A 121896-nucleotide genomic window follows, 5' to 3' on the forward strand; every position below is an offset into this window, starting at 1 on the left:
CTTTTTGGAGAAGTTGTGTTCCGTGCTAAGTGAGAGGAGAGGAGAACACAGAATCCTGGACACATGGGATCCCTTTTTGGACACATGTGACTGTGATTTATATTCAGTTTGCATGTGAATGGTATTAGACACCTCCGAGAACACCAACCAGGCCCTGCATCCTCTGACCCGGCCGCCCCTCCAGCCCAGCTCCTGCTCTCCTTCATCCCATGCTCAGCTCCATTCAGCCGCAGAGGCCAGCTGTCAGCAGCTCAACACCCCAGAAGCTCACTCCAGCCGAGTCTTCCCACTCTCTGCTTGAAACCCTCCCCGCCACACGCATCTTATTCATGGTCCTTTAGGCCTGTGCTGAAACGTAACTTTCTTAGAGCACGCTGTTCTTTATGTTTATAAGGCTCATAGCAACACACGATTATAAAGTCACTGGCAGATTATTTGGACCATGTTTGACCCCCCCACCCCGTCACCCCAAAGAGGCTGTAAGTTCCCCCAGGGCAGGTAACATGCTTGTTTTGTCCACCTCTGTGTGGCTCTTCACACAGTGCTTGGCACACAGTAAGTGCTCAATAAATGTTTGTTGAATGACTGCATGAGTTTGACTCTGCAGTGGCTGACATGTATTCAGTGCTACCGTGGACCAGATGCTTTATATGCATTAACTCACGACACCCTCGAGACCATTCTCAGAGGCGGGCCCCGTTGGTGGGCTACTGCCTCATTTTACAGATTGGAAAACACACTTAGAGGAATTAAGGAATTTACCTTAAGTCATGCAGCTAGCAAGAGGCAGAGGCAAGATTTGACTTATGGCTGTCAGTCTGCAAAGCCCGTGTTCTTAACCACTCTACTGCCCAGCCTCTCTTAAGTGAATATGGGAGGAGGAAGAAAGACTGGAAGGAAATACGGTGGCACGGAACCAGTGAGATCTCTGGGTGATGGGAAGGGGCTTCATGATTTTATTGTTTTCTGTGGTTCTTCTAGTTTGTTACAATGCACAATTTCTACAATTCTAATGTATATTATTTACAAGCAGAGAAAACAAACCATACAATAGTAAGCATTTTTTATAAGAGATGAGCAAGCAGCCCTGATGGGGCCCCACAAATTCTCCCTGAACCCCCAGCAGCCCTCCAGCCATGAGAAGCCAGTGTCTGAGCCCACCCCATCAGTGGGGCTGCCCAGGACACCACCCATCCTCAGCAGAGCTCCCGCTGGAAAGGGGAGCTCTCTAGACCGTCTGTGCGGCCTGCACCCCTCACTCTTCACACCCCCTACATTTCTCCACTGGAGAGAAAGGAGCAAGCCGGGAGACAAACGCCCTTCTCCCTCATCTCCTCTCTCTCTCCAGCCCAGCTCCTCCTCCACCTTGTCTCATGCCCTTGTGGCCCCCCAGACTCGGGACGAGCAGCACGGCCCACCCCAAAGATCCTGCACGTGATTCCACTTTGCTTTACGCATCCCAAATGGTCTGCCCTTCGCTGGCAGAGCTTGCAGCAAATTATTGCTGGTGAAAACAGGAGGCTGGGGTTTGGAAACCAGATGAAGCTTTTACTTTTACTGGCTGTGGGGCCCGGGTCGTTCCCAATAGGAAGCATCCTATACAGACAAGCCCCATCCACGTACTCATTCATTTAACAGACATGTGGCGAACATCGACGGGGTCCCAGGCACTGTGCCTGGCTGGGGAACAGGGATGGGGAAGAGTGATGCATTCATGGCCCCTCGGGGAGCTGATACTATGTCAGAGAGAAAAAACAAGGTGCTAGATGGGATATGGGGAGGAGACTTGGAGAGCGTGGTGGAGGAAGGCCTCCCTGAGACCTGAAGAGCAAGAAGAGGCGGCTGAGTAGAGAGCTGGAAAGGAGAGGTGTGCCCTCTGGGAAACAGCTTCGCCCTAGGGCCCAAGGGGGAAAAGACAGTGTGTGCTCAAAGTGAGAGAAACCACGCCCACTTAGACCCATTCCGTCAGCAAACATTAATGAGTCTGACCACACCAGATAGGGAAAAGGTCACAGACCACTCATATTGATGGTAGACTTGTAGACTGGCACACCATTCTGGCATTACCAGCTGAGGCTGAACATATAAACCTGTGACCCAGAATGTTCACAGACCAGTCACACCGATGGTAGACTTGTAGACTGGCACACCATTCTGCACTATCTCCTAAGGTTGAACGTATAAACCGGTGATCCAGAATGTTCAAGATTTAAACCTGTGACCCAGGATATTCAACTCTTGGTATATCCCCTAGAGAAACTCTTGCAACTATACGACAAGACACACATACGAGTTGATTGCCAGCAGCAGTGACCACGAGAACAAAACCCCGTGAACAACCCAAACGTTCGCCAATGGATGGATCACCGTGCTGAATTCACAGTGTGGAATATTACACAGTTGTCAAAATAAGTGAGTCAGAGAGAAGCAATCGCAGATTGGAGGCGACTAAGGAGACAGGACAACTAGATGTGGTGTGGGGGGCCGGCCCCGTGGCTTAGCGGTTAAGTGCGCGCGCTCCGCTGTGGGTGGCCCGGGGTCGGATTCCGGGCATGCACCGACGCACCGCTTCTCCGGCCATGCTGAGGCTGTGTCCCACATACAGCAGCTAGAAGGATGTGCAGCTATGACATACAACTATCTACTGGGGCTTTGGGGGAAACATAAATAAATAAAAATTATTAAATGCAATGTGGTATCCTAGATTAGATGCTGAACAGAAAAAAGGACATTAGCGAGAACACTGGTGAAGTCTGAGTAAAGTCTGTAATTCAGTTACCACTATTGTACCAATGCTAATTTCTTAGTTTTGATAATTGTTCTATGGCTATATAAGATGTTAGCATCAGAGGAAGTTGGGTCTATGAGAATTCGGCACATTTTTGCAACTTTTCTGCACGTCTAAAATTATTTCAAAATAAAAAGTTAAAACAAAATTTAAAAAAATAAGTGAACCAGGACAACACACAGTAATATGAATGAATCTTAACAATATAATATTGCTATGGTCTGAATGCCTGTGTTCCACCAAAAGTCATATGTTGAAAATCTAATGCCCAAAGTGATGGTATTAGGAGGCAGGGGGCCTGTGGAAGATGGTTAGGTCATGAGGGCAAAGGGCTCACGAATGGAATTAGTGCCCTTATAAATGAGGTCCAAGAAAGTTAGCTCGCCCCTTCCACCATGTGGGGACACAGCAAGAAGTCGGCAGTCTGCAACTCAGAACAGAGCTCCCACCAGAACCCAGCCATCCTAGTACCCCGATCTTGGACCTCCAGCCTCCAGAACTGTGAGAACTAAACTTCTGTTGTTTACAAGCTAACCAGTCTGTGGCATTTTGTTATAGCAGCCTGAATGGAAAGACAAATATCAAGTGAAAAAAGTAAATTCTGAAAAGGTTACATTGCAGCATTATAACCATTTTTATAAAGATCAACACAGCTAAAATAAAAGTACATACAGGGCTACTTCTGTGATGACTAAGCTGTGTGAACTTGGGCACGTCCCTTGGTTTCTCAGCTGGAAGGAGAGATAACGGCCCCAGCTCTGTCTTGTGGGGAAGTTATCAATACAGTACATTCTCCTTAACAGAGTTCCACTCACCCGGTTCATGGGATGAGCCGGTGTTCTCTCTGCTCTTGTAAAACATCTGGGTGACATGAGGGGCATGCTGAAGGGGAACAGCTGTGGCTAATGTGCCCATGAACTTCTGCCCCATCATTGAGTTTCAGCCCTACCCGGGGGCAGTTGTATGGTCACAGCTGTCTTTATCCATTATGCTTGATAATCATGGACTTGAACTACATATTAGGAAAATCATGAAACAAAAGAAAGTTAATGTTTCTATGAATGCTTGATTAAATGTTCAAAAAAGGATGAGTCCCCAGAATAATCACTTTCCAATTAGGTGAAGAAGACAACTATAAAAGATGGAGGTGAAGGTTATAAAAATCCAGAGTATTTCCCTCAGAGGATTTCCAAGTGTCTGCTAAGTTCTCTGTTCTCTTTAAAGAAATGGAGATGCTGCATCGTAGGTGTACTTTACGCAAGAAAGAGGAGGACAACACTAAGCAAACCTATACACCAAGAGAAGCCCTCACCCCACACTGACATGGCGCCCTTTGTGGTTTTGGTTAAGATAAAATGTGGTAACTTTTAGGATTCCCCCTTCGACCAGCTGCTTTGATTTTCTAAGAGGTTCTGGACAGACGCTGTTGAGTGAGGCTTCTCTTCTAGAATGGCTTCTCTGTACTAACCACCTACTATGCACCGGGCACTAGGTGCTTTGGGAGTGGCATTTACAATCCTTCCACTTTGTTACTATTCACCCCATTTAATAGATGAAGGAACTGAAGCTTAGGGTTTGTGGTGACGATCCTGGTGTAGATGCAAATCATGGAGTGGAGTTGCTTCTGCATCTCCTCCCAGGTGTAATGGACAGAGCACAGCACTAGAGAACAGAGGCCTGGATTATAGCCCTGGCTCTGCTTCCCAATCACCATCCCTATGACCTAAGGCAGCATACTTTCTCTGGCCTTGGTCATACCCCTTTGCAACTCAGAGGTGGGGCATTTGCACAGGACCGGGCTTGCCTGCTTCTCATCCTAATTCCCAGCAGCCCGGCGGCTCCAAGACAAGGCTGGGTGGGCCAGGCGGGTGTGGGAAGGGATCCCTGAGGTGTTGCCTTGGCCTTCCAAGGCCGAGACACCACAGACTGACAGCAGCTCCTCCTTCCTGGAAAACAGAGCCCCATTCCCCTGCTGCTCCCCGCCTGCCTGTGCGTGGTAAACGCTTGTGCAACTTGGCAAGGGGGCCCCAACCGGCAAGGTTCCCATGGTGGGATCTGATGCTTAGAACAGATGATCCCCCCAAAAGAAAGTGACTTCAATGGCAGCATGGGCAAGAGCAGGAGGTCAGGGAGGGGCTGAGCCCCATCCAGGAACACTCCTCATCCTTGGCTGGTCCCGGCACCACAGCACAGTGGGGACGGGGCTTCCAGACAGTCAGAACCACAGCACCCCCTTGCCCCCACTCCACCACTGGATGGGATTTTAAAGCTGAGACCCAGGAGGGGGTCCAGGGAGGGGAACCCACTCTTTCCATCAGGATTGCCCCATTGGTGGTTTTGCATTGTTGGAAATCTCTTCATTGGAGGCTGAGGTTTGCAGCAACACGGGGCTTTAATCTGGGCAGGGCACGGGACTTGCGGCCAGGAGCCCCAGAAAGAGAACAATGAATATCTCCAGAGCTGGTCCTTCTGTCAGGCTCTGTCTCCCCTTGCGGCCCCTGGAGGAAGTCTCCTATGGCCCTCTCAGAACCACATTGACTCTTGTTCCGGAAGGCTCACCATTTCTGCCTGTCTCTCTTAGCCTCTCTCACATGCAGAATCGTGAGCTCTCTATCATATGCTGAGGGGAAGCAGAGCTCAAAGTTGCGACCTGGAAACTATGATGCCAAACATGACCTGGGGCCTGTCAGCCTCAGAAGGTCCTGTTCCCTATGGAAATCACTGCTCTGGGCCTCAGTTTCCCCAGCTATAAATAAGGGCATTGGGGCCAAGCAGTTGCTTTTCAGGGTTTTTGAGCCATAGAGGCTTTACCAAGAGACAACTTATGGGGAAGTTGGACCTAGGGCGGCGGGATTGGTAGGCCAGGCTTGTGCTCCCCACTCCTCCAAACACTTTCTCTCCTTGGCCTCAGGCCACCACCCTCGCCTGGGTGTCCCCTGACCTCACTGGCTGCCCTTTCTTGGTCTCCTTTGCCCATTTCTCCTCATCCTAACCCATCCCTGTCCTGCAGTCTGTGCCTCTAAACCTCTCAGAGCAGCCCTTCCAAAAACTATATCCTCGCCTGCTACTACGGACTGAACTGTGGTCCCCAAAGCTCATAAGTGAAGCCCTAGGCCCCAAGGTGACAGGTTTTGGAGATGGGGCCTTTGGCGGGTAATTAGGTTTAGATGATGTCATGAGGGTGGGGCCCTCACGATGGGATTAGTGCCCTTATAAAAAGAGGCACCAGAGAGATTTCTGTCTCTCTCTCTTCTCTAAATAAACATAAATTGAAGCAGCAGCTAAAACAACTAAAAATGCTTGCTTCTGAGAAGTGGAGAAGAGAGGGGCAGGAGACTACTGTTGTTTGATATAACATTTATTATTTGACTTTTAAAGCCATGTACATATATTAGTTTAATAAAACAGACATCATATCTCAAAAAAGTAAATAAGAAATAAATAAGATAATTTCACATCATCACACAATGAGGAAAATAAAGCAGATAATGGGAGTGAGGGGTGTCGGTGGGGATGCTCCTTGAGAGGGGTGGTCATTGGAGGCCTCCTTGAGTTCGTGATCTTTGAACTTAGCCCTCTATGAAAAGGTGTCAGCCACCTGAGGGTGTGGGGAAAACATTCCAGGCGGAGGGAACAACATGGGCAAAGGCTCAGAGGTGAGACCAAGCTTGGTATGTTGAAGGGACAGAAAAGCCAGGGTGTGTGCTGTGTGGAAAGCAAGGAGAGTGGCTGGCCGGAGCTTGGCGAGGAGAAGGGGGACCATCTGGGGTGGTCTGGACTAGAGAGGTGGCTGTGGACGCAGAGCCCAGCGGAGACATCAGAGCTGGGAAAACCGCGTGGGGAACTCAAGTTCATCGAGTGGATGTCAAAAGCCACAGAGCCAGAGATCAGCCAGGCAGCGAGTGACCTTGTTTTCAAGAGTCCCTGCAGGGAGCAGAAAGAGGAAATGCAGGCACGAGTACCTATTTTCAACCTATACCGATAAACACCGGAGACATGCGCTAACAGCCCTAATAAACCACTTTCCACCAGAAGCACCTACTATCACTACTTCATTTCACTCACTAAACGAGCAGGTTGAGATTGGAAATGTAATTAGAAACGCAGCGCGTTTGCTGAGCGTCCAGCCCGACACGGGCCTCCCCAGCTCCTTTCTCCAGCGCCCGCAGGCTCGGCCTCCCCGGGGTCCCGCTCCACCTCTTGGTCTCTTGATCTCTCTGGGTGTCACTAATCTCTGCTCTAGGACTCTTCCCTCTTCTGCCTTCTTGGTGGACCAGGCGCTTAGACACCTGTCCCGCCTTGCTCCAACTCCAGCCTTCCCCTTCCCGAGGCTCAGATCCCGCGTCCCTGGATTTCATACCCCCTCCCATTGAAACCCGTGCCCAGCGCCTGAGTCCTCAGCCACATCTGAGCTCCGGACACTGCTCCCCGGGAGGGCAGGTCAGCCGCTCTGATAGAGAAAAGTGGGTGGAGGGCTGGCGCGGATCCCGCTCCATCACTCCCTGGCTGGGGGATTCCTGCCTCCTTTCTCTTCATATTTAGTGGCATATCCCGATGCTGAGGGGCTTATTCCAGGCGACAAGCTGGTATCAGCTCCTAGCCTAGGGCTGCCACACAGCAATGGCTCAAAATGTTGTCTTGAATGAATGAATAAGAAAGCCTTGCTTTCGCCCGACATTTAGAGATGGGGTACCAAATGAATTTTACTCTATGGTGTAAATGACTGACATGTTAGAGATTTTTCTTGTGTTTTGTGTACTATCTTTCAAGGCCTACCTCTGGGTCTACCTCCTATAAGAAGCCTTCCTTAACCACCCCAGCCCACAGGATTTCTCCTTACTCTAAATTCAGATCTCCTGAGTGAGACAGTGTCTACAATACAGATTAATTTATACACACACACATCCACAAAACAGACAACAAAAAATGGAATGGAATAAGTCTCATTTTCTCAGCAGGACCAAAAACTCTCAAAGGCAGGGATCATGTCTTTTGCTCTATAATAACACCCATTTTAAAATCAGGAGATTTAGGTTCAAATCCCAGCTTTGCCACACACTAGCTGTGTGACCCTGGGCAAGCTGCTTACCCTCTCTGTGCCTTGTTTCCTCTGGATGGAGTGGAGAAGCACTATTAATTCATAGGCTTTTCTTAGGAATGACTGTATAACTGCTTTGTAAACTGTCAAATGCTGAACAGATGTTAATTTACTAATCGTGATTAATACGGTATTCAGGTTGTTCATCATTTTAAATAGCTAAGTAAAGAGAGTCCAAGCACCTTAGGGCTGAGATTTCACCACGGGGCCCGCCCTGGCCTCCCACTCATCACACCACGCGAGGAGGGAGGCCCAGAAGGAGGGAAGAGTTGGGGAAACCAAGGCCCCCAGAGAGCACGCTGGCCTTGACCGTGGGGCAGAGCTGGGAGCCGTACCCAGACATCCTGACTCTGCGCAGGCGGGGGGCTGGCAGGGAAAGGGCTCCTCTGATGTGGCTTGGGCTATTGTTCAGTCCGGGGTTTTTGTTGTTTGGTGTTTTGTATTTTTGTTGCTGTTGTTGTTCTCTTTCTAATCCCAATAACAGAGGCAAGAGGAAGCCTGGGCAGTGGGAAGGCGTTATTTGGAAATTCTAAAAACCCCACTCTGCAGCTGGCACTGTGACTTCTCCCTGGCGGAGACACGGAAGGAGTGGGGGAACAGATCTTGGCCGGAAGCCTCCCACGGAAGAGCCAACCCTCTTGCCCACCAAGGAGGGGCTGGCCTGGGAGCTCCAGGATGGAAGGCACCTTTGCCAGCTTCCAGGCCAGCATTTCCCAAAGTGGCTTCTTCAGGAAGCACCGCTGCTGGATATTAACAAGCGTTATACGGTGGTAACACACCAGAGTCAAACGCATTTGAGAAATGCTCACAGTCAAGGGTATTCTTTTTAAGTGCAGGACTTCTCAGAACCTTAAATTTGCACAGGCAATATTGTGACTGTCCCAGAAAGGACCATGAGACGTATTGATCAAAAATTGATTTAATATGATTAATATTTGTGTGTGTTAGGATCGTCCAGTAGCACTACTGTTCCAGATGGAGCAGAATTGCCACAAATAGGTAGTTGATTTCTCTACAATTACTCTAAATTTTCTTATGAGCCTGCACCCAGTGGGTAGAAGGAGAAAAGGGAAGAAATGAAGGAGGGAGCGAGAAGGGGAGAGAGGAAAGCTGAGTTTTGTTCAGTCCGGTTTAAAACTCATTCCAATCCAGCCATTTCCACACTCTTAGCATCAACTCATTCTCTTTATTCACTCTTTTTGATTTCTCCCCAGCTCTCCTTATGCCACTTAAGATAGTGAATGGGTGTTTGGAGAAGGATCTTGTAATCTCTGGGCATGGGGAAGTGAGCAGTGGACACAGAGCCAGGCCCTTTGGGGGTGGGCTAGCTGACGCCCACCAAGATCCTCTCCTATAGTGGCTGCTGCTGGCTTTTCAGCCATGGACCTCATGGTCAGAGCATCACTTAGCGTTCCCCTTGAATCAGCTCACAGTTTATTAACATAAATATCTCTTTGGACCTTGTCCTAAGCAATAATATCCTCGAAATTGCAGGTTTGAGGCATCAGTTTTTCCCAAGATCCATTTGAATTAATACAGAACAATGTTCTTAAGTTCACTGGTGTGCCACCCAAAATCATATGTAATACTAGTGATTCATCCACCACACTCAGGTCAGCACTGGTCTGGAGCATTCTTGGCATTCTAGAAACACCAGTCAAATAGAGGTGGGCCTTCTAGTTCTTTCCACAAGGCCTGCCGTGCATAGGCACTCACCCAAAAGCACTACTAGTCTGACCCCAAAACTCTAAGACGGCTAGTCAAGCTTAACTGAAGTTTTTCTGCGGGGGGCTCCATGGAGGGGTATTACTTGCACAACACGCAGAGAAATTTACTGAAAATCTTCTTTTTGCACCTGTCCCTCTCCCTAGCCCACTTCTTGGCAGGTGTCACATCTCTCTCCCAATTCCACGCACCCCCATAAAATAAGCCTCATTTTTAAAAATAAAAGTTTTTGAAATCTCTCAGCTGCTCAGCTGTTCCCAGAAAGCTCACACCATCCCCAGGCAGAGCATTTTGACCCAGTTCTCCAACCACTCGTCTCTATCAGGCCCTCACAGGTTGGGGAGCCCACAGAGAGGGACCCCCTCCTTGGAAGGCAAGAGAAGAAGGAAGGATGTCAAAACTCTTCTTTATTTTCAAATCCTTGCCACTCAGGAAACCGAGGCCCAGAGGAGGTCACGGAGCAGCCCCAAGATCAGCTGTGAATTGATGCGAAGAAGAGGCTAGAACCCTCTAACCCTGAGGCTAGAACTCCAACTCTGGGGCCCTTTCGCATCCCTTCCGTTTTCCCCAGGGGTGGCGGAGCCCAGGCCCAGCCCTGCACTGGGGAGACCTGGGGCTTTCCTCTCCAGGAAATGAAATGACCTCCTTTCTTTCTCCCACCCGGGGCCCCGCCTGAGCCCTGTCCTAAGCCCCGCACCATAAGAAACAGGATTTACAAGCCAGCTGCTATAATCCCTTTAAAATGAGGTTTGCGGACCACAGGGACTCTTTGGGCGTTTCATTTTTTCAAAACAATATTCCTGGCTCAAAAGCTAAGATTTCACCATACTCCAGAGTGTCAAGACCAGGGCTGGCCAGGGCGGCTCGCGCCCAGGGCTCCCCTGGGGGGCGAGAGGACACCCCTGAGTTTCTGCCGGGGCTCCTGGGGCAGGCTTTGCAGGAATGGTTGTTATTGCTCCGTGAGAGTCCAGACACCTCTTTCCTGTGCCTGCCGCCTAAGTGCATCAATATCCCCTCCCCCCAAAAAGCTATTCCTTCCGCTCTTCAAATGCAAAGTCCCCGGGAAAGGCGACTCACGTACAGAAATCAGTTCTAACGTGTTAATAACTAATAACATCCTTTCCTGAGAGAGAGTCACTCTTGATCAGGGCAAGGGAGGCGCGAACCCCAAAATGATGGAAAGGCGCATAACAAGGAGATGAGGCGAGCCGCGCAGGGAGGAGAGTTGTGGGTGAGGCCACCTACGACAAATACTGTGAAGGCTCCCTCCGCAGGGTTCTGAAGACCCTGGCTCTGGTGGGTGTGACCTGGGGCAAGTCACTTCAGTTTACCAGTACCCCGGGTCCCCGCCTCTGCCTGCCAGGCCACCTCCCTAGAGAGCGATTATAATAAGCCACTTAGAGTGACCAACTCCTCCCGGTTTGCCCAGGACTTTCCGGGTCGTAGTGCATGGGGGGACGCCCCTTAATCCCAAGCACGTGGGGACGAGTCGGTCGCCCTGAGCCACACCCACTGCACTCTGGCCCCGCCCCCCTCTCCCGGATTGCGCACGCGCCTTGAGCCCCCACCTGGCTCACCGCGTCCTCACCAGAGCTGACTCAGCAGGTCTGGGGTGAGGTTCAGGGCTGAGTCTTTTTATCAGTCTCCCTTACCAGGGATTCTTATCCCCAGGCGCCTGGGAAACTCTGATTTCAAGGAACCCCTAGCAAGACACTGAATAACACTGCCATTTACTGAGCAACACGGCTGCCCTGGGCTGGGCTGAGTGCTAGAATCCTCTGGGCAGCCCTGTGAGTGATGTGGGGTTATCCCTATTTTACAGATGGGATAACAGGCTCAGAGAGGTTAAGTGACCTGCCTAAGATCACAGAGCTAGGAGGTGGTGTCCAACTGCGGGTTTTTCTCACTCTGGAGCCCATGTTCTCATTTTCAGGATATAAAGTAAAGCGGGAGCAGGCAGACTTTTTCTGTCAAGAGCCAGAGAGTAAATATTTTTCAGCTTTGTGGGCCATCAGACCTCTGTCACAACTACCCCTCTCTGTGGTTATAGCGAGAAAGCAGCCATAGAGGATACATAATGATGGATGTGGCTGTGTTCCAATAAAACTTTATTTACAAAAATAGGCAGCTGGTGGGGTTGGCCCACAGGCCACAGTTGCTGATCCCCAGAGGAAAGCAAGCTCACAAGGTTGCCCCTGTACCCTCACCCCCACCACAGACAGGAACGAGCCCGAGAACACGAAGGTAACTCCAGGAGGTCGTGCAGACCCGCCCAGCGTGGCCACAGCCGTCAGCCCTGGCTTTCTCCCTGTGGCCCTGAAGGTTTCCGTCTCTGAGATGTTTAGACCCAGCTGCTGGGGCAGATGCACACATCTGCATGTCTTTCTGCTGGGTCCACTTTTCCGGAAGGACCAGGCTGTCCTTAGGCCATAGAGAGCCCCCTCAGCCTCCTGGAGTACCCCAGGCTCTGCCCCCAGCACATCCCAAACCCAGACGGGCTGGAATTTGGGACAGAGTGACCCCAAAGATGCCAGAACCCAAGAAACCCCTCAAAAGCCACAGTTACTACCTGCAGGGTCGCTCTGCAGCTGCTCGCCAGGCTGTCCCTGTCTCAGAGGCGGGAGACTGAGCCGCAGAGGCTGCCTCCCCCTATTTATACCCTGGGCTGCAGCAGCTGGGAGTCTGATGGCCACTGTGACACAGTCCACATGATTGATGTACGAAGCAGTGGGGCCTTTTACCATCACGTCTCTTCAAACCACCCTCTAATGAGCCCCTGGCAGCGGGTGGCTGGGCCTGGGTAGCTTCAATCAGCCTGCTTTGTTCGGGGCTGGTGCGTCCCTCCCAGAGGGCGGAATAAGCACAGGGACTGGTGAAGGGGCGTTTGGCCCTCGGGTCCTGGGACCCACACCAGGGAGGGTCGACTCTCCTCTGGGGACTCATCGTCCTGCCATCTTGCATCTGCAGGGCATCCTGTGGCCTGCCCCGTGGGTACAAGTGCCAACCCAGTTCCACTCTTTCTCAGCCCCCAGTGGGCATGGGGGCCAGATGAGAAGATTCATCACGCCTGCCGCCCACCCCACTCACTCTCTCCTCTTCTCGCCTTTTCCAAGAGGCCTTGCACAAAAGGCCCAGAGGACACACAGCCGGGTGGAGATCGGCAGTTGAATTAATGAGGACTGTGGGGCCCTGCAGCGCACACTCGGATCTGTGTCTGTGTGCGAGTGAGGCGTATTTGTTTCTCCATCTGTGTCCAGGTGTGTGTGAGCACGTGTGCCTGCGTGTGTGGACATCTGTGTCTGCTGGGAGTGTGAACGGTGTCCGGGTGCCTGTGTGAGAATACATGTCGTGTACGGGGTGTGCGTGCATGGGAGTGCACAGGGCGGGGTGCATGGCGTCTGTGTGCATGTGTGTCTCTAGATATGTGTGAGCACCTCCTCTGTGTGTTGTGTGTGTGTGAGAGAGACAGACAGACAGACAGACAGAGATGTGTACTCCTGTGTCTACCTTCTTAGGGGAAAGTTTGAGCCAACAGAAGCTATGGCTTTAAAATAAATGGATTTTGACTCATGATCCATGGGCTTCCAGTCTTATCTGGAAGACTTCTTGGCTCTTTCACAAAGATGGTAGGAGAGCATCATTCCAGCCATAACCCTCCCGAGTACTTTACCTGGTACCTCATTTCACCCCCCAAATGTTCTGTTGCCTCCGTGGCCCCAATTAATGGCCTCCCTGAGTCTGTGCCCTTTGCAGTATGACTTTGCAGCAACTCCCAGGCAAAGGTGGAGTCCGTTTCACCTCCTCTTAATCTGGACTGGCCTGGGACTCTTGCTTCGGCCAATAGAATGTGGCGGAAGTGACGCAGTGCCACGTCCAGGCCTAGGCCTCAGGAGGCCCAGTAGCTTCCACTTGCTCCTGTGGACTCTGTGAGGAAGCCCGGGCCAGCCTGCTGGAGGGTGAGAGGCGTCGCTCTGCATGCGTGGTGTGCGAGGTGGAGTGCACAGCGTCTTCGTATGTGTGTGCCTGCAGCGATGTACGTGATGGCAGCTGAGGTCAGACCAGCTCATAGTCAGCTGACCCCCAATTATGGAAGGACCGGGCCAAGATCAGCAGAGCTGCCCACTCAACCCGCAGCTGCCCGCAGACCGGCGCAGCCGAGAACAGAGCCACCCGGCTGAAGTGTACACTCGTGAGCAGTGATACCATCAGGGCCGGTTTCTCGTGGGACTCTCTTCTTGCAGACAGCCACCGTCTCACTCTCCTCAGGGGTCTTTCTTCTGTGTGTGTGGAGAGAAAGAGAGAGATCTCTCGTGTCTCTTCCTCTTCTTATAAGGACACCAGTCCTATCAGATTAGGGCCCCGCGTTTATAAGCTTATTTAACCTTAAGGCCTTATCTCCAAATTCAGTCACCTTGGCATTAAGGGCTTCAACGTATGAATTTGGGGGGGCAGATACCATGCAGTCCAGAACAGGGGTAACCTCTATACCCAGGCCACCTTTGCAGCCAGGGCGCAAGCTACAAGTGGGAGTGATGACCTCCATTTGACGAGTCGAGGAACCTGAATTTCCAAGAGCTGAGCTCTGGGCTGCCGTGTGGGTAAGGGGCACAGTGAAGATGACCCCCAGCCCTGTGCACTCATGGCAGCCACACCAGCCCCCAGTGTAGAACTTCCCTCTTCCCGTTCTCCTGTGCGGAGAACTCCTACAGGGCGGGGGCTGCATCCTCTGCATCCTCCCTCCTTGCAGCCGTGTGCCTGGCAGGAGCCTGGCCCAGGGTGGAGAGGGAGGGGTGGGGAAGGGGAAGCTTTGACCCCAGAACGTGCACCCTTCCCTGGGGCATGTTCTACCCTGTTTCCCGGAGTTTCCCAGAAGAAGGACGCCCCAGTTTGCCCATGGTGATAATCCACTCAATAATTCGCCCTTTAGCGAATTCCCTCCCTGCCCTCTTGCTTCCCCACGCCTCTGCTGGCGTTTCCTGGGATCTGCTCCTACATAAACTACTTGCACTGGACTCTTTGTCTTTGGGTCAGCTTCGGGGGAACCGGTACTGAGACAGAGAGACCTTCTATCCTCCCTGGAAAGGATACCTTTTCTCTCCTGATAGCCCAACAGGAGCTGGTCCAGACCCTAATGATTCAGCAGAATCCTGGGAGGAGAGGGAGGGGCCCACAAACACATCATCTAGAAGCTCCAGAGAGATGGACTTCTGCCCACCCTCTTGACCGAGGCCAGAAACCCCCAGGCTGGGGACAGCTTCATCTTGAGCCGGGTCATTTCTCACGTCGGGATGTCTCCCACGTGGTCATGCTCATGGCAAGGGCACGGCTGGGAAAAAGCAAGACCCAACGGATCATGCCAGAGGCCTTGTTCTAAGACTTTCCTTTGCGTGTCGAGTTGCTCATTCACAAGACTGTAAACCAGACCACATCCGGGCGAGTGCCTCTCTTGACCCGCCAGGCCCTGCCAGACGACGGGGCCTGGAGTTTCTCTCCTTGAGGGAAAAAGGAAAGTTACAAGGTCCACTTGCTCTCCTCTGCCCTTGGGCCCCTCCAGGGCCTCTCGACCATCACCCGACAAACAAGGACCTTTTTACCCCAGAAAACCCCTCAAAATCAGTCCAATGCTAAGAATGTGCTGACCCTATCCCCCCTGCTGGGCGCAGCCCTCAGCGGAGTCCGCTCCTGGGAACAGCTTTCTGTGGTGGCCACATTTTCCCAGTCCTGCCAGGGACGGCCAGTAGGTTTCTCGTAACTCGGTTTCTCAGCCCATGTCCCTTTGCAACATCATAAATTTTAAAATGTTCTTTTATTAAAAAGTGGGGGGGGGAGTACAATAAGAGAGAGGATAAACCAAGCAACTCTAAACAAAACATAAAAGCTGTTTAATGGACGGCATAATGAGGCCGCCAGGAAATAGGCTGGCACAGATTTTCCCCGACATTTCACCTATTAAATTATGAGCTTCTTAAGGAAGAGCTCGGGTTATTTTCTTCTTCTTCAGTCAATTAAGATTCTTTAATGAAGAACAAAGCTGCTATTGTCTGAGCTCTCCGTGGGCCCAAGTTCCTTGACAGGCAAGGCGGAGCCTGGAGGTACGAGATGTCTCTGGATTTGGGGACCTGGTGGGGAAGTCCAGGCCAGGACCTCATCCCATAGCCTCTCCTCAAGGGTCTGATGGGCTGCCTGGTTCTGTCTCTGAAGTCAGGGCTGAGGCCCAGGAAAGGTAAGTGGAATCCTTTGGGTGGGGTTGCCATGAGAACATGGAAAGATCTAGATCAACCCAATTGCTTTCGGGAAAGTCTAGGCTGGTAGGACAATAGTTCACAAATCCTGGTACTCACTCTAGGGGAGGCTGTAGGATCCCCATTTAACAGATGAGGAAACTGAGGTTTAGAGGGGTTGAGTCACTTGCCCGAGACGAAACATTGTGTTTAAGTGGCGGTCAAGATTCTTGCCCCGTTCTGGATGTTTCCAAGATGCACCTTCTTTTCATTACACTCACTCTCCCATCAGCATGGTCCCAGGGGGCAGGGAGCAGTGGGGCAGTGTGAGGAGCCTGCCCTCTGGGGCAGGGCCGGATGGAGGAGGCAACCACAGCCTCCCTGTCCTAGTAATTCTCCCCATTGGTAGGGCCTGAACCCACATCCTTTCATCCCCAGTGCTGCCTTCTCTCCCTCTCCCACTTCCCTTATAAACCTTGTTCTCACTCCTTCATTCACAGAGAGGGGTCAACAGTTACTAACTGCTTAAAGTTGAGCCCCTCCCAGGAGTATTTATATTTTGAAAATGATGAAAGTCTCAGACTGAAGGCGTGGAGCCATGATAGGGCATTTCAAACATATGGTAGACTTGGGAATGGGTTACTTCAGGGAGTTTATGTCTACTCAAAAACAACACCACTGGTCCCCTGTGTAGGTCAGTCTGAGAGTGTGAGCCAAGGAAGGTTATGGATCCCAGAGAGGGCAGCCTCCATTAGGTCTCCCGAGCCATCAGTCCACGTGCCTCCTGGCATGACTTTGACACGTGACAGACCAGTGGGGGGATGTGCCCAGGTTCAAGACCCCCAAGGGACCTGCTTACCCCACCCCTGATAAATAGCCTCAACGGTCAGTACAGCCAGTGGGCTGGCGCCGTTCAAACATTTTACCCACCCAAAGATGGAAAGACGGTGCCTTCCTATAATCCAGGGACCACAGCTTTGTCACTTCTCCCCTAAAAAGACCTCACCTGGAGCAACAACCTCCAGAAAGGCGAGAGCTGCCACGTACTGAGTAGCGGCCATCTGCCAGCCCCAGTGCCAGGCACTCTGCTTCCTGATAGCATTGATAATGTCGTTGCTGTTTATTCTCAACTTGTGAGTGAGGAAACTAAGTCACAGAGAGTAAAAGACCTGGCCCAAGGTCACACAGGCAGGGCTAGGATTCATTCCAGTTCTGCGTAGGCTGTAACCCCCGACCTCTCCAAGTGCAGCAGGAGCCCTGAATTGCACTGCTCAGGAGGCCCATGGGCTCAGCCAAGTCTGCCCCTTGAGACGAGGCTTCAGTCAGGAGGCATTCAGTGGATGCCCCGTTGTGGGCACTGCTGTTTCCAGCCACCCAGCTCTATTTCCTCTTGTGGTGACAACACCCCCATCTGCCATTGGGGAACTCCTCAACTTTCAGTCCCTGTGCAGTAAGCAGAACAGCTGTCATTCTTCAGCCCCTAGTGTGGGCACATGACCCAGGCCTGGCCAATCAGGAGGCTTCATTGTCCTAGGCCACAATGATTGGTTCAAGAAAGGGCATGTGACCCAATGTGGGCCAATGAGAGTCAGGCCTGAGACTTTTGCTGGAAATATGGGAGGGAGGCATGCTCTCCCGTCTGACTTTGCTGAGCTGCCAGGAAAGAGAGCCTGGAGGAAAGCAGAGCCAAAAGGCGGAGAGAGACAAATTCCTGAGGGTGTAATGAGAGCCGTGGGTCAGCTGCACCCTTGAGATCAGGTTCATCAGCCTGAACCAAGGGGGTCCTCGCACTTACCTTCCCCTGACCTAGTGTTGCCAGATAAAATATACAAAATTTAAATAAAGAACAAATAATTTTTTAGTATAAGTATATCCCAGACATTGTATGAGACATACTTACACTAAAAAAAATTATTTATTCATTATCTGACGTTCAAATTTACCTGGGCATCCTGCACTTTTATTTGCTAAATCTCGCGAACCCTCCCTGACCCCACAAGTAATAGTCTGCTATGGGAGGCCCCCCCGCAGACTATCTCCTGCCAAGGCCACTCGAGGGGCCAGGGTATATCTGTGTCTTCTGTCCTTCTACCTCTGTTTCAAGCCAGGCTTTGCTGAGCAAAGCTCCCGGAGATCTTCTCCCTCCCCCGTTTTTCCCTCCACACAAGGATTACCAATAATTTGTTCAGTCCAGGGACATAGATATTTATTATTCGTCTTTCACAGATGAGAAAACTGAGGGTCAGAGAGGTTCACTAAGTTTCACAATTACAGAGTAAATGGCAGAGTCCAAATACAGAGTAAATGGCAGAATTGCATCGCTGATGCTGAGCCCAGTGATCTGCCCATCACATCATGGCTGCCTGAGACCTTGGCCAAGACCTTGACCATTTTCACCCTAACTCCTTTGTATTCATCATCCACAGACAACTTAGCCCCAACAGGAAGCTCCCACTGTCCTCTGCAGGCCAGTGGCATGATGGGAAGGGCATTGGACCATGGGTAAGGACATGGTCCAGTGCCCAGTGGATCACACGTTGTTTTTTAGCACTAGAGTGACGCCAGCCCATCGCTTCCTGGGGCAGGCAGCTCTTGCTCGTCTGCAGGAGCCCTCTATCTATTAGAGCATCCTTGTCCCATTCTGCAGCTCATAGGGGACAATCTCAGCGCCCTGCCTATCCCTGGATGACAGAGGTGGGCACAGGATGCACACCTACAAATCGTGGAGCCCCACCGTCCAGTCCACAGTTATTGGTCCAAGAATTGGGCATGCAACCCAGGCAAAGCACATCAAAGTCCCTTCATGATATTTGTTGTATGGATGTTGGAAGAGATCCATAGAGGGTATTTCCTCCTCGGGATCCCAAGCTGTTAGTACCATGCATGCCACAGGCTTCCAGTGGGTATCTTGTCCACCACAGGGAGAAAGCCTGCCTGAGAATGAAGCCACACAAAGGAAAGCAGAGTCCAGCAGTGGAAGAGACAAGGACACAGAGCCCCTGGATCCAGCCATGCCTGAAGCCAGAAACCCGTGGAATTTCTGATTACAGGTAAGTAGGGCACTGGATATGTAGGCTTCTGACACCCGGACTTTAGGAAATCTAAACCAAAGGCAAGAAATATCAGGACCTGACTGCTTTAGGGGAAATGTTCTTTTAAATAGAATTATGAAATCTTAATTTTCAAAATACAAACGTATCATTTATTTTTTACTTCTCCAACTGTGAATTTTGTCAAAAGATGGGGGATTTGTTTACTGTTTTAGTTCAGCTGCTCCTTTTCCCCAGCATGGAGCTATTTTGAAAGCCAAATATTGGGTAGGCAGGGGTATGGGGAATGGGGATGACGAAGAGAGTTATGCCAGGAAGAAAGGGGGCGCGGTCCCGCGGGCCCACCTGCTGCAGGCTAGGTGAAGAGGGATGGTGAAACCGTCCATACGGGGGAAGCTGTGTCCTTGATTCATGGCTCCTGGGTAACCGGGGCCCTCTTAAGCCCCCTTCAAAACCTTCTCTCTGGCAAGATTGGATCCCAGTTATTTTCACCACCATTTGAATTAAAATAGAACACCACCAAGTCCCCTCTTCCCCAGACATCAAGTCTGCTGTCCAGCTGTAATGAAAGAGTTGGCCCCTGGAAAAGCACTATCAAGCCTCAGATTTGGTTGTGGGATAGTTTTTTCTGATGAAGAGAACTTTCCTCCTTTGGGAAATGGAGGAAAGGAATCCTTTGGGCCAGTGTCTCTCAGGGTGTGGCCAGGCCCTACTCTCATCTACTGAAGCAGAATCTTTCAGGAGGGGACCCAGGAATGTGAATTAGAATCAGTGCCCCCAGGAGATTCTTAGAAGAAAGTTTGAGACCTGCTAATAAAAACCAGGAGGCAGCCATCTCCCTGCCGAAGTCTACGCTGCCCTAGCAGGGAGGGTGGAAGTAAAAGCTGGAGAGACGTCCTCAGGATGTAACGCTTAGGAACATGAGGCTGTCCTTCCACCAGGCTTGGTGTCAGCCACGTTCTCTCCACAGCAGTTTTAAGATCCCAATAAAGAATGTGCCTGATTGGAACGATCCGGGAATTCAGTACCAATGCCTACGGGGCAGAGTCTGAGTTTGGTCCCAGCGCCAGGTGACTGTGTGGTCCTGGGCCAGTCACTTCCCTTTGCTGGATCTCAGTTCTTAGTTTGTCAGATGAGGAGGTTGGACGACACCAGTCATTGGCAAAGTCATTTTTAAGCAGTGAAGCTTTTTCTCTAGGCGTGGGCTCTCATATGTAAAGAGGATGTGCTCTGGTTGAAGCAGTGCTGGGGACTGACTCTGTTAGAAGGCAAGTTCAGCTGATCGGAATCTCTCTCCCTCTGTCTATCTCTGTCTCTGTCTCTGTCTCTTTCATGTCTCTCCGTCATCTAGTGGCAAGCATTCCAGGGCTGATCTGACGATTCCCAGTCTCCTGTCGTGTGGCTCTGCCATCCCCAGCCAGCTGCCCTTGTCCTCGTGGTCAAGCCTGTCTCTCCCAGCAAGCCCACATTCCAGCCAGGGAAGGGAAGGACATGCCCCTCCCTTTGAAAGTCATGACCCACAGTTGTACACATCATTTCTACTTCTAGCCCCTTCCTCCTTCCTGGCAGGGCCCCATTTTATTAGGGGGTATCTACCCCTTCCCTCTACAACTCAAAGAAGCATGGCCCCATCTCGAGCTCCAAGGGTGTGTCCTTGCTGGGCTAAGCCAACCACTGTAGTCCCGTTCACCTGTCTGCCATGGATTTAGACATGGGCCTGTGACTCCATTCTGACCAGCAAGATTGAGGAGAAACCTACTAGGGGCTTCCGGGAAGGGTTCCTTCACTGATTTGCAAAAGAGACACAAACAGGGAAGATACCCCTCTTATTCACTGACCAGTGTCATGTCTGCTTATGGTGCCTGGAATTGCTACAACCGCTGGAACTGCCCCAGGGCCTTTGCACACGCAGTTCCTGCTGCCAAGAACACTCCCCACCCAGATGTCACCTAGTTCATTCCTCCACTTCATTCAGGGCTCTGCTCAACTGTCCTCAGAAGGACTTCCCTGACTTCTCTCCCCTCCCTCACTCTCTTTCCCCTTGTTTGTTTGTTTTTTTAATAACTCTTACTTGACACTATTTTATTTATATATAATATATACACAATGTGTATATATTATATATATACATACACTGTGTTGGTGTATATGTATATACATTATATATATTATATTATATATATATACACTATGTATATTATATATATATAAACATTGTGTGCATGTGTATGTTTATGATCAGTCTTTCACACAAGAATGTAAGCTCCAAGGAGGCAAGGACTCTGTTTTTTCCACCACTGTAACCCCAGGGCTTAGGAGGGTGCCTGGCACATAGAAGGTGCCAGTAATAAATGATAGAAGGGAGGAAGGAGACCTGTGTTCTTGATGACGCTGTGGAACCTCTAAATTACGCAGGCCTCAGGACTCCTTGTGGCTGGTAATAATAAGTATTCCTTATTAAATAGGTTGAAGGCGGTTGATTGGAGTTTCAGTCGCTGGCAGCTGAGAGCTCTCTATTGCGTGTGTCCGCAGAGCTCCCTGTCTCGGGTGCCCTTCCTAAGGAGTCTCCCTGGAGGCCTCCTCCCCTTCCAGGCTTGGCTTCCATTCTGCGCCCTCTCCACAGCGCTACAGTAGAGGAATTCGAAGCATGGGGTTTGGAAGCAGCATCATGGTGTCGAATCCCCGTTCTGCCTTTGGCAAGTTACTTGGTTCTCTGAGCTTCCATCCGCTCAGCTGTAAGACGGAATATTGCAGCACCAGCGCCCGCCTTGTAGACTTATTAGGAGCATTCAGCGTGGTCATGGGAGGGCTTCAGAGTCCGGCGGGTTTGGGCAGACAGCTCAGCTTGACTACTTTCCAGCAGTGTGGCCTGGAGCAGTAGACTTCTCTCCCTGCCCCACGCTCCTCGTCCATCAAATGGAGACAACAGCAGTGCTGACTTAAGCGAGGTGACGTGTAGGAACTGCTAGCACAGCACTTGGCCCATAATAAGCGCTAAATAAAATATTATTATTGGGCATGCATAGGTATATCCATAATGATTCCCTTCAGGGATACAGGGACCGCAGGGCCCGCTCCTCGCCCTCAAGAAGCTACAAGGGATGGGGCTGGAGTTAGGCAAGGTCGGCTCTTGTGGGTGTGCCCAGAATGGTCTCCCAGAGACCAAGAGGGGTTCATTTCTGACCCTCCGCTTGGGGTCAGCCTTCTCCCCCCGGGGAAGGAGTTTGCACTGGGAGAGCATCTTACTCAGGTAGGGAGGCCCAAGAGCTCCGTTTGGCAGTCCTAGGTCTGTCCGCACCCACAGGAAGTAGCCGAGGCCACTGGCTCATCCCTACCCCGGCTGGTTTTAAACTGATGGCATTAGGTTCGCTAATCGCCTGTAATCACCTTGTTTGAATTAGCATGGCAAGTGCTTCCGACTAAACGATCTGTTATTCCAAATAACCCTCGGTGGTTTTAATTACGTCCCCTGGAATGCACGGCCTCCTGGCCCCTGGCTTTATTAGGGAAAGGTCTCCTGAGCGGCAGGATGGGGCGCTATTCCTGACCTCCCCTGCCAGGACCCGTAACAAAGAGAAGCAGGAGAAGGCATTTTAACCATCCAGCCCGGTAACTCTCCCTTAGCTCTATTTTTAAACCCAACGCAGGATGGAGGAGATGACCCCCCCACCCCTTCCCAGTCTTGGATTCCATCTGCTTCCAGCGACCAAGAGAGCTGCAGCTCCGAGACCAGCAGAAAGCCCTCACTGGTTTCTATTGGCTTTGGAACGTGCCATCCCATTCTTCCTATCCAGACTGGGTTTCCTCGTTCTGTTTGGCTTATACCAAGGCTGGATGTTGTTATCAACGTCACCCCAACTTACGGTTGAAGAAAAGGCACAGAGAAGTCATGACTAGCTCAAGGGCACACGGTAGAGCATGGCTTCTCAAACTTGGCTGAGCACAGGAACGCCCGGTGATCTTGTTAAGATCAGGTTTTGATTTGGTGGGTCTGGGGCGGCCCAGGGTTCTTCATTTCCAGCCAGCTCCCAGGTCCGCGGACCGCACTTTAAGAAACAAATTGTTATCACGTGGGCTGAAGGGAAGGAAGCTGACATGATGGACTCCTCTCCCGGCCAGGCGCTGGGCTGGGCTCTTTACAATCCTCACTCCTGTTTCACACCCTGGTTAGCCCCACACGCCACCCTGGGACAGAGGAACAATTATCTCCACTCCTTCTCCTGAAGGAGCAGAGGCTCTGAGAGCTGCGGGGGGAATTTTCCAGACTTCAGCCAGTAACAGGGTTAGGTCATGAGCTCATGGCTCACCCAGCAGCCCCTGAGGTTGGGAGGGTGGTCATGGATCGAGTGGGGACATGGACGGAAGAACTAATCCCCATTTCCTAAGAGAGGTGGGCTGCCAGGATTCAGAGCTTGGCTCTCTCTGGCCTCTGACCCCATGTCCCATGCTCCATGCACAGTGTCTTACTTGCTTCGCAGAGGCCCGGCTTTACCAGGGCTCAGCCCTGCTCGGGGTGGGGGGGGGGGTGGAGAAAACATTCATTCCTCCAACAGATATTTCCTGGGCCCAGGGCCTGGGACATAGGGGGCCTTCAATGAATACTTACTCTGCAAGATGCTAGAAATACAATGATGAGCAGAGCAGACACCGTGCCCGCCCCCGTGGGTGTACAGTCTGGGGAAAGGTGGGCAGAGTGTGGGGGTAGAACTGAGGGCTTCCTATGTCCAGGCCCTGTGCCGCTTGCCTCCCAGGCCTTATGCCATTGAATTCTCATAACCGCCAAGTAAAGTGAGGGTTAATGTCCTCATAATTGGCGAAACTGAGGGTCAGAGAGGGTGAGTCACTTGTCCAGGATCACACAGCTGGTTGTCAAACAGCAGAGCCAGCATTTGAAGCTGGTTCTCTGGACCCACAGGCTCTCCCCTCAATGCAGCCATCACAACCAGGCTGGGGAGGGAAAGATTCCCAAGTCTTCAGGGTGGAGCTGGCCACAAACGGATGGTTTTATTTAATGGCATGGGAGTGGGGGCACATTTTCCCTGTCCCCACCCTGACACCACGGTGAACCTTGAACTGCTAAATTGAGTGAGATGGGGCAGGGCAAAAGGTGAGAGGAGCCTGCTTGCAGCCCGCAGGCTTGGGGAAATGAGCTAATTAAGAGCTTTCAGCGGTCCCGGCCCACAGCTGGGCAGCCCCAGCTGGTTCTGGGTGGACAGAGTCCTCCCTGCCCTGAGTTCAGAGGGTCAGCCCCGCCTGAGGAGCAGGATGGTCCTGTCCCTGCCCATCTGCTCCCCTGGGTCCTCAGGAGCTGCAGCCGAGGGAAGAGGCTAGGCCGTGCGCCTCTGTGGACAGGCAGCTCATCTTCATCCTGTTCTTTGGAGATGCGCGGTCAGCTTGCGGATGCTGGTTTCCCGGCAGCGGCTGGCGGGGAAGCTTGTGCTCTCCAACTCCTTGCCTTTATTTTGGCCTTGCCCATGAATCCACTGGCCCGGACAGGGAGCTCCAGGGTGGCCAGGACGTAGGAATGAGTCTGCCTAATTCACCACTGGCTCCCCAGCACCCAGCCTGGGGCCTGGCACCACATGGATGCTCGACAAATATGTTTTGCATGAACGAAGAAACAAATGAGCTGTGTAAATCACAAGGGTGCCATCCTTTTCTGGAAAGCGTGGGGGTGACAGATTGAGTTTGGGTTTGCTTTGACAAGATTCATTCAGTCAGCACTTACTGGTCACTGTCTCTGTACTGGACGCTAGGAATCAAAGCTTCAGTGAGCCCCTGGAGAGCCGCGGTCCAAGGAGCGAGAACTTGCCTGTGCTCAGAAGTATTTTCAGATCTCTAAGTCTGTAATAGAGAGTCAAGGAAGGCTTCTCGGAGGAGGTGGCATTGGAGCACAGCCCTGAAGGAGGACTAAGGCTGATCAGATGGAGACGTGGGGTGGCCATCAAATGCCAAATCGTCAGCGGGAGCAGGGACACAGGGATCTTGTAGGTTTCAACAAAGAGAGAACATCCCTGCGTGGCTCAAACATCCATAAAATGGGCACGAGTCCCTGCCCAGTGGCCTCTGCTGCCAGTCTTTGCTACAGGGCTCTCAGGAGAGCTCTGACTTAATTCAGAAAAGGGACGCAAGGAGGATGGGGGCTAACGTTTATTAAGTACCTGGGTAGGCCCTGGATCAATGGTGGGAGTGGAAACAGACAAGGTCCTGGCTCTCTGGAAGCTTCCATTGGGGAAGAGTGATGTCAACCACTCACACGACACACAACAGACACAACCTGGGGTAGGGGCTGTGAAGGGAAGACAGAGTGACTCACAGAGGGAGCTGACCCAGTGGGGGTGGGGAGGTGGGAAAGACTCCCGGAATAGCTGATGTTTGAGCTTCTCACATCTACTTCCGGGTTAAAAATGCTCAGCTCAGTGCCTAGCCAGTCAAAGCTCCATGAATAGTAGCAAGTGCAATGACACTGAGAGCTCACTTCATCTAGAGCATGACCGTGCAAGGAGGGCACCATGATGATCCCATTTTACAGATGAGGAAACTGAGGATCTGAGGGTTCCACTGCAGGTGTGGGATGGAGCTGGGATGTGAACCCAGGCAGATCTGGCCAGCGCTCCTCCACAACACACTGTCTCCTGTTTCCCCAAACCTAATCTGGGGACAGGGGAGGTGGGGAGGATGTAGTCCCTCAGTCTCCTCATGGAGAACTGAATAGATTTATCAATAGGTCCACAAATTCTTTAAACAAAGCAATGCATGAGAAAGCTTCCAGCATAGGCCAAGCACATGGTGGGTGCGCAACAAATTTGAGCATCACAATTCTTAGGACCAGAAGGGGCCTTCAAGAGAAAATGACTCACTAATTATTCTGGTCACCTCTTGAGAACACTTTATTTTTTTAAAGGAGTTGCCATTAAAGGGACAGATAAGAACACAGGCTAAAGTAAAAAAACAAAAAAGGTTTTAATAGTCATTTGAATCAGCACTGCTATTATTTGCAAACTCGGTGCTAAGTCTGTGTGACAAAGAGCTGGGGATGCAGACATGAACAGGCTCAGGTCCTCAGGAAAGTCACACCCCCTAGCTAGGGAGACAAGTCAGAAATGTCTGGAGGTCTGGAAAGTTAAATCATACAAGCAAGAGGGATAGTTTGGTTAAAAAAAAAATACATCACCTCCTTAATTGTAAAGGGAATGGTTCACGGTGATGAACCCTGAGGCCGGAGCCATCACCGAGGGCTGGCGGGCGAGAAAGGCTTCCCACGGAAGGAAGGATGTTGCTCGGACTTGAGGGGTGGGGGAAATTTGATTAGGGGGCTCGATGGGGCCAGCCATCCTGCTGGTTTCTGTCATCCTTGAAACAAATCCCTTGGGCACGTAGAGTGGGTCGCATCAGCTCTCCTAAGAACAAGACGGTTTTTTATTAAGGAAAGAAAGTCCAATCTGAGGTCCATGGACAGTAGAGAAGAGAAGGGCAGGAAGAGAATGCCTTTGCCCTCCTCATCCATCCAGAAGATGACACGACCGGAGAAAGCGGCTCCCACCAGCAGGAAGGACGAGCGGCCCCTTGGCTGACCGTGGAAAGATTTTTCCATTTCCCTAATGTTCTCCAGGAGGCCTGGTCTCCAGGGGAAGAAACGCCAAAACTGGCCCAAAAAAGCAAAAAGTGGGAGTTTTCCACTTAGAACAGCTCGAAAAACCTAGAACTTGGAGAGCAGTGTGGCGCCTCTTGGGACTAATTGATCATACAGTCTCATGTAAGAATTACTCCCCTCATGGCTCTGATCATGGCTGGAGCCCTCTGCCCTCTGTAGGCCCCCAGCGTCCAGGGTGCCCGGCCGAGGGGTCCTGTTTTCTCTCTTTCAAAGTCTTAGCTCAGGGTCTCGTCTCAACTCCCTTCACCAGGTGAGAAGCACATGAGGCTAAAAGACCCCCTCCCTGCCACACCAACACCCACCCACCTCGCCATGGGACGTGGGTTGGGTCTCAGAGAGCCGGCCGCCTGCCCTCCCTGTCCCATCCCCACAGCCATCAGCCCTAACAAGGCGGCGAGCCGGGGACAGAGCGACATTTGAGTCAAACCTTGGCATATCAGTTTTGATTTCAACTGGAATCACCTCCCTCGGCTGGATTTCAAAAGACAGCGTTACTAATGAGAAACACACAAGTTCTTGAAATGAAGTTAACTTCTTAAAAAAAAAAAAAAAAGCCTTTTCTTTGGCTCTGTTGATATATATTAGAACCACATTGTCTAAGGGGGAAAAAAATGCCGTTCTGCTTCTGAACAGAAATACGGGAGTCCTGTGCTTTGGAAGATGCGGGAGGCTGGTGTCCCGGCCTGTTGTACGTCTCTGGACTCGGAGGGTAGTTTGGGGTTTGGGTTTGGCTTTTCCAGGCGCTAGGGATTTGCAGCTTTAATTTAAAACAGAAAAAAAAAAAGGAAGGAGGATATAGGCTGTCTAAAGTAGGCCAAAATGAATGCAAATGGGCAGGGTTTTTTAAAGCGCTAGTTTGATAACTGTTTGAGTATGGACAGCCTCGGGTTCACGGTCCGCCCCGTCCCTTCCATCTCCCAGTCTGTGCACCTGGGCATGTCACCCTACGTGGTTGTTTCCTCCATTTCTCCTTGGGACCATGATGATACCTCCTTCACAGGGCCCCTGGGAAGACTTAAGGGGACCCAGGAGGAAGTGCCTGGCATATGTGTGACACTGGGTCCATGGCCAGAAAATGGCGCTTGGATTGGGGGTGTCATTGTCATCTGGGAGCCGTTAAGCCCTGAGAGTGCTTTGGGGCTGGTTCCTTTGAGAACACTCCTGTCTGGTTTTCTCTGGAACCCACTGGAGATGTGTTAAGCCCTTCTGTGGGTGATGTGCTCCTTTTCAGAGCTGACGGAGGCCTTTCTCTTCCCTGAAGAGGAGAGGAGAGGGGCACGTCACCCTCTTCTTGAGCACAACCAGAGCCAGACTTGGGAGAGAAAGGAACCCCGCCTCTTCAGAAGCCTGACGCAGAGAGGCTCTTTCTGAGTGTTCCAGGAGCTGTTCCTCCCAGAACCCCTGAGCAAGCCCCTGACTATCCAGCCCCTGCCCCATCCTCATCGGCTCTTCTCCAGAAGGTCAGTGCGGGCCACTGGGAGGCTCTCCAGCCTGGGAGTCAGGAGCCCCACTCCAGTCCCCACTTGGGCAGTGCCGTCTCCTCTTTGGGCCTCAGTTTACCCATCTGTGCCATAAGGGAGTTGGATGAGATGAGGCCCATGGTCACTTCCAGAGCCAACGGTTCACCAGTCTGTGAAGGGCTGAGATGTTCTGGCCTGTAAAGGCTTTCAGATGCCCAACAGGGAGACTTCCAAAGGCTGGGCATCCCCATCTGAGTCAGCTCACAGCCTTCAGCATGTGCTGCAACTTCCCGACGCAGCTGGGCCCCTAGAAACACCGATGTAGTCAGGAGAGGGGTGGCTTGGTCCCTCCCCGGTGGGGCTTACAGAGGATGAAAGATGCCATCTGTCTGCATAGCCACCCACAGCTTCACACCCAAGGAAAACCAAGTTTCCCTGGGGAATGAAGTGGGATCCGTGTGCCCTAAAACATCATAGGGGCCCTTTTTCCCTTTGGAGGAATAAAGACCAGTCCTGATGAAATCAGGATCAAAAGAGGGAAGGGGAGCCCAGCACGACCCGGGGCCTGTTCTTGGCTCATGAGGTTTTGATCTGTTCCTTTAGCTGCCCTGGGACCTTAGTTCTAAGAAATAGGACCTCACTTTTTGTCAAAGCAACCTGAAGACCAATCACCGGGCGCTCCGCACCCCACTGCTCTGCCCTCCACGCTGCGCTCCTGGCTGGGGTTCTCTCTCCAGGTCTCAGGCCCTCAGAAGTTCTCCTGGCATCTAGAAGGAAGTGGGGAGAGGTGGCGTAAATTACAAGGGCTTCTTCTCCTCAGATCAGAAATCTGGTCTCAGCCCTGCTCCTTTCTCAGCCGAGTAGCTTAAGGTCTTAACCTTCCCAAGCCTCAGTTTCCCCAGCTGTGAAATGAGAATGGCCGCCTGACAGGTCTGTTGTGAGGACGAGCGACGTGGCTGGCTTTCTCTAGCTGGGAGGGGCCTGTCGGATATTATGCACTCTTTGCAAGTCTCGAAATTGTCTAGTGGCAGAGTTAGGAGCTGAGTTAGGAATTGCCCCAAGAAAGGTGTCCCATCTCAGCTGTCCCACCTTGGCAGGTTCTTCCCTTTCTCAGCTGGACCCAGCGTGTGTCATCTCTGGGTCCACCTGGAATCTTCCATCAGGCCCCCCAGTACCCAAATGCAGTCTGGAGGCAAGCCGTGAGGATGAGGTAGGCAGGACAGCCTAGGCCCTCGGAATTTTCTGGCCCCAGGACCTCACAGCTGCCCCACCTCAGGTGTCTGTCCAAAGTCCGGGGTTCTCTCGGGGTCAGCAGCCCCCGAGAGGGTCAGTCCGCCAGGCCTGCACCAGCCCCCTCTCAGCAGCTGTCCCACACCAGGCCCCTCCACATCTGGGGGACTTGTTTTCCAGCAAAGCCAGACCCTGACCCAACCAGCCCCAAACCCTTTCAGTCACCTTGAACGAGGAATGTTTTTTTCATTAACATCCTCCTTCTCTGCCCCCTCCCCAGCCCCCCAAAGAGGCCCCCAAGCTTGGGCTTCCTTTCCCTGTCTGTGCAACTTCATAATATCCCGAGGCAGCTGGAAGCGAGAGCAGTGATCTCAGCTGACAGCCATGCGCCGCGGCCCCCGCGCCCACCCCGACCCCTCGCTAACAAGCTGTGCTCCTTCCCCTCGCCCACGGTGGAGCCGGCTCCACGCCCAGAGGCCTGCCCCCCCACCCCGGAGACCGGCTCCGAGGCAGGAAAGGCAACCGCCGCTTGATCTGCCAGCGTGTTTTCAGACCCTGTCTCGTTTAATCATCCTTGTCCCCATTTGATGGATGAGGAAACTGAGGCGTCTGGTTCTGAGCCTTCTCCCTGAGTGCAGACCTCTCTGGGTGGAGGCAGGCCTGGCCCTGGGCTCTCTGGGCACCACCCCGGCTCCTCCTCGGGGCCAGAAGCTTCCTGTGATGCTGCGTCTCCTCACCAGCTGTTCCGCGTCTGTGCCGATCCAGCTCTTCTCCCGCCTCTGCCCGCCACCTCTGTCTTCCTCTCCCCTTCCTTCAAAACTGCTGACTTGAGTCCATAGCAGAAACTTGACTTTGAAGGAAACTGACAGGCCTGTGGCCTAAGGAGTCAGAAGGGGAGCATATTTTGCTTTAAAGAAAGCAAAGAAAGAAACCAGAAGAACAGAATTTGGCCTCAGAGCCATTTAGACTTTGGGTCAAATTCGGGCTCTGCCACGATTCCCCACAAGACGCTTTTGTTCTTTGAGGGTCGGTCTCTCTTCTGTTAAACAGGTATCTTAGAAAAAGCACCTACGTCCAAGGATTTGGGGGAGAATTAAGTGAGAATAGTAAGTGCTCAAAAATGTGAGCTATGATGATGAAGGAGAAGGAGAAGGAGGGAGAGGAGGAATTTTTTAAGGTTCTTGATCCTTATTGTGAATTGTAATCAGTTACACTATGTTGCCCCAAATTGCCTTCCCACCAACACCAGGAAAGGGAGAGAGATAACAAAGCCTCAGGGTGGAGAGCTGCACTGCCTGGTACCCTAGCCACCAGCCACACGTGACTATTTAAAGTAAAGTTAAATTACATTTAAAATTCATTCCCTCAGTCACACTAGCCACGTCTCAAGCGCTCCGAAGCCACATGTGGCTGGTGGATCCACTATGGGACAGCACAGAAAAGTCCTAAGGTGCCGAGCTAGAACATGGGCTCCGGAGCCAGGCTGCCCGGATTCAGATCCTGGCTTTGCCACTTAGTAGCAATGTGACTCTGGGCTAGTCACTGCATTTCCATCTGCCTCAGTTTCTTCATCTGCAAGATGGGCAGGAGAATAGTATGCACCTCCTAGGGTTGTTATGAAGATTAAGTGAATTAATATTTGTAAAGCACTTCAACAACACTTGGCACATAATAAGAGCTGTTAAAGTCAGATTACAAATTATGAAAGTTGGTATTCTGTGTCCCTATGTAGAAATGTCAGAAGTATCACGTCCCCTCCATACACACACTCAGTACTTATCACGTTCCAGATTCCATACCAAGTGAGTCATGCAGTGTAATATCTCTTTTACTTTTAATGTTTGAACATAATTTAAGTGACAAATATTAACTAAGGGAAGGGAAGGGGGAAATGTGTCAGAAACCAGAGATCTGAAAGATACAGCAACTGAACCCTAGATCTTACTCAGAGCTTCCTGGTGGCCAAGGTGAAAAGGAAAACATGACAGATGGTTTTGTTCTTATTGTCTGAGCCCATGTGCTTTCTTTTATACAAGATCTGATCAAGAAGGAAATCTTGATATGTATGTGCATCAATATAGGTTAAAAGTCTATGATTAGACCTCTATTTGGGCAAATTCCTAAGTTTTTCAGCTCCTACACTCAACTGAGAGATGCACACCTCACTGGTGTGTGGCTTTGTCTCCCCATATCCTCTGTCCCGAAGAGTGTTGGTCAAGTCTCATGTTCCGGAATGTTCCAGTAATCTCTGTAGTGTTTCCGCCTGGCTCTGACTCTCACCCCCAAGCCCCTCCCCCATGAAACAAGCACGGCGTGCTTCAGCTATACCTCGTAATCTGCACACGCCTGTTCTCAGCCTGGGAATCACCGCAGAGGCTGGCCCACCTTCTGTGCCATGCGATCCAGCCGTATCGCCCATTTCACAGCCAGAGGAAATGGACTCACAGAGACTCGAGTTTCTTTCCCTCGGCCCAGAGCGAGTCACTTGCTGAACCTGTAAGAGATGGCACGGATGGCCACGGCAGTGTCTCTGAGGCCCAGAGATCCGTGCCAGCCTGGGCCTTGTCCATGCTTAGTCTGCCTTCTGCCTGGGAGTGGGCACCAGGCTGTGGGCAGAGGGGGGCAGAAAGGAGCCCAGGAGATGCAGCATGTGGCTGCTAACAAGATCAGTCTCAAGCTCACGCCCTCCCGCCCCGCTCCACACGGGGACGCCTGCCAGTCTGCCCGTCTCACCAAAACAGTCTGCCCCTCTTCTCCCCACTGCCCCACAACGAGGCTTGGCAGCCTAGCGATCGGGGAGTGAGACTGGCATCTAGAAAGCTGCAACGTGGCAAAGTCAGGTTTGAAGAGTCCCTGCAGGAAACAGCTGGACCCAGGACCAGCCCAGGTGCCATTATAACCCAGGGGACACGTGCAGCACTCTGCCACGGCCAGACGTCCGCCCCGGCCAGTGAGCTTCCCTCCTGGGTCTCTGTCCTCCCTGGCGCCCATCCCAGGCTTTGGCTAATCTCTGCTCTTCCTTACAAGCTAGCCGATAAGAGGGGGCTCTGGCCTAGAGATAGGCCCATTTGGAGAGGGAACGTGAAGCTCAAAAAACCCTCAAGGCCCGAGCAAGGACGATGATGATGAATGATGGGCCTGAGAGCTGCTTTCCTTCAAGCTCCAGTAATGGGCTGAATTGTGTCGCCACAAAATCCATGTGTTGACGTTCTAACCCCTAGTACATCAGAATGTGACTGTATTTGGAGATAGGGCCTTTAAAGAGGTAATTAAGGTAAAACCAAGTCATATGGGCGGGCCCTAATCCAATGAGTGGTGTCCTCGTAAGAAGAGGCGATGAGGACACAGACACACACAGAGGGCAGACAATGTGGAGACACTGGGAGGAGAAGACGACCATCAACAAACCAGAGAGGCTGCAGAAGAAACCAACCCTGCCCACACCTTGATCTCAGACTTCCAGCTTCCAGAATTGTGAGAAAACAAATGTGTGTTGTTTAGGCCACGCAGTTTGTGGTACTTTGTTATGGCGTCCCGAGCAGACTAAGGCAGCCCCTCCGATAAATGGGACCACACACCCCAGACAAGGCTGCCAGGTGGATCTCATCACTCAGGCAGAAGAAGAGCTGTAGCGTGTACTGAAGGGCTCCTGTGTGCTGGGCACACGTCTATGGCCTCATTGAACCCTCCCCACCCCACCAGGCGCAGCGAGGGCCACATCTTCCAACAGAGGAAACTGACAGGAGTGGAGCGGTCCGTGTTTGAACTCGGGTCTGTGTGATTTCAAAGCCTAGGCCCTTTGCACCAATTACGCTAACAGGCAAAGGGCTTCCTGAGCCAGAAGAGACAAACAGAGCTCAGGTGGCCATCAGGCCGCAGGGGAGCAGAGGACATTCCCAGGCCTCTATCCACGGGCATCAGGGCACCACGCTGGGGCAGCCTCCCAGAGAACAGCCCGAACATTCCCTTTCTGACAAAGGCAAGGGGCCCTGGGAAGAAAGAATAGGAGGAGGGGAAAACAGACAAAGGGGATGAAAGAGGAGGACACTGAGATGGGCCAGACCCAGAGGAGAGAGGAACACCGTCCACAGCTGGGAACGCTCCTTACGCTCTCCTGCACGCCCACAGCCCGCCAGCAACACCACCCTCTAGTAACACCAACACAGATAAAGCTCCTACTGTGTGCCTGGCCATCTAATCCTCTCTTCTGCATGTGACTCTTCCTATATGCAGAGGAGGAAGCAAGGCACAGAGAGGCCAATAATTTGCCCAAGCACCCACAGGTGGCCAACAGTGAGGCAGGGCTTCAGTCCCGGCTACCTGGAGCGAGAGTCTATTTTAGAAGTTTCATTGTTTTAGCTACAAAGAAAATAGAATGTGTCTCGCTACAAGCAGAGGCACTGTAGAGGCTACCAGTCATGAACAAGCTAGTGTGAGTAAGAACGTATTCCCTTTAGCAGGCACATTTGAGAGGGAAGGCAGGAGAGAGCGGACAGCCTAAAGAGAGAAGCCAGAGCTCCTACAAGAGAGAAAGTGGCCCAGCTCCGGGGCCGAAGCCAAGGCGTGAGGTCCTTGACTGGGCAGCACCAGCCCTCTGCAGGCGATGGGTCATTCCAGGGGTGCTGGTCCCCAGCACGCTTCTGGGGTGCCCCTTCCCACAAGGAGTGCTGAGACAAGCTCATTTGTCTAACGAAAGCACAACTCTGAAATTCAATCTATTGCATGAAGCGGTGGTCATCATGGGAAAACGCCCAAGTTTATTAAGCGAAAAAAATATTACACAAGGTTCACTGTAATGTCCACACTATGTTAAAAATCATCTAGGTATCATCCGTATATACATATATATTAATATATTATAATGAACATCTGTTCACCCTTCTCTTGGTAACAGCATCCTGATTTTTCTCTGGGAACACACTCTTCCCCACTCTCTCTAGGTACTTTTTAAATCTTGGTATAGTTCACATACAGTAAAGGGTATACATCTTAAGTGTCAGTTCTATACATTTTTATATACATATACACCCGGGTAGCTACCCCCCCCAATCAAGATATAGAACATTTCCAGCCCTCCTACAAGACACCCTGTGCCCTCTCTTAGCCAATCCCACCTCCGCAGCCCCAGAGGGAACCACTCGGCCGACTTCCATCACGTGGATTTCTCCATGCCGGCCACGTGCTCCTGCGCGGAGTTGATTTCACACACACACACCCCGCCCCTCCCCAGAGCACGTGACTCGGGCCTGGCCAATCAGAGCATCACATTCCCGTAACCACAGTGATTGGTCCAGGCGTGGGTACCTGGCCCGGCAGGGCTGAAACTGACAGGCCGGCCGCAGCAGGCCCTCCTCCTCACCGTGGCGCGGGGAGAAAGATGCCGGATGAGCACCGGCGGAGGGCGGGTGCTGCGGCGTGCCCCACGGGGGGCCTCGAGAGAGGCAGCGGGGCAGATGACAAGGTTGAGAGATGGAGAGAAGCTGGAACATTGTTTCAGACATTGGGGCATTGTTTGAGACGGGACATTGTTTGAGCCCCCAGATCAAGCCACAGCCACATGAGCGAATAAAATATCTCTTTTACTTAAGCCATCCTTCTAAAGCATCCGCTGGTGCATATATGCACCAAGAAAAATCGGAAAGAATAGATATGAAGTGCAAATTTAATCATACTCACCCTTATTTAAAACAGGCTATGGCTTCCTTTGCTCTTAGGACAAAGACTCAAAAATCTTACAATGGTCTTCACAGACCCCCAGATGCCTCTGCTGAGTCGCCATGAACCAGTCCCTCCCACCACACTGATCTTCTCCCTTCTGCCCCAGGGCCTTTGCACAGACGGCTCTTCTTCCTTGGCCACTCTTTCCTCCCATCTTCACATACTTAACAGATTCCAACTCCATCTTGACTCTCTCAACAAAGCTTTCCCAGACCTCCTCATCAAGGTCTCTTTGCCCAGTTTTATGCCTTCACATCTCTCCTTTTCAATGCAAAACACAGTTGCATGTTTACAATTGTGGGATGATTTCCTATCTCTTCCTCATTCATCCATGTTTGTGCGCTGTCGCCCTCCCAGTGCCTAGACTAGAACCTGACACTCACTTAGCAGGTCTGAAAACAAATTAGGATTAACTGCGTTTGGGCGGAGGGCACAATACTGACACAATTTCACTTTCTAAGTCACGTATATTTCTGCAACATTCTACTTCTTCAGAAGTACCTGTTACTTTTGTAATCAGAGAACAAATTCAAGATTTATTTTTAACATTTGTGTGTGTGTGTGTGTGTGTGTGTGTGTGTGAGGAAGATCAGCCCTAAGATAACATCTGTTGCTAATCTTCCTCTTTTGCTGAGGAAGACTAGCCCTGGGCTAACATCCATGCCCATCTTCCTCCACTTTATATGGGACGCCGCCACAGCACAGCTTGACAAGCGGTGCATCGGTGCACGCCCGGGATCCGAACCTGCGAACCCCGGGCCGCCACAGCGGAGCGCGCGCACTTAACCACTGCACCACCGGGCCGGCCCCTGAAGATTTATTTTTAAAGAATGAAAAATAATGGTTCATCTTCCTCCATAGAGATCCCATTGGCCAGAGGTATTTGTTCCAGCATCAACGTAGATGAGAAATGGTCCTTTTAATTTTTTTCGTATTCACACACATACGTACACGCCATGAAACTCATGGACAGAATTATTTCCCTGTTAAGTTTGGCTCCCACAAATTTTTCTAAAACCTTTGGTGTTAGAAGCACCTCTAGACAATAAACTAAATGAACAGGAAGCCAATGAATATCAACTGAGAAACTCAGAAGAAAGCTAGTTTTCTGTGGTGGGGTTTTCCCTCTGGGCACAGGTATTCAGCATTGTGATTTTTACTGCGTGCGTCTAGGAAGCCATGTCTTCTGCAAATAAATGATTTCTGATCCACATGATGGGATTAAGCTGGGTGATCCCTGGAGCTTCTCCATGAGCTCCAGGACATCCAGGTGCTCGGCCACCTGGTCACAGCTGAGGTGACGCGATGCTCTGCCAAAACGGGAGAGAGCGGGCTGGGCCTCAGGGAGCAGGCCCTGGGCCGGGCTGGGGTCCTGGTCTTGTTGCTCATTCACTCTGTGAGCTGGGGCAAGTACCTCTAGCTCTCTGGACCTCAGTTTACTCATCTGTAAAATAGGAAGGAGGGGTTTGATCTGACTGGCAATTTCTAAATTTGATTTTGGCTGGAAACCTTATTTCTTTTCAAGCAAAATCAGAAGCAGATGTTCAATCCATAAACAGATAAAAGCAGGACTGCTCTGTTTGAAGTGGGAATGGGGGTCTGAGATCTGTCCATCTGCCACTCCTTTCACCTCCCTGACCCTCACCCCCAACACTTGCACACGTGTGCATACACACACACACTTGCACATGTGCACACGCACACGCACATGCTTGCACATGTACACACACGCACATACACAGCAGTAGCCTGTGGGGACCTCCCCAGAATCCCCGGGGTGCGGGGAGCACAGTCTGCAAGTTGTGGACTAGATCATCTCTAAACCCTCTCCCAGCTCTGACATGCCGTAGATTCTGAGTTTGTTTATTTTTATATCAACTGTGCCTGATTCCCGTCTTTCCCCAACTGTTTTTTATTTCGCTCATTTCCTCAGCAGCTATGAGTCACTGGAAAGCACCATGTGCCAGGCATTATGCTGGGGACACAGCCACACTCACGCTGAGTGTGGCCCTGCCCTCAGGGAGCTCACAGTCCTTAGGGGGAAAAACACCACACCAGCAATGGTACGGATGGCACATGACTATGCAGCAAGAGAAACTCCAAGGTCCTTCAAGAACACGTAACCCCAGGGCCGGGAGGCAAGAGGAGAGGAAGAACCTCAGGGAGAGGAAGCAGCATGTGCAAAGGCCCTGAGTCTGACTCTTAGCACATCTGAAGCAGACAGAAGGGCAAGGCCTTGAGGGTGTGTTAAGCAGGCTGGTCTTTACCCTAAGAGAAATGTGAAGCCCTGAAAGAATTCTGAACCTTGGATGGACATACAGACATAGCAACATTTATTGAGCTCTTACTGTATGCAGCCACTGTTCTGGATCCTTGGGATAAAACAGTTTTTAAAAAAAAAAATCTCTGCCCTCATGGAGTTTATGTTTTAATGGTAGAAGGAGAGACATAATAAACAAAATAAACACAGGTCAGTTGCCAGATGTAGGGGCAGGCAGATCTAGGCTTTTGTGGGGCATGAAGCTTATATAATTTGGTGGGGGGGGGGGATGGTGGATTCTCTAAGAAAAAAGAATAAAAAATTATAAATATCAATTTAGGTGCAAGGCCTTGGAACCTTCTGCCGAGGGGCCCTGAAGTTTAGGCATCATAAACATCATTAGCCTCATGGAGATTCCACCTCTGGCCAGATGGTGGTGCAGGTGATGGAGAAAAATCAAGGGAGGAGGATGGGAGGTGGGCATGGGGGATCGAAAGTGTTGGAAGAGGGGCTGCCATTTGAAACCAGGTAGACAGACAAGGTCTGGTTGAGAAAGTGACCTCAGGAAAATCTAGAGGAGACGAGGGAGCCACGTGGGTATTTGAGGGAACAACATTCCAGGAAGAGGGAACAGCACATACAAAGGCGCTGAGCCAGAAACCTGCCTGGAGGAGGCCAGAGCAGAAAATCGAGGGGCACAGGGAGGGAGCTGAGGCCTGTGGGATCAGGCTGGCATTTTTCAAGGTCATGCCGGTCCCCACCGTGAGGATCCAAGGCGGGCGGGAGCCAAGCCCAGAGACCAGGCCCGCGCTCGCTTCAGTGAGAGAGGCTGACGGAGAGCCTGAAGCAGAGACATGGGCACATTTCAAGAGCTGCTTGGAGGCAGACTCAGTGGGACATCTCAGCGCAGCTAAGGAGGTGGCTGGCAGGAAAACGGGCAGGTGGGCAGAAATCTTCCTGCATCACTTTACTCCTACCCAACAGGGTAAAAGGAAACAAAAATGTTTTGAAAAGTTAAACTGTGTCCTTCCATATGCAAATGTGACTCTCTCCTCAAAGGTTGTTTATCATCCTCAGAGATGGCAGGGCCTTTGCGGATCAGCCACAAAAGGCCTTCTGTGCTCCCGAAGCCTGTAGAGCCCCATGGGGGTAGCAGCAGATCCTTCTGGAAGAGGGCGAAGTGACCCTGATGCGGGCAATGCCAGGGGAACACTGGGGCATTGACAGTAGCCAGGGCAGGAGGAGGAAGGTGAGGGGTGACCAACAGTGGGGTGTGTGGCTGTCGTCCTGAGACCCGTGGTTTCGGTGGCAGAACAGACCGGGGGATTGCGGGGGACCACGGTGAGTTAATCAGCGCGAGTGTCGGGAAGGTGGCCTCCAACAGCCTCAGGCGGTTCTGCTCCTAACAGTTCATCTTTCATGACCGGTGGCACCTTCTGAACAGGCTGTGACGGCCCAGCCTGGCGAAGCTGCCAGCCATTCGTGTCTTCCAGGGCCGGAGAGGCTTGCTGGCTGGGGGTCTCCCTACTCCAGATGGGGAAGGGTCCCAGGAGATTCGGGCTCACGGACCAATCAGAAGCTGGAGGGTCCCCTGATCACCAGCTCCCCTTCGTTCCCATCTGTGCCCAAAATGGGCGGCAGAACAGATGGCTCACCAGGGGGCCAGAGACCTGGCTTTGTGTCCCAGTGCTGCCACTACAAGCTGTGTGAACTTGGGCAGTTACTTAACCTCTCTGCGCCTCCATCCCCCATCTACACAGTGGGGATAGTACTATAACACCACCCCCCGGGGCGGCAGCAAGGATTAAGTGCCCAGAACAGAAAGTCAAGTAAGTTGAGGCCAATATTATTATTTACAGACCAAAACTCCTAGGCTGACACTCACAGGGACAATGGCACTGAGGATTTTAAACTGTAGCTGGAAACCCGGGACATCTGGGCACTCCACCAAGGGGCCTCAAGCTCAGCACACTGATCCAAAAATTGAAAATCCAAAGACTGTGGGAACGCCTTGTGCCTGGAGAAGCCGCGCTCCTCCAGCCTCGGGAAGATGGAAATGGACCGAGTCAGTTCGGAGGCAGGAAGTGACAGGCCTTGACGGGCACGGGGAACACCCCTGGGAGGTGACCAAAGGCTAGTGTCCACTGCAGGAAGACCATGTGCCCAGAGGGAAGGGCTCCTTCCACAGCTTGTCAGGGCAGCTCAGAACTCCACCTCAGAGCTCCGGCCAGGGAAACAGACTTGCCGTTAAAACTGACAGTAATAACCACAGGCCAGTTGCCCTCTGGCTTCGAGAAGGGCGCACTGAATGCGCACCAGGGCCAGGCATCGTGCTGGGCAGAACATGACGAATGAGGCATTGCCCAGTCTTTGTGGAGCTCACGAAAACTAATCTATTCTGACCTCCTCTGTGAGTTTCTACAAACAGTGTCCTCTTTAATCCTCAGACCCGCCGTAGGAACACGCGTGAGGAAATTGAAGTTCAGAGATGTTAAGGAGCTGCCCCAAGACCCGCCTTGGGCGCGTGGCGTACGCAGGCCTCCGAGCAGACACCAGGCTGCCCACTCCCACTGCAGTGTCAGGGCCATCAGACTCCCAGCCTGGCTGTCTCTTCATGCTTTCCCCCCGGATCGCCTCTCATGTGTCCACGAAAGTCACGGCCAGGCATGCTCTGCGATTAGAAGTTTGAAAGGAAAGCAAATTCTCCCTCTTCAGAACCAGTGCCATGTCCCTCCCTTGGGCCTCGGCCCCTCATCTGCCACCCAGACCCCATGGGGACCTTGCAGAGGCCCAGCTCGGAGCCCCCAGGCCACCACTGCCAAGAAGCACAAAAATCAAACCCAAGCTTGACCCAAAACCACAGTGATTTTCTGAACCTTGAAGTGAACACAAACCTTCCTGGGTTCCAGAATCTCAAACCCAGCCTAAGGTTCTCACCTCCCGAAGGCAAAGCTGGCAACAAAAGAAAAACATCCAGAAGGGTCCAAGCCCAAACATTTGCTCCCAGAACGGTGTCAGGCCAGGCCCAAAGCCCCCAAACTTCTAGTCATGGTTTCCAGCCTTTAAATATGAGAAGGAGGATGCAGAGGCGCTGAACCAATGGGCACTGGGGGGGAGGGCAGAGAGAAGGAAGCCCCCATGTGTTAAGGAGCAAAGACAAGGCCCCTCTCGGCCCCCAGGGGTCTGTGGTAGAGACTTCCCTTCATCTGTGGGAACAGACGAGTGGGTCCCTCTCCCTAGGAGGCCGCCAGTTACCCCCAGAGCCCCAAGGAGGGGAGGGAGGGAACAGAGAGGGCAGCAAGGATGACTGTGGCTGAGAAGGCATCTTCCTGGCCAGGCACAGGGTCACCTCACCCTGAAGCCCAGGGGTGGGCCTGGACCAGGCCGCCATCTTGGAGTCCCCACTTCCTGTCCCCCCAGGCAGCAAAGGGGGTGGAGGTGGAGGTGTGGGTGCTGGGAGCCTTCATCCCAGGTGCCATGGAGCCCGCCCTGAGAACGCTTGGCACATCTGGTCTAACTTGGACGCCTGGGGAAATAGTCGTCTGGGAGAGGGGAGAGGGTCTGGACTGGGGAAATGGGGAGGATGGCCGGCCAGGACTGCGGGCCCAGGGGAGGTTCCTGGTGAGGTTAAAGCTAGACCGGGCAGTGTGTGGGTTTCCAGGCCGCGTTCAGCTATGTGGGGACAGGTGCAGAGACAGGAACAGGGAGCCCTGGGGGCTGAAACCACTGGAGATTGGTCATTGCGTCTCAGATGAGGCCTAGGACACACAGAAGCTGCCAGGTGTGGACATCACCAAACCTTTCCCAAAAATGGGGTGTCCACCCCACCCCCCAGGCACCCAGGGTTCATGGCTGAAAGCTGTGTGCGCCTCTCCCTGAGTAAGGGGCTTTGCCAGGGCTGTCCCCCCTGCAGGGAGCCGGGCTGCTTCCCTGCTGGGGCCTGAGTGGGGAGGCTGGAGCTGGGTGGGAGGGGCAGGCCCTGGGGGCTCAGAGGCCACTGAAGGAGGAGCCCCAGTGCGTGAGGTGAGGGCAGGGGGACAAGACCCACTTTCTTGGCAGCAGAAGGGTAAAGGGGGGCTCAAATCCGCAAGGTCCCGGAAATGGGGTGGAGCTGGCAGTCTTGACAACCCAACATTCTGCCAACTTAGGTCACCTCAGTCCAGGCTCAGCCCTCTCCCTGGGACAAAGAGCCATTCTCTTGGTGAGATAACCTTCTAGAAAGTTCCTGGCATAAAGTAGGTGGTGTAGGGCAAGCCATGAGGAGCCAGAAAGGGCTGAGTTCCAGTCCTCACTTTACTCCTGCTGTGTGTTTTGGGCAAGTTACTTAACCGCCGTTCCTCAGTGTGCCCGTCTGTGAAATGGGGATATCATACATATTGGCATACACGGCAGCTCTGGTGTGAGCACAAAATGAGATTGCACACATAAGGTGTCAGCCACATAGTGGGGGCTCTAAATATTTTAGGTCGCTCCTGGAGTAGTTGGCTCCCCCAGCTGCCCAGAGGGGCTTGGCATCCTGAAAGGACTGACCCCCGAAAGAGCACGGCGGCCCCCTCCAGCGCAGGCTCAGAGCCCCAGCGCCTCCAGCCAGCCCAGTGCCCGTCGCGGGTTTAGAGAGGGCATCCGTCCAGTCACCAGTTTATGCTCGTGGAGCCCCTCCACGGAAAAACTTGGATGGGCTGGAAAATCCCAACTACAGTTACATTTTCAAACCTTCTCACAATCCAAATGTCAACACCAATCGAAACAATATGTTTATTTGCAGCCCTCCTGCCAGACCGGATTAATTTCTACAGGCTCAAAGCCCATTTTGGAACTGTAATGTCTCAATTTTACAGATGAGAGGAGGGAGGGGAAAAAAGCCAAGCCCGTCTTTGCCTTCTTGATCTGGGAAGTGTTGGGGGAAGGAGAGCACTGGGGCAGGGTTTGCGGTTGGCCCTGTCATCCAGAAGGTTCTATCACCAGGAAACAGCATCTGGGGTCCCCATCATTCCTGCGGCTCACATCTGCAAGCACATCTCTTCTCCTGGCCTCTACCTCATAGCTTCCTTCTCCCTCTGCTCTGACGGGTGACCAATTTCTCTCCAGGTGGGGGTCTGGCAAGGTGGCAGGTGAGGGGGGCATTCAGCCAGGGTCGGGAAGATAAAAGCCAAACTGAGGGAGGAAATTTCTCTGGAGCCCCAGGGTTCACATGGGTCCCAGATGAGCTAGGGCCTGGTGTGTGGCTTTGTAACAAGAAGAACGATGTTGAGTCAAGACACTGGGCCCCGTTAGCAAAGGACCCAGCCCTGCCTCAGACATCTTGGCGTGTGCTAGGCGTTAAGGGGGTGCTTTGGACCATCTGAAATGCTGCCGGCAGCTTGGCAAGGTGTGCATCACCATTATACCCATTTTACTGATGAGGAAACTGAGGCTTGCCCAAGCTCTCCAGCATGCATGTAGCAGAGTCAGGGCTGGAGGCTGGTCTGTCCGAAGATCTTGTTCTTTCTAGCCCTGTGGATAGCAGCAACGGAACAGTAGAAGGGAGGTCTCCGGGGGAAGCTCTCTTGGGGTGGCTTTCAAGCTTTCCCTACCTCGCCGATGACAGGGCAGCCAGTTCCCCTGGGAAGAGAGCGGAGGGGACAGGACAGATTGGACTCAGGTGTGGCTCAGTATTATCTGGTACATTCCTCTCTACTTACTATCCAACTCAACCTGGCTGAAAAATCCATTCAATCTAATCTCCCCTCAGCGAAAGTCGAATCCTAAGACTACTGTGAGAAACAAGGGAAGTCATACAGTGGAAGGGCTGTGAAAACTCCGATGCTTTCCTTCCTGAACGCAAGCCCCACCGTGACACAGCTCCTATCCATCCTTCGGGAAGACTCCCCATCTTCCCCTGCGCTTTTCTCACTGGAAAGCATTTCTTTTGTTCTACCCGGTGTGCTTTGTAGAGGTTTATATGTCTGGAGCCCTCACAAGGTCCAGTAAAAAGCTTGGCATACAGGAGGGCCTCGGAAAAGTCTGTATTGAAGGAATGAGTTGAGAATGAAGCTATATTAGCACCATGTGGAAGGTACCATTATTGCCCCCATTGTAGAGATGAGCAAACTGAGGCTCAGAAAGGTGAACTGACCTGCCCCAGGCCCCACAGCCGGCTTCATAGCCCAGGCCTGTTAGACTCCAGACTTGCACGCAGAGTCAGGAGGAGTCAGCTGTGCCTACTCAGGACCCTCCCCCAGGACCCCTGCTCCACTGGCCACTGCAGGAATCCTACTGGGCTTCAAGGAAGGCAGGCCAGAGAGCTGGAGAGCAGGGCTGGCCTGCCTCCTCACATCTCAGAGGCACACCCAGAGGGGATTGCCTGACAGGTCCAAAGGATCCAGGCCATGGGACTCGGGGTCTCAGGATGGACACGTGAGTAGATTCACTTCTGCTGGATCTCACTCTCCTTCCCTGATGGGGAGATCAGGCCCATCCAGGCAGACCCGGCTGGCCTGGGCCGGCAGAGGGAGGAGGGTCTCTTCCTCATGCCTGGTGGAGGGATATGGAGGCAGTGAAGGCTGGGAAGCTTCACCAGTCCTAGAAACTTTATCCTGGTTGGATCATCAGTCCAGGGGCTGGAGGGGAGTCCTGGAGCCACTGGGCAGAGCCAAATGCAGATCAGGGTTCAGTGTCTGCAACAGAGTGGCAGGTCCCAGGGAGCAAACGGGAGGTAGTCTGTGTAGACCCTGTGGTGGGAATCCTGGGCCTCCAGCCCGGACCTCAGCCCTCTTAGAACACGTTCATATGACAGGACTGGGGTCTGTGCGTTCATCCATCCATTTATTTATTTATGTGCACTCTTCTTTAATTAGCTTTTAGAATTATAAAAAGAATGAGCAAATGGAGACAAAAAGAAAAAGAAAACCCACCCACCATCCCCCCTTTTGGAGATAACCACTGTTACTACTTTGATATACATGATTCCAGATTATTCTCTATGCATATTTGTTTGTTTTAAAAACGAGATCGTTCCGGCCCCGTGGCTTAGCGGTTAAGTGCGCGCGCTCCGCTACTGGCGGCCTGGGTTCAGATCCCGGGCGCGCACCGACGCACCGCTTCTCCAGCCACACTGAGGCCGCGTCCCACATACAGCAACTAGAAGGCTGTGCAACTGTGACATACAACTATCTACTGGGGCTTTGGGAGAAACAAAATAAATTAATTAATTAATTAAAAATTAAAAACGGGATCGTAAAGTTCAAAGCTGTTTCTAACCTGCTCTTTCCACGTTACAATGTGAAATTATTGTGTGTGCCCACACGCTTCCATAAGCACAAAAATTTCTGGAAGAATATGCAAGAAACTGTTCATTTGGCTGCTTCCGGAGAGGAAGATGGCAGATCTAAAGAGGGAGAAAAAGTTACTTCTAATTTCATGTATTTTTATTTAATAAGCACTTTTAGAGTGTTTATTATGTGGTAGGCACTGTTCTTCTAAGCATTGTACAAATATTAACATATTTCATTTACTTTCAAAATACTACTGTAGAGTTTTAGTTTCTAACCAGGTGTATGTGTTACTTTTGTAACTAAAAATGAATTTAAATTTGCACAGGTAGTGAAAGTCACTCTGCGGCAAATGATATCCACTTACCTGTCACCTCTGTTAGCTGGCTGCACAGTGTCCTGGTCCAGGCCTATTTCAGCGATGGAGATGGAGAAGGATGGAGGAGATGGAGAAGACCAGACTTACCAGCTTCCTTGAAAAGGAGCAGAAGCACAGAGAAAGGACACTGCCACAGCGAGCAGCCACGTCTGCACGTGTTTCATAAACAGAAACTTTTGTCTGCCCTCCCACCAAGCCAGGTGGCAGACAAAAAGCCAGACCAGCCACATTGACTTGTTAAACCTCAAACCAAAATGACCCAAATCCTAACTTAAAAAAAAAAACAACAAAATGTCAATGGATCCGGAGTTATTTTCCTAAAAGCCTTTGCGAGCCCGCTGAAATGGGACCAGACCTCTGTATTTCCTTAAGCAGTTCCATTAGCCCGTTCCTCAAATCTTTGCCTGAGAAGATCTATTTCAGGATCTCCAGGCCCTGCGTTTTTCTCAGCTTGGTGACATTGTGGAGCATCATTCCCAGAGCCTGCGCTCAAGGTTCAGAGTCCGAAAAGCCCGGGTTCTGGGTGAGCTTGAATGGGTTATAAACCGTTCTGAGCACCAGAGTCCTACTTCCTAGGGCTGTTATGGGATTGAACAGCCCTAGAAAGTGGGTCTCCAGGAAGCTGTGGGCGTGGAGTGGACTCCAGCCCCTTGGTAAAGTCCCAGGTCCTTCTGAGAGGAAGCCACAGACCTGGCCAGTATAGCTGCAGGCCTCAGAAGACAGCACCCCCAGGCCCTGTCCCACAGGTCTTGTCTAGGCCATTCAGAAGCCTGGACGCTGCTGCCTCGTTCCAGGCCCTGAAGGTCACGGGGCAGGAGGGACAGCAGCCCTGCCTCCAGCTGTCCTCCTCTCTGAGGTCACACCTGCTGGCCCCAAGCTGCCCGTTCCAGATTCCAGGCTTGGCCTCGTTGACAGCACCATCTTTCCCACTTCCTCACTGTGAAAGAGGGCCCAACACAACAAAAACTGAGCCTGGGGCTCAGCTTGGGGGGTGTGGGCAGCCCCCCACTCCCATACACACACACATATACACATACACACACACACTGCCCCATCCATATGCAGAGGGACCGCCTCCTGCCACGGAAACCTTCTCTGGCAGCTGCCGCCTGGCTGGGCTCTCAGAGGCTGTTTCTGTCGGTCACTGCTTCGGCACCCACTGTTTGCACCATCCCTCCCCACTGACCAGGAGAAGAAGGGAAGAGGGACTGAATATCTGTGCTCTGTGCCCCTGAGCTCCCCTACAGGGAAGAGGCCCAGAGCTTCCAGATGGAAACAGAGGTTTCCGAGGGGAGAGAGTTCCTGAAACACGCCCAGGAGGCCACATGAGAGAGCCCAGCACCCCAGCACTGGGCTCCTGAAACGGCTCAGGATGCGAAGGCGGGCTGCGAGCAGCGTATTCTAAAAACGTGTTGATTTTTAACAGGCTTCACTCATCTGAGCCCTGGAGTAGCCCAGGAAGGCCTCACAATAGAGACCTTTTTCTGGGGCCAAGAGCGCCCCCACCTCCCTGGGCGGAGCGACCAAGTCAAAATCCAGGCCCAGCTGTCTGCTGGGAGGGAAATAAAACAGTGCCACTAAATAAGCCAGCATCACAGCTCCTGGACCCCACCTGCCCTTACTGCTCAGACCAACCTCTTCCCGCGTTCCTGATCTGCGCTGGGGATTGCTGGCAGTTAGAAATCGGAATGTGTGCCCACCCCGAGTCAGATCTGTCTCCCCAGCCTTCTGGGAGAGAGGGGTCAGGGCTGGGGCCCTCCAGTCTCAGGCTCCAGGCCCCTCTCCTGGAACTGTTGTGACAGCTCCGGAAAGGATTTTTACCTGAAACACGGTCCCCATCTTCAGGAAAGACTTTGATCACTGGAAACTCCCAATGAAAACCCTCTTTATACGCCCAGGAGACTCCAGGTCCCCATCAACGACAGGGGACAGGCCCTCCAAGAAAGGTTCTGGAACTCAGAATGCTCCCACAGAGCCCGAACTGGCAACTGAGTCCCAGGGAAGCGCGGTCCCCAGTTCCCGAAGGCGCGGTAACACCATCCCCGGCCCCCACCCCCACCCATCCGAGCTCAGCCTGCAAATACTTCGCATTCTTCCAAATTAGAATGGCCAGTCCTCATTTTGACTAAAATGCAATTTAAGACTAAAATCCTCCCAGTCAGAAGGAGGCACCCACCCCCACCCTGGGCCTCTTGGAAGCCAAAACTGCTATCTCCAGCAGCTTCATTTGGCCATTCTCTCACCAGCTTCAGTGTGCTGGGGGTGACTGTGGTGGCCCGTAAGTAATAATTATCCGGGAAGCCTAATGGTCCCTGGAGTCATTTAGGGTTGTTGATTTCTGGGCTAGGCAAACACAAACAATGTCCCTTTGGCCTTGCCACCAATCTTCACAGCAAATGTGAGTTTTGTTACTGAATGTGGATGAAACACGCACTTCAATATCCAGCCAGGGCTCGGATCTGCTCTAAAATGCATACACAATTCATAATGATGCATTTGATTAATGGTAAATGAGCATGGAATTCTGAGGGCCAACCCATGTGACGGCCACATTAGCACCAGATGAAACTGTCATGTGGGGCAATGTGACAAAAACTGAGAGGAGCGACTGCGATTGTGAGACTGGGGCAGCGTGGGGGACAGAGACGGAATTTTCCACGATTTCTTGTTTTCTTTGTTGGGGGGGCGTGGGGCGCAGAAGAAGAATCCTGTATTTTCCTGTAAAGGAAAAACGAATGCAATTTACACCCAGAGGTTGCCTTTAAAACGAAAACGTGAGATTCCAATGTCAAAGGTTGGATTTCTTTTTCTCTCCTATCCAAAAGGGATCACACTGGGAAAATGGTGTCTTGTGATTCTCTGATAAGCTCGGCTATTACTGATGGTCAGGAAGGCTATTAGAAAAGGACAGAGCTCTTAAAACCAGTCAGGCATTTAAAATAGTGCTGAAAAACAGTCACAGGGACCACTGAGAAATGGGGGGCTGCCTGGCCTGTGGCCAGCAGGCCCAGTGCGGCCCCGGCGGTCAGCGGGGTGGCGTTTCAAACACCCGTGCTTTGCTGGGTGTATGGAATGTCTCGAACTTCAGCCTCGGCAAGTCTTATTGAAAACATTATCTTTTCCATCAATAATACCTCTAAGTTCTTTATTAGCAAACTCCCTGGCAAAAGCTGACATATTTACAGCATGCAGTAAACTTTACGTATCTGCAACAATATTCGAGGAGAGAAGGAGAAAGCCCTCACTCAGGCACCACTACAAATCATTCCGCCTTAAAATGATCAAGTGGGAGGCTAATTGTCCCAAAGAGAAGGCCTCCTGAGGACTCCCGTCCCATCCAGCGGCCAGGAGGAGGGTTAACAAAGATGAAAAAAGCATGTTTGAGGATTGGAAACATAAGAATACATTTTTTTTTTTTTTAAAAAAAGGAAAGAAAAGAAAACCCAATTGATATCACCATCTAGGCTGAAGCAGAAACCTGATCTTGGGATGGAATGGTTAACATTTGGGGTTGTTGGGAGAGAATTGCTCCAAGCTGTTTTTGTTCAAAATGTGTAGATTTAAGGTAAGAAGCTCTGTGCAGGTCATAGCCACTCTGGAAGCAAGTCCCCCATTACTTTGCATCTGACAAAGGTAGGGACAAATTTTGTTTTTTCTTTCCTATAGCTGGGTAGCTTCGTTGGTTTTCACTTGGAAGCGTGCTAGAAAAATATTTACTTGTCTCTCTCTTTTTATGACTCTGCCAATGTTTTCTCTTTTTGGAGCGTGTCTTTCTCTTAGCGCTTTTCACTCGTTTTCCTCCTGCATTCACGCCAATGAAGTATAGACCCAGCCCTCTGCTCTCCTAGAGAAAGAACGCCAACTTTGTGGGAATTCACAGAAGGGAAAATTATATATATCTCTCTCTCTAATGAAATCTCAAGGTTCCCAATGGACAACGCTGGAGAAGTGAGGGCCCCCAGCCTCCAAAACTTCTAGCCACAGAGCAAAGTATTTGTTTTGATGAAAATAGGAATAGATGCATATTTATTTGGGAAGAATCCCATCAATGGTCTTATGGGAAGTATTTGATTTTTAGCTGTTATTTGGCAAATCCAAAGAGGGAATTGGGTATCCAGTTGAAGCTTCTGTTTTCCATCCGTTTCATAAAACGAGTCTCTCTTCCCCTGGAACTTTACAATAAACCATTTTCAAGGAAAAAAGAAGAAAATATTTCCACCTCTAAAATCATAAGTACTTCCTTAGAGGAAAATATCACAGATATCTTAGGGAGGAAAGGGAAGTAATTGTGTTCTAGAAGGACAATTTTTGAAAGGGTTTCCGACTCAGCATTGGAACGGGAAGACTTGGGAAACTTGCGTTAATAACCGGCTTCCCTGGGGCTGTTCGTTTGCAGGAATCTGCTCCTGCAGCCAGCATTTTCAAACCTCTCTTTGAAATATATGCATTCTTTTCTAACTTCACAAATGGATTGTCACACACCTTCACCATTTACAAAGAAAAAAAAAATAGGAGAGTGGGATATATTTAAACCAGAAAATTTATCTTCAGGTGAAAACTTTTAATAAAGAAATCTCTGTTAAGAGTTCTGTTTTTAAATGCAGAGGTTGTGGCAGATGAAAACACAAATTGGTGACAATAAAATGTCATCAGATTCTTACACTTCTGCTGTACAGAACACCATCAAAGTCACCCCGTATGTTAACATGGTTTTTATATATCTTTCGTATGCGGCATCAATTTAATTTTTATCAACAATGACAGTCTCAATCTCCAAATATTTGAGTCAGGGGCAGGAAAGGGATATGCACCCCAAAATACCCTCAAAATTATATTCTGATGTCAACACCACGCTTTAGAGCTGTTATGTTTTGCGGTTTTTCTTTTGTAAAAACATCTCCTGCACAGGCTTTTTGTCTATACCATATCAATATGAGATTTTTTTTCCACGCGGTAATGCAGACCACAGCTTTTGGCTGCCCTATCAGCCATATCTCTTCATTTGTTCTTTCAACCTCGGGGAAGCCATATTATTTCTTTTTCGCTTGGTCTGTGCGGGAAATGAATTCCACAGTTTGCAAAGCCCTCAGCATCCCTTAGCCCGTAACAATGCAAGATGTGGAAAATGTGCTTAAGATTGAGAATCGCATTTTGAAAATCCAAGCGTTTCTCTTTCTAGACTTTTGCTAAGCGGCTTACTATACCAATCCAGGTATTGCTTCCATATCTCTAGGGGTTAAAAAGAAAAAAAGAGCATGATGTACTATTTATTACATTTCGTTAGATAAACCTCAAAAAAGTAAACATTTTCTCCCCTCGATTCACCCACTGCCTGTTTCAGATTTTAATGTGATGATCTGTTTTTTCAGGATCTTGAATATTTATATTTCAGAACTTAAATATCTTTATTTAAACCATACAGTCGCAATCTCCAAAACCCCGGATTTTTAATATTTTGGCGACTGAAATCTGGCATGTTTGAAGGTTCGTCTCTCTGCAGAAGTCTCTTGTTATCCAAAGTAGAAAAATAAACTAAGGACAGATTATAAACTACCCAACGCTGGCTGCCAGCACAGCAAAAACACTGCAGGGACCCCTTAACGCTCTGCCCTAGGGACAACTACTTTCTTAATAATAAATAGGGAAAATGTAAAATGTTTTCTTTAAATTAAAAATCGCAATGAATTGTTTTAATGAATATCTCTGGTTATGAGGGTAGAACATGCCTTCGTGTGTACACTTTCTGAAGAAAAATTTCCTGTGTGGTTTTCCCTGTCAGATCAAAAGGAACTAATTAACTTTTCTATAAGGTAAACAAAACTTTAACTTGAAGTATCCCCATGAAGTATGTGGGAAGTGAGCTTTTGTGTGAGTGAAACCGAGAGGGAGGGAGGGAGGAGAGAGTTGGATTTAATTTTATATTTGAAATCATCTCAGGCTCAGAAGGTATTGGAAACTCCGTGTTTTCCAAGAGTCAGCCTGCTTTTTTCTCCCCCATTACCAAAATGATATTGAAATCAAAGGGTGAAATGTTGCCAAGTTCAAATCCCCCGTAAGATTAATAGGGCATTGTTCTGTTCATAGAAAATGCGTTCTTCTTAGAGCCCCTTTAAGGAGACCTGGGTGGGTGAAGGAGCATGCAGGAAAGGGTGTGGGAAAGGGAGAAATCTGGAAAACCGGCCCGTGACCTGAGTGGGAGGGTGGAATGGGGAGAGAATCTTCAAGAAGACAGACAACCGATCACCCCACCCCCAGCCAGAAGTAATTAAGGTCCAGGGGACGAGGCCCCCAGCTGGAGCCCTATTTCCCCAGGACTTGGCTCATTTTCTCAGGTTTCTGGGACAAATGAACAGGAGGAAGGGATCGGGAGGGTCTTCAGGGTTGTACCCCTCTGAAGGGCTGACCTCTGGGGCTGAGAGGGACGTGTTGAGGGAGAAGAGGGGCTCCGTCTACCCCTCCCAGGAGGAGCAGTTGCAACCCAGGGCTGTCCCTCTCCCAGGACAGAGAGTCCATGGCCTGCTTCTGGTGAGTAGCCAGGGCCAGGGCCCCCTGGCTGGGCCTCCTGTCTGCCCTTGCCAGGGTAGGCACAGGCGGCCAGTCTGAAGGACAGAGATTGCAGGAGGCAGCCTGTGTGGGAGGAACAGCTCCTCACTGGAGGGCTCAACGAGGCGGGAGACTGTGTCTGTGCCTCCAGAGTCTGCCCTCGGCCTCGGTGTCCCCAGAGCAGGGGTGTGGGTCACACACTCACACACAGACCCACGCCTCTGCACATCAGCATCTCCATCACCCTTTACACAGCTCTGTTGACAGTGCTAATTGTTGTCCTAACAGCTAACATTTATTCAGAGCTTCCCAGGTGCCAGGCTCCATGCTAAGAGCTTTATCTAAAACTTCACAGCAAATTTAGGAGGTGGGTATTACCATCCCCATCTAACAGATGAGGAAACTGAGGAACAGAGAGCGAAGGAACTTGCCCAAGGGCACCCAGCTACTTACACACGAGGTCACTAGGCTACAAAGCTTAGCAGGATTTGGTTGTGACAAAGGGGCCCCCACAACCCCAGCTTAGTGGCCAAGAGTCTAGGCCACTTACAGGAAGTGTCCATGACCAGGCTGCTTGCCTGGACTCTGAACTCCAGGGCCCCCCCCCCCTCGGGGACAGGCACACCCCACCCCACTGGCACGGCTCAGTCATCCTCTACGGGCCTGTCTGGACCAGTCCCCAGGTGGGTGTTGATCGTGTTATTAGTGATGAGGGACCCACTTTAAGTTCCTTTATTCGTGTGTCCAGCACCGAAGTTTGCAAATGATTTGCTTTGATGACAGCTGGCAGGGACCGGAGGCCACCCCTGCACCCCTGTCACTCACAACAGCATCCAGAGAGCTCTCTTGAGAGGACAAAGAAGGGTGGGCTTGTAGGGGAGGGGGGCGCATTGCCGGAAGCCCATGTCGTCTCTGATGTATCCTTGGAAGAGACCAGAACCAACATTCTTTCTAGATGGCACAGCAGAGGGGAAAAAAACCCCGAATCTTTGAATGCCCCCAATGTATCCTTTTTGCTCTGGAGAATAACTAAATCCTCACAGAAAAACCAAAAAAGGAGGGGTGGGGGAGGCCAGCTGGCAATAACTCTTACCTAGATTCAGTAGCAAGACCAGCTGTGATTGTCCCCAAGGCCCAGTGTGGGAGTTGTCAGACCAACGATACCACATTGTGGCTGTGTGACCTTGAGCAAGTTGCTTTACCTCTCTGAACCTCAATTTCCTCATCCATTAAATAGCAGTTATTCCAGCTCCCTCTACTGGGATGAAGTGTGTTCAGTCCCTAGCGGTCACTCTTCACAGAGGCTTAAAGAAAGACTGTTCCTTTCCCTCCCCGTCCCCAACCTCCACCCCTGAATTGCCCTCCTGTATCTAAAATCAATTACTGTGTTTAAGCTCTAGGGCTTTCAGAACCATTTAGTTATGACAGGAAACATCCTTGATGGGAGGCCCTTTGTCACACGCGAGTCCCACTCATTTTCAGTTAACCCGGCAGCGGACTCCTGCCCCGCGCTCATGGCCCACCCTCCTTCTCCCCCAAGAAGCCGCATTGGCTTCAGCACCCTTCGTGGGAGAATTCTCTGTCCACCAGACGAAAACACTGTCCCTCTGTGCCCTTGCGGTCCCTAAGCCCAGAGCTCTGTACCCAGGCCCCTAAGTCGTTCATTCTTTCAACAAACACCCGCTGAGCGCCTCCTGTGTCTGGGTGGGTGCGCTGGTTCCTGGGAATTCAGGTGTGAACAAGCCAGACAAGGGCCCGCCCCTGGAGCTCTTTCTGGATGGCAGGGTCAGACAAGGTCGCGCTAACACGCTCTTTCCAGCATTTTCTTAAGGGCCTCCTAGGGGGCAGGCTCTGTGCTGCGCTCTGGGGACAGAGCAGCCCAGACTCAACTGCCCCATTGGGTCTAGCAGGGAAGGAGAGGAATGAACCACTTCAGTTATTCAGAGGAAGGAAGACAGCACAGGGGCCCCCAGTGAGCTCTGACTCAGCCCCTCCTGGCCTGGCCCCATTGGGAGAACGTGTCACCAAAGAGGAGGCGGGGGCTCGTGGGACACACCAGAGGTCTCTGAAGTGGAGGCCGGTCCCTGGGAGCATTCGGTCCCCCTGTATCCAGGAGGAGATGCTGAGTGAGGGAGGCAGGAACAGGTGGCTGTGCGTCCCTGATGCTACTCTTCTCAAACGGTGTTTCATTCCATGTCCCCACCAAGATGGAGACAGTGACAGCCTGGGTGTGACTGACCGGGAGGGGCTGGTGGTCCTGAGCCTGAGCCCGCTCACCTTAGAGGGCACCCAAGGCCTTCCACCACACCCCGCCGTCCACCCATGCTGTCTGCTCTCTCATTTGGGTGCTGGTGTTCACCTCCAGGCTTGGCACGTCTCTCAACCGGGGAATTTGCAGTGTACTGGTTTCCCACAACGATGCTCCCACTCCCCGCACCTAGAAATGGGTTGGCTTCAGGTATAATCAGCTATGTGTCTATACTATTTATGTAGAAACACACATTCCTCTATATCTGCACACATACATATACACACACGCCCCACGTAGAGTGAACACAATAAATATTTGCTGGACGGAATTGTGGAAGCAATAGATCTGCATGTATCTGTTATGAACAGATATGCGTCCACTATGCATAGAGAGATAGACACATATGGTTTTATATACAAGGTTAGGGATCAGTTTGTATGGGTGTATATACACACTTAACTTTGTTTCCAGTTGGCATCAGGCAGTCAGCTGGCATCTGGGATAAACTAACTTCATTCAATTGGTGCAAGCATGTAATCTGTGTGCACACAGAGTGAAAAATACAGCTGTTTTTTTTTCCTTTTTCTTCCAAATGTTGAATACACAACTTGCAATACTATAATAAGGATTACAGAAATATGATCAACTTTGAACCTAACTGTTAACTTAGAATTTCCAAAAGGAACCATAAAAAATAACATGGGCTATCAGTCCCTCCGTAAGCGGCGGGGGCCCAGCTCTGAAGAATCGCCGTATTTAAACATGTTGCCGTCAGACTCCGCCGCTCTTCACATTCAGGGAACCGTTCCAGGCTCAGATACATTACATCGTTTAATCCTCACAGCACCCTGTGAGCCGGGTGTTGTCATCCTCGCTGTCAGGATGCTCACAGAGGCTTGGAGAAGCCAGTGACCCACACAAGGTGATCCAGCTCCTAAGAGATGGACCCCATTTGCTAGTTTTCTACGGCTGCCAGAACAAAGTACACAAACGGGGTGGCTTGAAACGACAGCACTTACTCTCTCCCAGTCCTGGAGGCCAGAAGTCCAAAATCAAGTGTCAGCAGGGCCATCCTCTCTCCAAAGACTCTAAGGAAAGAATCCCTCTTTGCCCCTTCTGGCTACTGGTGTTTGTCGGCAACCTCCGCTACTCCTGGCCTTGTGGACCATCACTCCAGTCTCCGCCTCCTTCTCCACAGGGTCTTCTCCCCGTGTGTCTGTGTCCAAGTCTCCCTGTTCTTCTAAGGACACCAGTCATGCGATTAGAGCCCACCCTAATCCCGTCTGACCTCATCTTAACTAATTACATCTGCGAAGACCCTCTCTCCCAATAAGGTCATAGTCACAAGTTCGGGTGGATGTGAATTTGGAGGGGACGCTCTTCATCCCAGTTCAGTCGGGATTTGAAGCAGGTCTGTGTGACTCCAGCACTCCTGCGCTCTCCAGTATAACCAGGCCCAAGCCGCCCATTTGCAAGATGGCGGGGAGCAGCCGCACCCTCTGGCTGGCCGTTCCTTTTCCCTCCGTATCGGGGCTTTACACAACCAGGAGGAACACAGGCAGCTGTCTATCCTTCCTTGGAGTTGTGGCCAAGTGGCACAGGGGGGCATTTGCAGGTGCCAGAGCTCAGAGGGGGGCAGGGAGGGGTGGATGTATGGGCCTTGGTGGCAGCTGGCCCAGAGGCCTCCTTCAAGACTTCTGCCCCCACGTCCAGCCTCAGTCTGCCGTCCTGCGGGTCCCATGAACAGAGCTTCCCCTCCACACCTCCTTGTCCCCTGCCAGCCGCTCCCCGCCATCGCGGACACTTGCGCCCCTCTCCTCAGCACCACATTCAGGAAGCTACAGTGGAGGCCCCACGGGGTCAGAGTGGGAGCAACATCCAGGGACAGGCACCTCCAGTGGACCTGGGCGTGTCCAAGGAAACCTTGCGGCTCTGGGCCCTGCTGCCACCTAGGAAAAGCGGAGGAGTAAAACCCAAGCAGGCCACAGTGGGTGACCCACAGAGGACTTTCCAGCCCTCCACGAAGGTGCCAGGACCCTGACAGCCACCGGCCACAGAACGTGCCTATCCACTCCTATCGCTCTGTGTTTGTGACGTGGGCACATTTGTTACTAGTATCACTGCTAGCGATGAAGAGTGGGTGTTCTGGAGGCTGACCACTAGGGTCTGATTCCTGGGCCTGCCGCTTACTAGCTGGGTGAACCTCAACAAGTTAGTTGACCTCTCTTTGCCTCAGTTTCCCTTTCTGTGAAATGGGCATAACAATAGTATCTGCCTCATAGTGTTGAAAATTAAGCAAGTTTCTGCATGTAAAACGCCTGGTATAGTAACGGGTACTGGTAACATCCCTACGTGTCAGTCATTATCATCACCATCATCGTCATGACTACGACTTAACGGTCGTTATACCTGTAAACTGACCTGCAGCGTGACAGGGGAATGAGACATATTCTGGTTCACAGAGTCGTCACGGTTTCCATTTGTGGAGTTATTTTTGCAGAATCTGATTTTTACAGAGCAGGATACAAGGGAACTCACTAACTAAACCCCAGTGGCTCTGGCCCCGGCCCCTAGGAGCTGTGTGACTTGGGCAAGCCCGCTGACCACTGGGGGCTTCGGTTTTCTCTTCTGTGTAGTGGCCTCCTCCCTTCACAGATTGTGGTCCGGAAGAAAGGCGAATGTAGCGATGGTCGCCATCTGTCGTGTCAGCCCGGGAGCCTCTCACATCATGTCACCTGTCTGCACCTCCATTTCCTCCTCTGTCAAATGGGATGATAACTCATCTCCCCCAGGGCTATTAGAAGAATTAGAGACAGTGAGCACGTGAGTGTCTGGCACACGGTGGAAACACAATAACTGATGGTGGGTGTTATTATTCAGGACCAGTTCACCCTGCTCCAGGTCAGGGCCTGTGGGGAGGGGAATTCTGGGCACCAGAGTTCAGGGGTCACTGCCACACAGGCCCTGCCCTCCCCTCGGCCCCTCTGCCTTCTAGTCCGTGTCTGTAACAGGGGGTCAGGGGCAGAGTGCAGAATGCGGAGTCTCGGGCCAGGCCCAGGATCTCTGGAAGGCCCTGAGGAAGTGGGGGAGGACGGGGAGGCGGGCCTCTGAGGGGTGAGCGCTCATAAATCCATGGGCGAGTAATTTACGGCAGCAGAGTGTAACACCTGATGCCTGCCAGTGCGAGAGGTTAATGGGGAAGGTTGAGGGGCACAGGCCGCTGATTTATGGGCCTGACCAGTGGCCTTCATCCCGACCAAGGCTCTGGCTCCAGAGGCCAGCCGGCGGGGCAGGGAGGGAGCGGAGGGGGCAGGCCAGGTTGAAAGGGAGGGATGGGGAAGGAGGGCCCAGGAGGAGTGTGATAAGAGAGGCAGAGGGAAGGACATAGAAAAAAGACGGGAAGGACCAAGGCTCACGGTACCCTTACACACAGTCCTGCCCGGTGCTGGTGATGGGAACCACTTGCTGGGAGGCCCGGAGGCTTGTCTTGTAGGTGACCTTCACGTGGTGGGTTTCAGAACAGTGTCCCCCCATCAGCACAGCCAGAAACACAACATTAACCAGTGCATTCAGTGACGTAAGCTGGGGGATGACGTGTGTTTGCAAAGAGTAAGGCAATTGACAAATAACGTCGTCGTCAACATAGTATTATGGTCTGGGGCCAAGTCTGGACCAGAGACAGAGGCATCGAGTCCAGCCTGCCGGTTCCAACACTCACCAGCTGAGTGTCATGAATCTCGGTTTCCTCACCTGTAAGTAACAATCGTGATGCCTCCTGCCAAGGATGCTTCTGTGCACTCAGGACCACCTGGCATGGCATCTGACCTGGAGAGGGTGGGACACAAGACTTGGGTCTGAGGGGACGCCAAGGGCAGCCTTTTAAAGTTAACACCAAAAAGAGCAGCGAGCAGCTGGCATAGCCATCGGTCACTCGCTGGCACTAGAAAAGTGATCGCAGGACAGCTGGACAGGCACCCAGACTGGCCTCCTAAGAGAGTGAGACTGACTTGATCGAATTCAGGAAGATTAAATAAATGCAATTAAGGCTGAGGATTTTTGAGACAATCCTACAGGTAATCAGTAATCCCATGTCCAGAATTCCCTGAGAGCCCAGGGCAGGGTCCTAACTGGCAGTTACAGTAAGAAACCCAGACCCCCACGTGCCCAGAATCTTAAAGCTCACAGAGCATATTCCCACCCACCAGCCCACACAGTCCTCCCAACTGCCCACAGGTGGGCATCACTGTGAGGAAGCTGGGCTCAGAGAGGCCAAGTGACTTGCCCAAGGTTGCACAGCTTTTCAGTGTGAGCAGAGCCAGGACGAGAACCCAGTTTCTTGGCTCCAAGTTCCAGACTTTCTCCTTGTACCCAGCACCTTAGCTGTAGAGCCCCACGCACATTGCACCCAACACCACTCACTCTGGGCAGTTGGCCAAGGACAGCCTCGCTGGACGTACCTGCCACCTCTAGAGTCTTCCCACTCTCGCCCCAAAGACAACCACCCCCTTGCCTGGCTCCTTCCCTCTCTCAGCTAAATTCCCCTAGAGGCTAGTCTGTGTTTTCTGCCCCTGCAAGCAGGTCCCCCTCCCATCCTGCTCTATCCCCACAAACTCCAAATCCTCAACAGTGGGTTGGGAAGTTTCTCCTGATTCAAACCTTCCTGATCCCAGATCCCCTGTCATCCAACTCCCCTCTTGGAGGTGGGGGGCACTGTGTTCACAATTTGGGACTGGGCAGTGGGGATGGACAGGCTGTTGGTACCCTCCACACACACATGCACACATACCCTCGGTTAGCACAATCTCGTACATGCACGTGAACACACACGTGTGCAGATGTACACACATGTAGAGAACACACAGGCATAGACACATCAACCCTCGAAAGCCACGCCAGCTCACAGCCCCTCTAGACACGCAGCCTCAACCCAGGAAACATCAGCCGGCATCCAGAAGTAACTCGAAATTCCATTAAAACGTTTACTGCAGATGCACAAGAAAAGGGAGATTATATTCACAAGATATAATGTGGAAATACACCTTAAAGATCCTCACTCTGCCCTCCGCCCCTCCGGCTCCCAGACCCCGCAGTCTCCCTTCCCTCTGACTCCAGATCCTCAAACCCCCCTCTTCCCGCCCAGCCTGCACCTGCACCTTTTCTGGACTTCTTCTCACTTCCCATGTCTCTGCAGCCTTTCCCATGCAAACGCGGCCAGTTTTTCTAGCTTCTCTGCCCCTCGGCCTACCTCCACAATTACTCTGAAACACGGTGAGGTGGGACGGGGAGAGGATATGATCACTCAGGCCTTAGTATTTTACACGCGCGCATCACTCAGGCCTTAGTATTTTACACGCGCGCATGTGCACAAACGATCTCGTGAGGTTCCTTCAGAGCAGGGCCATACCCTCTGTGATTCCCAGCCCTCAGGGCAACCACACAGCGCATCAGTCAGGACCCTCGTACCTTCCGGGCTTCCAGGCTGCAATACTGAGTTGGGGAGGAGAACAGGGCCTGGCTTCCCAAGATGTGACCCCGTTTCTGCTTTGCTAATTCCTGGCTGTGTGAGCCCAGAAGGTCACTCAGACTCCCCGGGAGACCATGTGCCTGAGAGACAAAAGGTGCACACCCTTTCCTGCCAGATCCAGACTTGAACGCCGGCTCTGCCGCTTCCGTGCTGTGTGTCTTTAGGCAAGTGTTCAACCTCTCTGAGCTTTGATTTCTTCATTATAAAATGGTATATAATGATAACAACCTGACTAGTTTCTGTGAAAACCAAAGAAAATAAGATATTGTAGGATCGTGAATGCAAATATTTTGGAAATGTTTCTTCAAACACGAGGGCCACAAGTTTCCATTTTTGACAAGGTCTCTGTTTCCAACAGAATCTTCACCTTAGGGGAAGCCAGGTGGGTGACGTGAGGTGGTGTAGCTAGGAAAACAGCACAGATTTCAGTCAGACCTTCCCCAGTTGGAATCCCAGCTCTGCCCTTCCCTGGGGAGGGAGTGAACTTGGATGGGGTGTTCCAGAAGAGAGAATCTATGGAACAAGCTGAGAATTCGGTCTGGCTCATAACAGGTGCCCAATAAATGGTGCTAACTGTTATTATTTCTGTAGTTGAGATGCACAGCTTGATCAGGAGGGCCTTCTGGGAGCTGATGGAGAAGGAGGAGATCCTGCTGCCGTGTTTGGGAAGGGAGAGGTGTCCGAGGGATGGCCCAGCTAGGGTAGAGGCCTGGCTTGCTCCGGCCGCCATGCCTTTTCTGGAAGCCCCTGCACCACCTCCTCCTCCCCCAGCCCCCATCAGGCTTTCATTTCCTCAGGCAGGGGCTTTGTGCCAGCGCCCTGCTGCCGGCCTGGACGGCACATCAGAGACCGGGACCATTTGCCGCGGGTTTCACGGGGTGTAAAGTGCTCGGCACCCATTAAAGCTAGAGGAGTGGCAAGGTGGGGGCTGCGATCCTGCCTAAAAGGCTCAGAAACACCCTGGAAAGAGCCAAGATCAGCCCAATCCCGGGCTTTGCCCTGGAACCGTTTATCTCAGCTTTAAAATTCCATGGGCCAGGCAGCGAGTTTGTAAAAGGGAAAATGCATATGGTCCTCATGGAGCTGGGATGGGAGCTTGCCCTGAGAGCTCCCCAGTATGGGCAACGCAGCTTCCAGCCCGTCCATCCATCCTCAGCAGCTATTAGGCACCACCTGTGTGTAGGCTCTAGGAGAGGCCCGCAGAGCGTCAGGTGCAGTACCTGCTTGCCACCCGGGGAAAGGGGAGAAGGGAAAAACATGTAACTGCCTGCTCTGTGCCGGGCCTTCCATCATCTCCTTCAATCCTCACGACAACGCATCGAGGCCAGCATTTATCAGACAAGAAAACAGAGGCCCAGAGAGGTTAACGCACCCACGGTCGGTTGACCAGCAAATAAGTGGCATACGCAGGATTCGAACCCTTGGTGGTAGAAAGGTTTTCCTCCATAGAGAAGACAAAGTAAAGCAGCTTGGAAGAGGCTGTTCCTCCCTCCGAGGGGGGGTCTGGGGTGGAGGTGGGGGAGGAAGGGGACCCCTGCCCAGCCAGCTGCCATGCCCGGAGAGCAGAGAGTGGCAGGTTTACAGCCAGACAGTGAGAGTGGACACTTACCTCTGCCAAGCACTTCCCATGAACTTTCTCAAATGATCCTCTCTCCTCCTCCCCAGGACCCAATTCCTAAAGTGAATCCCAGTTTACAGATGAGGAAACTGAGGCCTCATGCCAATAAGTGGCCCAGCCCAAATCATTCTGACTCCTGGGTCTGACCTACTCCCCACCCATATGACTCACCATCGCTGAAACACACCCCCTGTTAAATGCCACCTGCCATGTCCGCCGCACTCTACAGTTTACAAACATTTTTGTCCATTCATTATCTCCACTGATGACTTGGGCAAGCCTCGGGACTAGGGCAACCCCAGGCTTGGATCCGTGGCCCCATGGGAAGTCAGGCGGCTGGGGCTGTGAGGTCCTAGAAGGAGAAGCTGGTGGCAGGGGGATAGCAGGGAGGCCCCACAGCCAAGCCAGGGGGAGGCAGAGCCTTAATCAGCCATCAGGCATGGGGACCCTTAGCCTCAACCTCTAGGAAACAGTGTCCACATCCTTGACAGCCTGGACCAGCATCCTACCTTTCATTTCTACCTGGAGGCCAAGGAATGGGCTAGAAAGCCTAACTGACCTCTCTTCTGACCCGTGTCCTAGGTGTAAGGCAGCTGGGAATACAGCATCTTCAAGTGAAAAATGGGTCATGAACTGGTTTCCATGTGATTTTGAACTATTCAGATCCTTTTTAAAAGGGGAAAATAATTAACCATTCCCCAAATTGCTGCCGTCATGGAGGTAAGTTAGATTTAGTGAAACAGAATTCCCCAACCAGTTCTCCTTAGTTCATTTGTTCACCATTCATTCATTCATTCAACATTCTTTGAACCCATTCTAGCCAAAAATGACATGACGGGTGATAAGTGGATGGAATGAATACTGTTCAGGGGAGAGGCCCATAACTCTGGTAGAGAAAGGATGTGCAGAAAATTCCAGAAGATGAGGCTTCTGTGCCTCAGAAGTTGCTAGGGAGAAGAAAGAAGGGCTTTTCAGGCAGAAAGCATGGCATGGGCAAAGGAGACATTCCAGAAACCCTCTGGGGCCCCATATTGGCAGGACCCAGCCAGCCCCCCCCCCCCCCAGCTACTTCCCAGAGCTGAGGCCACTGGCACTTTCTGATAAGGTGTCATGATTTCCCTCCTTCCTTTCCAACTGTTGGCTCCCCAATTTGTGGGGCCTTTATTAAAAACACACAGTTAATGGCTAGGAAAGAGGAGGCATTTTTGCCTTCTCTCTCCCCACCCTGAGCCCCACTTCGGCTGGAATGTAGCCATCAAAATAAACATTAAATGCAAAATGCCAGAGCTGAGTTATTACTTGCGAGGGTGCTGGGAGAAAAATTTATAGCAACATTACAGTGTTTTGTTAGAAATCTCTTAATGCACCCAAATGGGAAGGTGTGTGTGTTTTTTATTAAAATGTTACACTCTATAAATCCGATCTGCAGGAAGGACACAGGTGGTGACCCGGGGACTCAGCTGAGGAAGCTGTCACTTCTATCTTTGGGGCCGTCCTGTTCCCTGGCTCTGGGAATCGCCACTCCCCAGCCCTGATCCCTCTCCTCTAACCTCTCTCCTTCCCTGAAAAAAAGCTTGATCTTCCCTCACCACCCCACGAGGAGAAGCCAGAAAGGGGTGTGAAGAACTTTGTGAGACTTCTCGGTCACGCTCAGGGTCTGACTAAAAGTGGTAATTTTCTTAAAAGGCCTCCCTGAGCCCCCACAGGGCCTTTATGAAGTTTGTCTGACTGGGTGAAATTTCCTGTTGATCCATTTTTACAAATTTAGATTCTGGCTGATGCTGCATTTTTCAAGGGCTTCTTTGTAAAAAGGCAACCAGTTTCTGTCTCTAGTCTTCTGTTCTGGAATGTTCTTCCTCAAAAGGGCAGATATCACAGGGGCAGAATGGTGGGTTCATTTTCTCCTTTTAATCATATGTGGGCATGTCCTTCCTTAAAGAGAATTGTGGATCACAGGAGTGATCGCTTTTCTCTACACCTAACAGTGGCATCAAAGGATTCCTTTGTGACGTTTAATCAGAGATTCCAAACCTGAAAAGGAGTTTGGGAGTCCCTCAAGTTGTACGTGAACTTGGTATATGCACCTGTACTGAGTTGAATGGTAGCCCCCCAAAATATCTCCAGGCCCTAACCCCTTCTCCCCAGTACCTGTGAATGTGACTTTATTTGAAAAGAAAAATGTTTTCAGTTTAATTAAGGATCTTAGGGTGAGATGATCCTGGATGCTCCAGGTGGGCCCTAAATCCAATGACAAGTGTCCTTATAAGACACAGAAAAGGAGAAGACACATGAAGATGAAGGCAGAGATTGAAGTAATGAAGCCACAGGGAAAGCCTGGAGCCACCAGGAGCTGGAAAAGGCAAGGAAGGATCTCCCTAGAACACAGCTCTGCCGACATCTTGACTTCAGACTTCCAGCTCCAGAGCTATGAGAGAATAAATATCTGTTCCTGTAAGCAACCAAGTTTGTGGTCATTTGTTAAGAGAGCCCTAGAAAAACTAATACAGCATCTATCTGCATCTTTCCAGGAAGACGGTCCTCAGCTTTCATCAGATTATCAAAGAAGTGGCCTCCTAAAATGGTTAAAAGCCCCTGATGTAAACTGTTGGTGTGAAATTATACATGTGGAGTCCTCACTCCTGCAGGATGAGAATTAGTCGTCCCTATAAGTTGAGTGAGCAGGGCCGTCCAAGACCCTCTACCTGGGCCTGGTTCTCCAGCTCCCTGTCCCGTAATCTCCCGCTCCCTCCTCTTACACACACACCGATCCCCTGGTTCTGAATAAGCACCCCACTCCCACCTCTTTGGCTCCCCATTCCTCTGAAATCAACTTTGCAGATCATCTGGGAAACTGAGGCCTTTTTAAAGGCATTGAAAAGACAGTTGAAAGGGCATCAAGTCCGGGTGTCTAGCTTGCCTGCCTGCACACAGCTCAGGTCTGGGGACAACCTTCAAAAAGGAAAATAGGTCCTTTTGGGGTGATGAAAATGTCCTGGAATGAGACAGAGGTGGTGATGGTACAACATAGCGAATGCACTAAATGCCACTGAATTGTTCACTTTAAAATGGTTAATTTTATGTTATGTGGATTTCACCATTTAAAATAAAAGGAAAATAAGCATCAATTGCTATCCTGGGTGCAATAATTAGCACCGCAATTTTGTGCCCACAACTTCATCCCCAAGAAACTGAAACCGTGTCTGTCGGTTGGCTTGGCAAGGGTATGGGCGAGTTGGGTAAATTATTTTAAAGAAAGCAGATCCTGCAAGGGCTGGATTGACCACACTCGGGGGCGCCAGGGGCCATCGAAGGGCGAGTCACGTGACCTCGGCGGGATGGGGAACTCCGGAAACCTGGCCGCGGGTAAGCCGAACGCGACTGGACACGAGGTCCACACTGAACACGAACTTCGTGTTCCTCCAAGCCTCGCCAAATCTGCCACTGTCCCCCATAAGAATAAGAACTGCAGTCACGGGAGCGCCGACCCACGTGATGTCTACTCCTCGCAACTCTCCTGCAAGATGGCAATCATCACCGCCATGTCTCAGATGCGGAAACTGAGGCACGGAGAGGAGAAATGACTTGCCCAAGATCGCGCCTCCGCAGATCAGGGATCAGCAACCAGTCCTGCCTGGCCCTCGAGCCCGCGCGTTTTCAACTACCCCTTGAAAAACTCGATCCGGACCTGGAAAGGAATTCAACTTAGAGAAAGCAGCGAGGGGTTTCCGCGCCCCTGAGGATGGCCGAGCAGCTGGGAAAAACAGGCTGAGAGAGGAAGCCGGGAGTCCAAGGCCTCCCAGCGCGTCACCGCGCAGATGCAGGGGGGACACCGGGCCGGCTCTCCAGCCAAAGTTCGTTCCACCCGCCAATTCTGGAGGGATTGCCTGTCCCTGGGTGTCTCTGGCGGGCGGCTCCCCTTCGTGGCCTGGCCCCGCTTCCTTTAGTCTCCGAGCCCTTGGGTGAGCATCGAGGGAGGGAGCAGTTGCGCGGATCAGCAGAGGTGCGTGGGGCCCTGAACCCGCAAGCAATAAACGCAGCGAAGGCGCCATCCCAGGGACGACTGAAGCCCGGCTCCTGGGACCCCGCCTCTGCTCCCCGGTGGCGGCCCAAGCCATGCGCGAGGTTATAAATTTGGTTGTTTCTTTTATCTCATCAGCTGCCTTTTTGGTTTTCCAAGTCGATTCGCTCCGGTCCTGGGCGACCCGCGAGCGCGCGCTGTAGGTTCCCAAAGGGCTAGGGGTTGGAGAACCACGGGGATGCGCCGCGCTTCTGCCCTTAGCGCGGCAGTCCGGGTCCCAGCTCACCACCCCCCTCGGCTCTGGGCGGAGAGGTCGAATGTAGGAGAAGTGTCCTCAGTCCGCCCGCCCTCAGCTGTGCGCTCTGGGCCGGGCTCCGGGCGTGCCGGGGGGAGTGCGGCGAGGCCAGCTGTGCGCCCACAGGTTCCAGAGAGGGAAGGACCGCAGGCGGGTGGGAGAGAGAGGGTCGAGGTCAGGCCACGGGCGTTCTCTGATACTGCCGGAAGGAGCGGGTAGGGGAGGTTGGGAGGCAGCTAATGAGAGCAGGAGGCAATAGAAATATCATCACCCCCACCACTTACTAAGCGCCTACTATGTGCCAGGCACTGTGCCAAGCGCCCTTTGTAGCTGTCTCTCCTGTCTCCGGCGTCTGGGGTTACTCAAGTACTTCTCCCGCATTCCCCTCCGCCCTGCCCTCCCCACAACCCCCATCCTCCCAGCCTCCTCCCTGTCAATCACAAGCCTCGGGATTATGCGGATCAGAATGTGCGCTGCGGCCGCCTCCTACGACAGGTGCTGGGGCCAGGACCCCTCCCTCTCGAGGCAGGCGGCGGGGCAGGCCTGCGGGGGAGGGGTGCAGGCAGAGGGCGCTAACACCAGACCCCCGCCCCCGTCCGTGAGGCCCCGGCACGCTGTGGCTGCGGGGACAGACGAGAGGACACTAGGCCTGAGAGCGGGGAGCCCTAAGCTCTAGAGTCAACCTGACCTCCTGCTCCCAGTGTGACTCTGGGAAAGGGGCGTCGCCTCTCGGGTTTCCATTTCCCCGGCTGTGAAACAGGGGTGTAGAGGCCCTTGTATACAGGACAGTGATGAGTTTGCAAAGAGAAGCAATAGATGTGAAGGCGCTGCTGCTTCCAGTGCAAGGTGGGATGGAGCCGGGAGCTGGAGGGCAGCAGCGACCCTCCTCCCTTAAAACCTCCCCCCACACCCTCCGCACACCCCCACCTCCTGCACCACAGACAGGAAGGACGGGACTGTGGGAGCCACCAGTTCCTTTGGTCTCTTCCTGCCTGGTGCTTTGAGAGGACCGGACCCAGGGACGAGCTGTGGTGAGGAGCATGAAGCTGACCCCTTTTCCTAACGATGAAGGGCAGGAGCCCCAACTGGCCGTTTCTGTTTCTTTAAGGCTAGGCTGTGATGTTCAAAATAGCAGTCTCCCATATGGAAAGGAGGTGATTATTGCTGTTACTAGAATATACCTTAAGTGAGCATCATCTCATTTAATCCTTCCAGCTATCCTATGAAATGGGTACTATTCTTAGCCCCATTGTACAGAAGAGGAAACTGAGGCCCATGAAAGAAGTCACTTAGTCCCCGTTACACAGCCCAAAAGTGGCAGAACTGGGATTCAAACCTGAATCTAAAGCTGGGCTCTTGACCACACATGGAATAGCTGTGGGGACATTCTGCTGCCTCCTCCCTTCCCCCCTTCCAGCCCCGGAGGCCTCCCCACTGCCTGAGACACACTCCCCAGCCCAGCTCTGTCCCAGAGAGAATCCAGAAGCCCCCTCCCACCATCCAAGAGGACCACACTGGGGGAGAGGGGAGCTTTGGAACCGGAGTCAACGCAGCTGCCACTGGCAGCCCACAAACCCTCAGGGCTGAGGGAGGGGAGAGGGGACCAGTGAAACCTTAGAGGAGAAGGACTCTTGGAGGCAATGGCTCCGAAGTTGTGGGAGAGGAGAAAAGGGAATTATGGGCCATGCTTCCCCCAGTGATGGGAGCAGAGTGAAGTCAGGGTGCTGAGGGAATGTGGATGCGCTGGTGGGCTCTGGGGACTGTTGGAGAGGAGAGGAGTGGGGAAAGGAGGGGACGGTGGGGAGTGCCCACAGTTGAGCTCAGGGGTCCCCAGCAGGAGAGAATCAGGAGGCCAGTCCTTTCCTGCCTCTGTAGAAGCCTGTCCCTTCACCTCTCCTGGCTCTGGTTTGGTTTTTTGGGTGCTGGGATGGAAAGACCACCCCTTACTAGACAGGAGTGCCACAGACCCGGAGAGACCCGCTGGTCTGTCAGCTGAGCAGTCCCAGGCCAGGTGTGTAGACCTCTCCGTTGCAGAGTGAAAGGGTGTGTGGGGAGGAAGAGGGTGAAGTGCAGGTCTGAGGGACCAGAGAAGACTTTGAGGAGAGTCCTGTTTTGTCCCAATGGGCCAGCTCTGCCCAGACCAGTAGGGTTTAACCTTATGGGGGTAGAGACTCCTTTGAGACCTGTCGAAAGTTGTGAACCCTTGCCCCAGAGACAGGCACATGCAGACACACAGTGTGAGGGCGCCCTCAGATCCGCCTGGCCATCAGCACTCCTTTCCCTCCATTGCTGAAGCCTCCATCTCCCCATCGGAGAAAGGGGTAGAAAGCGGGTAGAAAGGTCCTACATGCTTCCCTGGAACTAAGGCTGAGCAAGGGCAGATCCTCCCTCTGGGCATCTCAAGAAACTGAGACTTCATTTCTGTGTCCAGAAGGTGCCTCAGGACCCCTGTACCTGTGAGGTGGTGTTTGGGGGTCTCCATCTTCCCACGGCCAATCCTGTCCAGGCACCTTTTGAAATCTTAGAGGACTGGCTTCCAGGAGAGAAGGGAGGAGGGGAAGACAAGAAGGGACAGGGGCTTCGTCCAAACACCTGGCTGGGGGTTTGACTAATGACGTTTGGGAATTATCTGTGGATTTAAATTATCTGTGTTCTCCTGGGCTGTAACCGATACACAAAGGGGGCACCGGCTCCGACCCCCGAGGAGCACTTCTGGCTCCGACAACTTCCTCTCCGGATCAAGGATTAAGGCGGTCGGCGCTAGCGGAGTGGAGACCTCGTCTCATGAGCTTTCCCGCTGGGTTTTCCATGGCGCTCGCCAGACCCCAGCCCTCGCAACTCTGTCCCTGCCCTGCGCTCTTTGCCTTGCCCTTGCGAAGGGAGCGGAGGGCAGGGGACCAGGTCTGAGCCTTCAGACGGGAGCCCCAGCCCCGCGCGGAAAAGTACCAGTGCCCCGCGCGCCGAGAGCGGGAGCCAGATCCCGGCAGCGCATCTGGGCGAGGGGGCAAAGGCGTGCGTTCCAGCGGGGTTGGTCGTTTTGCGAAACCTCCGTCCCTCCCGCTTTGTACTTCATTGATGCTCAAGACCGAACAGTGTGTGAGCGACTAGAGCTCTCTCCAACGCCTCCTCGTTCATCCCGCACCTCGGGAGTTCGCGCTATTCCCTGATTCGTGGAGATATGTCCCTGAACGCAGGCTTCCTTTTGACTCCCTCGCTCCTGGGCCTTATTAAACATAATGTGGGAGGCGGGGAAGGTAGATGCTCTCTAGGGCCTCTCCCAGCGCTGAATTCCCAAGCGGCTGCCAGCCAGGAGCCGGCGGGGCGCCGGGCTCCGGGAATGGCTCAGACCTAAACTCGAGGGTGTGAGGTGGAAGCCGTGGGAGGAGACGCAGCGCGGGCCACGCGGCGCTCCCGGGGCGCTGCTAGCCAGGTCTGGGCCCTGTCCTATGCCCCTTCCCGCCAGGTCCCCCCTCGGGCTCGAGGCGCCTAGGCGACCCCCGCTCCTCCCGCAGGGCAGCGGGGCTGCCTTGGGTCCTGCGCCCACACTCGCCGCGGCATCGAAGCGCCTGGAGAACCTCGGTGGGGCAGTACCTGCCTCCATCCGACAGACAGGGGGCGCGGGCGGCCCGAGGGCAGCGCGGGCGCGGGAGCAGAGCGCGGGAAGGTGCCTGGGGTCCGCATTCCGGGGAGACTGGGCTGGGAGGCTGGGTGAGGTGGCGAGCGCTGGCGCCGATTTCGGGGCCTCGGCCTCCGCCCCGCAGAGGGCACGGTGGGTCGGCGCGCGCGGCCGGGGCTGGCGAGCGGTCCGAGTCCCTGGCCGGATTCGCCGCTCTCGCGCCCGCGCCGGCGGCACTGGAGAAGTGGGAGCTGCTCTGTGCGCCCCGCAGGCCGGCGGAGATCAGGAACCTCGCGACCCGCCGATCCCCAGAGATCTCTGAGAGCTGGGTTTGATTGCAGAGATCACGGAGAACACATGGTGGTTAGGAGCGTGGGTTGTGGTGTGAGATCCCCTGAGTTCGATTCCCAAGTCCTCTGCTTTGGTGTGTGACCGTAAGCCATTGCCTCACTCCTCTGCACTTCTATTTTTTTTATTCATTGTAAAATGAGGATAATAGTACCCCCACAGGGCCATTGTGAGGACTGCAAAGATCTTCACGTGCAAGAGCTTGACTTGTAACGTTTGTCCAACACATGATTGCTAAGATTATGTTGTTATATCCAGAGTGTGAGGTCTGAGTTCAGGGGTCTGCAGAGCAAGAGGGTTCCTGCCCAAGATTTATATCATTTCTGGCCTCCCTGATTTATATCCTGACACTCCCCCCCACCCCCGTGCAGGTGTCCAAAACGTCATTGTATCCTCCCCAAACTTCTTTGTTACCTCCTACCATTTACACAGGAGCAACTTCCAGCCAAGTAGCATACGGGACTTGCTGAGATGGGTATGGCCCCCATTTTACTCACACTTGGGACAGTCAGGCGAGGTCACACAGAAGATAAAAGGGACTGCCCCCCCCCACAGCTCCACTATTTCTCCAGTGGGGGGCGGGAGTGGAGGGACCTCACATCAAAGGGGGTGGCTCCAAGTCTGTTCTTCCCTTTGAAAGAAAGATGTGGCTTCCCCTCATCAGGGACCTTCTAAGGGGCTCAGTGCCCCACCCTTGGCCTCAAGCAGTCCAGCCCTGAGCCACAGGGACTGGGCAGTCACCCTCCGGACCTGGGGCAGTGCTCCCCGGCTATTCATTCGTTCATTTATTCATTCATTGTTTTATTTGCTTGTTCGTCATTCACTCAAAAGACATTATTGAGCGGTGCTATGTGCCAAGTACTGTACTTGCTGCTGGGGAGACAGGAGCCGTGGACTGGCATTCTAGCAGGAAGACAGGCAATGAGACATGTAAATCAGCAAATGTGGGAGGTAACGTCAGATCAGGATGGACGCTATGGAGGAAATATCAGGTGGATGTGACAGAGCAGTAGGGAGAGTGGTGAGGAAGGCCTCCCAGAGGAGGTGACACTGGACACTTGGCCTTGACAAAGAAAGACTGTTCTTCACCACTTCCCCTTCGCCTGCTGTGTTGGAGTCCCCTGAAGAAGTGGGAAGCCACTTCCAGGAGAGCTGATCGGGAGAGGCAAACGGAGGGAGAGGATGGCAGCCAGGGATGTGCCTACCAAGGGGTGGGGGTGCAGGACTTGAAGCAGACCCCACCTAGTACGCTGTGAAGTAACCGGAAATGCAGAGATAGGCCAGGCATGCCAGGGGTGTCTGGAGGAGATTGGAGACAAACCGCAAGCCACAGGGAGCCTCTGCTGCTGGAGAGCAGAGGCAGGGGCCAGAACCGGGCTTCAGTGTCCTCGGCTGGCCAAATGGCTGGAAGGGTGCCCTACACCCCCAGGGAGGAACTGGATGAGAATGGCTCGGCTGAGCTCGGCTCAGCTATGGGTGGAGGGATGGACGGATGGATGAATGGAAGGATGAGCCGATGGATGAGCAAATGATCGAACACACACAGAAATAACCAGCTACACTTCTTAGCATTCTCCCCGAAAGATGTATTCGAAGGGACTTAGGAGAGAGAGTCCGTGGCAGTTTGCATAAGGTAAAGGACATGCCCAGAATGTTCTCACAAGGTCACAAGCAAACCCACACTCACTTCCTCACTTGCAGGCACACACTTGCTCTGAGCCCATGTATAACGTACAATGTAGAAAGGTAGAGGACCCTCATGCTGGTTTCCAGGACGCACGACCCCAGCACACAGGAGAAATGCCGGGTGAGGACATCAAATGCTGTGCCCTGAGTGCCTTGGGTCTGAAATTCCCAGAGTGGCCAGGAAAAGGTCAAATAATGAGGCAGTAATTAAACAGGTAATAAAAGAGTGGGGTGGGTAGGCGGTGAGAGGCAGCGCTCAAAGAAAGATTCCTGGATGGCCGCTGGGTTTTCCTTGCATCGAGAGCTTGCAGCAGCGCAGAAGTTACTGGAGAATATCGTGTAATTGCAATTGTACCTGTCTTGGGGTGGTTCCTCCCCTCCCCAACCCCATGCATTTTGCTTATCATCGTCTTCCTCTTGTGCCTAGACCTGGAATCGGAGGAGGGGGAGAAGTGGAGAGGTTGTTATCACCTTCTAGGTGTTTGCAGGCAGCTTCTGGGCGCATGGACCGGGGGAGCCTCCCGCCTTGGAACTCCTTGGCAAAAATTAGCCTTTAAGCCCCCGGACCACACAGCATCTTCATTCATTCATTCAACAGACATTTTAAGAGCACCTACACTGTGCCAAGCCCTGCGGTGAACAAGACAGGCCTGGCCCTGCTCTGGGAGAACTCGCTGTTGTCGTGCAGCAGGGGAGAGGCCTGGCGCACTTCAACTTTGTCTCAACTTTGTCGCTTGATTTAGGAAGAAGGGGAGGGAGAGCAACCGGCTGTCCTTGGTCGAGGAAACCAAAGAGGCTGGTGCCTGGCTGGGCAGTGGAAGGAACCTCGGGTCCAACAGCCCTGGCTTTAATATTGTATTCCACAAATATCTGTGGGGCGCCACACTGGGCTGCCCTCCGGGAACCTCTGACTAGTGAGGTCGAGATGAACACCAACCCTGAAACCAGACAACCACGAAGTTCAGTATGGAGTACCAAATCAGCTGGGAGAGATGGAAGGCTTCCTGGAGGAAGGGACTCTAGGCTGCACCCCAAATCGTTAGCAAGACAAAAGTGCAGGGGTGAGACTGGGGAATTCCGGGTAGAGGAAACCTCTACCATAAGGTGCACCGGCAGAACCTGGCAGGTTCTAAGAACTGAAAGAAACTTCGGCCGGATGGGGGCATTGGTGATGATGACAGGCTCATCCACTTTTTGCTTTCTGAGGTTGAAAAATTAGTTGGTTTCTTTGAGTTTCAGTCTACCCATCTGCAAAATGGGTATGACAAGGCGAGCGTTGCCAGGTTGTTGGGAGGGGCTGGGGGAATGACCTGTGGATGACTTCCGGCACCACAGGCGCTCGATAAATAGAAGAACCTCACGTGGCTTAGGTCTGCGGGCCAGAACGTGGGTCCCGATGGGTGGCGGGGGAGGGGTTCGGGCCTGCGCACCCCTGGCCGCGGTTTTCGGAATATCTTTATTAACCAGCACTTCAAGGTAAGCCGCGATGGAAACCAGATGTGCGATCGCGCAGTCAGCGGCAGAGCAAGGAGCAGAGATACCAAGGGAGGGCGGTGGGGGTGAGGATTAGCCCGGATGAGGTTGGGGGGAGAAGCGCGACCCCCCATATATTTTTTCTTTGGGAGACCTTAGGTGCAGAAGATCGATTTCTGACCCACATTTCTGGGTTCAGGGCACTCGGGCCCTCTCATTCTACTTCGCCCCTTCACCTCTCATCTCACTCCCAGCCTCCCTGGAGGGACGTCCTCGATCCACGGATTTTCCCTGCAGTTAATCGAGGGTTGCTCGAACTGGTCTCCTTCAAATAGAGTCATTCTGGAGTCGGAGACCCGTTTCCTCTGTTCTTTGCGTTTCGCTTGTCGGCAACGCCATCGCGGGACCGAGGAGGGACTAGCCTCGGCCAGGTGACCGCACCTCTCTGAGCCTCAGTTTGCTCATCGGAAAACTGGGGACCCCAACCTCCACCACTCACGGTTGTTGCGAGGCGCAGTGATGACTACCCGAGTGACAGGGGCTTGACGCACCGTGCAAGCTCTTCTTCCTGGCTGTGGCCGTCCCCGGACCCTGACGCGTGTCGGTGAGGGAAACCACAGCCCGTCGAATCCAAGCCATTCGTTTAACAGTCGGGGACAGAGAGGCTAGAGAGAGAAGAGACCGCCTCGGCCCGCCCCGAGCAGTGAGCAGGTGACAGCGCGACGATGGGGCGCGGCCAGCGGGTCTCCAAGCTCCTTACTCTCAGCCCCACCAGCCAGAAGATGCCCTCGGCTGGGCGCAGGGCTCTGGCCCGGGAGGAGAGAGGAGGGGAGGGGGCAGCGCTCTAAAGCTTCTGAAGCCTGGCCCAGCCGGGGGCCTCTCCAGCGGTGGAGCGAACACAGGCCCCTCCGCACCCCTACCCAGCGCCCTTACAGGGGTGGGAGATAGCTAACAACACGTGAAAGTGGCCGTGCACAGAGCGACTGCAGCGGGTCTGTGTTAATTTCATGGAGGAACCGAGAATGGGGAAGAGGAATTGAAAACAGAGGAAAAGGCACCAGGGGGAAGGCCCGCAGCTGCGCGGCCAAATTCGCGCGGAAGGGTCCAAACGACTCGCTTGCACACGGCGGCTAGCGGCCCGTCGGACTCCGACTGTAAAAACCTGTCAGGTTTTCTCCTTTTAATCTGTCACTCAAGTTTTGCATGCCCCACTGCCCTAGGCCCAAGTTGGACCGGCCAATTTTCCGCCTCGGGAGCCCTGGGGGTCCTGACATTCCCCGGCCCCGCCTATAATCGGAAAGGCCCTCGGGCGCCTCCGGGTTGACTCCCCTGAGAGAAAGTTAGTAGCATCTCCCTAGAGAGAGGAAAGGGGGGGCTGGGGCGGGTGGAGGGAGAGGAGAGAGAGAGGAGGGAGGGGAGAAGGAAGGAGAGAGTCAGGAAAAAAAAATCTCTTTTTTTCCGCTTCAAAACCTTACGAGGGTTTGGGAGATCTGGTCAACTTTCCGAAACATCTGAATCTTTTTACAGCCCTCCGTTCTTTCCCTGGGCCAGCTGTGGGGAGGGAGAAGGGTGGAGGGACGAGAGAGAGAGAGAGAGAGAGAGAGAGAGAGCGAGAGGAGGAGGAGGGAGGGAGGGAGGGAGGGAGGGAGGGAGACAGGCGTGGAGGGGAGGAGGGAGAGCTAGCAGGCTGGCGCGGAGCGCACAGCCACCGCCTCCTCGCCTCTCCAAACTCCCGGCCAAGGCGCGCGGTGGCGTCCTCGCGCTCTCGCTCGCGCCCCCGCCCGTCGCCCGCGCAAGCCAGGCATGAATGCTGAGACTTGCGTCTCTTACTGCGAGTCGCCGGCTGCTGCCATGGACGCCTACTACAGCCCGGTGTCGCAGAGCCGGGAGGGCTCGTCGCCTTTTAGGGCATACCCCGGCGGCGATAAGTTCGGCACAACTTTCCTGTCGGCCGCCGCCAAAGGGCAGGGATTCGGGGACGCCAAGAGCCGGGCCCGCTACGGCGCGGGGCAGCAGGACCTGGCGGCACCCCTGGAGAGTGGCGCCGGGGCGCGGGGCTCCTTTAACAAGTTCCAGCCCCAACCCCAGCCGCCGGCCCCGCCGCCGTCGCAGCCGCAGCCCCAGCCGCCCGCGCAGCAACCGCATCTCTACTTGCAGCGAGGCGCCTGCAAGACGCCCCCGGACGGCAGCCTCAAACTCCAGGAAGGCAGCGGCGGCCACAACGCGGCCTTGCAGGTCCCCTGCTACGGTGAGTGCACGTGTGGGTCCCTCGGGGCTGGGGCCACTAGGGCCCGTGCCTTCGGCACCCCTGAAACCCATTCGGCGTGCGAGAGGCAGGAGTGGTGGGCAGGGGAGGCGCGAGGCCGAGCAGCGGGTGACTCCGGGTCGGAAAATGGGGATCGACTGCTCCGAGGGAAGATGCGCCCTGCCCCCTGCAGATCCCCCGGGCAAGGGCGCGGAGCGTTTTGGCTATTCAGCTCCAGCTGGAGTTTGTTTCTCCCCCTCTTTGCGGTTTCCCCAAACTACTCTCTGCGCGCTGCCCGCGAGGTCGGCTTGGAAGCGGATACTTCGCACCGGCTCAGGGCGCGCGGCGGGGAACAGCCGCGGCGCAGCGCTCGGGCACGGTGCTCCGGGGCTGCCGAGGCCTCCCTCCCCGCCGGCTTGGAGGCTCCTCGGGTGGCGCCGCAGGTGGGAGCATCGCAGGTGCGGAGCCCGGTTGGGACCCCGGACGTTAGCCGGCGGAGCGCGCCCCGGACGCCGTGAAACAGGGGCGCCGCATGGGTGCGGGTCCAGAGACGCCGGGGGCCGCGGAAGACCCGAGTCCGGGAGCCCAGAGCGCAGCTCGCAGCGAGGAGGCCGGCCGGCCGAAGTCCCGAGCGTGTCTCCGCCGGCGAGCCTGGGAGACGGCCGGCCTCGGAACAAAGGTGTGGGACCGACCCCGCAGGGAGGCAGCAAGCCGCGGAGTTCCAGGCGGCGCGGAGCTTCGGAAAAAGGGAGGGTTCTGGGTCCTGATTTGGGCCCACAGAGAACCCGAGGCCTAAATGACCTCCAAGCCCCCTTGAACGTGGCTCCAGGACGCAGGCCTGGGCCCCCAGAGCACGGCAACCGGAGTGGAGGGGAGAGCTTCTCAAGGACGGCCTGAGGCCAGAGCAGCTCGGGAGGCTAGTCTTTCTCTTCCACAGAATCGGGACTGGTGAGCCCCAAGCTGGCAGGGAGAGAAACTGAGAAGGGAGGGAAAAATCTCTAGGCTAGGAGCCCTGGCCTGCAGGCAGGGCCCTGGAGATGAGCTGGTTCTGACAGGGCAATGGCTTTGAGAGACACCAGGCCTGAGGACAGAGGTGGGCCATGGAGGCTTTGGTGGCTGGAAAAACCTTAAGAAAACAGCCCATCGCACTTGCTTACACTCAAACTGGCGCTCCCACAGGCTCAGAATTAGTTCATTAGGAGGTGTTAACACAGACATTCACACAACCATACACTTGTCTACACTTGCATTCTACACACACACATGCTCTTTTTCATGAGCCAACGTGGTCACACACCAAGTACACTCACTCATGTGGCCTTGAGCAGAGCCACACTCCCCCAAAGCCACAGGCCGGGACTGAGAGCGGATTTAGAAAGATCCGGTGGCTTTCCCCACTTCCTGCACCTTTCCTCTCCACCTTCCTGTTGGAGTGAGATCAGGTGCTCAGATCACAGACACTCAGGGCTCCACACAGGTGCTCCGGCCACACTGGGACAGTGGGGCTCTCAGCCCTGTGCTCATCCACCGGCCTGTCACTTGGGACTATTAGGTGAGAGCCAGTCACAGACTGGGGGACCCACAGAAGTTCACTGTGCAAAGCCAGGGGACTCATGGATTTTTTTTCCCACTGCACTGGATTGTCATGTTTTAAAGAAATTCTCCAGTGAGGCTTCTGACGAGGCCAAGATATTAGGCAAGGAGAGATTCCCAGCTGCTTCAACCTGTCGTTTGCAAGATGCCTTCAGGTCCAGAGGGAAAGGGGAAAGGGCTGGCTCCCTCTGAGCACCCTCTCTGAGGCCTGCTGCCCCCCCACAGCCAGCCTGGCCCTTTAGCATTAGCCATGGGGGCAACCCACAGTGTGACCTGAGAGCAAGCAACTCCTCTAAACCCCCATTTCTTCATCCGCATCACGGGGACATAAGAGTAGGGCTCATTGGGAGGTAAATGTTCCCCCAGCGAGAGAGCAAGAGTCTAGCCTGCCCTTCTCCACGTTTCTATCATCGGCCTCTGTGCTGTTGGGAACCTGTAAGCGCCCAATTCTGAGGACAGAGCAGGCCCCTGGCCCTGCTCTGGGCAGAGCCAGAAGCTGCAGGTTGGGACAAAAGGCAGCCTGGAATCACCCACAGGGCCTGGCTCCTCTGCTGCCCAAGATGGAGGCGCTGCTCAGGGCAAAGCCACAAAACGCAAACAGCTCTGTTTATGCTTTTCTTTCCCTTGGCAGCTGAGTTTCCCTGGCTAGGGGGAGATTTCTGGCTCTTGCCCCAAAAAGATTAGGCACATTAGGTTCAAGATGAGGAAACCCAGGCCCCAAGCGGCAAGGCTGTGCCCTTTACAGAGGCAGCTGGGAGGAGGGCCCTTGGAGTTGGCTTTCTACATGGCCAGCAAGCAGGGAAACTGAGGCACACATCGACAGCGGTTCTCTCCCACACTTCTGAGAGTGTACTCAAAAGGGGGAAAATGGGATGCAAGGAAGAAGCCTCGGGATGTTCCCAGGAACTCGGGGAAAGGCGGAGGCAGACACCACCCGGCCGCTCAGCTCGGCCCCTGCTGATCTCTGTTCCCACCGCAGGTAGCTTCCAGCTCACTACCTCCTGTCCAGCTCTGTTGGTCTCGGGGCCGGAAGCCAGTCTCTCCATCTGCGTAACTACACCGAGCGAGAGGTGAGGCTCCGAGGCCTCCTCCCGGACCTCAGCCCTGGGGAGCCACTCAGTCCAAGCGCCCCTCGGCCAGTGAGGTGTGGGTCTTGGGGGGGGTGCGCCAGGGCCCCGTCGAGGAGCGCGGGGTGGGGGAAGCCGCTTGGAGTCTCCGCCAGCCGGGCCTTCTGGGAGTTGGCAAAAGAGATGAGAAATCCCCCCAGGCTGCAGGCATCCCTACCACCCCTTCCCGGGCCCCCGTTTCCCCATCAGTACTGAAAGAGCACCGAACGAATGAGATGACTCCGCAGTCCCCACTGGGTGCAGGGATATTCGCGTTTTTACGAAAGAGCCCCACCGGGTTCTCGCCTGCCGCAATCCCGACCCGCCACGCTCCGCGTCCACACTTTGGCCTTCCGAAGTCCTTGCCCATCCCCTCCCGTCCTTGTCCCCGTGGACCCCAGGAGACATGCCAGGTCGCAGACCCGACGCTTCGCAGCGGCACCAAGAGCTTCCTCGCCGCCTGGCCCCCAAACTTCGTGCCGACTCCCGGAGCCGCCGCCAGCGCGCCAGGCCTCGGCCATGCACCCCGGGACGCTTCGGGGAGCAGCCCTGCCACCTCTTCTCTTTCGCTTTCGATTCGGTGCACGCAGGTTTTCGTTGCAAGCCGACGGCTACCTTCCCATCCGCCGGCCCCGGAAGGCAGCGCCCCCAGCGCGGAGGTCTGGGGAGACGCCGGCCGGCCGGAAACCCCTGGGGCGCCGCCGCGGGGCTGGTCCTGATCTGTCGAATTAGACGCAGTGTTTGAACGCTAGGGACGTGTATTTCCCCTCACCGACACAATCTACACACCACAAAACGTGTAAACTCCGCCCAGCTCGTATTGGAATTTAGTCAAAGAACTGGAGTGTGTTTTTGTATAAGAGGAACCCCCCAAAAGACAGCGAGAAACGGAGACGCGGGCAGAAGCAGGAAGAGCCCGTGGGAGATTTTGGGGTGATCGAGGGAAAACCCGAGCCTGGGAGCTGCGATGTCGCCGACCCCGCCACCCCCACCAATATTTTTTGTGGGGAGGGGGAAGGAGGATGCTTTTAATTTTTCGCTGTGTTAATGTCCCTAGCAGCCAGCTTGCTCCAAAAGTCCGGGCTAAACACACACGTTCTTAAATAGAAAAACAGAAGGCCTGGGTTAAAGGTTTAGTATTATTTTCAATCGGTCGATTTGCACAAAGTTTTCTTTATTATAATTTACATACAGTGAAGTACACAGCTAAGTGGCAAGTTCGAAGAATTGTTATGTCTGTGCACGCTCGTATAACTACTACCTGGATCAAGATAAGACCATTTACGTGTTGTATATGTACACGAAAACTTTGGGGAGAAAATCTTGTAAGTTGTTTTAAGAAAATTTCGGAAGAGACTTAGGAGACCCACCCCCCATTCCACTGCCACCCCCTGTTCCCGACGATGCTGTTTCTGGAGTAGGGTGACTCTGTGCGCCCGGGCATGTGCGCGGTCCGGACTCTAAAGCGAGGTTACTACGGGCTGCGCCAGGACCCTCGCCGCGGCCGCCGGGCTGTCCCGGAGTCGCCGAAGCCCTGAGCCGTTTGCGCCGCAAAGCGCGGTCGCGGTAGGAAAACAAGTTGAAAATACCATACGTAAAATTTCGCCAAAATCCTGGCGCCTTTCGTTTTGGAGAGCAGCTGGGCGCCCTTTTCCTCGGTCTCCGTCCGTTTCTCTCTTCCCGCAGCCCTGCGCGCGGCTTTGTTTTGGTGGCCAGTTGAAATATGAAATGGAAATTCAGCGGCCTTTGCAGCTCCGGGGGTGAGGGAAGGTTGGAGTCCCGCGCGTTTGTCGGGGGTTCAGGCTCCTCCGCTGACCCCTGGACCAGTGTGCCCGAAGCAGCAGGCGGGGAAAGGAGGGGAAAACTCCCGCAGCTCCGCGGCATCGGATGGGGGAATGGGGAGGCCGCGCTCGAGCGGTGCGCCTTTCGCTGCAAGGGAAGGGGAGTTGCGGGTGGAGACTCCGAGGCTCGGCGGGAGAGAGCTCCTTGCACCCGGGGCCTCAGCGTCCTCGCTCCCAGGACCCCCGCTCAGGATGCCAAAGGACCTAGGCCCAGCACTGCTTTGGATGGGGCGGTGAGGGCACGGTCCTGCGTAGGGTCGCCGCCTGCTAGGCGCCACCTGGCCACGTGCTCCCACAGCTACGGGTTTTCCCAGACCTTGCTAAACGGTTCTGCGCCTCCCTCAATAGGGTGACAAGGCGAGTCATCAGATTGGAAAACCAAGACGGCGAGGCCCCGGCAACCTGGTGGTATCGCCCAGAGAATTCAGAGAGCTAAGGGTCCCCTCTAGCTCAGGGCCGTGGGCACCACCCGCCGTCGGCAGGTCCCGACTAGACAGTGAGAAGAGGCCCTTCTTTAAACAAGGCCCTTTTGGGGAAAGAGAGATACCTCTCTCGGCCAGCAAGCTCTCCCAGCCGCAGCGGAGATCAGAGTTACTGGTGGCCCCCAGGGACCTTCCCTCCAGAGGTGCAGCCCTGCACCTTCTTCTCTTGCCTACAGACGTGCAAATGGGCGACACCCCCACCTCCATTCAAGATGCCCCTTCCTCACCCAGTAGAGGGGAGCGGAGTAACCTGGGAGCAGCAAATGCCGCGCTGCCTGGAAGCTAGGCTCCCCAGAAAGGCTGACTCAATGGAGCAATGGAAACCTCCAGTGGGTCCAGGGGGGTGTCGCGGGGGCCCCAGACGCACCAGACACGCCCATCCTCCCCTCGCCCCCAGCGCGTTCTGTAGCCTTAGCAAAGACCCTCTTCTCCACCCCATCCCAAGCCGCACCGCCAGCACCAAGGAGGAGAGGGAGGAGTGGAAAGGGAGTAGTGGCTTGGCGGAGAGAAAAAGAGATCCGAAAAGGGGAGGCTCAGGGGAGCGAAAGGCCGGGGAGTGGGGTGGCGATGTGAGGCAGCGAACAGTTTCGGATTCTGGCTCCAGAGGCAGCTGGAAGGGTCACCATGGCAGCTCCGTTGCACCCGGAGTGCCTTTCTGGAGAGGAGGGTTCCTGGGAGATACTGGCGGGGTGTGTGTGTGTAAGAGGCGCCACCACCCGCCAAGTACCTGTCTTTCTCTGCGACCTCGCCGCGTGTACTTGGGGCCGCACGGTCGGTCAGGGCTGCGGGGCGCGGGCGCCGCTGCTCATTCGAGAGAGCGTGCCGGTGCGCATTTCAGCGGATTCTTAAAGTAGATTGTCTTGGAGCGGATTCTCCTTTCAAACTGGGCGCCGCCAGCCTGGGCGCCGGCCCCAAGTACCTTGCAGATGGACTGCCGGCGACCCTGGTCGGAGCAAAGCAGCTGGTTCTCCGTGCGCTCCGAGCGCCGTGGCGGAGAAGATGGAGAGGCTGTGGAAGGTTTGAGCCGCGATGCTAAGATCCAGCTTGGCACACGTGCGGGGCAGGGCGCACAGTCCAGGTATAGATCGCAGCGGGAATCCACCGCTGTGTTCTCTACTGCCTGCACGGCCTTAAGGAGGTCCCTTCCGCTTCCCTTTCTGGGTTCCAGTTTTACCTCTGTGAAATTCGGGAGTTTGGACAATTTCCAAAGGCCCTCGAGGTGTTCCTGTGCCGGTAGCACTCTAGACTCGCCTACACCCAGTTTCCCTGCCCTCCCCACCTTTACACACATTTTTGTCCGGGAGAAACTGGGTAGAGTGGGCGGAAAAGGCTCCCCGGGAAGCGGAAATAGGTCCTGAGGGTTCCCTGGGGTGTGCTGCTGCGCGCAGGGACCAAGTGGGCAGCGGTCCCAGGACCAAGTGGGCTAGCGGTCCTGGAGGGCCGCTGCTGAATGCAGGTGCTAGACTCTAAGCTGGGGTTTAAATATGGAGAGGGTGTCTTCTTGCCCACAAGTGACCTGCCTCAAGCCAAGGCTCTGGGGCTCCTGGCCCCTCGGGGCTGCTCATGTCCCCTGTCTGCACTCATCCTATCTCCGCAATTCCTGAGCATCTGCCAGTGCCAGACCTTCTCCTAGGACAACAAACTGAGGGTCTGCCTGCTATCCCATAGCTTACATCCTTGCAGGCGTACACTTTTGGAATAATAAATGTTTACTGGCTGGAAGGATGACTGAAGAATTGGGTCTCATTCAGAGTGTTGCCTGAGCACGATTAAGGCCACCTGTGAGCATATCCCAGTCCTTTTGTCAGTGTGAGTGGAGGCCTGGGGGTTTGTGTGAGCATATGCACAGCATGAACGTGGGTGAGTGTGTGCCCCGCCCATACTCATTGGTCCGCGGCCTGCTGTCCGAGTGTTTCAGGGTGTGGCCGTGTGTACTAATTTGTGTGCACCCCTGTGCTTCCCCCAGCACTTGCATCTGTGTACCCCGTGTGCATGAGCCACATGCGTGCGAGGGCGAGCACCTGCGCGCCTCCCTGACGCCCCTCCCGGCCGGTGCATGGTGTAGCCTCTGCCGCCAGCGTCGCGGGCTGTGGAGACGGTGACTAAGCGCCTGTGCGTCATGGCCTGTGGCCTTTCCCTCCGATGGTCGTGACTCCCCAGGGAGGCTGACTCACCGAGTGGCAGGCTCAGTCCCCCTGTGGCCAGTCGGTGGGGGGGCGGGCATTGAGCCCCAGGGTCTTCTTGGTGCTCACACAGGGTCCACCCAGCCTACCCACACTGCAGCGAGGCTTCCCCCCAGCCCCCAGCTCTTCAGTGTACCCTCTGTCCTGTGTGGCTCGCTGTGGAAGAGAAACCCTCCCAGGCGCCATCTTTATGCACGTTGTGGATCCCATTTAAGCAGATGAGCAAACTGAGCCCAAGGGGAAATGGGGCCCCATAGCCGACTTAGTGGGAAGAGGGGAATGCACCGTGGGTTCTGCTCCTTGCACTGCTGGGGGTAGGGGAAGAAGGAGTGTGGGAACATCTGCTCCAGCTCTCACCCACTCTTTCTGTGTGGCTGTAACCCCACCGGGAAGTCACACACACTCTCTGTGCATCAAATAGAGAAGATGCTTGTGGTCCCCACTCTCCTTAGAAGAAAGGCAACTCCCCCATGAGTGCTGGGGTTACAGGCAACAGGAGAGCACCCAGGAGTGCCCAGTGGGATGGCAGGGACTCATCCCGCATGGGACCCCGCAGGGCTGGGCCTCCTGCTCTCTGCCTGTTCCCTGGGCCAGGTTTTCTTTCCTAAGTGGTGGAAACGTGGGTGCGCAGGAGGAGGGTTTGCTGAGCCCATGTGGCCGACCTCCTCCTCTCCCGGTTGAGAACTGGTACTTCCCCCCACATGCAGCTCATTGTGCTAGAAGAGACACCAGACATCTGCTGGCCCAAATGTCCTATTTCACAGACAAGGGGACTGAGATGCCTGATTCTCCTTACTCATGGCTCACCAAACGTGGCCTGTCACTGCGCCAGGCCTTGTGGGGGCTTCTGAGAAGCGCTGGACACAACCCCTGCCTTCAGGTCCAGAGTGGAAGACAGACCAGTAACTTGGCGATTCCCATTCACTGGGGCCGGTGCTGGAGCAGGGAAGCCCTGACTCAGGCCAGGCAGAGAAGGGCCGAGTGGCTTGCCCTGGGGTGTCTGGTGGCAAGAAGGGCTGTCCCCGGGGTTTGTAGCTCATTAGCAGCACCCCCTCCCTACTCCCAGGTGGGCGTAACCTTGCCCAGTAAGGGGCTCAGAGAAGTTGAGAGAAGTTGGGAGTTGCCACAGACCCCCTGAATCTTCTCTGGTAGCTGAAAAGCTGTCTCTGCTTCTCTTTCTTTCTCCTTTTCTGCCTCCATGCTTTCTCTGGAGATCAAGAGGTCTGGGTTCAAGTCTTGGCTTTTCCATGGAAATAGCCCTGTGCCTTTGGAACAGTCCCCTTAATCTCTCTGGTTCCACTCAATTTCTTCATTTGCAAAATGGGGCTGTTTGGGGCTCTGAAGGGAGTGTGAGGGAGTGTGACCATGCTGAGAGGTGGTGTGCCTGCAGATAGGGTCAAGTTCTCTGCCTGGGAAGACTCGGGGCACCACCCCCTCGTGTTATCTGCCCTTTGAGAGTACTAGAGTATTGCAAATGGGGGTGGAGTTCTGATCAGGTTTCAGAGGGTGTGTGGAGACTCTGGGGTCCTCGCAGAGTTGTGGGCCTCTCCTGTGTCCTGGGATCTCCCTGGCCCTGTCTGCAGCTGCAGCGGCACCATTCAGCCCTGGGGGTTCACCTCTGGCTTACGTCCAGCACTGAGCTGGGACAGTTCCACCACCCCCGCCATCAAGAAGAGAGCTCACCGTCGGGCAGGTCAGACAAACATGCACACAGCTCGCCTCCACAGGTCCCCTTTCGGGGCCTCATCTCCTATCTGTGAAACCCCTGCATGGTACTCCATGACTTCTGAGGCCCGCGGTTCTGTGCTATTCCAGGCCTGGGATGGAGGCACCGAGAGAGGTGGATGGGTCCTCTGGGCCCACCACTCTGCCGGATTCGTGGTACCGAGAGAGCTTCCTTGGGAGGCAGAAGGTTGGTCCCACCTGCCAAAGGGGAAGAGTGTGGCGTGCCTCGCCTGGCTCCTCCCTCAGTCTTCCCATGTGCAAGACACAGACGATAATGAAGTGAGGCTGATGGGGCGTGAGTTAGAAGGGGGTTAGAATTGGCAAGACAGGCCTCTGGTGCTGATGACACCACATGATGGCCCACTTTCACTGAGCGCTCCTGCCGGTGCAGTAGGCAGTGTGCCACGTGCTTCTCATGTGTGATTCCATTGACTCCCAGTCACGGCCCCCTAAGAGAGATGCTGTTAGCATCCCTATCTCATGGATGAGAACCTCTACGAGAGCCTCGTAGAGCGTGGTAACTCGCCCAAGGTGGGACGGCTAGCAAGAGAGACGGCAACTTCTTGATGACCAAGGGCTCTGAGAAGCTAAAAGGCCTCCTTTTGTAGGATGATCCTAATGAGACTTGAGGGCACCCGAATCCTATTCCGGATGATATGAGATTGGAAGACGGGGTTTTGTAAACTCGACCCCCAGTGAGCTCTTCCCATCTGCACATCTGGGGGTGTGGTGGAGGGTCAAGGGTGAGCTGGGTGCCTGGCAGGTCGGCGTTCTAGACCTGACTGTGACCTTGGGCACGACTTCTTCACCTGTTCAAATGTCCCGCTGAGCCGCGTGAGAGCGGGGGGCCAGGCATGCGTAGGTGCTTCATAACTGTTCTGAGGGATTACTCCTCAAGTTTCCAGAGGCCCCAGGAACGTGCCAGAACCTCTGGTCAGAGCAGGGTGGATCTGAGGAACATGTGTGGGACCAAACAATGGGGAAATGCTCTCCTCTGGGGAGGATGAGAGACTGGGTGAGGCTCTTCTCTGTTCTGTTTCAAACTATGTTCCCAGAGCCTGGAGCAGGGCTTGGTGTACAGGGTAGGTGTTCAATAAATGTTTGTTGATGAGTGAATGAATGAATGAAGGAATGAATGATATGGGATGTGAATATGCAAGGAACTCTAAAAATCTTTCTATCGTCTCTTCCTCCTTCCTTTAAATCTAGTCGTGGGGTGAGAACCCGACTTCTAGTTCTCTTGCATCCTGCTGGAAAGTAATTTATTTCCACAGGGATCCCTGTCGGGGGTGAGAGCAGGGAAGTCCTGGGCGGCCCTACTTTGTGTGAGCCTTAGGTCCTCTCAGACTCTGGCAGCTGGAGGGGAACCCCCGCTTTTCGTCACTGTTCCCTCTTTGCCTCTCACCTTAGAGGCCACAGGCTGGGGTCCGGCTGCTGCACCCCCAGGGCTGGCTCCAGTTAAACGGGCAGTTCTCCCCCGTCCTGCAGGGGTGTGCCCCTGTGTCAGGCAGGCATCCAGCATTTGGCAGTGAATGAGCTGATTCCTGCCCTCAGGGAGCTGACGGCCTCATTAGCCGCAGTGGGAGTCCCCAGGGAAAGTGCAAATGGACTGGGGCTTCATGGACAGGGGCATTTGAAGTGGACTTTGGAGGTTGAATAGGAGCTCACCATTTGAAGGAGCCAGAAATGGCACTCTAGGCTCAGAAAACAGCACAAACAAGGGTCAGGAAAGTATCTGGAGTGTTTGGGAAAGAGCAAGTGTTTCGTGCAGGGGGCATGATGGATACAGGCATGATGGAGCTTGAGGAATGGTGGGGGCAAAGCCAAGAGGGCCGTTCACTTCCTGCTGAGGAGTTCAGACTCTGGGGAAGCCCCCGGAGGCCTCTGAGCAGTGCAGTGAGAGGCCAAGACCCTAAGTTAAGTGTCAGTATGGACTTTTTGAAAAAATTCAAAATCTTTATCTTAATTAGGAATACTTTTTTATTGTGATAAAATATACATAACACAAAATTTATCATTTTAGCCATTTTTAAGTGTACAATTCAGTGGCATCAAGTACATTCATAATGTTGTGTAATCATCACCACTCTCTATTTCCAGAACTTTTTTGTCATCCCAAACAGACCCATTAAATAATAACTCCCATCTCCCTCTCCTCTGAGCCCCTGGAACCCTCTCTTCTACTTTCTGTCTCTGAATTTTCCTATTCTGGGTACTTCATACAAGTTGAATCATACAATATTTGTCCTTTTGTGTCTGATCATTTGTGTATCTTCTTTGGAGAAAAGTCTGTTCAAGTCCTTTGCCCATTTTTGGATTGGCTTGTTTTCTGTTCTTGTTGAGTTATAGGAGTTCTTTATATATTCTAGATACTAATCCTTTATCAGATATATGATTTGCAAATATTTTCTCCATTCTGTGGGTTGTCTTATCACTCTCTGGATAGTGTCCTTTTGATGCACAAAACTTTTTAATTTTGATGAAATCCAATTTACCAATTTTTTTGTTGCCTGTGCTTTCAGTGTCATATCCAAGAAATCATCGCCACCTCCAGTGTCCTGAATTTCCTCTATGTTTTCTTCTAAGAGCTTTATAGTTTTAGCTCTTCAGTTTAGGTCTTTGATCCATTTTGAGTTAATTTTTGTATATGGTGTAAGATAAGGGTCCAAGGATATCCAGTTTTCCCAGAACCATTTTTTGAAAAGACTCCTTTCTCCGTTGAATGGTCTTGGCACCTTTGTTGAAAATCAATTGACTGTATATTTGAGAGTTTATCTCTAGGCTCTCTCTTCTGTTTCACTGGTCTGTCTGTCCCGGCCTGGCCTTCTTAGGTGAAATCCAGAATCCCAGAGTATGAGGAACCTCGTGAGTCATTCTGTCCATCCCCTTGCCTTCAGGCCAGTGACTGACCAGCCAAAGAGAGTCAGCTCAGGGACACATTTGTTTTCTGGGAACCAGAGCTGTGAGAAGGGGTGGAGAGCAGAGCCACGGATGAGGTGCCGGAGCCAGGACCTTGGCCTCTGGCTGGGCCCCCGTGTACTTCAGCTGACCCTCCTCTGAGGACGTGGCCTTGGGGGAAATTCTCATGTGCTCTTAGGGTCCAAATCTGGGACTACTCCCTTCTGTGACACGATCCCAGAGCCCCCTCCCGGTTGATCTGGGAGGAGCTCCCAGAGGGAAGCCCCCTGTCCAACCCCCACCGGCTCAGTGCTCCTGGCCTGTGAATGTCTTGAACATTTTCTGTTTGATCCTGTGAGAGGCACTTGCCGCTCCCTGTCCTCCACCCCCGCCATCCCCGGTGCTGTCCAGGGAGTGGCAGGGCCAGGGCCTGGGCCTCCAGGGGCTAGACGGGATTCTGCGTCCACAGTAGGTGAGCAGAGAGGAGGGGGCTCTGGAGAAGCAGCTGTCGCTGCGGGGGAGCAGTGGGAGCCCCAGAGGGCTCTCTTGTGAGGCCAGTACTTCCTGCCTGGGATCCCCCGCCCAGGGCATTGAACAGAGGCCTGCTCGAGCCTGCTCTCCCAGCCCGGCGCCCAAAGGCGAGTGACAGGCACCATTTCTAGCATTTCTGGAATCCTGTAGAAACTGTGTTCAGCCACACACGGGCTCACGGGCTGCCTGAAGCTTCAGACGCCTCGGGTTTGGGGCGGCTGGTGTAGCCAGAACTGGAAACAGATGTCAGCCTGTCCAGCTGAGGGACCTTGGGCAAATTGGTTGATCTCTTTGCCTCAATTTCCTTATCTGTCATGTGGGGATAAGAATAATATCTATCTTTGAGGAATATTGTGAGACTTAAATAAGGTAATATAGGTAAAGCGCTTAGAACCGTTCCTGGAACAGAGCAAGTGCTCCATAAACACCAGCTGTTATGATTGAAAGGATTTTGCTGGAACCCCGATTGTCAGGCTGGTCAGAGACTTTGACAGACAGTTACACTTGACTTGCGTGCGTAAAATCGGAAAGTAAACCAATTATTCCTGAATCTGTACTGTGTGGTTGACAAAATCTTTTAAAATATGGATGAGTGATGACAGGGGTGGAGGCTGGTCGCCTGCCTAGCACGGGGGACAGGAGGGATCAAGGAAGGGAGAAGGAGGGCACACTGGGCCCCTCAGAACCCGTGGGCCACATCTCCCCAGGCTGCCGCCCCTGGTACCCAGGCGTTGTGAGCTGGGACATAACTTTCTCCCTTCCCCTTCCCAAAGTCTGTGCTCTGTGTTCATCTGACCCCAAACTTCAGAGCAGGAGGTCCCCGAGGGCGGGCGTGTGTTGTGTTCGTCTCTGCATGGGCACAGGGCTGGGCACAGGGAATGTTGGGCTCGGGCGCGTCAGGGAGGGTCTGCACCCACTCTGGGCCCCGGCCTGCCTACCTGCCATTAAGGGAGTATCTGGCTAAGGGAGCGCCCGTGGGCCAGGCCTGGACTGGGATCCTCCACTCACACCTCTCTGGAGGCATTGTTATCCCCAGTTTACAGATGAGGAAGGTGAGACCCACAGAGGCCCAGGAGCCTGCCCAAGTGTCCCTGCTGTGAATTGAGCCCAGATCTCCTGAAGCAGAAGGGCCTTTTCCTTGCCACTCCTGCGCCCCTGGGGCTAACGCCCGCTGCCTTGTGGCCTCACGCCTGTGTGCCCACCAGACATGACCAAGCATGTGAGAGCTCAGTGAACTGTGGAGTGGGGTGCACCTGGGAGGGACTTTCAGTGCACAGCCCACCGTCCTCCCCTCCCCCACTCACATGATGACCACAGATCCTGACTGCCCAGGCCCCCTCCCCTCCTCCTTCCAGAGCCATCCTCAGAACCAGCCCAGCGCAACCCGGGGTCCTGTGTGTGGGGGAGCAGCTCCACAGGGGAGGATGGAGGAACCGACCCAGCCCCTCCCTAAAGTCTTGATACCTGATCGCACCTGGAACGGCCTCCTCGTGTGCTCAGCACCAGCGTCTAGGCCGAGATGAGGGGCCCGGCGTGGAGACACCTTGCCTGAGCCGAGGCAGGTGGACAGCGAGGGCCGGGCTTCCTCCGTGAAGGCACGGCCTCTTGCTTTACCTACTGAGCCCCACAGGACCCAGCCCCTCAGAGAAGATTCCACAGAAGCCAGTTTCTGTGCTACACGGAGTACATTCTCAGTTTTTCATGGGCTGATTCATTCCCCTGAAAAGTAGTAACAGGTTGAAAAGAGATGTGCTTGTCACACATCCTCTGTGGATTAAGGTTTTCTCAGTGGAAAATACACACTATGCACTTTAAAGCAAAGACTTAAGTTTTTTTTTCAGTCCAAATGAGCAGAAGTCAATGAAAGAACCATTTTCAACCAACACGCTAGTTGTAAATATTGGAATATTGACTATTATTATTACTTATTATATCTTGATGGGTAGAACGTTTAGAACCTGCTTACTCCAAACCCCAGTCATTGAGATGGAAACTCTCACTAACAATTTAGATATAATTATGTTCTAGAAATTTTGAATTTTTAACCATTTGACTGTTACAAAGGTGGAATTTTTTTTTTTTTTCGAGGAAGACTGGCCCTGAGCTAACGTCTGTGCCAGTCTTCCTCTATTTTGTATGTGGGTTGCTGCCACAGCATGGCTGACAACTGGTGTAGGTCCGAGCCCAGGACCTGAACCTGTGAACCCCAGGCTGCCGAAGTGAAGCGTGCCTAACTTTAACCACTATGCCACACGGCCGGCCCCAATGTGGAGTTTTTTTTAAAGCAAAGGTGACTAATCTTCTCCATCCTTATCAACCTCAGGAAACTTCAGCAGCCTTGCAATTTCTTCAGCCAGTCTTTTTCCCCTCTCGTCCAAGGGGAGGAAAATCTTGCTTTTTCAGCTTGTAAATGATGCTCTAAGTTAGAATGAACATATTTAGAGAAAGAAAACGCTTGATCTTGGTGAAAGAAGCACGTTCTTTCCAGGCTGACGTGGTCCCTCCTGGAACTGACACATTCCTTGACTTAACAAGATGAATTCAGTTCAACAGATATTTGTTGACTCCCAGACATGAGTAACAGATCTCGGTGAGACACTCTCCCTGCCCTTGTCGGGGGTACTGTCTAACGGCGGAGGCTGCCATAAATCCACTCTTGCGATGCTCTGTGATAGGTGATTTGATGATCAAGGGCCGTTAGTGGGGCTCGGAGGAGGTTGTGGCAGGGAAGCCACAGGGAGGAGGTGATGCTCGACTCGGGCCTGGATGGTGACCCGGGGGTTCACTAGGCAGAAAGGGCCCTGACATGGCCCTGGATCACTGAGGCTGGTTTCTGTGTGATGGTGCAGCAGAGGTGGAGGTGCATTTCTGGAATGGCCCCTCCTGGCACGCCCCACCCCCAGATACTGTTCAGGTGGTATGATGGTTGGAGGGGGGCCGGATGCTCTCGCCAAGAAAATTCTCCTTGAGCAGTGAAACATCGGTGTGCTCACATAAGAGAGTGGTCCAGACGTCACCAAGACTGTTAAGTGGGAGCGAGGTTTTCATAAGTAGCTCACAACTGAACTGAACTTTGTCAACTGGTTTTTCGAGCCACACGGTATTCCATGCAAAGATTAAAATTACAATTCTCTTAAATAAAGGAAGCATGAAAAAAATTACAATTCTCATTTCATGGTGATACCTTCCGTTGCAACCTACTTAGGTTAAAATGTATTTATGTAAGGGTCTTTCTTGAAAATAAACTACAAGTTTTAAATATATATATAAGAAAATAAATTGAACCTCTGATTTTTGCATTGGGTTCAAATGTGTCACCCCACTGACAGTCTTTGTTATATATGTATGTGAAATGGGCCCTGATTGGAAGGGGACCCTGGGGGCTACTTTGGACAGAGGTTTGTAAATATCGTTCTGGGCAGTGGAGCTGGGAAATCTGCAAGGAAGAGAGTGCGCCTGGCGAGGGAAGGCAGGTGGGGTGAGACATCACAGGCTGAGTGACTTTGCTTTGCTCTTGTGGCTGCCCTGGCCTCGCTCACCCCCCTGATAGTAACTGTATTAACATATCGTGGAGGATCCGCTTGATGAGAGCGTGCTGTGTATCAGGCAAGGATGTGCATTCATGACTCTGCTTCGTTCAGACCTCACAAACATTGTGGGATGTGGATATTACCAGCCTCACTTTACAGATGAGGAAACTGAGGCACACAGAGGCCAAGTCACTTTGCCGAGGACACCCACCCTTCAGTGGCAGAGTCACGGGGGTCTTCGGAGCCTCCTTAATCATCTCCTTCAGTCTCCCCCCATTTCTTTGACAGGGAAAACCACTATTTCCTCACCTTGTGTAAAGTGTTAGCTAAACACAGCTTCAACAGCCCCTTCCCACCAGATCGCTGCCTTGAAGCCCCTCTATGTAGAGATCTGGGGTTGCCCCTGAAAATAGCCCCCCGCCCCCGGGCTGGCCTGGGTGCCCCGCTCTGTTCACCTCCCTGTTCTGTAGTCACTGCCCCCTCACAAAGTGGGCCCTTGAAGGCGGGGGCCGTGCTTTATTGGGTTTTGTATTTCTACCGCCTGGAACTTTGCCCGGCACATAGCTGGTGCTCCAGGGGTGTTGCTGAATGAATGAATGAATGAATGCTGCAAATAGATGGCAGGATCAGGAGTCAGACCCATGCCTGTCCCACTCCGAAGACCTCTCACTCATTTCGTCTCGCCTAGTGCATGATTTGCGCTTCTCCGCCTTGCCTGCCCTGGGTCCCTGAGTGCTGTCACAGGTCTCCAGGGGGATGCCCAGGGATGCAGGCTTCTTCCCATCAGAGAGCAGGGAGTAGGCGGGAGACGTTTAGGAACAGGCCCAAGGCCGCATGGCCTGGGGGAGGCAGAGAGGGGCGGTGGGCAGACAGACCACAGGGCTGATGTGAAATCAGGAGACGCAGTCCTTCCACTGATGGGCTGTGACGGCTCGGGGTCTCTGTATCCCGCCTGTGAGGTGATGGGTGGCCCAGTGCGGCCCCTGAGCTCTGGGGCTGACTGTTGGGGTGAAGGGAGGGTGTGGGAGGTTCCTTCTGCTTCTCAGGCAGTGACCCCGGCCCAGCCGGCTCCCCTTCCCCTGCGAGGTGCCGGGACCTCCCCCAGCCGCATCTAGCAGAGCCCGGGGATGAGACCTGGGCTGGGCCTGGAAGGCAGGTTGCTGGGAAGCTTCCAGTCTCATTGGCGAGAGCAGTTAGCAGAGATGGCTGGATTCCCTGAGTGAGGTGAGACCCCCACCCGCCCCAGCCGGTAAACATCAGGAGGTGATGTTCCTGTGTTAGGCCGTAAGTGGGGCTTCTCATGGTGGCCCCAAAGCTCAGTGTAGATCAGTCCCCTGAGATGGAAATTACTCCTGTGGCTCAACTGTGTCTGCTGGTGACAAGATAAAGCCAGCCCGCGCTCCCTCCAAGAGCCTCCCTGTGTAAGAAAGACAACACGCCGCTGCCTCTAGAGGCGATACGCTGGACACTGGGCTTGGAGCTGGGCCATCTGGGTTCAGATCCCAGCTCTGCCCGCTCCCAGCCATGTGATCTTGAGCAAGTTATTCCACTTCTCTGGACCTCGGTTTCTTCATCTGTAAAATGGGGGTAACATTTTACATCCCCAGTGACCTCCTGGGGATCCGGGGAGGATCAGATGAGACAGTGGATGGATCACTACCGCTCAAATCCAGGGATTATAATATTGCTGTTTTTATTATTGTCACCAGCCCTGGTGGGAGGCCCCTGTCTACAGCTTCTCATTGGTAATTTAGGACCAGCACAGTGTGGGGAGTTGGGGGGGGTCTTGTTTTGCCCCAAAATGTAACATGACTTGCCAAGGCCTCCTTGGTTCTTAATACTCAGTTCAAGGCCACCCTGTGGCTGAAGCCCTCCCTGACCTTCCAACCAGAACTGACTGCTCCTCCTGGTGGACCCCCTGGTGCCCCGGATGCAGTGCTTTGCCCACCAGCCCCTGTAACACTTGACCCCGCTGTGGCCTGTCTGTCCCCTCCGTGAGGCCAGGGCTAAGGGGAGGCTCTGAGGAGGTGCATGATGAATGAATAAACGAGAGGACCAAGGAATGAGATGCCAACCAAGACAATGTGGAGGAGGGGACAAGAAGAAAGAATTTAGGGACACAGGCTGGGGGATGGAGGGGACCTAGCCCTGGATGGAGTGGGCAGTGGGCACTGAAGGCAGGACAAACGAAGCCCCAAGGGACACTGGCTGGTGGGCTTTCTTTTCTTTTTTGCAAATTTTTTTTTATTGTGGTAAACTAACATAACCTAAAATTTACCATCTTAACCATTTTTAAGTGTACAGTTCAGTGGTATTAAATACATTCATAATGTTGTGCAACCCTCATACCGTCCATCTCCAGAGCTCTTTTCATCTTGTAAAACTGAAACTCTGTGCCCCTTAAACACTAACGCCCCAGCCCCTGGCGCCCACTGTACTACTTTCTGTGTCTGTGAACTTGACTGCTCTAGGGACCTCATATAAGGGGAGACATGCGGTATTTGCCTTTTTTGTGACTGGCTTATTCCTCTCAGCACAGTGTCCTCCAAGTTCATCCATGCTGTAGCACAGGTCAGAATTCCCTTCCTTTTTAAGGCTGAGTAATAGTCCATTGTATGGATAGACCACACTGTGTTTATCCATTCTTCCATCCATGGACGCGTGGGTTGCTTCCACATTTTAGCTATTGTCAGTGGGCTTTCTTTTTAACCACTTTCTTTTAAAATACAAGGAAACCTCAGTCATTTAGGTGAATTGTAGGAAAGCTGAAATTATAATAGGCTCATACAATAAAGTAGTTTCTTTACTTTTCAGTTCCAGTAGTAGCTTGACCTCACCTAACAAAATGCTGCCTACTACAGGCCTTGGAAGAGCTGTCAGAGGAACCGGGTGCTCTAACGGGGTCACCAGTCACTTCTGTGGGTGGGTTTGTTCCCAGAGTCGGCCTCTGCCTCGTGATTCTGATCACCGTGTGCTAGCTCATTTTAGAGGCTGGGATGGTGCCGGTGAGGGGAGGTGGGGAGGCTACTAACTAAACTCCAGTCTGGGTGCTGTTCCAGTTAATACAGATGCAGAACTGGGGTTCCTGGACACAGTGGTTTCTTCCCATTCATCCACATACTTCTTCTTGTTAAAAACTCTTTTTTTTTTTTTTTTTTTTTTTTTTGTGAGGAGGACTAGCCCTGAGCTAACATCCGATGCCAATCCTCCCCTTTTTTCTTGAGGAAGACTGGCCCTGGGCTAACATCCATGCCCATCCTCCTCTACTTTATATGGGACGCCACCACAGCATGGCTTGACAAGCGGTGCATTGGTGCGCACGCGGGATCCGCACCTGCGAACCCAGGGCCGCCGAAGCAGAGCGCGCGCACTTAACTGCTGTGCCACCGGGCTGGCCCCTAAAAACTTTTTATTTTGACCTAATTTCAGACTTCTAGAAAAGCTATGAGTAACAAAGAATTCTCTGATCTCCTTTTACACCGATTCCCCAAATGTTAACATTTGACCACATTTGTGTTCTCATTCTCAACCTGTCTTGCGCTCTCTATGTATAAATGTATGTACTGACGCATGCGTATACACATCTCCATGGTCTGTCTTTCTGAACCGTTTAAGAGTAGGTCAGACATACGCCTCTTTACCGCTGAATACTTCAGCAGGTAGTGGAGAATGAATGCAACCACAACAGGGTGTTGGGAGAGAACAAGAAAGAATTTGTTGGGCGTATGCTGAGGGATGGAGGAGACCCCGAAGACAAGGTCCTGAGAGCAAGCGCTGGGCCACATCTGAGGTCCCAGATGTTCAATGCAGTTCTCTCAGGGCCAGCACTGAGGGTGGGATGCGATGGGGCCCATTTAGAGGCATCTGAGAGGCGCTTCCTTCTGCGACTCCCAATCTTCTCCCCTCCTCCTGACCCTGCCTCCTGGCTGCCCCGTCCCTGTCCCACCCAGGGCATTCCACCCCAGGAGGGTCCAGAGAAGGCACACCAGGCTTGGTGCCTTAGCTCTGCCTCTCACCAATAGTGTATTCTTAGACAAGTCATTGACTCCCTCTGGCCTCAGTTTCTGGGGCTGTAAAGTGGGGATGTTTTACATGGTTGTAAAGAGTCGATAGCCATAGCAGGGGTGATGGCGTGATAGATGGCCCAGTACTGGGTGGAGCACAACGCAGGGTTCCTGGTTTTTAGTGAAAGCCCAGTGCTGGTTCCTTTTCCCTCCTTGGCTCTGGGCAGGCCCCTCCATCCTCTGGACCACAGAAAGACCCCCACCCGCTATGTGGGAAGAACTGAGAGAGCTCTGTCTGAGGGCGGAGCAGTGGAGAAGGGGCTGCAGCCCGGCCTCTGCTGATGCCTCCCTCGGGGAGAGCCCACAGAGGAGCTGGCAACGAATCTGACAGCTCCATGGAAAGCCAGCTGGGAAAAACACTGGGGATCGCGGGGGGCGTCTGCATGGCTCATTTACAAGTCTCTGGCAAGGGAGGCGACTCTGAGGAATACAAGTAGAGGCCTGCCACTCAGTTGCTGGCCACATTCGATGGGTCCCTTCTCTCCAAGCCTCAGTTTGCCCATCTGTAGAATGAAGATGCTCATGAGGACCACCATGTGGGAATTTTGAGGGGACTGAAACGAGTCAAGAATGCAAAAACCTCCAGAACTAGAGGAGGAGGGAGCTCGGTGGGGAAGGGCAGAGGCCCGCCTCATCCATCTCTGCGTCCCCTGTGTTTGCTAGGACAGCAATGGACACATAGTAGGACTGAATAACTGCTTGTTTGGCAAACCCTCCCAGGTCAGGCCTGGGTCTTCAACCACCCTTCTGGAAGCTTCATGGGTTCTGGGGCCAACTGGGGCACCACCGTTGGCTCTGAGGGACTTTATTGGGACTGCAGTGCCTCCTGGTGGCCAGTGCGAGCAACTGCAGCCTTGATGCTGGCCAGTTGGGAGTGGGGCCCCAGAACCTTCACGCAGAGGGGCAGGAACCAGCCCTGTGGGGAGCAGCACATCCCAGGGCCCAGTGACTCCTCCTCAGTCTTGGCTTCCCTCCAGGGCCGTGCCCCTCCATCGCTCCTTCTCACCTCCCTCTCTGGCAGGGATTCGGGCAATACTGTGGTACTGACGCCGCAGACACCCAGAGGTTTGTCCAGGGTGCAGCAGAACCAGGGCCACCACTGGTCCTTCACGCCCTGCCCTGCGGCTGGTTTTCTTGAGCCTTCTCATCCCACAGGTCCACTCCACCACCTGTGCCCAGCCACCCCCACAAGCAGTGTGTGCTGAGGGCCCTTCTGGGTCTGCAGCCCGGTCCCGAGGCCTGGGTCCCTTGTCACCCTCAGAGGACGTGCAGAACTGCCAGAGGCAGAAGGAGCCCAGGCCCAGGCCCCAGCAGGGCCTCACTGTCTAGTGGGGCCAGGCCGGTAAACCAGCCCTTTAAAGCCGGGAAGTCAGTGTTTCAGAGGCAAGCCCAGTGGGGGTCAGGGAAGAAGAAGCGTCACCCTCGCACTGAACCTTGCAAGCCCAGTGGAAGCAGTTCACAAGAGGAGAAATGCACAAAAAAAGGTTTAACTTCACTAGTAATTGTAAATTCAAACAAGTTTTCTCTTTCGTCCGTCACACTGGCGAAGATTTTCAAAACACTCTAGTGACTGCTATTGGCCTGCAGCGGGCGGGCGCACCGCTGGCCGCTGAGGAGGTTGGCACGTTTCTAGAAGACAATTTGGCCGTCTTCATCAGAGGTCTGAAGGCGTATATATGATTTAACTCAGTATTGCTAGTTCTTGGCGCTTCCTCTAAGGTAATCACCATGAATATATGGAAGGATTTAACTGTGAGGATGTTCATCACAGGCCTGTTCTAATTTCAGACAATCAGAAACCCATTGTGCCCAACAGTAGATGATTAATTAAATAAGATAGAGTTTGCCCATGTGGTGAAATACTATGCAGCCATTAAAAATGATGCAGTAGAAGAATATAGAACAGCATGGAAAGATGTACAGGATAATGTTAGGTTAAAAAAATTTACAAAGAAATATGTTCTCTGTGTGTGTATGTTATAGTTTTCTCCTTTTGGTTTGTCTTGATTTTTAAAAATTTCCATATAGAACTTAGATAACTACATGTAATGAGGAAAAAAAGCCACAAAAACGACAGAGAAAGGTACACAAGTGAGAGAAGTAGCTAGCCAGATGTTTGAGGGGCAGAAGGTCATAGAAGGAAGGGAGTGTGTGGAAATGTGGAAGCCTGAAGACGCTCGTGCAGGGCACTGGGGGTGAAAGCTGGTCTGTGGGACTGAAAGGAGGTGGCGATGTGGGGTGTGGGGGGCTGTGAGTCTGTGAGGCAGGCAGAGGCCGGTCCTGCCTGTAGAATCGTGAATGCCGCTGTACGCCTGATTTGTAGGGTTGGCAGCTATAGCAAAAAACAAACAACAAAACCAGGATGCTCAGTTGAATTTGAATTTCAAATCAACAACGAGTAATTTTTCGTATCAGTATTTCCCAGGCAATATTTGAGACATACTTATACTAAAAACTTTTCAGTGTGTCTCTGAAATTCTAATTTACCAGAGCGCCTGTATTTTATCTGGCAATGCTAATGAGGGCTCTGGGAGTCCGTGAAAGCCTGTAGAGAGGGTCACAATATGATCAGATGCGTGTGTTAGAGACACTCTCTCTGGTCATATTTGAGGGTAGCGAGGCTGAGGCGGAGAAAGCCTTTGGAAGGTCTGAACTTGCCTGAGCTCCAGGAGTGTCCAGTATCCACGAGGCCTCATCTCAGAGTCATGGGGGCCCAGTTCATGAGGACAGTGGGCAATCCGCACCACAGAAGGGGCCTTTCTCTGCAACTTCCTGCCCTTCCTCCACCCCACTCCAAGGGGCGTTCATCTCCCCTGCCTCCCAAGATCTCACGGCAGAGGCCAGCGCCCACCAAAGCATGCGTCATTCAGGATTCTAACAGCTGCTTTCACATAGCATGTTAAAATGATGAGAGCCATTCCTGTTCACGGCAGGACAAAGAGAAAATTAATTCAGGCCAGAAAAAAAAGAACCAAAATTAACCCATATACCTGTATTCTTACCTTCCGGAAACTTCTAGTATTTTCTAAGGACAGGTACTCTCCCCACCCCCCCGCCTTTTTTTTCAAAATGAGATTTACTTAATATAACATGACCATCTTTCCAGGTACTAAAATGCTGTTCTTCTATGACATCAGTTTCATCCATTTGTCCGTCAAATGTTTATTGAACACCTACTATCAGCCATGATGCTAGTTCTTAGACAGAAGTGGTAAACAAATACATTCTGATGTATTCCCTATTTTGTGGAAGGAGAGAGAGACAACAAAGGGGAAAAAAAAACAAAAAAAATACGTAATAATATGTGCTAAATGCCAAGAAAGAAGCAGTCTGCAGAATAAAGAATATCAGGAAGGCTCTTCCATTTACGGAAATATCCTTGATTTAACCAATCTCCCATTATCAGATATTTTGGCTATTTTCAATTTTTCTATATAATAATCCCACGATGAACTTTCTCTCTAGTTAATTCTTTGTGCCCATCCATAATTATTTCTTTGGGATCAAGTCCTAGAAGTGAGATTTCTGGGTGAAGACATACAAACTTTACTTAGTTTTTCTTTAGTATATTTAAACACAATTTTGTATTTTCTCTATACCAAAAAAGTTTACATGTCTTTTATTTTTCAAATAACATGCTGTAAAATTAAAATTTGGGGGGCATACAGTTTTATGAATTTGAACACATTCCTGTGCAGATCCACGTACGCACCACCACAGTTGGGATACAGGATAGTTCCCCACGCCAGTGCAGCCTTTTGTGGTTGAACCCTCCCCCTCCCCCGAGCCCCTGGTAACCCGGGATCTGTTCTCCATCCTGAGATGCCTTTCTCAGAATGTCATATGATAAATAGTGGTGTCATACATTGTATAAAGTTTGAGACTGGCTTCGTTTACAGGCCATGATGCTGCCTGAGAGTCATCACGTCATTGCTCCCATCCATAGTTCTTTCCTTTTATCTCTGAGCAGCATCCCATCGCCTGGCTGGACCACAGCTTGCTTATCTAGTCACCTGTTAAAGGACACTTGGGTCGTTTCCAGTTTGGGGCAATTATGAACAAAGCTGCTACAAACATTTGCATGCAGGTTTGCAATGAAAATCAGTCTTCGTTTCTTTAGGGTAAATGCCTAGCAGTGGGGTTGCTGGGTCGGGCGGTTAGTGGACATTTCATTAGATAAGACACTGCCACACTGTTCTCCCAGCAGCAACGTACAATCCTTCCAGTTACTCCACATCCTCGCCATCACTCACTGTCATTAGGCTTTTTATTTCCATGGCAGTAGGTGTGTAGTGACAGCTCACTGGGGTTTTAGTTTGCATTTCCACGCTGGATAATATATTGAGCATGTTTTCATGCTAATTTACCACCTGTAGATCTTCTTGGGTGGTGTTGGTTCAAATATTTTGCCCACTTTTTTGTAAACATGACAGTTAACTAAACTCCACACCTTATTCAGATTTTACAGTTTTCCCCCGATGTCCTTTTACCGTTCCCAGCCCCAGTGCAGGACACCGCGGAAGTCCTCACGTCTCCTTAGCCTCCTATGGTCTGGGGCAGTTTCTCGGACTTTCCTTGTTTTGAGAAGCATATTTACGGCTTGGCCTGGTGCATGATGGGGAACAGGAGAGCGTGTGTCACCGTGTGGGTGGCTGGCCCGAGCACCCACGCTGCCACCCCTCCTCCTCAAGGCAGGGACACTGTCTCCACCCGGTGCACACAGATAGACTCCGCACGTTTGCTGAAGTGTCGCCCAGGTCCTGCTGCCCCTTCGGCGTTATTTAGGGCCTGGAGCTCGACCAGCTGACATCTAAGCTGAGCTTTAGACAGAGCCCAGTGGCAGATGAGGTGGGCCGGGGACATGATCAATGGCTAACCTTTCACCTCCGCCCCCACCCCGCCCGACTGTTTGGACAGCAGTGGGCTTAGTCAGTGCCCTTTGAATAGCATGAAAGGGCCTCCTGCTGGCCTGTTTTGTTTAAGGAGATTACATCGGCGCTGCACTCTGCCACAGGGTGCGTGAGCCCGGCTCACCCCAGAACAGAGCAAGCCGCGTGGCCCCCACAAAGCAGATGTTTGCAGGAAGAATAGATGTAATCGAAACCGTGGAGGATAAAATTACTCAGCCCCCTTAGATATACGCCCCACGTGCCCGGGCCTGTGCACAACTCCATACACACACACACACCATGCACACCCATACCCACCCACATGTCTCTGCAGGGTACTGCTCACTCACAGATACGCCCGCACACAACAGCACGCACCCCCCACTGGTGTGTCTGCATGTGACCACACAGGCACACGTGCTCCACGGCCCCAGCCACAGGGCATTACACATATGTTCCCCACACCCGTTCACAACTGCAGGCTAGTGCCACATGCCCGAGAGCGCACATCCGAGCCCACGGAAGGAAGACGCACAAAGAGGCCGCCAGCACCCTCCCCCCAAACGGCTTCAGAAGTTCCTTCTCTTGAAATCAGAGTCATAAAAGAATTCTCTTTAAATTATAGTCATAAAAAAAATCATATTCACCTGTGGACATTTCTCAAGGGCTTTCATGTCCAAACAAGGTTAGGCTCCATTAGGGTGACACACTGGGTTGAACCAGGACAAATGGGTGAGGGGAAGGGAATGGAGAAAAGTTTTCTATTTCTTGCATTTCTCAAAATTCAAGAGCCGGGGCTGTCCGGCAGCCGACCAGGCGGCTCCTAGAAGAGGTGCAGGCCTCCACCCTGGGGAGTTCAGGCACAGGTCGAAGGGCCTTTGGTGGCTCCTCATTAAGAATATAACCTTGACCGAATGCTTCCACTCCATCAGCAGTGGTCGGTGGGCATATGTACCTAGCATCGTCTGAAGGGCACGCGACACCATCGTGGCCACCGTTGTGCGCGCCTTCCGTGGGGCGGGCATTGGTTGCTCTTGGTGTTTTATGCGTGCGCGTTACTCGATTCCTCCGGGTAGTCTGGGGTTTGTTTCCAGATCAAGACATTCCACTGGGAAGCCCCAGATGGGGATTACCCTGTCTTGGGCCCCACAGCCTGGGACAAAGCCCTCGCAGGGCCCCCTTCCCCGCTGTGGGAGGGGCGTCAGCACAGCATCAGTCCGAGTCCCTGTGGGAGCTGCCCCAGGGAGGGCGAGGGAGGAGCCAGACCCACGGGCAGGTGGCCCGGAGCCAGGCTGGGCAGTGCTGTTGCTCAGCCTCATGCCGGTGCTGTGCCATTGGCCCGGCAGCCGGCCGAGCTGGGAGCCTCCAGTGGGCTTTTCTCTGTCCTCCTGTGGCAGCATGGTGGGTGCGGAGCTGGGTCCCGGAGGATCCTCGACGGGGTTTCCTGGACTTTCAATTCCAGAGCCCCCTCGGTGAATCCCATCTCTTTGCTTCTATTTCTGCCTCTCGGACCCTCCCTGTTTCTTCTCTTCTCCTGCACGGAGACACCCCTTAGTGTCTGTCTTGGTCGTCTGCCGTCTCTCTTGAGGGTCTCATCTCCTCCTCCTGCTCCAGCTGTCAGCCTTCAGTGGGGTCATTAGTTACGGTGTGCCCCTTTTTCATATATCCTATCCACCCTTCTCCTCATTGTCCAGCGGGATGAATTTGCTCATTCATTCATTCAACAAACATTTTCTGCAGGTATGCTATAGGGCGCCGGCACGCAGTAGGTGCACAAAGGTAGCTGGACAGAATGAGAGCTCAGTTATGTCTGTTAGAAATTGTTCGTTTATTCTTCAGCAAATCCTTACTGCGTGTCTGCCACCTGCCCTGTCCCGGGCTAAGTGCTGGGCTGAAAAGGGACAAAGGACATGAGGTCCCAGCCCTCAGGGAACTGCCATTCTATACAAGGAGATGGACATTCAGGCTTGATTATATCCTAGTCAGACACACGGGCAGTAATTGGAGTGGCTGAGCCGAGGACAGAGGGCTGTATGTTTGTTGCAGTCTGGGAGTGCTTCCTGGAGGAGCTGGTGCTTGACTGGATCTTGGAGGTCAGCTGGAAAGAAGGGACGCTCCAGGCAGGTGGCTGGAGGTGGGGGCGAGGGGGACCCAGGAGGTCAGTGGTTTCCTTGGGTCGAGAGTACCTCAGCCTGAGTGGCGGGACCTCTGTTTTCAGCGGCTGTCACGTTGAGGAGAGCGCCGCAGAGCAAGCTGGATCCTGGCTGGCGCCCAGGCCTCGGGCCTCCATGCTGCCTCTCCACCCAGCCCCTCGGGGTGGTTGGAGAGCAATCTGCTGGCTTTGCCCAGGGCCCAGCACCACCACCCATCCCACCCTGGCACCCATCTGTCTCATACAGGCTCAGTAAACTCGGGGCACCTGAGGAAAGTGGTGGGAACTGTAGCCGTTTAGTCAGGAGGATGGAAAACTCAGAGAGGGGTGGCAGCTGTCGCTAATTCCACAGGGCTGTCTTGGGGAAGGACCCTGGAGGGTTAGGACCGGGACCAATGAGCCAGACCTGCAGAAGATGGACGTGGGCTGGACCCAAGGATGAACGGTCCAGCTCTCCTGGGGCAGCGAGCCCTCTGGCCCCAGAGCTTGGAGAACAGCTCCTGGCAGAGATGCCAGGGGTGGAAGGAGGTTGAAATAGATGCCCCCACGTCTGGGGTCTTTGACCGAGCACCTGAGAGGGCCTTGGCATGTCATTCTGACCAGTTGGGTGGGCTGCAGAACCTTGGGGAATTTTCCTTTGTTATGTAACTTAGGGATCCAGCCTCAGGATTTAAAGCAAGATGAGCAATAATCAAGACAGATTAGAAGGCTTTCTCCCATCTTCAAGGAGCCAGAAGCATCAGTTTGCCAGAATTCCTTCCATCTCTAAGCCTTGCCAGCTAGTTGACGTCTGCCTGGATGCAGATGTGCTCCCATCCTTCTCCCCACTCCAGATCCTAAGGGAAGGTCCCCCTGGTGACTAAGGCAGGAGCGATGTTCCACTGGCGAGACAGGGACACCAGCGCTGCCTGCTCTCCTTGCCCCAGACAGGGCTTGCCCGCTCCCGTGTGCAGGAGAGACTCTGTGATGTGAAGCCAGTCCTCTGAAGCCATGGGGGAGACTGTGGGAGAGCAGATCTCCCACCTCTCTGTCTGGTGGTCTTTGCACACACGGTGCTGTCTCCCCATTTCTCCCCCACTCCCTCGGTCTCAGAGGGTGGCTGCAGATGGGGAGAACTGGATTCTTACTTCTCACTGGGCATTCTGCCGCCTCCCCACGGGCGAAGCCTAGAACCAGCCCCACACTGAGGGCCTTCCCTCAGGGGCCGCATCCTCGCTCCCTCATCCTCAGGGGCTGGTCCTGCTGCCGCCAGGGTGAGCAGAGCAGGACTCCTGAGTTATGTGAGGCCGCTGGATTCCTCTGCTCCCCTCTCTTTCCCTGGGAAAAGGGCCCAAGACCCCAGGGTAGGAGTAAAGAGCAACCCAGGAGCGGAGAGGCGCGCTCTGTCGCCAATTAGCGCACATTCCCTGCTCTCCCTGGCCTCAGTTTCCCCCCAGTTAAAACTAGGAGTTTGGGCTGGTCCCACCAGCCCTCGGTTTCTATCACATGGAGCTCCCCTTACATAGCCCAGCCCCTACTGCTGTGCGGGGTGGTCCCAATCCCAGGCTGGATGCCAGAGGATGCTGTAAAGGTCCCCGGGGTCATGGGATGGGGCCCGGGGAGCAGCGTTAGGGCAGGAGGCACAGGGGCTGCCCCCCCCCCCACCACCCGCGATCTGGCCTCCAGGAAGTTGCATAACAGAGATGTTTATTTTTGATGAGGCTGGGTGGGATTTCTTCTCTTTAAAAAAATCCAAAACATAAAACTTATTTGTCTGCCAGGAAGATAAATATCTTTGCTGAAAGCTCTCGGCCCGGCTGCCAGCTGCAGTTTGCACAATGCTGTCACTGAAGCTGTGGTGGTCTGCTGTGCTTGGGCTCACATGGCTGTCATGCGTGACACCTGCGGGCCAGCCCACCACCCCCGCGGCATCAGCACTGTCAGTGGCCTTCAGGAATGGCCTCCCGAAGCTGCTTCCAGGCCCACTCTGGGCACTCACCTCCACTTCCCTTCCTCGTTGCCTTGGAGAATGACAGAGACAAAATGTCCCTCTCCGTCCCCAGTGTACACAGACAGCCAGAGATGAGAACGAACCTGAACCCGGTCCCCAGGACCTGGATGGAGTCAGGAGACCGGGGCTAGAGGCATTGTCTTGACACTTAATGCCCGCCACTCGGACCTATTCCCAGAAGAGGAAACTGAGAGTCAGAGTGGTTGGTGCTCACACCGACCACACATGCTTGTGACGATCAGAGCTTGTGTGTGTGAAAGGGCTTGTCAGATGCTCCCACATGTGTCTTATTCCTCTTGTATGTTATCTCCCTCTACAAGAGTCAGACAAGGGAATGTGGCTCAGAGAGGGGTTCACACTCTTCTCCAGACACCAGCGCAGCGCCCTCCCCACAGCACCCGTGCATGCGCCTGCGCTCGGGTGCTCCAGGGAGAGTCGGCCTGCTTGGAGGACTCCTTCAGGGTCAGGGTCCTCTGATGCTCGCCAGTCCAGACCAGAACTGGGGAAAATGATGCCGGCAGAAACCCACACAGCCGGCGCCGTGCTGAGTCCTTTACGTGTCGGCCTCTTTAATCCCACAGCCACCTTATGAGGAAGGTCATACGGGTCTCTTCATCTCCGCTTTATAGAGGGGGAAACTGAGGCACAAAGAGGTTAAGTGGACTGTCCAAGCACGCAGGTGGAGCATCACATCTGTGGGATTCACATCTGGTGCTGGCTTCAGAGCCTGTGCTAACCTCTGAGACGAGTGTGTCTGTCCAGGGTGTTAACGGGGCTATCTGAACGTGGACAAGCCACCCCCTGGCCCCACCCTCGCATCCTATCCTCTGCCGCCTCATCCTCGATCTGCGTGGGGTGACTGGTCCTTCCCAGCTCTGAGCATCTAGGAATCGGCCAGGGGAGCCCCATCCTGTGGCTGCGGGCCACATCTGCTGACTCCCGCTGAACCCCGCCGGGCTCAGGCCGGGATAGGAGAGGCGTTCCTGTCTGCCTCTCTGCTGCCCTCTCCTCCTCACCCCAGCCCAGCTGGGCCAGACGTGGCTGCTGAATCAGTTTTCCCCTCCACCCCGGGAGTCCAAGGCACTGGGTCAGCATTGATGCCCAGAGAAGTTCTGGCCAAGGGGGTCCTTCTAGAGGGAGGAGCCCAGGGTCCGGGGGTGGGGATTCAAGGTCCTAGAGGTCAGACTGGCTGACTCAGAGTCACGTAACATGGGTGCCGAAAGGGGCCCATTCTGAGATGATGGCAAGGAGGCTCAGACAGGGAAGGGACTTGCCCAAGATCACACAGCATGTTGACAGCAAGCCAGGATTAGCCCTGGGTCTCCTGACCTCGCATCCACTGTGGCTCTGAAAGGGAAAGGCCGGGGATGGCTCCCCGGGCCTCCCTCCTCTCTTGCTTCGTTCAGCCATTGGTTTCTGATCTTGTTTCCTCCCTGCTCAGCCAAAGAGAGCTCCCTGGGTGAGCCAGAGTTGCCGCCTGACTCTGACACCGTGGGGATGGACGGCAGCTACCTCGGTGTGAAGGAGGCTGGGGTGAAGGGGCCCCCGGACCGGGCCGGCGCTGAGCTCCCCAGCCCGCTGGAGAAGGCTGACGCGGAGAGCAACAAGGGCAAGAAGCGGCGCAACCGCACCACCTTCACCAGCTACCAGCTGGAGGAGCTGGAGAAGGTCTTCCAGAAGACCCACTACCCCGACGTGTACGCGCGGGAGCAGCTGGCCATGAGGACGGACCTCACCGAGGCCCGCGTGCAGGTCAGTGTGGGCGCAGGGGGGGCGGGCAGGGCCTGCCCTTGGGCTCGTGGCTGGAGCTGGGACCCTCATCTGTCCCTCGACCACAGCAGGGCTTTCGTCATCTCAGTCCCAGCAGCGCCTGAGAGGCCCCCAGCCTGCCCCTCGTGCTCCTACTCCAACCAGAGCGAGTCTGCCTTTACCCACTCTACTATCGGGCTTCTGTGCCGTGGGAGGAGGTGAAGGAAGGGGGGCCCCCGGTGGAGGGGCAGGAAGCCTGTTAGCTGCATTTCTGGGCTCCACACGCTGTGAGAGTCCAGGCCCTTTCACGAAGGAGGACATGACTGGTCTGTGCAGTGGAAGGCCTGTCTCTTAGAAGGGAAACAGGATAAACATAAAGACATTCACACCAGCCCAGTGGGCAGAAACAGAGAACACTCAGCTCTTTCTACCCAGGATGGCTGCCTCCTCCTCCATCATTCAGGTCCCAACTCAATATACCTTCTCTGAGAAGCCTTCCCGACCACTGTGGCTAAAGCAGTAGCCCCCTGCCACCACTCGACCACCAAAACACCCAACCCAACACAGTTCAACAGAACCCAACATAACTCAAACCAACACAGTTCAACCTAACCCAACAGAACGCAACACAACTCAACACAACCCAACAGAACCCAACACCGCTCAACACAACCCAATACAGCTCAACACAACTCAACACAACCCAAACCAACACACCTCAACACAACCCAACAGAACCCAACACAGCTCAACACAACCCAATACAATGCAACACAACTCAACACAACCCAAACCAACACAACAGAACCCAACACAGCTCAACACAACCCAACAGAACTCAATACAGCTCAACACAACCCAATACAATGCAACACAACCCAAACCAATACAACACAACACAAAACAACAGGACCCAACACAGCTCAACACAACTCAATACAACCCAACACAACTCGATACAACACAATACAACCAAACCAGGTCACCTTCTACCACATTGTGCTATTTTATCTTCTTTATAGAATTTACGACTGGCTTAAATTATCTTGTTTGTCTCCTCCCACTAGAATGTCAGTCCCTTGAGGGCAGGTACTGTCTGACAGGTTCATCACTGTATTCCCACCAATGAGAGAAGGCCGAGCTCAGAGCAACAGGGCAAAACATAAATATCTGTGAACCGACTGACTCCTTTGTCCGGAGAGGTGTGTCCCCGCTCCCTGCATGAAATTACAGCAAAGAAAGAACCAGAAAGGAAGCCCAGACCTTTGAGTAACCAAAATACAGGTGACAAAATCCACGCACTAAAGCTCAGGCCTCAGTTTAACACAAAGTAAATGTCACGCCCAGTCTGCTTTCCCAGCCCGAAGCGTGTTAGATAGAGCGAATATGGTGGTGTCATATAGCGTTTCCCCCTGCCGTGGGTAGTGGCGGCGACAACTGGAGAGCAAAGGAGAATTTTATTTTAAAGCAGTACAGCAGCCTGGGCCTCCCAGTGCCAGGACAGAGCCCTGTGTCACTCAGCAGCCTGGGCCTCCCAGTGCCAGGACAGAGCCCTGTGTCACTCAGCAGGCCCAAGGGCCCTCACCATTGCATTAGCTCACTGAAGAGTCTTCAGCAGAGTGCCTCTAACGCGTCAATAACAGCTCATCAGTCCCCACCACGTCTGTTTAATAAGGCAGAGGCATTTGTAACAGAGTCCAGGAACTTCTTCATCTAACACGCTCATGTGAAAAAGGACTGGCGGTTATCAGTAAATAGGTAGCCACCCGAAAACTGCAAGTCCCCGCAGTGATTCTGAACAGAAACGATGTTTAATCCCAAGTTCCCGAGGGCAGGCGGCCCATTTTCTTCCTCTGCAGTGCCTGGTGAGTGTTTGTGGAAGAAGGCAGGGCAGCTGAGGCTCGACTGGGATTCTGGAAGCCCCCTCAAACCCACTATCTCATCTGAGTCAGGATAACCAGCCACGCAACCTCAGGTGGCTCAAAGTCTGGACGGGAACCCCAGAATCCGGCCTGAGCTCCAGCCAGTGGGTTTGGAGGAGCCTGTCCAAGAGGGAGGCTGGTTATGGGACATTCCTGTAGGTGCTGTGTTGGCGTGGGGTGAACCCATTCATCTTCTGAAGGTGTACGTATGTTTGTGCATATGTGTGTTGCATGCACGCTTTCTAACAAATGGATGGGAGTACCCAGGAGTAGAATTCACTTAGTTTCGAAATAAGGATGGCCCTTCCAGTTCAAAACATGGAAATGACACTGGGGCACATCTAGTATTTTTCAGTCACCACCATACGGCTAAAATAGAGTGTTCTGTCTGCACACACACACACACATTTATGCCTACTTCCAAAAAGGAATTGAGGCAGCTTACAATTAAGGATTTATTACTTTCATCTAAGAACAAGAAAAATGTCATGAAATGGGAAGGTAATTATGTCAAGAATCTAGGCTTAGGATCATAGTTGCCACTGAGCACCAATTTTAACCCTGAGCTTCCTAGCAGCCAAGGCAAAAAGAGAAACCCTGATGTGTTGCATCTCTTATCATCTAAGGGGAGGATCATAGAATTACAGAATGTTAGTGCTAGAAAGGATCACTTGGTCTTATTTGATAATGAGGAAGAGGAGGTTGAGAGGTGGGAAGTGATTGCTTGTGATCAGGCAACTCAGGAACAGTGACTCAGTGGCAGTGCTGAGACTAGAACCTGGGACTCCTGAGTTCCAGCCCAGTGTTTCTTTTACTTTAGTTTGCTGTGCCAGGACACATGCCAGATTGTTCTGAGACTTTTCTTTGTAGCAAGGCAGCAGAGTGGGTGGGATCTTCATGTGCATCAGACTGCTGGGCTGAGCCGTGAGCCTGGCAGGACTCTGGGAGGTGGAGGAAGTGGTGATGGAACCCCCGGCCTGCCTCTGCTGAGTTTGTTCAGGGCCCTTACTTGGCTGGTGGGAAGCCAGGTGCCTGGTTAGAGTGGTGATGGGCACAGGGAGGAGGTGGTGGGGTCCCCTGAGATGGACCTTTACTGGGAAGAAGCCGGGGTTTGGCCCTGCTCCAGGGGGCTGCAGGGGCCTCTCTCTGCTGTCTGGGATTCCAGTCTCTGCAGCTGGTGTCTGAAGACAATAAGACAGAGGCCTCCCCGCCCTGGGCCACCCCGCCCTGGCCCCAGATGGGCTGCGGTTAGGTTAGCGAGGCCTCTGCCAAGACGGTTGGTTCCTTGGGGAGAGGCCTGTGCTGAGTGGGCCCAGGCCGGGGTGGGCCCAGGAGCGGGGTGGTCCTGGGGCACAACATGCAGAATGGAAGGCGAGGACCTGGTGGTCTGCTCTCTTCCCTGGGCTTGTGCACTGGAGACAGGCCTGGGGCACAGAGCATCTGTGGGGAGCTCTCAGAGCCCCAGGCTCCAGGGGTCAGAAAGGGACAGAAGCACCCACCTCGGGGCCCTGGACTGTGAGCGCAGAAGAGGCCCGTGAGGCCACCTCTGCCACCACCCAATTTATGCTAACTTAGCTTCAGCCTCCATCTGGGCAGGAACGCTCCACCCTCGGGCACGGGGTCAGACTAGGGAGGGGGGAGGAGGGGGAGGAGGAGGCGGGTAGTCGTGTGTGTGCCCCCCCCCCCCCTCCCCGTCAGCCTGTTCCCCACAGCCGCTGCCGCCTCCTCCCATCTCCGTCTTTAGCTCTCAAATAAATCCTCCAGCCTGACCCTCTTCCACTCCCATCCCAGAGCCAGTGCTCTCTCTGCTGCCTCTCCCCCGCCAGCTCATCTATCTTCCTAGATAACCCAGGGCTCCCCTCTCCCGGCCTCCCCACCGTCAGCTCCAGCCCCCACATTCCATCCCCCACCCTGCGCCCCCCTCCATTCTAGGCCCCTTGCGGGACGCTGGCCGCCTCCCTCCTCGCTCTGCGTCCCTCCCCCCCACCCGGAGCCTGTGCGACACCTCCACGCGCATCTCTCCACCTCCACTCCCCACCCGGGGACCCGGAGCCCCCAGAGACTCAGGGAAACCCCGCAGCGGCGGCCACGGAAACCTCTTCTCGCCTTCTCCCCACCCCCAGGAAAGAGAGAAGCCGTATATCTTGATGCCTCCAGTGGGCTTCTCCCTCCCCCGCACCCCCACCCCCCACCCCCAGCAAACCCTGGGAGGCTGAGGAAGGAGCGGAAAGGCTGAGCTAAGCCTGCAGGAAATTAAACATGAAATGAAAACAAGCCCGTCTGATTCGTCCTCTCATCCTGCCCCAGTCCCCCGGCCAGGCCACTGATAAAGGGGGATCCCGTTTCAGCGGCGCGGACAGGAGACCCGATCCGCCCTCGGCTCCCCGCGGGTGGCCTGGGCCTGGACCCCAGGAGCCCTGGAGGAAAGGGGCCCCGGGCGGCTCTGGGGCAGGGGCTGAGACCCCAGGCCCAGGAGAGGGCGGGTCTCCAGGGAGGACTCAGGAAGAGGGCTTCTCCTACACCAGAGTCCAGAGAAGGAAATGGAGTGACAGAGATGTCTGCCTGCATGTGTGTGTATACACACCCAGGCACACACACATGTACACTTGAGACTGGGGGAAGTGAGGTGCAGGCCCTACTCTCTCCTAACCCCCACCCTCCCCACACTACAGTGCGACACACATACCCCATCTCTTTTGACCACTTTCCTCCAGCAAAAGACAGCAAGACAGGTCAGGAGCTATAAAGAAACAAGTGTGAATTCTCTAAAAACGCTGTGACAGCATTTCTCATTACCTCCCTGCTGCTCTATGAGGCACCACCCCGGTGAAGATGTCAATAAAGATATTGGACCCATTCTCCAGATGCAGAAACTGAGGCTACTGGAAGCTATTGGCTCCAATGGGCATTCTGGTCCCTGGTTACACTTGAAGCCCCAACAGGCCGAGCAGCCTCTGTGTCACCCTGTGGGGAGCCGTCCACACCTCCTGCCCAGCTCTGTCTCCCTCCCCCAAGGGTGCTCGGTGGTCTAGTGGAGAAGTGTTTCGACTCTCCTTGTATCTAGCTCTGCAGCCACAGTGATCGTGATGGACGGGAAGTGTTTCCGCCTGGAGAGCAGAGACTGTCCCGAGGAAAGCAGGCTTCCTGGGTGCTGAGGCCTGGGGAGAGCCGGACACGGCTCCTTGCAGCTCTGCAGCCAAGGTTCTCGTCCCTGCGCTGTGCGCCCCGTCCACAAGGCCACAGGCGGTGTGCTGTTTGGGGGTGGCCGCTTGCACCTGAGTCAGCTGGCAGGTGCGCACCAAGCTGATGGAGACGTCCCCCTCTGGGGGGCTCCAGGGTCTGCCTTTGACTCAGCCAGAAGCCATGCCTGGCCTGGAAGCTCTTCCCTCCTCACTCCCTCTTCCCCGCTCTCCTGCCCCCATCCCCCTTCCCAGGTCCCAAGTCACGGGCAGGGGGAGCAGGCCCCAAGGCGAGCTCTTGCCCACGAGCCTTGGGGAAGTTCTCAGCCCGCCAGAAATGCAAAGGAAAAGGACCCAACCCCACCACCACCAAGGACCCTGGCTCACACACCTGACTCAGAGACCACCCTCCCTCTCAGGTCCCGGTCAAGTCAACACCCCCCGACCCATGCTCAGTGACGGACGGGCTTCCAGTCCTCAGCGTCAGGCCACTCCTGTGCACGGGATTTTACAGTGGCCGCCTCCATTGACAGCACCAAGGGCAGACCCCTCCCCCTGGCCGTCGAGGCCCTCCGCAGTCTGACTCCTGCTTCTACAATTCTTTCTCTCCCATCACTCCCCCCACCTGGGCAGCGTGGCCACCTGGGGTCTCCTGAACACGCCCTGCTGTTTGTAAACTCAGGCCTGGACTCCCTGCCTCCAGCCGACACTCAGGCCAGCTCCGTCGTCCCCTCCACGAAGCCCTCTCTGACTGCCTTTGTTGCCCAGCTGAACCCCTGTACCCCACGGGGCCTTGAACACAGGGGGTTCTGAGCTGGGAGACTGTGTCCAACAAGAGGGCTGCAGAGAGGATTCAGGAAGGTAGGAATTCTGACTCTGGGCCAACAGACAGGCCCCTTTGAAACCTTTGAAAAAATGTGGTAAACCTGTGTGTGTGATCGTCTAGTAGAACGATTTTCTGGAGGAGCAGTCACAGCTTTTATCAGGTTTCCGCAGGAGCCTGGCCCACAGCAGATTAGGCCACGCAGCGTTGGGCTTGGTTAGATGGTGGCTAAGATGACCAGTGACGTGGCTCACGTGTGTGCGACACTTGCTCTGGATTCTGAAGCTTAGAGAAAGGAAGCTACGGGCCCAAGGTCACACCCACGGCTGGTTGGGGTGAGCCGCCTTCCCGACTCTCAGCCTGGATCATTCTGGATCGTAGGCTCTTGAGGACAAGGAGGAAGCAGTCGCTTATCTGCAGCCCCGCGGCCTGCTGGGGCGCCGAGGGACCGGCTTGCACCGCGGAAGGCGAGGCCTCCAGCTGGGCCGAGCCGTGACCGCTGCTCTGTCCTGCAGGTCTGGTTCCAGAACCGGAGAGCCAAGTGGAGGAAGAGGGAGCGTTTTGGGCAGATGCAGCAGGTTCGAACCCACTTCTCCACCGCCTATGAGCTGCCCCTGCTCACCCGAGCTGAGAACTACGCCCAGGTGAGTCCCTGCCCTGACCCCGGCCCTCGACCTCTGAGACTAGGCACCCTGGAGGACGGCCTGGTCCCCCGGATGGGACTCATGGCGCCAGGTTGCCCTTCAGGCCCAACCCAGGTGTGGGCCTGCTTACACCCGAATGTGTGAGGCCCAGAGCTGTTGCTGTCCAGCGTAAGTGTTGAGCCAGGCTTGGCTGTCCTTTGGGGGTGGGGGTGGGGCAATGAGGGAGGCTGTTTCCTCTGCTGCTGTGGGCGCTTCTCCTGTGGGCACCAGCACCGAGGCAGGCTGGTGCCGTCAGGAACCGTCAGGGTGTTTCCCAGGGAAGGGAGTCTTGGAATCTGGAGGCCATGCGGCGAGGCTGGCAGGGACACGGCTTCTGAGTCCCGAGACTTAGGTCGTCATCCCAGCTCCAGATCTTTCTCCCTCAGGCCAGTCACAGCTCTCTGAGCCTCAGTTTCATCACCTGTAAACCGGACGCTATGAAAGCACCTGCCCCTCCCTTTTGTCAGGTTGTTGTAAAGTCTAAATTAGACAACGCAAAAGTACTACGTGAATTATCTAGTGTCGAAAGGTTGCTTTGTGTGCTCTCAGCTCTCCCAGGATCCTGTGTCCCATCTTCTCCTTCCATCCCGCAGAGCGTCTTCTTAGACGTCTGTCAGCCAGTCCCCCGTTCTAGCGGCAGTTGAGCTCTCAGTGAGATGCAAAGGGATGAGAAATACTGTTAGTGATGTCAGGCACCCAGGATGCTGGGAGAGATGTATTATTGATCAAGTCCACTCCTGACACCTCTCAACGTGTCTGGCAGAGGTGGCCATTTCCTCCCTCTTGGGCTTCATTCGGGCACGGCCTCCACCTTTAGCTCCAAGCCTGGCCCCGCCCAGCAGTGAGCCAGTGGCACAGGCCTTCTTAAGTCTCTTTTTTTTTTCTTTTTTTGCTGAGGAAGATTCGCCCTGAGCTGACATCCATTGCCAGTCTTCCTCTTTTTTCCTTTTCTATGTGCGCCACCGCCACAGCATGGCTGCTAACAGACGAGTGGTATAGGTCCACACCTGGGATCTGAACCCGGGCCGCTGAAGCGGAGCATGCCAAACTTAACCACTAGGTCACTGGGGCCGGCCCTTAAATTATTTTATTATTTTTTATTACTTTATTAAGGGCATATTGGTTTATAACATTGTGTAAATTTCAGGTGTACATCATCGTATTTTGGCTTCTGTACAGACTGCATTGTGTTTATCACCAAAAAGTCTAGTTTCCATCCATCACCATACACGTGCCCCTTTACCCCTCTCACTCTCCCCTCACCCCCATCCTTCTCAGACTCTTCCTAAGTCTCCTTTACTTCTCGTTTTCCCAGGGCCGTGCTAGCATAGCATCCCTGGGTGCCCCGCCTGGACCAGCTCTGCCCCTCTCCCTCCTAGGATTCATGCAGAAGGGTTCAGGAGTCAGGCCTGGGGCTGCAGCTGAGGACTGTGGGGTGTCTCATGCACACACACCATCTGCATCATCGCCAGCTGCATTGTTTCACCCCTTTCTCCCCTCTCTCCCTGCCCAAACCCAGCCTCCCTCATTCCCCCGGAGGATGGACCTCCAGCCCTGGCTCCTTGGGCTTGATCTCTGCTGCCGGGGCTCACGCGCTGGACAGAGAGACACAGCACAGGGCGAGCTCCCGCTCTCACCCGCAGCCCCACACAGCATGTGCCCCAGACCCCTTGAAAGAGGGGGTGGGGGAAGGCCAACCAATTCCCCATCACGGAACCAACCCACAGGAGGGGTGTGGCAAGGCCGGTCTGCGAGCAGTTCTTGTTGCCATGACAATGCCCCTGGGATCTGGGGCGGAGTTCGTTCCTCACTCTGCTTTCAAACGCCTTCCCTGAGCGTACGGCTCCTGGAGGGCCCCCAAGAATCCCACACGCACAGCAGACAGGTGCAGAAGCTCCTCCTCAAACCTCATCCCCTCCGCCTGCCCCTCCACGCAGGACACTTGGAGAGATGTATTTTTGGCTGAGTCCTCGGCTGTACCTCCTCATAAATGCTTAGAGGAAAAGGGGGTCCAGAGGTGGAGGCTGGGAGGGGAAAGAGCTTACAGCTTCACAGATGCAAGATGAGGTGTCCAGTTCAACCCCCACCGGCCGCCTGAGCATCCTCCACAGCCCCGAGGCATGTGAGCGTCCAGCTGGCTTCCATCCACTCACGGGCGCTCGCCGCCCCCTGAGGCAGCCCCTCCCGTCCTGAGTCAGTTCTGAAGCCTCAAGGGCATCAGCCCCTGGAAGCTCAGCCCCTGACCTTGGCTCCTGGGAGATTCAGGCCCCCACTGCCCACCCCCAGCCCCTCCGTGCCACAACCTGCAAGCCCCGAGCCCATATTCCCAATGCCAGAGCTCTCCGAGTTGGGGTCAGCTCCCATTTATCAGGGACCTAGGATGCTCCAGGCTGGGGAGGAGCCAGAGGGGAGTAAGACACAGTCTCCGACCTTAAGGAGTCCACAGGTGAAGAGATGAAGTCTGCCATGAGTCTAAATGAGGAACTCGGCCGGCTGAGGTGGGGGCTGTCCTCAGCTGGTTAGTGTGCCCCCAGGGCGGCCCTTTTACTGGATCCTTGATGAAGTTTGAAGTTCAGTCCTTAAAATGGAATTTCTGTCTGCTGCTGCCTGGCCCTGGGAACAGAGGGGCCAGAGCGTAGAGCCCAGACCCTCCTGGGGGTATCTGGAGGGCCTCAAAGGCCCTGAGAGGCTCCGGAATAACACTCAAGAATGGTTTCATCATAATGAGGGCTCCTAAGTGGGGAGAGGTCATCCAGGGGCCAGGGGAAGCCCCTTATGTGCCGCCCCTGTCCCCGCCAGCCTGTGACATCTCCTCCTTCCCTCTCCCCAGATTCAGAACCCGTCCTGGATCAGCAACAATGGGGCTGCCTCGCCAGTGCCAGCCTGCGTGGTCCCCTGTGAGCCGGTGCCTGCCTGCATGTCCCCTCACGCCCACCCCCCTGGCTCCGGGGCCAGCGGCGTCACCGACTTCCTGAGCGTCTCTGGGGCTGGCAGTCACGTGAGCCAGACGCACATGGGCAGCCTGTTCGGAGCCGCCGGCCTCAGCCCGGGCCTCAACGGCTACGAGCTCAACGGCGAGCCGGACCGCAAGACCTCGAGCATCGCGGCCCTGCGCATGAAGGCCAAGGAGCACAGTGCGGCCATCTCCTGGGCCACATGACGGCACCGCCGGCCCTCCCCGCGCCCGCCCCGCGCTCTCCAGGCCCCCAGCCTCCCACTCGACTCTCCTCTCGGGACCCTGGCCTGGGCCGGGGGCCTGACCCTCAGCACTTTCAGCCGCGCCGAGTCTGAGGCCCCACGCACTGCAGGGAGGGGGCGGCAGCAGACCTGCCCCGCCCTGGCGCTGAGGCCGGGACCCCTGCGCCTGGCCAGAGGCACTGGAGGAAGCCAGGTGGCCGAGTTTTGCAGCTTCGCATCCATTATAAGCTGAAGACCCCCTCTCCCCACTCCGCTCCTGCACCCTGCCCGGTTTGACCGTTGAGTCGTCTAGACCCCGTCCGGACCCAGCAGCGACAGTGCGGTCGCGTCCGTCCTCCCCTGTTCCGTGCAGTCCCTGGTCACCAGGCCCATGGCTGTGTCTGAGGAACAGGCTGCCCTGCAGTCGGCCCACTGCCCTCTCGTCTCCTGTTCCCAAAAGCCCACGGAATCCGACCTCCTGGACCCAAGGCGCCGCCTCGCCCTCACCCTGTTTGGCAAGGAGTCCTCATCCTGGCTGTCCCCTGTGCTGGACACACCGGAAGGAGTGGGCAGAGGAGGACAGGAGCTGGAGCACCATCCTGCTGTCATCCAGCAGTGCTGGCATCTAGGAGGACGGATGGTCCCCAGGGGACGTGTTCCCACTCCCTCGCACCCCCGGAGACTCTGGATCTGGGTGAACGCTGCAGGGGGCGGACGCAGACCAGCCATGGTACCCACGGTGCCAGAAGAAGAAAAGCTTCTAGAGAGAGAAAGGGCTGCAGGGAGGGGTCGGGTGGGGGCAGGGGGTCGTGCTCATGCTTCCGCTCTCCGGGCAGGATGACGGCTACGGGGACGGGTCTGGGCAGCTTTGTTCTCTATCCAGCCGGGCCCCTCCGGGAGGATCTGGAGCTGCTGTCCCTTCCCCCACCCCATCCTGGTCACTCGCTGGGGCTGCTGAGCAGTGTCCTGGCGTGGAAGGACTTACACCTTGGACATACAAGCTAGGGCCTGGGGTCACGGTGGCAGAGGGTCGAGAGCAGCATGCAGGATTTGCTAGAGGACGTGTGTCACACTGGGCCTCCAGGCGGGCAGGTCGGCCCTTCCCCTCCTCAGCTGTCTCCGGGACAGCGCGTACCTGCCCAGAGCCTTCCATGCGGGTGGGGGCTCCGCGTTACTACCCTGACACTTCTTCCCCGGGGGAATCTGTCTCTGGCCTCTGGAAGGGCTCAGGGGGCTGAGCTCCTCTGGGTCACTGGCCCTGTTCCAGGTGTGGGGGCAGGACGCCCTCTGGAAGTTTCCCTGCCTGCAGGAAGGGGCCTGTGTCCATGGGGGCTGCACGTCTGCTGACTTGAGCCCTGCAGCTTGGGCTTTGGTGCCGGGTCCCAGCAGTCACCTAAGCTTGTGGCACATGGTACCCGTCCTCCGAGGCGGCCTTTCAGAGCCCTGGGAGGTCTCTCCAGCAGGCAGCCCCTGGGGAGAAGTCCTTGCCTTTTTTTCCTTTGACCTTGATCCTGTCAGTGAGGAGGGCCAGGTCCACCAGGCCAGGGGCCTGGACGCAGGGCAGCCTCTTGGTTGGGCGGAGAAGAGTGGGATCCTCCCCTTGAGCTGCTCAAGGTTTAGAGGGCATCGTGGCCTCCACCTCTGCCTTGTGTTCTCATCTGCTCCGGAAGCCAGACTGGGGAGGGATCTGGCTGTGGCCTCTCTCAATAAGAGTCGGACCTCTCTGTGAAACGTCACGCTAAAATTCATCTTCTAGAAGTGAAAAGGGTCTTGGGCATTGAATTAAGTGTTCTTGAAGGCTTGGCTTTAAGTGTTTCATGTGTTGGAGGATCTTGGAATGGCTCTTCCGAAACCTTTTCCAGTTCTGAGGTTTGCTGGGATAACTCTGACTCCCCAAAATCTAGGAAGGGAAAGGAAGAAACTGCTTAAGGCTGGGAACAGTCCCCGTTTCCTCCATCGATGCTCTAGTGGCTGGGGAAGGACACGAGAGGGACTTTCACCATAGGCATGTTCTTACCTGGAGAGAATTGGTACAAAGAGCAAGAGAACTCGGAGAGCCCCAGAGGAGGAGCTAGAGGAGAGGGAGCTCTAAGTGGATTCTTCTGGAAGGGACTCCTGGAGCTCAATTCCTCTGTGTCTGCTTTCTGGCTGGGCTAGACTTAAATCAGGCAAATTTCAACCAAGAAGCATGAGAAGAAAAGGCCTCTAATAGAAGAAGGTTGTGTGGCTCTGGCTGCCCATCCCACCAACACAGCCAAGTTTTTACAATTAAAATGTCAGCGCAGAAGGTCCCTGTTCATCTCCCCACAGGGAGCTGCCCACCCCCAGGCCTGTCCTCGCCCCGTCCCAGACCCTTGGGCCTGCCTAACACTCTGAGAATCACAAATCACCCAGCTGGGAGGGATCAGCAACCCTCTAGTGGGTCCAATCCCTTCACAGTGGAGATGAGAAGACCCCCGGCCCCCAGTGGAGAAGCCAGGACATGCTCACTCAGCCCCTCAGCTCTCTGATGGAGCTCCTTCCTCTCCCCAGCCTTCCCTCTGGTTCCTTCCCAGTCAGGTGGCTAGGCCCAGGCCTCTGCCTTCTAGGGCGGGAGACGTCCCCGTCCCCCGTCCCCGCAGCAGCTCCTGTGATGACAAAGCAAGCCTGGGGGACTCTCCGGGCCGGCTGGCTTCCTCAGGAGCGAGGTGTCCTGAAGGCAGGTGGAGAGGAGCTAAGTGAATGAGCTAAGGGAGGTGAGATGGCCCTTGGCTCTTTGCCTAAGATCTCAGCAGAGATGGGGATGCAAAACTGGAGAGATGGGTAGCTGGCAGATCAACACTGAGAGCCTCTGATCCCTGCCGGGAATAAGTCTCGGAGGCCAAGGCTTGACACTAAGGTGCTGCTAACCACCCTCAGGTGCCATCACTACTCCCGGGGCATGGGAGGAGGGGGCTCTGGGGGCGCCCGGAGAGGCTGGTCTCCAAGCCTTCAGTGGCACTTGGAGGACACGGGCTTTGTTAGTTTCCTTGAATCCTTTCAGCTATACTTGATCCTCGGCTCTCACCACCATGCCTCCAGCTTTGGGAAAGCACGGAGGCCAGGTTAGCTCAAAGACACTGCAAGGGGGTGGGGGGCAGCACCGGGAGGTGGGTCCCCAGCACACATTGCTGTGGCCGCACTGGGCCCAGCCCCCGTGTCCCCTCTGCCCTCATTTCGGCTGGGTGGACAAGAGGAGCTTTCCCATGAAAACCCATGGTCTCCCTTCGCAGCCGCCATTCTCACTCAGGGCTGGGTTGTGGGGAGACCATCTTGCAAGACACTCTGGGCCTTCTGGTCTCCTTGGTGGCCCTGACTCTCAGGTGCCAAGGCAAACTGGTCCAGCTGGGGGAGGATGGCTGGCAAACTGGCTCCCAGGATAATAATCCATGACCATAAAAGAGAAAAATGAGAAGACAGCAAAACCCTGCTTCTCGAAGTCACACAGACACTTCCTTAAGGATGCTGTCGGCAGGAAAGCTATTCCAGTGAACACGACGTGACCTAATCTTGCCCTCTCCCTCCCCCACTCACTTACGTACATAGAGCTAGATCTTTATACTACTGATTTTGAAGGACAGTTTTCAGAGTCTAATAATCCGTTTGGGTGTGCAGTGGTTGAACAGACAGCTGAGTGCCAGAAGGAACACGAACCTCAACCAGTAGACTGTTCTCATTGTAAGATATTTTAACCCTGTATAAACGCAACTTTTCCTTTAGCTTAATGGCCTGGGGTGGAATATTAAAAATATATATTAAAAATACATTAAAAATTCAGAAAAATGTATAAAAAAAATTGAGGTCGGTTCCGTCAAGTTTTACTGCCTATACCACCATGTAACTACATTATAGCAAAGTATTAAAAGAAAACGTTCTTGCCTTTGAAAGTAAGTTATTGCACTTACATCTTTTTGGGGAGGGGGGCGTATTGATGAGAAGGGGACCTAGGGGCCCAGGCGTGGGGCCAAATGGAGAGCAGAAGCAGCTGGACGCTCCCAGAGCACCCCTCGCTGGGCGTGGTCCAAACTGTCTGTCTGGTTGTTGTTTGCAATAAACTCCTTCTCCTTCCTCCTCTCAACTGGACCCTGTCTGTTTTGTTCCTGACTTGTGACAGATGAAATGTGATCAGAGGGGCCTCTGAAATCTCACGTTAATTGAAGTCGGCAAAAAATACTAACAGTGCCCTTTTGAACTGCTGACACAGTACAGAATGGATTACCAGGGCTAGATTAACAACAGGTGGCCAGCCAAGGCCCCTGCACAAAGAGGGGGTGCGTGGCCTGCGAGGGGCTGGGATGCCCCTCCCCCTTCATCCCCGAGGACCTGCCTGCATGGCAGGCAGGCTGTGGAGAGCGAGAAGCGGGGAGGGACCCCAGAGTCCACTGCTCAGGGTCACAGCAACAGCTCCTTCGGCACCCTGCATCTCTGGTGTGCTCAGCACAGCCCCTCCTTCAGCTCCTCGATGTCACTGAGGGCCGCTCTGTGTCTCCAGGAGCTGCTCTGAAAGCAGGCGGAGAGCCGGGGCACGGAAGTCCAGGGCGTGGAGGCCTGGCTGCTTGGCAGGGAGCGCAGGACAGGCCTCCAGGAGACGCAGGTCCGGCCTTGGCTCTGTACTTAGTGGCTGAGGGAACGCGCAGGAGGGACGGCCAGATGATTTTTAAACCCAAGCTCTAAAAACAAATTATGCAGCAGGGAGGGGCCCAGGTTCTGCTGCAGGATGGCTGCTCCCTTGCTTCCCAGCACAAAGGTGACTCAAGGACGAGGCAGTTAGCCCCCAGGGACCCCTGTGCGGAGAGGGGAGTCATCTGTTCACCAGACAACCTGACGCTCTGCTCGCACATCTGGAGGGGAACAAGCCCTGTCCCTGCTGAGTTTACCAACGTGGGGGGAGGAGAAAATGGATAGTTAGTACACAGGCAGGGGCCTTGTGAGCTGACATGGCATAGTGACATAGTGACACAAAGGACCACAGTTATTCCCGAGAGAAAGACATCTCCCTCTGGCTCTCAGCTATGACCTGATAGGAACTCCTTTTCATCCTCTTTCCAACTATTGACCCTTGCTTCCTTGGAGCCACCTCTCAGATTGGGTGCCTGTGGAGAGAGGTCACATTGCGTCTAGACCCAGCGGGGTTTTAGGTTGGCCTGGGCTGGGAACTTGTTTTAAAAAATGCCCCTGTCATCTCGTAGGGCTCAGCATCACGGCAGCACGTAGACTCGTCACCTCAAATCGCTGCCAAGTCCCAGGGCAGGACCCGAAGTGGGGAGAGGGCAATGCCTGGTGCCTGGGTGCTGTCTGCCTCACGCCCCGGCTTTTGTCTGCAGGAGCTGAGCAACCCCAATACCCGGAGTGCATATGGGTGCTGCTGCCGAAGGGGAGGGTGGCTCAGTAGGGTCGTTCAGGCCTCCCTGGTGACCCAGGTAACCCATCCCTGGGACCCGTGCCTCCCAGTAGGCACGGTCCTCTGGGAGGACCGGGCCAGCAGGGCTTCCTCGAATATTGACTGTGGCTCAGCCCTTCCCTGTCTGGCCACCAGGACCATCTGGGGACCTTCCCTTGGCCGCATTACTGGACTTGCCCTCCTTCTGCTTAGAAGCCTGTACCCTCTCCGCAGACCCCACCACCGGGAGAACTCGTGTTCATTCTCGAAGGCTTCCTCTAAATGGCAACGTCCTCTGTGACGCTCTTTCCTAACTCCACACCCCCACCCCAACTTCCACCCCGAGGTCAGTTCTTGCCCCTTCTGTGCTCCTTGGAACTGTTTGTACTACTACTTCAGCACATAGCACTGTGTAAGTTACCTATTTATCTGCCTGACTGCCCACAAGCCTAAAACGCTCCCAGAAGAGACAGGATGGTCCTGGTCACATCTGAATGCCTCAGAAAATACATACGTTGAGTCACTGAGTGAGTGAAAGAAAAGGTGGGAATGAAGAGATGCTCTGTTTGGGCTCAGGGTGGGAAGAGGAAAGTCAGAGAAGACTCAGGGGTTCATGTTAGAGAGAGCCAGAGCTCGCCCAGGCCACTAGAGATCAGCATGGAGTGAACCCAGAGTCTTTGCTTGGCTGTGGACCCTGCCTACCCTGTTCCTCCAGGGGTTATGTGCATCTGTGACGAGCCAAGGCCAGGACAGGAAGCCTGACCCCTTTAGTGTTCCTGGGGTTGGGCCAGCACAAGGCCGGCGCCTCGAGATGGCCTGAGAGGTCTTGTGTTCAAGAGTACTCATCTTAGACCTTTTCCATGTAGCCTTGGGCTCAAACCCCACTTTCTCCCCAAGTCATCCTTGGACAATCCTCATGCCCCTGAACCCTCCACACCTCCAGCCAGCCTCAGGTGCAGTCTGCAGATAGCTTATTTCCTGCTCTGGTGCGACCCCAGCAGAAATTGCTCTTGCCTTCCGTTTCTCACCAATCCCACTGTCCCAGGTCTTGCTATAAGAAATACTGCCAACCTCAGGGCGCCATGAGCTGGCTGGCCCGCGTATCAGCAGAAATCCTCAGCTTGGCCGGTGTGGAGTGGGGTGGTGCAGACTTAGTGGTGGTCCTCTCCTTACACACGCCCAGACTTGCACACTCAGCAGCTAAGCAACAATAGGCCCTCCACAAACAGCCCATTCCCCAAAATAGGGCTTCCTGCAAACTGTCTATGAGCTCAGAAGTCAAAGGATGCATGCCAGCTCCAGAGACAACGGGGTGTGAGAGCTGACATTTTCCCAGGAATTCTGTGATTCCAAACAGATTTTTTTTCTTTTTAGCTCAACACAGACCAAAATGCTTGAGGAAGGGCAAACTTCCGGAAGGAGCTTCAGTCTATGACCATGTGCTCACCATGTGTTAAGGTGTTGCTTTGACTAGTTGGGAGCAAACCCACTGTGGGGCCTGTGTGAGATCCCCCCAGAACCCCAGTCAGGG

The 121896-nt window shown here is 53.7% G+C and overlaps 1 protein-coding gene and 1 long non-coding RNA gene across 2 annotated transcripts; one reads left to right on the forward strand and one right to left on the reverse strand.

Moving 5' to 3' along the window:
* Positions 1–42497: 42497 nt before the first annotated feature.
* On the reverse strand, positions 42498–46818 carry LOC147912654 (uncharacterized). The gene is made up of 3 exons (XR_015549794.1): positions 46655–46818; positions 44822–44927; positions 42498–42805 (listed from the first exon to the last, which is right to left on the reverse strand). It is a non-coding gene; the product is annotated as an uncharacterized LOC147912654 (long non-coding RNA).
* Positions 46819–74008: 27190 nt separating this feature from the next.
* Positions 74009–115017, forward strand: ALX4 (ALX homeobox 4). The gene is made up of 4 exons (XM_014792465.2): positions 74009–74453; positions 104876–105186; positions 111623–111751; positions 114621–115017. Exons 1-4 carry the CDS (start codon positions 74009–74011, stop codon positions 114948–114950), a joined length of 1215 nt encoding a protein of 404 aa, XP_014647951.2. The 3' UTR covers positions 114951–115017.
* Positions 115018–121896: the final 6879 nt, after the last annotated feature.

This window comes from Ceratotherium simum, chromosome 34, assembly GCF_057802395.1.
Source record: "Ceratotherium simum simum isolate JZ-2026a chromosome 34, ASM5780239v1, whole genome shotgun sequence".
NCBI lineage: Eukaryota > Metazoa > Chordata > Mammalia > Perissodactyla > Rhinocerotidae > Ceratotherium > Ceratotherium simum.

What these genes read in the sequence shown, in the direction of transcription:
- ALX4 (XM_014792465.2), top strand. Translation starts at nt 74,009, where the DNA reads ATGAATGCTGAGACTTGCGTCTCTTACTGCGAGTCGCCGGCTGCTGCC. An exon ending in TCACCGAGGCCCGCGTGCAG is followed by an intron (nt 105,187 to 111,622) that starts GTCAGTGTGGGC and finishes TCTGTCCTGCAG; the next exon opens with GTCTGGTTCCAGAACCGGAG. An exon ending in GAGCTGAGAACTACGCCCAG is followed by an intron (nt 111,752 to 114,620) that starts GTGAGTCCCTGC and finishes CCCTCTCCCCAG; the next exon opens with ATTCAGAACCCGTCCTGGAT.